Source organism: Clarias gariepinus, chromosome 2, assembly GCF_024256425.1.
Source record: "Clarias gariepinus isolate MV-2021 ecotype Netherlands chromosome 2, CGAR_prim_01v2, whole genome shotgun sequence".
Taxonomy (NCBI): Eukaryota; Metazoa; Chordata; class Actinopteri; order Siluriformes; family Clariidae; genus Clarias; species Clarias gariepinus.
The window spans coordinates 41978545-42122723 of record NC_071101.1 but is presented as its reverse complement, the minus strand read 5'-3'; the positions used below and the strand labels follow the sequence as shown (position 1 = coordinate 42122723).

The window sequence follows — 144179 nt, the reverse complement described above, 5'->3', positions numbered from 1 at the left end:
CCTGCCATGAGCTATATAGGAGACATATCTTGTATGTACATATAGGGCTTATATGTGGATATAAAGAAGCAATACAGGAGACCTATATGGCCTGTATATGCACATATATGCACCTTAATTTTGTCTATATGCAGCATCTATATTATCATATATATGCATATATACTGCATATAGGCTTCATATATGCGCATATATCCTCATATAGGTTCTTTCCATGTGGGATATACACTGTTGCTGGATATCTGAAATTTCTTTAATATAGAATCATCAGGCCTCTTCCTGTAATGTACAACAAGGTGTACGTCTCTAGGGATGTTGTATCTGTCCTGCATTTTACATTCGAATGTGTGGACTTATTCCCGCGCTCTTCTGCCCGACCTGCATTATACGTTCTCTTGTACTCGTTTAAAGAAACAACAGTTTCTCCTTCCCCCTGTCGCACATGAGCGTCCGTCCTCATCACCCAGTGGGTACGAGTAGACTCAAAGACCTGTGTGTCATCTTCTTTCTTTCTGGAAATAGCTTCATCCCTCCAGCAGCCTCTGAACATGCAGCACATCCCCCCTTTTTTACAATGCCTTAGGATGGATGAGCTGGAGATAATGCCAAGTCTTTACAGATTCACCTGGGCTTCATGAAGCATAAGGCCTTTGCCCATTGAGCGATCCAGCCTCGGGGAAAGCAGGATTTAGGAGCGTGATCTCCTGGGGTTAAAGAAAGCCAGGGTTCGTTTCATTAAATTACAGACCACATGAGTTAAAGACTTAAAACAGCTGTGGGATGAGTCACAATGGTTTTACACGGTCGCAGATACTTCAAAGAAGTCATCGTTCAATAGTTTCAGTCTTGTATAAAGGTTTATTTAGGGCTGTTTATCTAGCTACAGTATTACAAGGTGGAAAGAGACTCATAAAGTCTTTACTGCGAAAAAAAAAAAAACATATATAATGCTAGTGCCTTCATTATAAAGTGAATAAATATATTAAAAAACTAATCATTAGACCTAATAAATAAATGTAAAAATATATATAACAGAATATAATTAGAAAAGTTATAATTAGAAAAATCATATAATCACCTAAACAGTTCAAATACGTGCTATAAATTGAATTAAAAAATGTGTACATTATTTCATTTAACGGGAGCCTATTTTTAAATTATTTTTATTTTTTATTTTTTTATTTTTTAATTATTTATTTTTTAATTAATTTCTTTCATTTTTGTAAAGCTGCTTTGAGACAATGACCATTGTTAAAAGCGTTATATAAATAAAATTGAATTAAATTGAATTGTCAATGCCTGGCTTCTAGCAGAAAGTCCGATTTTCCAATTATGATGACCTCAAATACCAAGAGACCCTCCCCCATTATAGTACTTAGCTCCGCCCAGTTTTTTCCAGCTCTGTTGTTCTCCTTTGGGGGAATTTAAACGGTACAGTAAACTTAGTCTTGGTCTTGAGAACGGCTAGGTTAGCCATTAGCAATTAGCCATTAGCAGATAACGACTTACAGGTAATAAAATAAAAAATGGTCATGCCATGTGTTTGCTTGAATATTTTATTTCACTTATTCATCATCTTTACAACTTTATCCTGTAGACATGGTAGCGGGGACCTGGAGACTCTCAGGAGACTTAGTACCCCCTGGATACAGTGCCAATCCATCGCAAAGGTGCATAGGGAGAACATACATAACAAACTCCATGCACACAGACCCCGAGGCTGGAATCAAACCCTCAACCTTGGTGGTGCAAGTGGTAACCACCAAGCCACTATGCCGTCTTTTTATTTGTATTATTTTACTATTATACTTGGCCTCTACCTTTGTTAAAATAGTGTTGTGGAAATGGATGATCACCGTTGGGCTGGGCATTCGAAACACCACCACCTTTTGATCCTGCCATTACTTTTTTAAAAGCAATCCTGATGTAAAATATTGATAATGTGCTCACTTGTACCAAACCCAAATGCACACTTTGCAAAACTAAAATACTCTAGATTCTAATCTTGGTTTCCAGGATAGAGTAGGTACTGCTGTTTCTTTCCCAACACTTTGCACGCATATTAGTGTTGGTATTACATGCTGCCATATATTATTCCATAAACAGAGTACAAGCACATGCATATTCTCCTCTTTTCCAGAGATACTTAGCATGGTGAGATATGATTTCCCTTCAATCATGTCATCGTAAAACTCCAAAACGTTTCACTGCATCGGTCGGTGATTGATTTGTCGTTTATGGAGTGGACCCAGGTTTACGTCGAGTCGTATATACACACACATGGTCTTGGCAGCCAGCGTGTTCATAAAAGTGTCTGGAAGTGAGCCGGTCGAGCCGAGGCTTTAATCCAGTGCGAATGTTCACAGATGGATCTTTTCCTCCTGCGTTCCTGGTCTTGACTTCCTCACTCTAGTCTGCCTTTTTTATTTTCTGGCAGTTGCAAAATGTTCTCCATTCTCTCTCTCTCTCTCTCTTTCTTGCTTTCTTTCACTCTCCTTCTCTGACTGTCCTTCCCTCTCCTGACTCACACACATACACACACACACACTCTTCCTGTCTCTCACGCCGTCTTTTTCTCTCTGTGATGGCGAGTGTGATGGTGAGAAAGGACAGGCTGGTTTGCAAGCACAGTGTGTCTCTCACAAGCACAATGAGAAAGAGGACAGCCAGGCCAAACTGTTTCTGTTTGCTGGACAGACTTTTTCAATGCTCCCCCCCTCCCCACCCCACGAACAGACACACAAACACACACACTGATACATGCCTTAAAAAAACCAACCTGCCGAATATGAACAAATTATATTACTTTCTTATTTCTTTATCTGCCCCTGTAGTCCCATATCCATTTACCTGTCCCCATGAATTTTGTTCACCAACTATGTAGTTTTTTTTTTTCTTCTTTTATTGCTTATGTACAGCCAGCAGTCTAATCCTGAGTCATTCCATAACAATAAAACATGTGTGCGGTTGAGCTACAGCATTAGTGAATTAAACATTAAGCGTGAAGGCGCTACAATAACTCCAGAATAGGTAGATCCATGTTATTAACTTTTATTCCAGTATTGTTTTTGATATGCTCAAGGTTTTTATTACAGTACAGTATATGTTTAGGGAAGGAGTCAGTGTTTTTTTCCAGACGATGTTGCGCTTTCCAGTTTATATCCTTAACAAGTTGTTATTTCTTTGTCTTATTAACTTCAAGAGAAAGGGCGAGATTTTAATGGATAGAAAATGTGATCATCTTTTAATGCATAAAAGTTGACTTTTTGGAAAATCGCTGTACTATAAAAGCAACAAAACACTTTGGGATGTGCTTTAATCATCCATCGTGATCATTCAGTGTGGCCAAGTTTGGAGAAAAGACATTCATATAAGATAAACATATTAATAGCCGCCTTAATTTCCCCATAAAGGGAAATTAAGGCATCTATTTAAGATGCAAGTGAAGCCCAAGCTCAATAGTCCAATCAGACCTTCTGGTTGAACCAGAAATTCCTACTCAGGAAGCACTCACTTCAAGGCAAACACAAATTTTCAACCCAGCTTGTGGCTGCTGCCAGCGGGTGGATTCTTAACCCCGAAAAAAAGCAGATGGGCCGAATTAGCGGGAGCACGCTCTTGGATGGCGTTCAGTTGCTCGGTATTCGAGATCTGCAGAATAGGTGGTCTGTGGCCATTTGGCCTGGAAAGCCTTCGACACGAACGTATCAGGTGTTCGCCAACAAATGATCCGCACCAGAACTGAGCAGCAAGAGCAGATTGCCTGGCCGGGCTTCGAGTTACCACGGCCTACAGATGGACAGCACAGAGACGAGAGAAGGAACGAGAGGGAGCAGGAGGGAAATGGTGAGAACGAGAGGGAGCGAGAAATGGGTACGGTTGATGCCGGATCACAAGCAGAGATGCACAGTCACTTGTTCCTGACTATCACACCAACGCAATTGGAGCTGTCGTCCTCATTTCTCTGTCAGAAATCACACAGATCTACTGTACAGTACAGTATTGGGCGATTTGCATAACAATAAAAAATCTGCTATTGCTTGTGTCATATGTGTCATTTATAATATATGTATTTAAATATCTGACTCATAACATTTATATTGGCCCTGAAAATTCTTTTAAATTATGGATTGGGTCACAGGCCCCTTATTAAATAGGCCTGGTCAAGAGAAATGGTCTGTTTTATCAAAATTCAGTTGCCAACTGCTTCTGTAGAATGTTTTGACATTAAACCTTTTGAAAGTGTTCCCTTTCCCCAGAATGTCCTGCTCAATTTAGCAGATGGTTTGACCAAATGCAAAAAAAGGTCCTGTCCATTCCCGCGAAAAAAACCCCCTAAAAAACTCCTGTCCATTCCTGCAAAAAGCTTGACCAACACCATCCACTCACAAAGAAAGTCAAACACAAAATCCCACACAATTCTCTGGAAAGTTTGGCCTATCCCACCTAGTGTCCAGGGAAATCTTTTCCCCTTCTGAATGAAGTTTGACCAATCCCATCCCTTATGTAAGTTGCTCTTCTATAGAAAGCTTGATCAAACAACGTTTGATGAATTCCATCCACCCCTACAGAAAGGTTGATCATTTCCATCCACTTTTGCACAACACCATCTGGTCACACTGAAACATTTAATCAATCCAATCAACCCCTGCAGAACATCTGACCAATCCCAATAACTTATAAAAGAAAAAGTCTAATCAATTCCATCTACCCCTGCAGAAGGTTTGATCAATCCCATCCACTTCTGTAGAAAGGTTGACCAATCCCTTTCAGTCTTATTTCCAATCCCATCAAGCCCTGCAGACATGAGATGTATAATCCCACCCTCTCCTAAAGGCACATTTAACCACTCCAACATTATAGTGGCAGTACAATTCAATCCTCCATCCATCCATCCGTCCATCCATTTATCCATCCATCCAGCCATCCAGCCATCCAGCCATTCAACGGACACTAATCATCGATGGTTGCCTGCAATACCCTATGATTTCTTTGCTATATCAAAAGTTACATTACTTAGGGCCATAACCTTTGATTGCTCTCAAGCATACACAAAACTTATACACCCAGTTATACATTCTGGGCAATTTAAAAAACACCACTGAGTCTACCATGCCTGTATTTGGATTGTCGGAGAACCCCATCACTTACAGACAGGACATACTGTACAAACTCCATGCACATGGACAAGAAAAAAGATTAAAACCCCTATCCCTGGAGGTGACAGCGTTAACCACTAAGCATGATTAAACATTGAATGTACCCTATACAATTTTTTTTTTTAAATTAGGAGTAAAGATTTGCCAATAATTAACTTACAAGATACCTTCACAACCCAGAACCCAGAAGAGATACTGCATTGAGAGAGATAGCATTCTGGTTCTGTTTGGTTCTGGATTCTCTGTTTTTAAATATTTGCACTATTACCAATACCTTTGACCTTCATATAATTTTTTTCAGACCATATTGAATCACATATGGTGATTTTTTTTTTTTTTTTTTTTGTACCACCCACATTTCCTGGATCCAGATCTGTGTCCTCAAGTTGCATTAACACTAAAGCTAATATGAAATAAAACAGGCTAATTAAGTCCATTCGCCCGAGGTGGATTTGACAGCATGGTTTTCTGGATTTGGATCTGCTTCCACAACCAGCTGAAACTTGCGGAAGCAAGCTAAATCAAATGTATCTATATGCCTTAGCATATACACGAAAACACTGCCAAACATACATAGAACCTCAGGCTCTGAATCAAACATTCAGACATTCTTTTGGCTAATCTGATCTAATATGGATGCTTCTTCATCTCCACAAGGCTCTTTTAATTAAAAAGGGGAACCCGCAGCATCTTCTGGTACAACAGAAAAAAAAAAAAAAAGTTCAGGCTGGACAAAAAAAGTTACAGAATAGAAATCAGCGTTCTTTCTCTTTGTGACAAAAGGCTTTTATTGTATTATTTGCAGTGTTGACCTTTCTCTTCCTCATGCATCTTTCATACTGTCCCTGAAATCACCTTCGAGAGAAAATAAAAGGAAAATAGACCACGGTGTACAGCATATGTTGGGCGGTAAAAATTTACAGCTTTAAATCAGTGTACTGGTTTCAGTAATGACTGCAGGGAAATTTAAAACTGAAAAATTACCACCATTGTTGTGTATTGCTTTTCCTGCCACTGTAATATGTTGGTATGCTATGATTAAAAATCATAAAAAAAGCTTAATGTAGTTTTGAAGATATAATTTTCTTTAAGTGTTAATTTTCTTCATATATACTGTATACTGCATATACTGTATATACTATATATATATATATATATATATATATATATATGTATACTTTTTTTAAAGCTTTACCTCAGTAGAATAGGTGCAGCTTCTTTTAGACTGGCGTTAGCATATGAGGTGTTTTCTTCTATTACTATCTGCCCCAGGAAAAAAGGCGTATCTTATTTTATTGTTGGTCTAACTAAAAGAGGCGTGTCTTCTGTAACTATTTATCATAGTTAAAGAGGCGTGTTTTCTCTTACTATTGGTCTCGGTAAAATAGGTGTGGCTTCTATTACTATTGGTCTTATTAAAAGAAGTGTATTTTCTATTACTATATGTCCACTGTAAAAGGGGTGTGGCTTCTATTACTAATGGTCCCGGTAAAAAAGGTGAGGCTACTATTATTATTCGTCCTGTTTAAAAGGGGTGTGGTTCTATTATTATTAGTCCTAATAAACGAGGTGTGTATTTTATCACTATTGGTCTCATTAAAAGAGTTGTGTTTACTATTACTATTCGTCCAGTGTAAAAAAGGGTGTGCCTTCTACTGTATTACTATTGGTCTCATTAAAAGAGGTGTATTTTCTGTTATTATTCGTCCAGTGTAAAAGGGGTGTGGCTTTGATTACTATTGGTCCCGTTAAAAGAGGTGTGGCTTCTATTATTATTATTATTCGTCCCAGTAAAAGAGGTGCCGCTTTTATTACTATTCCTCTCAGTTAAAAGGGGTGTGGCTTCTATTACTATTGATCCCGGTAAAAGAGGTGTGGCTTCTATTATTATTCATCCCAATAAAAGAGGTGTGTCTTCTCTTACTATCAGTCCCGGTAAAAAAAGATGTGTCTTCTATTACTATTGGTCTCATTAAAAGAGTTGTGTTTTCTATTACTATTCGTCCAGTGTAAAAAAAGATGTGCCTTCTACTGTATTACTATTGGTCTCATTAAAAGAGGTGTATTTTCTGTTATTATTCGTCCAGTGTAAAAGGGGTGTAGCTTTGATTACTATTGGTCCCGTTAAAAGAGGTGTGGCTTCTATTATTATTCGTCCCAATAAAAGAGGTGTGTCTTCTCTTACTATCAGTCCCGGTAAAAAAAGATGTGTCTTCTATTACTATTGGTCTCATTAAAAGAGTTGTGTTTTCTATTACTATTCGTCCAGTGTAAAAAAAGATGTGCCTTCTACTGTATTACTATTGGTCTCATTAAAAGAGGTGTATTTTCTGTTATTATTCGTCCAGTGTTAAAAGAGGTGTGGCTTCTATTATTATTATTCGTCCCAATAAATGAGGTGTGTCTTCTATTACTATTGGTCTCAGTAAAAAAGCTGTGTCTTTTATTAATGTTGGTCTCAGCGAAAGAAGAATGGCTTCTGCACCTTTGAAAATCGCGGAAAGAAATTTTGACTATGTTCTTGTTGATTTTCTTAAAGGGGGCGTGGCCTTTGTATTTATAAAAAACCCTTTGAAGGAGGCAAGGAGCCATGTACCTGTCAGGGTCAATGAGAAGGTGTGGCCTGTGGAAATACCCTTAAAAGTGTCGTGACCTCTGTGCGTGTGTGTGTGTGTGTGTGTGTGTTGGGAATTAAATATGGCAGAGAGACTATGTGTCTATGTGTATTTATACTGTATGGTTGTGTTTGTGAATTCTTGTGTGTGTTATTTGTGTGTGTGGTAATGTGTGAGTGTTTATATGTTCAGCATTGCAGAGAGAAATGGTGTGTGTGTGTGTGTGTGTTCGTAAGAGGGAAGCAGACATATAGCCTTAGGACAGATGTAACACAACCTGGTGTAATAGGACTGTAATGAGCGAGTGTCTGTCCTCAGCAGGCAGAGCCCAAAGGAGGGAGATTAGACCTGACTTGGAGGTTCTTCCCCGGCCTCTGAGGGGAACCGAGCTTTCCTCATTCGCCTCCCCGCTGTGGGCAGCTTCTGCTCATACAGCCTTCTGGTGAGAGCACGGCGTTTTGGGTGAGTGTCAGATTCAACTCCCTGCTGCAATTTAGGTTGCTTTCAGGTTTGAGCTAGGGAAAAATCTGTGTGATAACATGGACGTGCGCGGGTTCACAACAGCAGAAGCCTTTGATGATTTGTCTGATCGACTTACACATTTTATCAAATAATGTGAGCTTGTGAGTGTACGTGTGTGTGTGTGTGTGTGTGTATAAGTTTGGTACTAATGTGTTCTCCTTATACAGGGAAGACACAAGAACACAAGTCCCTCATGTCCGCTCAGCCGAAGTCCAGAACCGGTCAAGCGACTCTGTGTGTGCATCTGTGCGTGAGCGTGTGTGTGTGTTTGCGTGCTGCGTTTCAGCCTCGGGTGGCAAATGATCCTCGGACCGGACGCGGCGTCTTCTTCTCGTCTCAGGAATGAAAATATTTTCCTGTGCAGGATGAGACAACAGTTCCCGTAAAAAGTTGCGCCGAGGAGGGATCATGTAGAGACGGCATGCCGGGAGATTTATTGCTTTTTATTGCCCCAGTCTCACAAATCCTGAACTGTAAATAATGGAGCTTGTACCATCTGCAAGCTGGGCCTATGGGAAAAGGAAAAAGTCCGGAATACAAGACAGAAGTGAAAACACACACTCTCCAACGTTTTCCGCGGTGTCTGTCAATCTGCCTTGTAAAATGTCATATAAAATATAATATACCGTGAGATCCGAAAAGGGGTTCTCTACCAAAAATTATAAAACATTTTTTTTACAAAAACCATTTTTTTTTTTTTACCTGTATAATCGCAAAACTTTGCAGCATTCATCACATAGCCTAAGGGGAAAGGGGTGGGGTTTCACTGTGACTGAACCGTTTCTTACAACTTCGCACATAGGATGTCCAACAAAAATCCTCCGGCTTGTTAAAATTCCTGTGGATTTCGCATGATATCTGGTCGGGCCGTGTCAAGGCGTAGCTGTGCTGCAGGACTAATGAGAACATTTTCAGCCCTATTAGCCAAAGACACGCTCGTCAGGCGTGATGGAAGATCGGGTTTTGTCCTAATGAGACCCTGAAACTTCGCCCTGCCTCGAAAACAAAGACACAGTCTCAGCGCCAAGACACACATGGCACACACTGAAAGAGCTATTCTGTGTCTTGTGTGATTTAGGCAGCCCGTGTAATTAATAACCAGATATACGTTCCAGCCAGGCAACGAACGGGAATTAGACAACCACGATCTGTCTTACTCTCACACACACAGGCATAATGGATTCCAGACGCCTTCTGATCTTTTAAACACACACATGTGCATAGACGCACAAACTGTAATATTACAATTCGGAATATTAAAACATCATCCATGCCGTTTAGAGATATTTAGGGTGATTTAAATCGTGATGTTACTCATCAGCTCTGACACACAGCTAGCGAATTATTCGCCAGCGCGCTTCATGAGGAAGTAACAATTACCGCATTGAACATCGAGCTTATCTCCTGAAAACCAGCACATAGCTTAACAGGCATCTTGACTTGTTCAACTCCTACACACCCACACACTCACTTTCAAACAGACAGATGAATAGCCAAAAGATGGAACAGGCACCGGCGCCGAAGTGCACTTGACTCGCGGAGTCAAATAACCCTGTACTATTATATATATATATATATATATATATATATATATATATATATACACAGGTCTAATGTTAGCTTTGGAAGGTACAATCCTCTGAATGCACTTTGCATCAGTGCAAAAGAAGCGAATGCTGGGCATCAAACATGTCATGGTTCATTTAAATCCCGTACCTTTAAAAAAAATTGTGTTTTGTTCAAATCAATGTTGGACTTTTAATTGTCCAGACTAAGAGAAAACTCCTTTGAGGCTATATCATAGCTTTATTTCTTTATATAGGATAACCCTTGAATCTATGCCAGCATTTCACTAGTGCTTGGATACCATCAAGGCAGAAAGTTTTCTCAAAACGTCAAAGCCATGATTAGACTAGCTTTATTTCTAAAATGCTGGCCTCCCAGGAACTCCTTTAAAGGCCCAGACGTGTGGAAATCACTTAACCGGAGGTCAGGAGATGATCCTGTAATGTGCAGTGAATGAGTGTGTGTGTAGTTCCCACATATACAGTAGATGTGCCTCTTCCACTAGTTGCCGACCAGTCAATGGTTCGTTGATTCGAACCAGTCATTCCATTTGCTGGTTCATCACCACACTGTGCTTGAAGTCTTCTGTAAATGTCTATTGGTTTCACGCCTTCATTCACCAGAAATTTCATCACAAGTCCCAGTTTAACATGAACACCTCTTGCATCGTAGAATGCCCTTCCTGATGTAATCTTACTTGGTTGGTGTTGCGTTCCTGTCTGGAAACCTGGATCTTGGTGGGGAAAATACGGAATTCTAGTTCAAGACCACATGGAAGTTTCCAGGCTTTCAGTGGAGAATTGTTTCCTATCCTGATGAGAGTGGTCTCTTCCACAAAGACCTGCCCCCATTTGCAGGGTAATGAGGCAAATCATCTACTACGGCCTTTGACGTGACCCGATCTCCACCCAGATAACCACTAGTGGGAGATCTTGGTCTGAGATTTTGGACTCCACTTAAAACAGAGGGAATATATTTTAGGATATTTTTTTGATTTGCTCCAGTTCAGTTCCAGAGACTTGTAGAACTTCTGCCAAGGAGCACTGCAGCTGTTGGAGCACTCATGGTGGCCCAAGACCATGAAGACACTTGTCATCTGTCTGGTGACGGCCTGCAGAGCTCATATTAGCATGTGAATCTTGCTCCACTTCCTCTACCCTGTGTGTCTGTTGTCCTACTTCGACTAATTCAGTTCATCAATCAGGGCAGCTATCAGAGCGAAAATGACAGAGTGGAGGATTGGCAGGCGCCAAGTTTCGTCCAGGTGCCAGCTGTTAATACAGTGGGGGACACAGTGGACATGTCCGCCGTGATGGATGGAGCACGGCATGTTCAGGTGTTCCACTTCATTTTATACTTACATATTTCTTAGTCCCCTGGATACATGAAACCCCTTACTATTCAGGCCATATTTATATTATCATACTGCAAAAACATACATACATACATACACAAAAAATGAATACAACTTTTATACTGTATTTTATTTATTTTCCTGTTTATTGGTGTAGCAATTAAATAATGAAGCACCCTGGCATTATATGATAGATATTGTAGGGCTGGTCGATATCTTTTTTTATTGCACTCCTATTCATGTACAACATATTAGCAGAAAATTGGTGTAACAACTCAAAATTCACAGCACATGAGAACACAGGATTGGGCAGAAAGCCTTTATTTTTCATATACCCTTATTCTATTGGACACCTCATCATAGCGTAAAAATGTGTGTGTGTTTGTTTGTGTGTGTGTGTGTGTAACACAAATTATGTTAGATCTTGGTCCTTATAAACCATTTGATCATTTTGATTCTCAAAATGTATTTAGTCAATTTTGGTCCCCACAATCACATTAAATAAATCTTGGTTCTCATTTTGGTAATTCTTGACCTCAATTTTTTTTTTTTTTTTTTTTTTTTTTATGTGTGATTTTTTACACACAATTCATATATTTTTCTATTATATTTAAAAAGAAATTATTACATATTACTCACCCAATCACATGGAAAATTAGACATGAAATGTATGAGACATTTTTTTTTGTGTGTGTGTGTGTGTGTGTGTGTGTTCCATTCTCCGTTTTCTATGGAACAGAGGGTTGTTTCTGTGAGAGAGGCACTACAGTGTGATGGAGTGGAGTCTGATGATAGGATCCGCTTTCACAGTCGCTCTCTCTGTTATCTGATCGGCTGTGTGCGCGAGTTCACAAAACCCCATCTAACCATTCACACAAAATGTCCAATCAGCAGTGTGCACCGTCACTCCCACCTCCTCCACACACTCTTTCCCATGTCCTTACAAGTCGATTGTTGCCATCATGCCATCCGTATCCAACTAAGCAGTGGAGTAAAACATCTAAGGCAAAGGAACAGCGGCGCTCTGACTACATACTGCTTCAATGCTATACTGTACGAAATAAATAATTAGATAAAAACGTACACTGTAAATCACTTATAATGCTGTCTAATCAAGACATCATTTCCAAATGCAGTTGTATCGTGTTGCCAAAAAAAAAAAAATGTAATGTTTGTAACGCTATTGGAATTCTTAGGAATAAAAAAAAAAGTTATTGAAAGAAAAAAACTCATGGTACAATAATATTTCCCAGTTTTTCAATATCAGATCAAATTCAGTTTACACTGGGGACTCCTTCCATAAAACTTCAGTTTATTGAGAGTTTCTTGGGAACAACTGCTCAGCAAGCCACTTCGACTGTTACTATAGTAATGATTAGGACTGTTTCATGGCACTGCGCTGCCCATTTAACAGTGATCTAGTGTGATAATGATGAATACCATCAAAGGAGATGATGAGAGTCAATGAAATCATGAAATGTTTGTAATGTTGATGAGAACCTGAGGGTTTAAATTCTCTCCCTGCCATAGGTATTCATTTCCAGAGTGGACTGATTCGAATCATCACGGTGCTCAACTACAATCCATTCTCCTGTAAATCTCCTTATAAGCCACATTGTTAAGCAGTTTTATTTATGCTGTGAGCAAAAGGAGAAAAAAAAATCTGCTCGTAAATCCCCATACTTGACACGGCTTGTCTGATTTGCCTGATTTGGAAGATTAATGTGCTGTGCTCAAATACTGGTGTTGTGCTGAAATAGGTTTGAAGTGCTCTGAATAGGGAACGTGCCTAAACTGGATGGCAGATGAAAATAAAAAATAAAAAAAATACGACCAGCCGCATGCCTGAGGAGGCAAGTTGGGCCAATTTCCTATGTTTTTTATTTTTATTTTTTATATTTGTTACTATTTACATTGAGATTCACATGAAGGAGCTAGATGATTTGATTACCGCTGTGCTATTTAGCTAAAAATATATACTTAAGAAAACTTTTTTTTTTTTTTTTTTTTGCAGAAAAGTGTTGTTTTAAGCAGTAATTAAATAATGGCTACATTTCAAGAATATAATAAGTAATGTATGTTTAACACACTCATTGTTAATGTTTTTAATTCATCATATGTTTAACAGTTTTGTACATTTAAATTACATAAATTACTCAATATCACTAAAAATAGGGTGATAAATAGGTGGTGGTGATAAATTGTATTTTTCCATTATCTTCAGGAAGTTCTGGCTCTGTAACTTAATGTTGACTTGGGGAATATCCCATGATATTTCATGATATTTTCATAAATATTCCAAGTTTGGAGTAAAATAATAAACTTACAGAAAATACAAATATTTAAACGGATTGATTATTTTTGTGAGGACCATGTGATTGTGAAGACATATGGTAGGTTTTGGTCCCCATAAATCATTTAGTTGCTTTTGGTCCACACAAATCATTTGGTCAGCGTTTGTCCTCACAAATCACTTAGTAGTTTCGTTCGTTCATAAATCTCTTAGTTGATTTTGGTCCTCCCAAAACATTTGGCTGATTGTTGGCCCTCACAAGCTATTTAGCTGAATTTGCTGCCATTTAAAATAATTTAGGTCCTCATGAATAATTTTGACAATTTTTGTCCTTACAAACAATATCTTTGATATTTGGTCCTCGTATAGCATTAAGTTCATTTTTGTTCACACAAATCATTTGTCTGTTTTTGATTCTCCCGTATCATTTATTTATTTATTTATTTTTGTCTTCCTAAATCATTGGGTTAAATTTTGTCATAACAAATCTTTTATTTTTATCTGTAATTTCAATGAATTTATTTTATATTATATTCTCACAATTTGTAATATTTAATGGATTCCTACACTACCTGAAATCTTTTTTTATATAATATATAATTTGTATATAATATATAAAAAAACAGCAATCCTGGTTTATATTAAAATAAAGTATTTTTAAAGTACACGATTATCAGCAATTCCTTCTTTATTAGGACACTTATACCTCTAATTTCATAATGCTTTTAATTTATACTGACATAATACAGGGAGCCCTTGTCCTTGCTCATTTCATACTTTATATTACGCTGAGCCTTGTATATGATAACCATTCAGTGCCAAGTGACTCTTTTGTATTGACTCTTTGTGTTTTTAAGAAAGCTATAAATAACATCTAATTAGTTGATCAGTGCATTCCAGGAAAGTTTATTTGTTGGTTTTTGTTTTTCTTCTGGAAACTACACATGAATTAACTAATATATTTATCACACATTTTTTTTCCCCTTCATTTTTCTGTTGGGATTGGTATCTGTTGATTCCCAATGTAGATGAGCCCAGGACTGATAAATCACAGCAGATGCAACAATCAGCCATTAGTTAATAAGATCAGTGACTCTTCAGCTGTTTCTAAATGTTTATTGTGAATAAAGTCATAGTCATAAGACAATTTAGACTGCCTCGTGGATCAAACAAGAGTTTGACTGTGTATTGGAAAATGCCATGGTCTTTGCTGTTAAATATGTTTCTCGTTCCTGAGACGCTTTTCTGTCCATCACTGTTGTAAAGAGTAGTTAGTTTCTCCCTTCTTTTTTTTTTTGTTGTTGTCTCTCATGAACATGAAGGTTCCACACATGGAATTGCCTCTGGTTAGTTTGGTTAGTTCTCTGGTTAGGGCCCAAGCACCATAACATCATAGTGGGTCCAACAGAGCTGGCTGGAGCCAAGCAAAAGGCTATGTGGGGGTATCTACTTATATGAGATCAAATTTGGGGAAAATCTAATTTAATTCAAGCAAAGATTATTTCTGATTATTTAAGGGACCCTCATGTCTTTCTAATAATTAATTTTTCCAGCACCCAGGGCTTTTGGGGGTCTTAACATGCACAAAAAAACACAAAGGTTAGAATCTGCTGTGATTAAGATGCCTGAGCGGCTGCGCCCTGGGTGTAGCACAGGAACTTCACACAAGGTTTTGCTGCATAGCTCATAAACACTTGCTTGTATACTTGTAAATCCCGGTACACATTTAGATTTCTTTGGGCTGAACAACTTTTGTGCTGGACTCTATTTAACAGGAAGTCAGTTATTTTGGGTTGTTTGCAAAATGTGCCCAATGGAATTTGAAATACCCCATATAGGGGATTTAAAGGATCGCGACCAAGACATTAACGATACAAAATTGTGAAGGGATTTTCAATTTCTCAAATGGTTTACCCATAGCAAAGTCTTAAAATTATGGCGAAAAAAGTGGCTAATAACCTCTTAGATTTATATATAATTAAATAAATATATATTATGCCATAATATTACTGCTATTTCACATGCTGCTCCAGAGCTCCCAGTGATCCAGATCTCCTCTGCCCTCTGCACCTGTCTGACTCATCCTTGTGCCGAATGTTAACTTTTTAACATTTTCTGTTATGTTGAACTTCCAGCTGCCTAACACAGTATGTCGGCATAAAATTCCTGCTATGTGTTATGACCCAAATGAGGATGGGTTCCCTGTTGAGTCTGGTTCCTCTTAAGGTTTCTTCTATTCAATCTCAGGGAGTTTTTCCTTGCCCTTGGCTTGCTCATCAGGGACAATCTGATCATTATGATCTATACACATTTTTACTTGCTCATACACCTTTCCATAATTTTCTTTTGATTTGGTGAAGAGACAATGACCATTGTTAAATGTGCTATATAAATGAAATTGAATTGAATTGAATTGAATTTCCATCATTGATTCGCAACTGTTTTTTTGTTTGTTTGTTTGTTTGTTTTTCCAAACCATTCTGTGAAACTCTAGTGATTGTTGTGCATGAACATGGCAGGATATCAGCGATTTCTGAAATACTTAAACCAGCCCATCTGGCACAAGCAACCATGCCCAAGTCAACGTTACTGAGATCTCTTCTTCTGCTGATGAGAACACTGACTTTAGCTATTGGCCCGTATCTGCAAGAGGTTTGCATTGCCCTGCTGGCACAAATTTGGCTGTTTGGTTTATTTTGCATTAATATGAGCATATCAAACATTTATATTTTTAATGAGAAGATGATTTAAGTATTTCTGTATGTGGCACATCTATTAAAATTTTAATATTTAAAGAAAAAAAAAAAGACAGTATAAAGCCTACTGGAGAATATGGTATTAAATAATGTATATCCCAGCACACGTTTTAAAATGATGATGTGTATATCAGGGTGAACAAGTGTTACACAGTGTAACAGCATTTCATTTTGAATATTAAAACCTTTCTCTCACACACACTCACTCACACACTTGAACATGAAAAGCGGCACGACTCCGTTCTCAAGCCTGCCCTAGTTTTTCACTCCAACCGAAAGCTGGATGGATAAACCATTACCTACGATGTGACTGTAATGTGTAACAGTAGCAAGATTGGAGGGGAAAATGAGAAAAGAAAAACAGGATGAAGGCTAGAAGGACAAAACGTGTCCAAATGGACAAATCAGTCACAAGCCTCCATCTGATTACGTGAAGCAGACCATCAACGCGGTTCACCGTGTGTCTTTCTCACTCCCCTGGCTGCAGAGCCACATTAGTCATGGCTGCAGTGGCGGCTTGCTGCAATGCGTGCGTGCTAATACCAGCATGGCCTCGGTGGGGGAAACAAAAAGGAAAGACTATCCACATCTACCATGTCTAGATGGTGTGCTGGGGTACAATTCACCAGATGAAGCTGTGAAGTAGCCGTTATCAAGATTTACCACTATAGGCTTTAGTCACAGATGGACTTTTTTTTTTTTTTTTTTAATCGAGCTAAGCTCTCGGGTTTGGACAGTATGACGTGCATTTCAATTTATTATTAAAGGATTTACACTAGAGGTCAAGATAATGTTAAAGTTTAGATAATGTTAACATCAGACAGCCAACCAGAATAGGAAAAAATGTGATCTGAGTGACTTAGACCGCGGCATGGTGGTTGGTGCCAGATGGGCTGGTTGGAGTTCAGAAATGGCTGATTTCCTGTGATTGTGGTGTGAAGAAATGAAAGAAATGTCGTGTGAGCGGTACATGCTGAGGTTGAAAACATTTTGTTGATGAAAGAGTTGAAAGGAGAATGAATGGCCAGACTGCTTCAGGATGGCAGATAATAGTCTCTCGTTCCATCTGTGGTGAGCAAAACAGCATCTCAGAACAGAAAACGTAGAGAGGACGAGCATAAGGATTCATATCAAGTGTAAATCTATGTCTGAATTCTTCTGAAGCTGCTTTGTGCAAATAAAAAATAAATAACAGTACTAAGCAGACAAAAATTGTGACAATGCCTATTGTTAAAAGTTTTTATACCAATCCAATTGAGGCCCACTTATGATATTGCAGAATTGCACCAAACAGGAAGCTGAGTATCTCAACAGGCCTCTCTTTAAAGATGAATCTCTCCGCTACATCCCGTTCCCTATGTCAGACGTTGATTGCCGTTAGCTTGCGGCCCTGTTTGTGTTTGCGTGCCGCTGTTCTGAAACACGGTCGGCGTGAAGTGCAGCACCTGCGGCTCGAGCGGATACGCTAGCGCTCCCTGCTTTTGTGTTTGGAGGATGCCGTGTGCTGCGATAGCGGCTTCTTTCAGGGAGGTTCAAAAGAGCACGGGGCTTTAATGTCAACAAGGCAGCTGTGTTTACATAAATGTCATTAGCCAGAATGGAGTCAGGGGTAGCTGGAGCGAGGGGAGTGAGGGTGATGTAATGGGCCCTCGGTGACTTTTAACCTTTCAACTTGTCGGAAACGGGGGGGAACTCCGCGCTTTTTTGCTGCTTTTCATTCACTCGCAAGTTCCCTTTCGCTGCCTTCTCATGGGATTCCCCGTGCACATGCCCGGCTGGAGGGAAACTCTGGTTGTCTTGTTCAGGAAGTCAAAATTGTTTTGCCCTACACCTTGCTTTGATATCTCTCCTTCCTTGAGATATTTTTCTTTGTCACTGATCCCCATGCATGTACAGCAGCTACATGAGTTAGCATAGAGGCTGCAGGTTTGGGGTAGGTTAAGCTAGGTAAAAATGGATTCTTTTATTATTATTCTGTATTTTCTTTCTATGACGCATGAGAAAATAGCATTTGCCTCGGGTCTGGGCTGGCAGATACAGTACCTTGGCGCATTTTCAAAAATAATCGAAAGCAAGCTTTTGAAAAAAGTGTTCAAAAGATTTGTGTGTGAATTCTAAAATCTCATTGTTCGAAAAATAATAATTTATTGATTAATATTCCCTAAATAACACTAGCTGAAAAAAAAACAGTACATACAGTATATATATATATACAGTAACTTAACAACTTGTGTTCCTGTACAAGGAAGGAGAGAGAAATCTTTTTTAAAAGGTTTTTTAAAATATTTTTTAAAAAGGTTTAGTGGAATGAACAGATGTTTTATTATTTTTCTTTTTTTTTTTCTTTTTGGCCGTCGATTTGTAGACAGCAGTGCGGCGGCCACCTGACTGAGGCCATGTGGAGGTCAGGGTCACATTAGCACCGCGTGTGGTTGTGGAGAGGAAGAGCGAGAGACTGAACAAGAGAGAGAGAGAGAGAGAGAGAGGTGACGGGATAAAAAAAGAGTGCTTGATAAAGAGAATGAGAGAAGCTTCGGATAAGTGTAGTTGAGCTAAATATAAAGCAGATTTTCTTACATGTCCTCCTTTACTTCCTGTACTAGCGATTTTTTATTTTTTCAATCCAACCTTTCATGGGATCATTTCATTTTACTGGAAAAGAGGTCGACATCTTGGCAGTGTACTTTTTTAAAAGTGTCTTGTGTATGGATGTTGGCTTTTATTTTTTTAGGATAAAAAAAAAAAACCCTTCTTTTTAAAAAATAAAAAAAACTTTTTTTTTTTTTTTTGCTAGGGGATGTTTGGAAAAAAATAACATAAATTAAAAAGAGTAACTACAGTATATGAAAAAGCATCAGTTTAAACACCAAGCATGACATTTTGAAGGATGTTAAGAGGAAGTGGCATGAAAGTGGAAAAACTTATTTGCTTGTTTAGAGTTGAAATTGCTAAAATGTTCATTGAAATACCAATATGACATTACGGAAATAATAAAGAAATAGTAATTGGACGAATTTATTCTAACCCAAGGACACCTTTGTTTGCAGGCTTTACATGAAACATACACCGCCATAATTTCCATAGTTTCCATAATTTCCTTTTTTTAAATCAATGAAAGCAAACTTCATACAGTAAAAAAAAAAAAATCATGTTGATTCATGTTTGACATATTTTGTCGAATAGTAGACTGTCATTTTGATGGCACATTACATCAAAGTAAGACTTTTATTCTGCTATTTTTAGCTCTGTCTATGTGCCACCCGGCACAATAGGTGTTAGATACACCACACCCTGGAGATAAATCAGTTGTTTCTTTGGCAGTTATTTATGGGGTGAGGTTGCCAGCTTTATGTCTGATGTATCTGAGCATGTGGGGGGTGAAGGAGCTTGCTCGAGGGTCCAGCAGTGGCGAGGCTTGATCCAGGGACCTCATGATCAGCGGTTCAACACCTCAATCAATGCTGCCCTTTTCTGCTATTTTTATTCTTTTTTTGGTGCTATCACTAATATACTGCATAGTTAAAAAAATAATAATTCAAAAAGATTACATCATGGTGGCTTATCCAGTTTGTGAAGCAGGGCATGCAGCCCAATAAAGCAGAAAAACACATCTCTCCTGGCAGCTGGATACGTGTGGATGATGAACGTTGATCTTGACTGCCAGCTGAAATTCCCACAAGGGATCACCATGGCCGGATGCGGTAATCTGGTCTCAAAAATTGTTATCATGGTTGAGCTGACTGTCCCAAAGGGGGAGGAAATGGTGGTTGCCTTTGAGAGAAAAAGGAGAGATATGCAGAGTTGGCAGCCGCATCCCTGCAAGCAGTGTGGATTGCTTTCACCTACCCGGTGGAAGTCGGATGCCGAGGCTACACAAGGACATCCACCCTGCAGTGCCTGAAGTCCCCCAGGATCACAGGTGCCAATCTGAAGAAGACAACCAAACGTATTGGATGTATTGGAGTAAAAAGATCCTATTGTCAACGGCAGGGAACGACACGAAGATGTCCCTATTGTGGATCCACCACCCCAAGAGATTGAGTGAGGCATTATAATGGGTGGCTTCCAGCTAACGGCCCTCTAGTTGACAGTGGCACTGGCTGTGGTGTGTCATGCAGTAATGCCTAGCAGGAGGGCTCACCTGTGCTCACAACTAGATTTGTAATTATGTTATGTTTAAGTATGTTACAGTACTGGAACTTCTTCAGAACAGAGAGGGTTAAGTGTTCTAGTTTCTCAGTAAAATGTCAAACTGATTTTTATTTTTTCTCTCAACTCCAAGCATGTCAAAATCCAGGATTCTTGGTAAACAGCTATTTTCTCACACTCTCACTCATTCCCTATACTGCTTATGCTGCACAGGGTCAAAAGGGCCTGCAGCCTATCCCAGGGGACTCGGGCCACAAAAAGAGGTATACCCAGGATGTGGTATCAGTCTATCGCATGGCAATTTGGGAACGCCAACCAGCCTAATCTGCATGCCTTTGGACTGTGAGAAGAAACCACCAACAACGTTTGCACCTCTTATTGATAGCGCCCTGTTGGCCGACCGGAGTGTGGTTCTCGGATCCAGTATCTCTCCTAAACGGTTCACCATGGTGATTCCAGTGAGTAGGGATCTTTTGTCTTAGGCGCAGGGGACAATATTTTATCCCCGGCCCGAGCTTTGGAACCTTCACGTTTGGCCCATGACCAGGACCAACTAAGTCAAGCTGGTTTTCCAGCCAACGTAATTGAGACTATTTTAAGTGCTAGGGCTCTCTCCACTAGAAGAGCTTATGCTCTCAAATGGGATGTATTTAAAAGTTGGTGCATGACAAAGCAGGTAGATCGAGTCCACTGCCAAATTGGGGCCAGGGGTAGCTCAGTGGTTAAGGCATTGGACTACGGGTCGGAAGATCCCAGGTTCAAACCCCACAACGACCAAGTTGCCACTGTTGAGCCCTTGAGCAAGGCCCTTAACCCTCAACTGCTCAGATGTATAATGAGATAAAAATGTTAGTTGCTCTGGATAAAAGCGTCTGCCAAATGCCTAAATGTAAACCTGAATACAGGGGAAAACTCACCAAGCATAGGGAGAACATGCAAACTCTATACACACGGACCCAAGGTGGGCATCAAACTCTGGATGTGCGAGACCACAGAGCTAAGCACGATGCTACCATGACACAAATGGCTTTTTATAGCTGTTATAATGCAAGTGATAACAAGAGCTAACTACAACATCAATTATACAATAGTGGTATAATAGCAATAAATGACTTCATCCATCCTGTCGGGCCGCATCCCATCAGAAAAACGTGTTTTGTCTCATATTTATTGGTGAATCTTTTAGCGTCCAAGTGGAAGCTCAAAAAAAACAGATAATTCAGTGGGGTAACTTATAAACATCCAGAGAACAACTAAATGACTTCCATTAGAGCATAAGCGGATTTTACTACCACATACAACCAGACAATAGACTGTTTGTTTCCAAAAAATATTTTTGGCTAAGGTGCTATGATAAATTTAGAAAGATTATCCAACAAACCACTGAAAAAGTCTGGCATCATGCACTTCACTTTCTAAAAGTAGGTGCGTAGGTCAGATACTGCACAACGCGAAGCTTTGAAACTATTCTCAGCCTGCATCCTCGGTCCCACTGCCAGTGCGCTTTCATTCATATTTAATCACTAAGCCTGAAGTTTTGCGCCTTGTTGTATATATGCTTGACGTATTCGCCTGTTTCAGCACCTCGATGCACATTTATATATTTATATTTCATACCACCATATATTGCTGTCGAGCTCTCTGGGAGTCTGCATGAGCGTAGATTGCGAGTGTAATAAACAATAATAGCGTTATAGTTTTACATGGGACAGCTTTATGCAGTGGAAAGGATTTGTGTGTATGTGTATGTGTGTATTCAAAATTGATTTTTAGACCTATGCATATTATGTCTCTGAAATCTGCAGTTTGTCATTTTTAAAGCTCATCCTAGACTTATAATAATACACATATCAGAGTTTGTGTGGGTGCAAATATTCATTCGCCTTAAGCACGTTGTAGGAAATACCCATGGCTATCCATGGCTCAATAACTTATGGCCCATTTTACACACACACACACACACACAGCATGCACGTACATAAAAAAAAAAAAGGTGAGAAGAATGTTCAGGGGTCCCCGCACTAGCATCATGGTCATACCAAGTACTAAGATTGTGTTGCAATCCAAATACACAGAGCTGCCAAATTTTTTTTGTACAGTCATACCTAATAAACTGGCAACTATCCTGCTTTGCAATATTCAGTATATATATATATATATATATATATATATATATATATATATATATAGCAGGTCTCAGTATTAGGAAAATACAACCACAGACACAACCACAGACAATCAGACAAAAACAATACATAACTTTTTATAGTGCCTTTACTTTTTTTTTTTTTTTAACAAAAATGCCAAATGACAAAGGCCAAAATTAACCATGTGGGATATACTAAGTGGGGGAATTTCGGTCCCTCCTTCTTTACAACATTGCTTCAGTTAATTGAGGTTTTGAGGCATTCGCTTATGTACCTACAGTAAATGTCTTTTAAGGTCCCGCCATAGCATTTTACTTGTTTTGAGGTCCGGACTTTCCAAAGCCTTGATTGTGATGTACAGTAGATTTACTGGTGTGCTATGGATCCTTGGCTTGTTGCATGACCCAATTTTGCCCAAGCTTAAGGTTTTGGACAGATGGCCTCATTGGCACATAAAATACTCAGATATACAATAGTAGTTTATGTCCCTCTTAATGACTGCAAGGTATCCAGGTCCGGTGGCTGCAACACAAGCCCAAATCATTACCCCTCACTGCTATGCTTGACAGTATGATGGTATGATGTGTTTCTGCTGAAATGCTGTTTAGTCTTTTCCAAACATTGGCGCTGGCCATAAGGCTAAGAACAACTCCACTTTGGTCTCATTTGTCCAAAGAACATTGTTCCAGAGGTCTTGTGATTTCATGCTTTCATGTTCTTTTCAGACAGAAGAGTAACTGTGTTCCTGACAACCATACTGTACGTTTTCAGTCTTCTTCTAATTGTGTTGTCATGGACTTTAACATTTAACATGCTTAGTGAGGCCTGTAGGGCTTGGGATGTAGCTCTCGGGGTATTTCTTAGTATCCTTTCATATTCCTTGAGCACTGCATGGTCTGAACTTTAGGTGAATGTGCTGGGATGTCCACTTCTGGGAAGATTGGCAGCTGTTTTGAATTTTTGTATTTGTGAATAATCTTTCTCACTGTAGAACATTAAACTTTTGCAATATTGTTTAGAAATTGTTGTATAACCCTTTACAGTTTAATGTGCAGCAACAATTGCTTCTATACTGTAAGACCATTGATTATTATCTCTTAGCATTATAGGGTAATATTATGCATATTACATATAATATTATACATACTTAGGTATGTATAAACATACATGAATTCTCCGACCTGCAAAACTGTGCAAACTTAGAGAGGTTTTTATTTTTGTTAAATAATTAATGGCACAGTAAAAAAAAAAATTAAATGTCTTTTATTGTTCACCTGAGGTTGTATTTGCCTAAATCCAAAACCCACTATGATCAGATGATTTTTATGTTTTTACCCCAAAACACATATAATTAAAAGAGGGAGTACTAACTTTTGATCATGACTGTATGTTTTTCTTTTTTTCCCCCCTTTTTTAATTAAAATCCATTAAGCATATTTGGCAGGTCCTAATTGGCTTTCAGTGTTGTGTAATGGTAGTTTAATGAGGCATGCTATTACTAACACCTCCTAATGGCTTGTTTTGTTTCATTTTATTCTGATGGCAATCTGCTACCCCTGAAAAAAGTCCATATCAGATTTCGGTGATATTTAATAGTAGCTGAAAAAAAATCTTGATGGAAAGAATTTGATGAAAAACATCATGTATCATAATTTATTTTCTGTTTTTTCCCCCATATATAATAAAAAAATAATTTGATATATATATATATATATATATATATATATATATATATATATATATATATATATTAAACTAAAGTTCTAAAGAAGTATATAAATAATTTCTTTATTATGTGATATTAATTATGTGAAGCCTTCCAAAATTGGTGATAATAGACTATAAGAGCACTGGGACCATTAACCACAGTATATGTATCACTCGTTGTCTCAAGTGTTCTAACAATCATTAATTACACTAATTATCAGTTGCAGCATGTTTCGCAGCAAGGTCTGTACAGTCGACAGTACATCAAAGAGGAGAGAGAGCAGCTGCCTGCCAAAACCCACATTCAAAACCAGTCATGGAAGTACATTCAGCAACAAAACACATTCATACCCTATGCAACACACAAAAATAACTAGCTTCTAACACAAGACTAAATACAAATTCCTTTGGACAAGTGCATTACTTGGTGTGTGGAACAAAGGATTGTACACCCTACTTTGTGCACTAGCTCTTCATTTAATGCTGTTTGGGATTCAAACCCAGAACCAGGTATTTATCTAGCATTATAAAGATGAATAAGGGGAAATATAAAGATAAAAATAATAGTAAGACTATAAAACTACTTTCACCCCTGTTACTTAAACTAAACGTAGGTCGCCAGCTCCGCCAGTTGCAGTTAGTTCCCTCAGTCGCGGAAGGATTTTTGTTGGCAGAGCAAAATAACTTGTTAAATAAATAAACGAATCATAATCTGTTGATAATAAGTGGTGTTTGTGGAACTGTTCTATAAAAGCCAGATCACACTGAAGGTTGTGCTTTTGTGCTGGATATCAGCATACCCTTATCAGCATACGTTCATCCCTACGACAGCATCACAGCTGTGCTGAGTGCTGATAATCACCACTTATTCTCATGTAAGATTACTTAATTGTATTTGATAATAAATCATTTAACTATAATTACAATAAAGTTTTGTTAAAAAGATCCATAATGTACACCTACAGGAATCCAATGCAAACTACTTAGTAATTTCATCATAATTTTATGATTCCCTCCATCTTTTTTTAAACCATGCTTGGCATACAATCAAATGTCTATCTTTAGAAATAAAACAAACATTCCATTTACTTTTGCACAGAAATTACTAACTAGCTAACTAGTTCACCACTAAACATCCAGTAACATCCAGTTAAAAAGTTTTCATGGTATTTATAATTCCTAAGGAAAACTTTTAGAAGTTTGATGGGAGTCATTATGCTACTTCCCATTGCATGATTCCATTCTATTCCTAGAACACTGTTAAATAAGTTAGCTTGTCTTAGACTAGCCATTAATACACAATAGCAAACAGCTAGCTTGCCAACATTGCCGTAAAAATGAATTATTAAGTATATCTAGATGACTAGCATCACTCAAAGCTATTGTCAGTGGAACAAATAGCTAGCTGAAATGTTAATAAGCATGAGTCTACAAGTGTGTATATATATATATATATATATATATATAAGTTCATATTACATCAAAAAGCTGTTACTGCATTATCCAAACATGACCTAGCTAGCTAAAAACCGCAACCTGGATGCAATCCTTATGGATCCGTTTTTGTTTTTTAATTATTATTTGAATTAAATTATATAAGGTAATAGATTTAGCAGGGTCGAATCTGATCTTCTCTTTTCTGTCTAGAAGTTCGAGCCAGCGTCCATGCTATTGTGAAATTCTGGACAGGGATCGCGGTTCAGATTCCGGAATGATTTAGACGGACAGTTATTTTCAGTGTTTCCGAGCGCCAGCAGTGATTTTTAATAGACGTCAAACTCAAATCCAAATGTGAACTCCATCATGGACAGGCAGCTGATTGCAATTTAATAACCGTCTGGCCAAGGCTTTTACATTTTTTTTTTTTAATACATTTTTTTTACTTAAGAGAGGTCATTCATCCTAAAGAGAGGAAGGAATGAGGGTGGAAGAGGGTGGAGGAGGGAGATAGAGGAGAGAGTGAGAGAGCACAAATCCAGACAAATAGAGAGCTTGTTGTGGTGACACAAGGCGGCCTGGTTGAAATCAATAAGGCAGAAAACAATGGAGCCGAGGCTGAGGAACACGTTAGGGACGACTCAATAGCCTGAGCTATGTGCGTGCGGGGGTGGAGAAGGGGTTCCCTTTTTTTCCCGAGAGAAAGAGATTCACCAGTGAAGGTGCAATTTAATGTCAGGAGGTTAACTGAGATTTGAGCTAGAACAGCTACAGCTGCAGAATTATGTAGCTCTGACTAGAATGCTGCAGCCAGAACAACAATAACAGTAATGGAAAGCACAACAGCGTGTGTTAGTAGATTAATTAACGATGGGATTACAAGTCGTATTTATAACGGGATGCCTTACTTCCTTTGAGCAATTATGCTCTTACAATGAGCTATGCAATAAGGCGTAAAAAACCTGTGCCGAGTTGTGTGCGGATCGGGTGGTCTGCTGTGGTGACCCCTCCACAAAAAGTCAAAAGACCAACAAAAAACGAGCTGTACAATATTATACTCCTAGTTAACTGGCTAGATTGTTACTAATTAAAAAAACCTGGAGTTGTACAGTATATTTTTCGAAACTTGAACACAGTGAAAAAACAATATACATATGATGTAATTGACACGGTGGCTTAGTGGTTAGCATTGTCACCTTGCCCCTCCAGGATCCGGGTTCGATTCCCGCCTTGGGATCTGTGCTTGGTGGATTCCTTCCACAGTTCAAAGACTTGCAGATTAGGATAATTGCTGTTCCGAAATTGCCCGTAGTGTGAGACTGTTGGCCAGAGGACCCACCACGGTTGTACAATGGGAATAAATACAATAGAGATGACCACTGGCCTCCATGGTCCTTATTTGGACTAGGGAGGGTCCTAGATGGATATGATGTAATTCCAATCTCAAATTTCTCATTAAGTTGAACGTACTCCCAGGAGAAATGTAGTAACTCTACTTCTGTCTGCACTAGTAAAATCAGTGAGGTAAATTTGCTTTTATTCTTTGCTAAATTTGGCATATATTTCCAGATTGTGAGCGTACAATATCCATAAAAAAAACACATTTCTGTGAAAAGAAAATGATCCCCTCCCCAACTCGTAAAATAATACACTTTTTTGCACCAAATTCTTAAAATCTGAGTCCCAACCCCCAACCCAATATAACACTTTCAAAAACATTCTCTCCTTAAGTAAAACCACACACTCACACTCACACACACAGCAGGTGCAAGTAAGGCGGCTAACAAACTAATCTTTCATCTCTGCTATCTGCAGCCCATTCCACCAGTGTGTGTGTCCGTGTCCATGTGTTAAATTGGCCTTACTTTGCCCCTCCTGTAACCTCCTACCTATCAAGAACATTAGCTCACACAAAGAGAAAGGCACACACACTGCTTCTGATGCTGACACACACACACACACACACGTGCGCACACACAGATCTCTGCTTGTAATTAGTATTAATCATCCTTGTAGTTTCATTTTTACACACACACACACACACACACACACACACACACACTCACAGACACTTCTCAAATCTCCAGATTTAAACAGTAATAATCATCCTTATCATGCTACTCCGCTATTAACAGATTTTTTTTTTCAAAATCACATCATTTGAATATCTATGTACCTGTGATTACCCCAGACAACAAATTCAGTATATTTCAACATTACACTGAAAATACATTAGAAATTCTGCTAACGCTCAATGTCTAAGGGAGTTGTTGAATCCCATCAATAAAGGTTTATTGCTACTCTTTTTTGTTTTTTTTGTAAAAAGGGCATTCAAACCTGGCTTTTTGACTGTGCAGAATAACAAAACAAAATTATAAAAAATACCTGTATTTCTTTATACAATCTCCTGCTACACTAATGCATAAATTTTACAGGTAAGCCGGAGCCTTGCCAGACACGCTGGTGGCCCAAACATGTGGAAATCACTTGGAGCGGGGTCAGGACTGTACTGGGGGACGTGTTTAGGTTTGTTTTTTTGTTTTTTCTTCAGAAGATGCAACTTATTAAATTTCTATTCCGAAGACTTTTCCATGGTGGAAAAACATTCATCTTTAATATTAAATGCACGTCTCCTTACAGGAAACTTTACAGCACTTGAATTCTTTCTACAGAGCCTAGTAGATGAGTTTTGTCATACAGACTTTCCATTACTGCCATAAGTTTGTTCCAAGGAAACACTTTTATTGCCCAGGACAGAAAAACATGCGAATGCTTTCGTTTTTCATGGTAAACCTCCTCATATTAAAGATGACTTAGAGAATTTTTTTTTTTTATTGTTTTACCAGGAAACTTACTTCTAAATCTGATCCTACTCTTACCTCTAATTCAGCCTTCTCTGTTTCTAATCTCCCTTTCACTCGAGTGTTCCCCCCATCACTAATCCTCCGGAACATTACACACTTTCTCACTGACAGCCTCTTCCCAACTGTTGCCTGATAGCTGAACACACACACACACACACACACACATACAGACACACAGACACACACACAATGCACAGCTCTCCCACTCACTGCAGGACTCCAGCCTAATGTGTGTGTATGTGTGTGGCTGTGTCGGCCAGAGGAACAGTTCCATAAGGGCTTCCTCATCCTGCTGGTGTGTATTTTTAGCCATGATTTTTTACATTTTTTTTTTAGCCATGGCCTGGCTTTCTGAAAAACGTTTGTGGAGCAATCCAGAAGAGGAGGACACACACACACACACACACACACACAGGCCTATATCGATTCCTTCGCAAAAGTAGACTATTCTGTAAACCTGCATAAGTTTTTACACTTTGTGTGTGTTTGTGTGTGTGTGTATGTATATATAAATATAAGTTATGTATATAACTTAAAAACGTTTCAACAGAGTTAAACGGACTTTCTATGTAAATCTATATACCGTATACAGTATCCGTTGGAAATGTGACACAGCCAGACGCATTAGTAAGCAAGAGCTGTCAAGGCAATTCTTATCCAAACAGACAGCCGCAGCTGATTAATTCTCAGTCGATAACCTCGGGACACTAAACGGCCCTGAAGTAAAGTCAGGTCTCTTTTTAGGAAGCAAAGACCCAGAAAAAAGCAAAAACGCAGAGGCCCCTTGCCATCCAAACAAGCCTTGATTGAGATGTTGTAGTCTGACAGCTGCACAAAAGCAGCATATCGACAGACTCAAATATTGACACAAAGACGTATTAGCAAAAAGCATTCAGACAAATTCTAAAAAAAAAAAAAAAAAAAGCCTCCATTCCCCCATTAGTATGGAAATCCACTCATTACAATAAAAAGTGTTTAACCTTGTGCCACACACCATGTCAGGGGAAGGAATGTCTTTAAAATAGTGCTGGATTAAAATATATAAAAATATACATCTACTCTAGCTAGCACGGGACCATTTTCTTCAATCATAAATGTATGATTGTTTAAGGGGAGCGGTCAATATACTGTACAGTGCTGCCTGATGAGGGTTTACTATGTTGTTTTCATAATTCACCATCTTTATTAGCAACATACACTAGCTCCAATTAAGACAAATTTGGGTTGTGCCACCCAGCATATTGAGCGATGGATACTCCCTACCCTGGAGATATATTCCTTATTTGTGTGGCAGTTATTATTCATGGGGTCGTGTTGCTGGCTTGATGGCCGATTGTTATTGACACACTTCAGGCAATTTGGAAATGGCATTCAGCCTAATCTGCATGGCTTTGGGCTGTGGGATGAAACAGGAGTACCTGGAGGAAACCCACCAAGCACAGGGAAAACATGTACAATGAGTAGATGAATTGATGTATAGAAACATTTTTTTATATGTTATTGTTCTGGAACAGTGCAGATTGCAAAAATAAACAAATAATGCCTTCAAAAATAATTTCAGAATTTGTAAACTCCTCAAGAACAACTGTTGTCACTGTACACTGATGGAGAAAATGTGATAACACAGTGTAAACATTTATTGTACATTTTCCACTTTCCAAAGTCCTCCTAGGGAAGTCTGGCAGCTCAGCAGCCATTTTGGAAATTCTTCCAGACAGTCTTTATCTGCAGTTATCAGAAACACACTATCTGTTTAAATGTAATGAGACCCATAAAACTCTAACAGATTTAAAAATGATTTCACATTTTTAAACCTGATATGTAAATTACATAGGGATATGAAAAATACCTTCAGGTTGTTCCTGAAAAAAAAGCAGCTTGCTAACTTAGCTAAGCACTTATTATGCTAAGTAAAAAGCAGCTTGCTAACTTAGCTAAGCACTTATTATGCTAAGTAAAAAGCAGCTTGCTAACTTAGCTAGCACTTATTATGCTAAGTTTTACTACATTTAGATTAGAAAACAAACAAAGCATTTATTAGTGCTGTATTAATTTGTGCTGGAAGAGCTAGCTTGCTAGCAGCTAGTTTACCAACAAACCTGCTAACTTAGCTAGGCATTTCCTTTGGTTATTTATTTATCAGTAAATTTTGCCTGGTTAATGTCACACAAGTGTCCTGGGCTTTATATATCCTGTAAGACAAAAACCCTAATCTCGAAAGTACAAATATGTCACAAATAGCTAATAATGATTGTAAAAATTGTTTAGGGCAATAATTCGCTAATACAGTTAATACAGTAAATTCTCTTGAAAACTTTCCTATTTAAAATAGAGGCTGTCTTTGAAGGCATTTATAGTAAATTCTGTTTAACTACCACATATGAGAGCTAGATTTTTAACAATTTGCTAACCAATTAGTTAACATTGCATTTACCCTTAATAAATATTTAATCAGGTTTACTAGCAGTTTTTAGCTTATTAGCATTGAGGCTCTACAGTACACTTGCTGAGCAAAATATTTAAAGTTAGTTATTGTGTGTTTTTTTTTTTTTTTTTTTTTTTTTTAATACAATCCAAATCAAGAGACAAAGCACTTGAGTGGTTATTTCTTTATAAGTAAATTTTGCCTGATAAATTTCACACCTTATTTTTGAAAGTACAGGGTGGGCCATTTATATGGATACACCTTAATAAAATGGGAATGGTTGATGATATTAACTTCCTGTTTGTGGCACATTAGTATATGTGAGGGGGGAAACTTTTCAAGATGGGTGGTGACCATGGTGCCCATTTTGAAGTTGGCCATTTTGGATCCAACTTTAGTTTTGTCAATAGGAAGAGGGTCATGTGACACATCAAACTTATTGGAAATTTCACAGGAAAAACAATGGTGTGCTTGGTTTTAACGTAACTTTATTCGTTCATGAGTTATTTACAAGTTTCGGACCACTTATAAAGCAGTTATTAGACGTTTACATACTAATAAAACGTGAGGAGCGTATAGAAATTGTGTGTTGATGTCTGGTGAACGCAAAAGATTGAAAGGGTTAGTAGAGGATTATTTACACAGAGATTTTTTTCCTCCCCAAATTGTACAGAATGTGCAATCATGATATCAAGTGCTCTTTGACTCAAGTGGACATCTGGCTCATTAACAAAGATTTAGTTTTTTGGAGTTTTTCTTTTGCAGGTGTGGAAAAATAAATCATATTAAGCACATTTCTCAAAACTACACATGAAAAAGGTTCATGTTTTTCCACCATGTAGTGTAGTTCTCTAATGAGGAGTACAGTTCAGATTGCTTTAGACATGGCAAGAGGGCAGAAAGTCAGACTCTCCAGGGGTCCTTCTAAGAATAATTTCACATATAGGTCCTGTTTCACTCTGGAGAAGTATAAACGAGGGCTAAGGTCGAAGGTGAAGGGTAGAACCAGCATCAGTTATATTTTACATGTCTAAACATAGCGACTGGCTTAAAGCTGTAGTGGCAACCATGAACCTACCTGAGACATATCAAATATTACAGCATAGCTGCCACGTAAAAATGAAGTGTGTATATGAATTCAAGATGACACAATGAAGCGGGTTTGTTTGCGATGTTAAATCATCTCCATTGTGTTGTTCTTTTATACTAGCTCCATTTAGTCTATCAAGTTGTATATTAATTGCCTGTGGTGGAAGAATTGCCTAGTGGGATGAAATTGTGAGTTACTCCCCCTACTCCAGCACACAGCTCGACTTTGTTTTCAGCCTTTTGTGTGTCAGTTCAAATGGAAGAGAATCGCAGGACTGCTAGAGTAAGAGTGACAGGCTTTTAAGTAAGGAATAAAACATGGCTCGAAGAGTATTATAAGAAAATAATCAACAAGTCGTAGATTATGTGGAACATCTACTACAGAGGTTCCTTCTGACCGATCAGAATTTAAAATTAAGCAGCGCTGTGGTTTTGCTAAATAGAATAACATCAATTGGGTGGTTGCATTTCAAACTATTTAGCACAGAGGAATAGAAGAAGGGCTAGCAGTAATGGACCTTGATACAAGCTGCTAATTCAAAGACATTCTGAATCTGAAATAAAGGAACAAGTGAGTAGTCCAGCTAAAAGCCTAATGTTGGAAGCCAAAGGAGGTATGCCAATCTTGCTTCATTTATGCAAGTGATTTGATTTATTAACGATACATAAAATCATTCTTCCAGGAATCTTGACCTAGCCAAGACAAATATGGTGATTAATAAGGGTGCAAAAGTTGAGTGCTTAAAAAAAAAAAATAACAAGCTGATCATCTAGGTATGTTATTTAAGATTTTTTAGAAAATGAAAATAAAAAGCTAAGCATAAATAAAAGAAGGCTATCAAATATGAAAATAATATGGTGACAGAAAGGTATGCTTCTGCCTAATCCTGGCTTAGCTTCTCCTGCCTTCATCAAGGCCACTGAAGAGAAACCGAGCAGATGGAGTGGCTGGCTCGTTTTCACACAGCTAAGGTGATTAAAAATACCTCTTATGAGCCCATAATCACCACTTCTCCATGGCATTAGACGCTACAGTTCACCATTCTGCCATAATTCATTTGCATTTTTCCATATATCAGGGTTGCTAGCCCACAAGTAAATTATGCCTCTAAAGACAAGCTCATTATTTTGCTCGACAAGAATGAATAGGCTCATCGCTAAATGAACTGACAGCGAATCAATGAGTCTCAATTTTAGGAAGGTTTCTTGGTCCAAAAAAACGGTTCGACAGTTGGTTTGACGAGTTCGACGTTAAGCCAATACGATGTAGCCTTAGCAAACTTGGGTTGCTCCATTTGTGCAGTCTGGAAGATAAAGGAGATTTTCTTTTTACAACTTTTAAAAGGATGGATAACTTGTTGCCAAAACTTACAGAGGAGACGCATCTGTTTGAGGAAACTGTGCACACTATCATTCATGAACACCATATGCACATTACAAGAACTCAGCTGAGAACTTTAGGGACAACTTTCCACCTTGATGGTATCCAAGCAGTAGTGAAACACTTTCATATGTTTGAAAAACTCGCTGCTATTAAAACGTGCTGAAACTGGAGACCCTCTTCTTTTAACAAAAGCTTTAAACTACACTTGGCTCTAATTCATGACATAGGTGGCCAAAATTCCAAATAGTACATATTCTTAAATTTCCTTTAAATACTTAGATTATGTCCTTCCATAAATGTATTATTATACTTATATTATATACACTTATAACTTCTATTATATATCAATAAAGTCAAAAGTGTGTCAAAAACAGATCAAATTTGTTTTAGGTTATATAAGTGTGAAATTCGTGTGTTTTAGCAAAATGTTATACCTTCACCTCCTACAGTTTTGTCACAATGGATAAATAAGCCTGCAGTCATGTTTTTGGTTATTTAAGTATGCAATTTACAGTAATCATAATAATAGTGTTGGGAGATTATGTAGGGAGTCAAACAAAACATAATGGAAATGAATTAGATCAAGAAAATACTTTTTAAAATTTGTTGCACACAAAACGTTTTTAAGATAGTTTAAGATAATGAGAAATAATATAAACAATACAAAAACCTCAGGTTAAAGTCTTCAGCCTCCTCTTCCTCTACCAGTTTAAGTTTATCTTTAGGACATGGCGACAGCTTGCTATCATGGTAGGTACTGTTTAACCAACTGCTTTCCACACACAGTGTGTGCATCTCATGTTTGTTGTACACAAATTGCATGTGTATATTTAAAGGTTTGTCACATTATTTCTCTGCTTCACCTACTATAGTATTCCACATTTTTTTTTAAGTATATAACATGCTGTTAGAATAACATCCAAATTGCATAATGTTCTACATTACAGGATGTTTCGCAGCTGTTAAGCAACACAAACCTGTCATTTATTACTGCTGGAGTGACTGCAACATCAGTAGTGGAGTGTGTACGTCCTTATCTTGGCTTAAACATTCTCCAAAAAGCCGTTGAACACATTTAAACCACATACACAGAAAGTATTTTCACTTCACTGATCATGTGACAGAAGAACTGACGGGATTGGTTCGTCATGACTTGTTGACTTTTCCTTAAAGAATGTGTTTGTTTTGGTCAAAATGTGAAAATTTAAAGCTGTTTTTTTTGTTCAAATTAAATGTCAAAGAATAATAATTTGCCAAAATGAGTAAACATCTGAAAATGGGGTTTATCTTATTTTACTGTCTCATTTTGTTTTGTTTTCCCCCTTATCTTAAAACCATGTGGGTGGAAAGAAAGCAAGAAGGTCTGGTCCAATCTTGTGGAAAAAGAAAAGAAAAACAAAGTGTTTTTATTTGTTTATTTATTTATTGGGAAAACATAATTATGAACCACCTGCAAATGTTAATTAGCATTTTTGCAATATAATGGAATGCATTTTAAAAGTTAAACAACCTCAAAACCTGTTTCAAACCTGACTTATTTGCAGTGTAGGTGGGGATATAAATCACTGCTTGAGATGAATCAACAAAAATCACACACCTAATCAGCACATAACACTCACTCGCTCACTTTCCATGTTCCTCCTTTGACCCACTACGGCTTCATGATTGGTGTGTGTGTGTCTGTGTGTTTGGGGGAAGCGTTCTGAGCCAGAGGCTCTACTTTTTTCCTCCCTCTGATATCCAGAACAGATGCCTTACACTAACAAACAAGCACCTCAAGCTTTCGCCTCCCACCGAGAACCACACACACACACACACACACACACACACACACAAAGCTATGCTTTTTTGCAATCACACAGATACTCACACTCGCACATGTACAGTAATCACAAACACAAGACTTGAATTGCACAATGCTAACACTTCAAGCTGCACAATTATGCAGTCACACGGTGACGTGCAATCACAGTAAAAGGGAGAAGAAAAAAATAAAGCAAGAGACATAAATGCAAGCGTACAAAAAGCTAACCTGCTGGAGGTGACGTGCAAATTGGTTGCCAGCATGTTCCTCGCTCTGCTTTTCTCCTTATCCTTAACCTTATACGAACTTGTCTTAAAAGCACGCTAAGAAGTGTACTGCACAGACCACACAAAAATGTGATGGTTGGTTTCTTCTATTTTTTCCCCCCTTTCGCTTCATCCTTTTGAAGGCTGACTAGTGTAGGCGTCACAGAGGCACGGGGAAAGAGATCACATTGTGCCAAACAACTTTTCTTTTTTTTTTTCCTCTCTTTTTTTTTATGCACTCCAGCATGCTAATTAGCGAACACAGAAAACTTGTCGTGCAAGCTTTTACAGCCGAGTATGTGACGAAAAGAACTTCATGTTGCACGGCTGTAATCAGGACCATGTGTAGTGTAAAAGGAATAAAACACACTGTCATGGGAAAAAAATAAACATCATGGACCTCGACTCAGATTCTGAGGTCATATTTTAATTGCTGTCGTCTAACACTTCTCCAATCTTAAGTGGACAAGGTGCACACTCTCGAACACGTCCTGATGTCAGTCGGCTAATTTTGAGTCAAAAGGAGTGCATCGAGTTCGGTTAGAGTTTAACGCCACGCCACACCATTGGGACAAAAAAAAAAAAGGACACAAGCAGCACTAAATCAGTCGAGCATGAATATTTCACACTTGCGTCTTTCTCTTTAAAGCGGGCTCATTATTTACTATCTGCTGTTATGGATAAATTATGAAGCTTGCTCAGCTTGTGCGCATTTTAATTAAGCGAGGCCCACTTTTCATCAGATGCCAAGCAGCAGGACTGGAGCTCGGATCTGCGCTGGCAGTCCTTGAGCGCTGCTCGGGGATGTTCCTGTTAAACACCGTGCACTTAAATACCAGCGCAGATCTCGCAGAGTGTTTGGAACATTTTGATGTGACGGAGTATGATCAGGCAGCCGGGGACGTGTCGTGTCGGCTGGGTGATTCTGGTCGTTCCAGAAGTCCGCTCCAAAATTGATTAAAACGTGTTGACAAATTATTCAAGAAATTATTCATTGTTCAGATCTCTGGAATTTCGTAGCAAAAAAATGGACACCTACATTAGAAGCGCATCTTATTGGGAAGATAATTTTATTATAGAAAATAAGAAGAAACTTGGTGTCATTTGTGAATTAGACTTCGGTTAAGCGGTACAGCAGACGAAGATGAAAAATCTATTTAGTTACGTATTCTGATTCTTTAGTGATAAATCATATCCAAAAAAGATTTTTTAAATTTATTTACTTAGTTAGTTATTTATTATAACTTTTTTTTTCTTTTACTGTATTATTTTAAAGTCATCACACACTGGAAGTCAGCACAGGGGATAACTATAAAATGCTAATCAAATTGGAACCTAGGTTTCGTGATAACATTATATTAGGTGGCCCCTGGTGATTCCCATCCCCAATATCACTCACTCACCGTCTATACCGCTTCATCCTGTATTCAAGGTCATGGGGACCTGGAGCCTTTCCCAGGAGGCTTACAGCACAAGGCAGTCAGGGTGCCAACTCATCACACACTCATTTACACACTATGGGCAATTTGGGAACGCAAAATACCCTAATCTGCATGTCTTTGGACTGTGGGAGGAAACCAGAGTACCTGGAGGAAACCCACCAACAATGTGGAGAACATGCATCTTCATGCACACAGAGATGGGAATCGAGCCCGGCCGGGAATCGAACCTGACCCTGGAGGTGCAAGGCGACCACTACACCACCCATTCCCAATATATTTTATGTTATAATCTATAAGACTGTCATTATTTTTGTTAATTGGATTAACTCTTTTTTGACTAATTGTGTAGTTTTGGCCTTGGTTTCTATTCACATTGTGTCAAAGCATTACAACCTCTTAGTTCTTTAGTTGGTTAATTAAGATGAATTGTGCTTTAGTGACAAATTATTTCTGACCCGTCACATCAAATCAGGTATTAAGTTTGTATGTATTCCTGGTCCAATAAGTTCCATTGTGATAGCAATGAAGTATATAACTGTGTCATATTTGGTTCCTGAGATATGGCCACTGAAAGTTTGTTTAGGGAAAAAATGTCGACATCCGATTTTTAGAATATTTAAATCAAGATTTTGTGATGTAGTAAGAAAGAGGTGACCCTCAGCCGCATTGTGACACCAGGACAAATAACGTTTCGAAGTGAAAAAATGCATTCACTTCTATGACGACTGGAGATAGATAATGTTCATGAAAGTGCTTTAAAATAATAATTAAGATTAAACCTTTCTCACTTTAGTTTAAGAACAGAAAAGTCGATTTGATACATTTTACCTATTGCACACTATTGACCATCGTCAGAACTAATCTGTGTTAAGTAATACCTAACTTGATATGATGGGTCACGTTTGGTTTGTTTAAGTTTTGAGTGATTTAAATTTGGAATTATTGACAATAGCTTGTGTAATTAACCACCCACCTTGAACTGGAACATTATGGAGTGATGCTTTCATTTTCTGTTAACGCAAGATGAACATCTTCACAGTGAAGCATGATGGTGGTAGCATCACATTCTGATTTACCCTTAATTATCCCCGTAGAATGTCTTCTTGATCCAGGCACTGAATTTTAGTGTGCATTTTGGATTTAATGCTGCTTCATGGGTTGTTTCAGATATGCAAAATATTTTGCTGTATTCAAACACTAGTTTCATCTTTTCCAAAACGAACTCATCCAAGTTTTATTCCTTTTTTATTTAGATTTGTGTGATAAAGTCTAGGTCCTTCACAGATCAACTTTGTTTAAGTAAATGTGTGACTTTTTTATGCCAATTTCTTGCGCCAGAATTAATTTAAGGGTTTCACGGCAAGTTCTGCAAATGATACTAAGTTTTATTTTCAGCTTTCCTTATTAACGAGCCAGAGAAATGGATTGTAATGTGTGAAAGTTCCATGGGAACGAAAAATGACTGAGGAAACATCTGCGAGCTTATTGCTTTCATAATTAAGAGTACCCAATCCTGCTTTCTTGGCTTCTTGTTTTTTTTCTCAGCCTCCTCATTTAGTTTTTTTTTTTTTTTAATAAGTGATCGAGTGTTCTCCAGCCGTCTGCTTGAGCCCATGAGCTCTTGCTCAAACATGCTCCTCACGGTTTCAGAGCTTTGGAGGACAATGGTGGAGCTAGAGGATCCTGCCGAGGTCAAACCCCAGTGCACGTCTCATCCTCCTCCTGTCTTAAGCCGATGCACAATCAGTGTAATCAGCTTAAGTTGTGGGACACTCCTTAGTCTACCACCCAGGTCCAACCTTGCTGTCTTTCCTCCCTCTTCCCTCTCTCTCGCTATTGAAATAGTTTATTAAATGAGCCTTTTTTTGTTTTAATTAAATGTATGTCAGTGTATATCGTAATTATTAATTAAAATATTTTTTTTACTGATAACAGAAGGAAAATAAAAATCCTGATGTGTTATATAAGGTTTAACACATCACCGTTGTGATCCTAATTCTGATGAGTTGTTGGTACATTAGTGTGGTATAAGAAGGAATAAAGCACACTAGGACATACTGTTAGAACTTAATCAACTTTGGAGTGGCTTCAGGTCAGGCTCATAGACTGTATAAAAAGAACTGGACAAACCCTCCATGATGTCACTCAAAGGTTTTCTGTAGAGTGGATTTGACGGGGTAACTGTGGTGTAACGCTGGTCATTGCCATTTTGGCAGGAGCAAATGGGTGGAGCAAAGAGCGTCTGGCTGTTGATTGAAACATGCCTACTTACCTCATGCGAATGGGAAATCTAGGTATGGAGACTGAAACCATTTTTTATGCCATGCTGAAAATCGTTCTATGGTTTATTTCTGTTTTTAGAGGTGTATGGGGATCGGCTCACTTTTGGAGACATCATTTGAGGAACTGCATGTTTTGGCACTTCCGTGTTTAAATAGTTTTTCACAACTGGAGGTCGCCCCTTGATTACATCGTAGCATCATTGATTGTTTTCCTATTACAGAAAGCCACTTTGTGTTTCATTCCTTACCGAAATAAGTAAGAAAAGAAACTATTTTATTATGTAAGAATTAATTACCCTTACAATATGCTTTAGTTTGGGAACCACTGTAAATGCTGTTTTTTTTTTTTCTTATCAAGTCATGCTAATTAACGGCTATACAAATTCGAACGCATCTTGGTTCTCAGTCTTTCTCAGCGGACGTGTCTGAATCATGTTTCCACTAAGTGCGCGCTCCAGTCTGACCTCGCTCCCCACATAACCACTCAGCCAACTCTTAATAAGCGCAAAACATTTTGAATGGCACTGCCAAGTGCTTCATTCTCTCTGCTGCTGTATAAGTGTGTGAGAGACGTTCCTATAAAGGAAACAAAAGTTTCTCAGATTTGAAAAAATGCAACATTCAAGAGGCTCAGGTTTTTTATCCAAGAGGCTTCGGCTTCTTTTATTGTAACTAGTTTTTTTTTACTTTGAAGGGAGTTGATTGACCGATATGAATATTATTCTCTGACTCTAAACGCTCTACACACTCTCCAACAGTTTGGAGTGATTACTATTCAGAGTAAATGGTCCTGAATAATAATACACCACATCAGCAACTTCGAGCAAGGTTGCTAAGATGACTTATTAGACAATCCAGCTTTAGTTGTAGTAGCAAAATATTACACACAGCCTCACATGCATCTACATTGTCAATAAATATCGATCAGATCTTTCTTAAAATTGATCTAAAACTCAAGATTCGACAAAGTTTTAACCCTGGTATCCTTGGGCGGTTGAGCTGTTAGAAGATAAAAAGGTGGGTTGAGGTCTTCTCCAGTCTTCTATGTCTTCTCTAACAAAAAAAAATTCTAATTATGCTGCCTGGTCGTTATCTTTATTTATGCCATGCAGTGTGTAAAAATGATTCTTTATGGCTCCCAGAACCACTCTTTCACAATTTGAGTCCTAGAATATGACTAAGCTATCCATTGTTGGGATGATCTGGTCATTCAGTGCATTCAGGTAGTCAGCTAACCTAATTTTATTGTCACATAACGTTGCTGAGCCTGGACCTGACCAACTGAAGCCACCTCAGATCATAATACTGCCTCCATGGGCTTGTACCATGGACACTATGCATGATCGATGTATCGCTTAATACACTTCTTTTCTTATCCTGATGCTCCGGAATTGGGGCAACCTGGACTCTTTAGACTACATGACCTTTTTATTGCTTCAAAGTCCAATCTTCATGCTCTCCAGCAAACTAAGGGCTTTTTTTCTTATTATTAATTACACTAACACAGCTGTTTATCCCCGATCCTGTGATTTCTCACTAAATTGTGTGTGTATATAAACATGTTCTTACTTTCACTATTAAACATTGCTCTTATTTGTTCTCTTCATATATTTTAAGATGAATTTTCAAGTGCGATCTTTAATCACGGCGATTGGCTGGGTCTCAGATCTAACCCTCCTGGTTTTAATGAGGTCTTAACCCCATTTCGGTTATTTCTTGATGCAAACCTCAACGTTGCTTGATGTTTTCAGGTTGACTTGTTTCCATGTAGGTTCTGATTATCATTTTAACTAGTTTTCATATGAAGAAATCATAGTTATTTTCTCACACATTTTAGAAATAGGAATTGTGTTAGCATGACTTCTAACTTCTAAGATCTGATGAAATATTCAATTGGTTTTATCTCCTTTCCATTGACTTGCTTTGATGTATTAGTTAGCTGAGCTCGCCTAACACATAAACTAGGTTAAGTTTGGAATTCTTTGAGTTATTTTAATTTTGTTTCAGTTGCCTGGCAACCATGTTCTCACCCCTTTAACCACTTAAACAGCAAGCATATCGCGTCGCCATAGATTCTGGCTGTGTTCGTCTGATTAACTCTAATGAACAAACTTTGCACTTCCATCCATGCCCCCTCTGTTTATCCCTCTTGGAGAGTCTCCTACTGTGCTACAGATGAGCTTACATATGCGCAAACATTTATATGCATTTAAACATCCCCCGGGACCAATTGATGGGTTTGCCTGTCTATTTATTTGCTCAACCCTTCTTTATAGTCACCAACTCCATTAACTACCGGGCATTTTCTCATTATTAGGTTAAATGTTATTGCTATTTTTCTCTTCTACTTTTAGCCAGAAATTCTTTCTTTTCTTCTAGGAATGCAATATATATATTTTTTTCTTTTTTTTTTTCATTTTACAGTAAGCTCCAACTGCCAAGCAAAAATAGATAGATAAATAAATAAATGAAAGTTTTTAAAAGACAATTTAAAATAGTAGACAACATAGACAAGGGGAAAAGTGTGTGAGTGACTGAGAGGCAGAGGAATAATAAACGATATGATGTGTTGGCGAGAATGTAAAAAGTGGATATGTCTTGAAGTTAAATCTTTCTTATAGTCAGAGAGCAGCAGGCTTGTTTATTTCATTATTAAGTTAAATGTTATTGCTATTTTCCAATTCTATTCTCAGAGAGCCAGTACATAAAAAACATGTATTTACAAAAAGAAATGAAATAGACAAAAAAGAAAAAAAAAAAACATAAAATCCACAGAGGCAGAGTGAGTGAGAGTAAGGCAAAGTTATAAAGGAAAAGAGATAGCACGAGCGTGGAATGATAAGAAGTACCAGTGAGGTATCTCGCAGGCCTCGGGCGCTTGACGTACGTGTCAGCTCCCGTGGCAGGAGGCTAGCGAGGATCTTGACAGGATCTGTCTTCAGGGGAACATCCACCTCTGATTAGACGCTCCTGCTTGACCTTCATGCCCTGCTGCCTGGCCCTGGCACCTGGACAAACCAGGCTCTCGCACTGCCCGTCTGGGAGCCCGATAACTCGATGTTGGAGGCTGGAAATGACAAGACAGGAAAACCTCAGATCCCTCTGGAGGTGCCAGAATACAAAGATGAAGTCCTGACCTTGAAGAACTGCTGATTGACCCGCTATGTTCTGGTAACTCTAAGCAATGAATTCCATGTTGACCCGGTGTGTCAGGTTTTTTTATATTTAACCTCCATTTGTCATTAATACAAGACATAGAAATATTAATATTTGTAGAAACAAGGCGCATGCAAATAAATTGGACATTGTTTAGTATTCTTACCAGCCGCAGGAATTATTTAATGATGTGGCTTCAGCATAATCCGTAAAGTCATGAGCATAAAAAGTTTCAGTTAATGTTATTGGTATTTCAGAGAAAGCAGATTTCCTGGAATTCTTGCTGATTAGAAAGGTAAATAAAAAAACAAAAAAGGTGAGTCTGGTTCAAGCTATACGACATGACGGCTATGGTAGCTATGGTAATGATATGAAATAATCACACTTGTGATACAACCGTGATAAGCAGAAAAGCATCAAATCTTAAGCCAGATGGGCTACAACAACAGACAACCATCTCAGGTTTCACTCTCATCCTATCAGCAGGATCTGCGTCTGCTTTGCATCCAGGTTCACCAAGACTAAAACACGATCGTGATAAAGAGGGAAAATGTTTTATTTCACTGCACACATACAGTACAGTACGTTTATCCTTTCACCAGACGCTTTCATTCCGAGTGACTCACAAGTGAGGTTAAAAAACAATTCAATCATACAAGCTAACAGTATACAAGTGCTGCTTAAACGGCTTGCATCAGTGGACCCGGTTCAATACTGTTGCGAGAGATGTAATTAAACACAATAGCATAAGAGCAAGTGCTTCAAATTCTAGTTGCAAAGCAGGCAGGCAGGCAAATATGAATGAGACTATCTCCTGTAGAAGATCTTAAAACATGTGTAGGTAGAGAATAAAACATAATGAGGTGTGTTGTTACAGAAGATAATTACTACTAAAAATATTCTCTGTCAAGGTTGCCAGTGTTTCTTCATTTATGGTACTGATTAAAATATTTTAAGAGTATGCTCTCACTTACTTACTCAACATCTGTACCACGTTATCCTGTGTACAGGGTCGCAGGAGGGTCTTTAGTCTATCCCAGGAGACCTGAGGCAGGGTACACCCTGGACACGGTGCCAATTTATCACAGGGTACACACACTAACACGTGGGCAATTCATCTAATCTGCATGTTTTTGGAGTGTTGTAGGTAATCTACAGAGCACAGGGAGAACCTGCAAACTCTATGCACACAGACGCGAGGTGGGAATCGAACCCATGCCCTGGAGATGCAAGGTGACAGCGCTAACCACTAAGCCACTGTGCCACCCTAGGAGTTTCATATTTTAGGAATTGAATTGATAAAAGTGATTTTTAATAGCCAAATGTCCAGAGTGTAGAAGCAACAAATAACCACTTTTTACAAACATGGCGAGCAGATAAGTATCTCAATACCAGTGTTAGGGGATGTGACTTTTTAAAGTAACTAATTACATTCCAAAATACTGTCATTAAAAAGTAATCAGTTACATTACGGCATTATTTTCTGATAAAAGTAACTAGTTCGAGTACTTTTCCATTGCAGAAAATGAAAACTCCTTTGTGATTCCTCATGCATGTTGTTTTAGTCAAGACCTTTATAATTATTCCACCATCATCACTCAGTGAAGTTTGGCCCATAATCTGTTAACTACTTACAGCAGGAATAACTGAGAGAGGCAGATTATTGGGGACGGGGTTTGTAGGACGACTTTCTCACACACTCACACACGGAATCATTGCTGTCTGGCTCTCGGATTATGAAAATGGTCTGAATAACGGATTACATTTTTAAAAATATAACTAAATAACTGAGTACTTAAATGGCGAACCTAACGCGTTAGATTACTTGTTACATCAAAAAACTAATCCAAGTTACACCCAACACTGCTCAAGACACATCAAACCACATCATCAGGAATCTGAGGATAAAGAAGCCCAGGGTACAGGTGTACGGACGGTGTGCGTACCTGTGTCTCGCAGGCTAATAATCACGGCCATTGATTAAAGCCTGATTTCCTTAGTTCCTGCAGAGCCAAGCGTTAACGTGTATAATTATACGGAAGCCTTCAATAAGTGCATAATTATGCAAAGCCAGCCAAATCTCTTGCTTTATGTTTGCTGTTTTGCAACTGTGGCTGAAGACGCCTTTATGTGCCACTTGCTTTTTTTTTTTTTTTTTTGCGACACCTGTTTAGTGTAATTAAAGCAAACGCTGACATGCGGCAATCAGCATAATCACGCTTGCTTTCATACCTTCCCGAAAGACGTGCTAACTTCCTGTAGACAGTTTTTCCAAGCGTCTATATTTTTAGCTTAAAATGAAGCTCTTCAGGTCATGGAGTGACACAAAAGTTGAAGAGGAACTTCTTACATCTTATTTGTACAATTATGCTCTTGTTCTAGTTTTAATTAGCACTCATACCGTATTTCAGTATTTAAGGCAGTGTCTTGTTGATTACACAAGGATTTTTTTCACAATGGTACTCACCATAGTATGATGAAACGTCTTATACCACAGACCAACCCGAGCTCCCTGAAAAAGGCCTGGTCAATAATAGTTGAGTTTTATCTGTTCAAGATTTTTTGGCAACTTCATCCAAATTCTCGAGTCTGATTGGATGGAAGGTGATGACTGTTTTGGAAGGAGTCTCCAGGCAGAGGCAATGCTACCACTGATATACAGCACTATCTTCCTTTTTGCACAAAATATACCTGTGAATAGTAATTATAAAAGAGGATATCAGTCCTTGCAGCAGGGCTCAGTTTAGCTCTCTTGGAGCCCCATGTCGCAAATATTTATAACAGTAAGATCTAGGGAATATTTTCCAGTTGCGCCCTCACCGACATTTTAAGGGCTACAATTTTGCCAGGGAAAATGAAGCAACAACGTTTGGTAACCCCATAGAAACCTGTAATATAAGCAAAACCTTCACACTCCAACGAAGGATCCGAGAGTCGATCGCGTCAATACCCAATTAAATGAATTTAAAGGAATCTTCTTTCCCATTTACGTGTTTTGCACCGGCCAACAAATGGCTTCTCATTTTTATTCACTCTATTCCGATATAATCAAGTAGTGGGAGAAGAGCCTGTCAAGCTCAATCTACTATCAAACATGGACGCTTTGTCGAACGGTGCAGCCATCTTCATTTAGTTTCCAGCGAGACTGAGAAAGTGAAATCAAAAGCGTTAAGTCCTGATGATCGACCGGTTGAGTAGTTAAACCGGTGCCATTGATTTTGACTTGCTAGTTGATGACAGGTGTCTGAATCCATCTCGAGGACACGTGCTTAATATCGTTCATGAATTTTTGAAACACAGCGTGGAACCATGCTCCAAACACGGCTTGCTCATTCAATGATGATTGCAGTAGTTAAACACAACACCATCTCCTGTTAGGACTCGAGTGAATTTGAAGTTAATTCCGTCAAAGTGTCTGTCTTCCCACAATGTCATTTAGGATTCAATCTGATGTTCGGTGGATTTTTTTTTCACTTCTTCATTTGCATATATATAGAACTTGAAAGATAAATACAGAGCCCGTGTTAAGCACCTAGATGTATTCTAAGACATAGATGTGGCTGGTAAAGTTACACTATGGGTTTAAATATTTGTATATGGATGACTATTACGCACCTAATCAGAATGTAATGACTGCGAATGGAGCCAAGCGGCTTGAAAGTACCTGGTGGGAGGAAATAATACTTTACAAAAGTTTATCATTGATGTATATCTAACCTATGATTGGTAAAAGTTGTTAAAAGTTGGTAAAAGTTAATTTGAGGAAATATACTGTATAAGGCAATGATGCTTATAAATAACAATACTTGCTTAACAATAATTCTAAACTCAACTGATATTTAAAGGCAAGGAACCTTTAATTGAGGAACGGTTTAGGCCACACCCACTACGGGTTTATATATGAATAGAGCTAAGGTCCACTAATTAGACTCCAAATCAGGTGTCTAATCCAAGCTAACAGAATTTACATGGATCCTGATATTCCACTAATAATGGGATAAGAATACTAATAATGTAACTGGTAGCTGGGTCAGGGGTAGCTCAGTGGTTAAGGCATTGGACTACGGTTTGGAAGATCCCAGGTTCAAACCCCACAACCACCAAGTTGCCACTGTTGGGCCCTTAAGCAAGGCCCTTAACCCACAACTGTTCAGATGTGTAATGAGATAAAAATGTAAGTCGCTCCGGATAAGAGCGTCTGCCAAATGCCTAAATGTAAATGTAACTGGTCTTCATATTGACTTAAACACATTTTCTGGTATACTGAACTTTCATCCGTACAGCACACAGTATGACCGCAAATCAGTCCCTGCCATCTGATACAGTATAACCCAAATAAGGGCGTTGGTTCCCTATTGAGTCTGGTTTCTCTCGAGTTTTCCCTGGGAGTTTTTTCTTGCCACCTTGGCTTGTTCATTATATTTTTTGGGGTTATGTAAATAAAGGGCTATATAAATAAAATGTAATTGAAATTTTATCATTTAAACACCTCAACCGGAACAGTCTGATCTGATTCAGTCTGATCGGAATGCTTCCAGTGGGAGTCAGGGGGTGGCATAAACCTTTGATAATCCATTCATCTGATGGTTTCCTTCTCGTCAAAATAAATAGATTTTTTCTGCACGTTTCCCACACATTAGGCGATGTGACGAGTTTATTTGAAGGAAACTTTGCTTCTAAGAACAACTCTCTCCTGTTGCACCAATTGGCTGACATTTCATGCATAGTATTGCAGTTAACCAATTATAGACAAGACTAAACTCAAAGCTAGAGAAAAAAAAATTGTCATTTTTTTCTTCTGCTATTTTTTTAGTAAATTAAATGCTTCTCAGTGGTCAGAAACACTTTTCAAAGAAGCATTTCAAAGAGGTTATAATCTGATTAAACGCTTTGAGCATGTAAACATACAGCTTATCAGATCAGCGCTCATGTAAACAGTTAAGTTGGAAGCGCTAATCTGATCGAAGGAATATTGTCCTTGCAAATGTAGCTCTTGTATTATTATTAGTAGTAGTAGTAGTTTTATCGTGTTGGTGGAATTGCCAATCCCCACTCTTTTGCCTTAGCTTAGAAAAGCATGAAGATGTACTGTACTGTTGAAAACCCATTTAGAGTTCATACTGTAATTGGATTATAATGACCACTCTTTTACATTTCAGGATACTACTTCATACCTGAGAGAATCAAAAAAAATTCTGTACAGTACTGTTTTCTTTTTAATGTCCAGTGACATTAAATCATGCAAGTAATTGTTTAATGCAAATTGGGGATATTGGAGAATTGAAATCAGTTAAAGGCGATTATTGAAACGCTGTACGGAGACAAGAGACAGTCAAGGTGGAGTGCAACGGTACTGACATGGTAAAGGTTAATGATTCTGTTCTACAGTAGAATAATGAGTGTGTTAATGACCTAAGGGAAGAAGCAAAGGGGTCCATCCCCCCGGGCAATGTCAGACCTCTTTGCGGACTTCAGCTAAGGCTTAAAATAAACGGATCGACCTGTTAAATTATAGATCATTAAATCAATAACGATCGTTGTAAAATGGTGTAGTTTAGCATGACAGTAAAAATATGCAAACGTTGTTCCTGGTAAGCGCTGTGACTACTTTGTCATTCCAAGCACTCCGTGTTTTCTTTCCGTGCTAAGTAGAGTGAAGATGACGGATATCGGTGTCTTCGTGAATCCCCCGTGAGGACGAGCACCTGGATCGGGCTCGTGGAAACAAACCGCTCAAAGGACAAGGAGGGGGAAAGAAATGAATGAGGCGCCGGTTTCCCATGGCTCAACCCTCCGAACAGAGCTCTCAGTGGATCCAGATACTGGATGTGTTGAAATGCGCTCGGCTGGAACCGCATCTGAAATAACAATCAGGCCGCGCTGACAAACGTCAAAATCTCAACCTGCGAACACGCAGATATCCGGCGCATCAGCCATGACACATCCTGTCTCAGCACAACCAAACTTATGATCAGAAATATGTGCTGATGCTGGGTTCGGGGAATAGTATTGACTGAATTTACTTTCAAAATTCCCATCTTTGCTTCATTTCAAAATGATGGGTTTCATTCAACGCCAGTTCTCATGGCCTGACAGGAGAAATAAGCTGAAAAATACTACAATAAACATTCCAAACCGGGGCCTTTATTCTGCCAGGATAGGAACCCTGGGGTTGGAAGATGGAGGCAGAGAGCTGAACTGGAGGTAGTTAGCATACCAATTTCTACCTGCTGTGCCAAGTCCTGTTTGTGTCGCCTATTTCCACCTCACACCTGTTCTTCCCTGATTTCGAGATCAAGCTTTCCTCTAAAAGCCCGGCAACGTTTTGCGTAGACCTCAGAGGTGAGCTCGGGCCATTGAGCTCTAACTCACCGGACCTTTCCGGATGAATGGTCTCCTGAACATTCGCCTTTCCCTGAGCGTGTTATCAAGCGCTACAGCGTCTCAGAGGCAGTGGCCTGAGTCCAACCTCTCTGCTCCGAGCCTGATTATCTTTATTATGAATCAGATTCGGGTAGCACTTTGTTACGCTATGCCCATCTTGTTTTGATTATGAGTTCTCGTCGTCCAAGCGGGGGAAGCAGCTAAACGCGACGTATGAACCGAATAAATTCGTGATCATCCGTTAATTCCCGCACATCTGTCAGATCGTTCATACATGGGGAAAAAGACGCATGGGCACCAGCTGGGTCCAATAAAAACACTGAGTAGTATGATTATCCCATTTTGATCTCAATGTCAGATTGTGTATGCGTGCTTATAGAGGCTATGGATGGCTGTCTTAGGGGAGTTGGTTTTTTTCTTGTTTTTTTTTTTTTTGGTACAGCAGACAAATCCCATTAAAGCAAATTATATTACCGTGTGTGGTACCTTATTTACACACTGACACTGTTTCCGTGATGGACTACAGATCATGAGATTTGTATGCCAGTAATTTGATGTTTCGGAATGCGCAATTAAGTTGCATTTTCTTAAGTCACCAGATGTTGGGTCCCAAGCTGTAAAGTCCAGGTGTTCCGCATTCGGCACCGAACGGGGTCTTGCGCCTGCCTACAAAAACAAAATAGCATGAGTTTGCTTTAATGAATGTGCAATTATGAGCTGGTTATGCTGAAAAAGAAAGTGCAAAATACAGTGCGGTGTCTATGCAGATACGTCGGTTTAGCAGTCGCTTCGGGCACAGCAATTTTACGTGCAAATTAGTAGAACCGAAGGGCAGGTACAAAATTTGCATATAAGCCTGTTTACATCATTTGAAGACATTTTGATGAGTTTCTCGCAATAATGAGGCAGAACAAAGAAAAACACTGAGACTGGCATAACAACGATAAAGTTTTTTTGCATGCTCGATGTTCATTGCACATTTACACCTCACATGCCAGGAGTTTCTATTGAAGCTTTCTGTAGCAACACGAAAGAATTTAAAACAAATGAACCACCATTATTGGGCATAATACGTGATATGCAATGCCGTATAAGTGTGACATATTTTTCTCTTCCGTAGGTTTTGTATTTGCAATCTGCAATTATATGCATAACATAGCATAGCCATGTTTATTTGTTCTTCAAAACATCTGACTTTAGATCAGTTACAATTGCTTGTTGCTTCAAATCTAGACAATCAGTCATGAAATTGTGTGGTTTTGTAGCTATGACTAGCATTCCAGAGTTTTTTCTTTTCTTTGCAACTAGCGTTTACTAGTACGGTCCCACTCTACTTAAACTCCTCCTTGTCTTTTTAAATAAGTGGCCATGTGGAACTAAAAGTTATGTACCCCATACTAAAGAAGTTGATACATCCAACTTGAAATGGCACATATTATACAAAAAACTCATTTTTTTGCCAATTTTTGACATTCAGATTGCTTTCTAGGGTGTGTGTCCAAACACGAAAAACATGAGAACATTTCAGTGCTTAAAGAAAACAAGTCAGATTTTCCCCTAATATGACATCACATAAGGGATAGAGGACTAGCTCACTTACATAGACACTGAAATGGCGTGTTTAGACGAGGAGTGAAGCAGGGGTATAAAACAAATATGTAATCTGAGAGTATTTTAGCTGAATCATTAATGCACACACACACACACACACACACTTTAGGGAAGCTTTGAAGCCTGTGTTAACTGGTTAAAGCAACAGTAAAGTATGGGAATCGTTTTTTGCCAAGCGGATATATGCACTTACATCCAAAAATATTTTATCAGTATTTATGTTGGGAAAGTTCAGAGTCTGGTTATTCGTCGACGTATTCAGGTTACGCAAACGAGTTTGACAGATTGTTCTTAAGTAGCAGCATCCACACCAGGCTTTTATCTTTCAACAGCAATTCAGGAAGGCGATGTGCATGCTGGCTGAATAAACACCTTGCGTAGTCGTCCATAGAAAGGAAAAGGCTTGTAAAATCACAGATTTTTGGATGTTTGTGTGAGCTTTGTTGGTTGATATATTGTTAAGAAGTAGGCTTGTTCATGTCTAGTTGACCTTTAGTTGGCACTGGAGCAACTTTTAATCCAAAGTCCTTTGTATTTGTCGGAGAAAAAACGCACAAACACGTCCATAGCATTTTCGGTCAGTCATGGAGTGTGGAATAAAGAGGGTCGTTCTAGCAAAATCAGGAGCTACAGGGGCAAATGTCAGTTGCACAAATGTCAAACTTGCCTTTCAAGCTTACACCTTTTTCAAAACCCCACAATCTAAAATGCTCTTTGTATTGGCCAAGTCTCTTATTATTCGACCTCCTTGTAATTACGGCGGCTCATTTCCGCCCAATTTATAAAACTTAAAGCAAGCTCTTGTGCGATAGTCGTCTTCAACCTTAATGTGATGTGCACTGACATCAAGTCTTACACGCAAGAGTTTGTTATTGCGATGCAACACGGGTAAGAGACACGAAACCCCGGACGCACCCCTTTTTGACAGCCTTCACCTCACTCCCTCAGGAGCTCTGACAAGGGAAGAAAAGAATGAATACAGAAAGAGATTGCTATCAGGACCTGAAAGATGAGAAAAGATGCCAAATCAGAATGCGCGAGCAGCAACAGCGCGAGCCTTCAGCCCGTGTGATTTTTTATTTTTTTTTCCCATTCTTCGCTTTTCTTTTTTTCGTCTGCACAGCGGGAACGCCAGAGAGGCCAGACATACCTGAAAATACACATCTGTCAAGACTTGTGTTGATGATAAGTGAAAAGAAAACAGAAACTGATAGAAACAACTGATTAGAAGACATGAAAAATGAACCGAAGGGAAATGGAAAATAAAACACTGTAAGTCCATGATCCTGTTAATAAACTGCTTTTATTGTTTTATTGTTTATTTAATATTTTATTCAAAAAGACAAGCTTCAGCTGTGAATATTTTAATATGACTATCCTGTTCGCATAACAATTATTCTTACAAGGCTGTTATTAAATTATACCCCGCCTGACCAAAAGATTTCAGAAGGGTCTGCATCATTAGTTGGTTAAAGTGCCTGCTTAGCGACCAGGAGATCCTGGGTTCGAATCCCAGCAGTTCTTCTGCGGAGGTGATGTTCTGCATGAAGGTTAATGGTTTGAGCTCCAGATTCCCTTAAGAAGGCCTTTAACCCTGTCTGTTCCAGGAGGCTGTATAATGCTTGACCCTGCACTCTGACCTTAGCCTACTAACAAGAAGATGTGAAAAATAAAGAATTTGACTGTGCAGTAATGGTGCATATGTGACCAATAAAGCCTGAATATATCCTTACTTAACTTGTAAAAAACCGGAAAGGTTAGCCCTGAACTGTCAACTTTGTGGAAGAAATGAGGTTGGAAAAAATCATGCACGAAGATCAACAACAAATGTGCAGAGAACTCACAAGATCAGGACTAAACAACTGTGTTTCCCTAGGAAAACCACTTGTTACTGAGAATCATAATAATAATATTAATTTTAAAAAGGCTTGACTTTGCTAGGGAGCATAAAGATTGGACTTTGAAGCAATGGGAAAAGGTCATGTGGTCCGATGAGTCCAGACTGACCGTATGCCAGTGTGATGTGCGCCAGGGTAAGAAGGGAAGGGAATGTAGTGATGCCCCAGTGCATCACTGTACAAACCTCTGGATGGTCAGAGCCCCAGTTGGTCAGGTCTAGGCTCAGCAACGTCATATGGCAATAAACTGAAGTCAGCTGACGACCTGAATGTAATGGATCTATGGATCATGTTTTTTCTTCCCTCATGCCATGGCCATATTCCAGGGCTCAAATTGTGAAAGAGTGGTTCTGAGAGCATGTGGAATAATTTTCACATATGAACTGCTGTAGTCAAAGCTAAAGGTGATAACATGAAATCGTAGAATGTGGGAGTTGTTTTTGGCTAGGCAGTTGTGTTGCTGAATCCTTGATACTGATCGGTCAGAAGGTTCTGATTCATTTCTCAAACAGCAAGACAAGTCTTTAATAATCAGGGTACTCCAAACATCTAAGAAGAAGTCTATGAAAAGTATACATTAATGACTTTCGTCTTGAAATCACACTAAAGGTCAAGAGCATGCAGAAAATGGCATGAGGTTGGTAAGATTGTGTATTCCAGGACATGTCCATCACCAAATGTCACTCCACACTTTCATCTCTAGTTGTGATAGAGTGCAGCAACGGGGGCTTGGTGTATCCCCAGCAGCTATGAGAAGCAAACACATACACACACACACATGTAAATAAATCTTTGTGTCTCCTAGCCACACACATTATTAAAGCAGGAATGCGCAGGAGTGAAATGAGGTCTAATAACCATCTCGAGGTGTCACTCAAACGTCTCCGATTCGACAGGAAATGCATTATCCCTGGAACCTCGCGGACGCCCTTCCGAGCCTGAAGAAGGCTTTTCCGGCTGACGAGCAACTGATGAGCTCGAACAATGACTTATTACATTCCCAGATGCCGCATATCTGTTAAATCACAGGGACATGATTTCAATCCAGCAAGGAGCCGGCGAAACCCGTATCAGGGGCCCGAGCCCAGACTCCGATCGGCTCCTGGGCGTTCGAGAGGCTCGAAAAACGAGGAGTAATTGCTAATCTCGCAGGCAGAGCTCGCTAATCCTCGCACGATGAGCTATCGGGAGAAAATGAAAGCTCTCCTTTTCTTTGCTTTATGGCCACTTTATGGCAGCGCTCCAGGGTGGTAGTTTCAGATTCCAGATCAGGTTTAAGAAGATGTAAAGCACAATTGTTTTCTCGATTCAATTATCTGATATCATTGTGCCGGGTGTTCTTTCGCAATTAAAGTTGTATTTCAGGGTCAGCGTTTGTCAGTCGCTGGCTAGAACTTGTTTTGTCCCTGATTAGCCTGATGAATTCCAAGAGTACATGAAGCTATTTTTTTAATAGGGAAGAAGGGGAAAAAAAACCCCAAAGCTTTAAATGTTCCTACCTTAGGACTCTTGAGCTTGCCAAAGCACATGTGAAAACTAGTTCAGCGATGTAAATACTGCAGGTTTGCCCGCATTGCTGCAGGGCTAAAATATCCGGTTAATAATTTAGCTGTGCTGCGTACGCTTTGTCTTTTATGTTTCTTCCTAGTGAACTCTCTTATGATTAGGCGGGTGAGCAATACAGGGACTCGAGGTCCAGTTTGCTCTGAATCTTATATATGCTTTTCTTTCTTTCTTTCTTTTTTTCTTTCCTTTTCTTTTTTCCATCTTCACACAAATCTTTAGGGAGCAGCTCGCCTACTTTATCATCATCTACCCATAAGAGCAGAGCAAACATTCGGTTCTACGCTGAAATACCGGCCTTTACCACTCTGCGTTACAGCTCGAGACTGTCTTGCAGGCTAAAACACGTTATCAAACTCCTATTTATTATTTTTGATGGATATCAAAGTAGTGTTTTTCTTCTTCTTTTTTTAAGTGTGTGTGTGTGGAGGGGGGTGAACACATGTATTCCCATAATGTACAGTATACAGTACCAGTCAGAAGTTTCAACAGAAGTTTGGATTTAGATTCTACATTGTAGAACAGTCAGTTGTTATTTTAAGTCGGGCAGATCAGATGTTCTGGAATAGTTCTTGCGAGAACAGTATTGTGTCAAGTGCATTTGTCAAAAGCCATCAAGCACCATGATGAAACTGTCTCTCATGAAGACCCTCCCAGGGAAACAAGGGCAAGACTTAACTCTGCTGCAGGGGGGAAGTTCATTTACAGTACAGCACCTCAGATTAGAGCCGTTATGGAGGATTTACAGAGCAGGAGTAGCAGATACATCTCAATATCAACTGTTCAAAGGGGACGATCATATTTTGGACACCTTCAGTATTGTTTCACAGTTATATATAATAAAAATAAGGAACGACCATGAAACTGGAAGGTGTGTCCAAACTTTTGACCGGTACTGTACAATACCCACTATTGAGGCTAATTGAATTACTAATGTTATCTAGTAACAGCAGATTCACAGCCATTTTTATGATTTTATATTAAATTAAGCATATTAAAAAATATTTTGAAAACATTTAATAAGAAATTTTATCATTCTTATACTACTACTACAACTACTTATGATTGGAAAAAAAAAGCAATGTAAGAAATTCTAATCAGCTTTTGGTCTAACGTTTGCAAATATCCATCTTTCTATCCATCCGTCCATCCATCCATTTACCATACTGCTTATCCTTTTTTGGGTTGCCGGGTGTCTGACACCAATGACCTTGGGACACAAGGCAAGGTGAAACCTGGGGAAAAGCAAACAACATTGAAGAAAACATAAAATGATGTAGGAACCCATGTTGCTGTTTTGTCGTTCTAATGACGTACTTTTGTCCCAAAATTGTTTGTTCTTTCTCTGCTATTTATTTCATTTTTTTTATGGTCGCATGTTCCCATGAATAGCTACTTTGCTGATTTCTTATTAGTGCCATGTTGATCGACTTGACTGACTGGGAAGTGACGCAATAATCCCAGACATTGGAAATCCAAACATGTTCATTAAATCTCACTACAGCCTCATTATCACATTGTCTCAGTGGTTGGTTTGAACCTTCTCCAGTTTGGCACTATGTCTATCTCCTGATTCATCGATTGGATCATTTGTTTTCAGAGACATCTTCAGTTCCCAGACCTAACTTGGTAATGAAATGCCAATTTAACTACAGATACTAAAACTTTGTGGACCTTCTCCTAAAAAGGCCTAAAAGATCAACACTTCAAACAAGTGACTCAGCATGGTTACCCTGCAGTCAGATCCACATCTCATCATCTCATGGGTATGAAGGCAAATAAAGCAAGAAAGAAGAAGAGAAAAAGAGAAAAAAATGGAGGGTGATTGGAAGGGTAAGCAGAAAACCAAGAATGGGAAAGAATGATATAAAGGATTCCAGGGGGGTCAGGTATTAGAAGCGCGGCGCAGGGCGAAGCTTCAGAGCTCCGCTCTTGTCAGCACTTTTTGCTTTTGACAAAGACTGGAGTAAAGGAGGGAGATAAAAAGAGCAGGGGAACTAGGTTACACGTGCACCAATCCCTTCAAATCTTACATAATCCCTCTTTCTTCCTCTCCGGGAGGAAAGTGGACTCAGAGTGAAGTCAGAAGTACAGGAGGCCGTGTTAATGACAGCGACGTCGCGACACGCTCAGGTTTAGCTTAACGGCTAAACAGGTGCCTGGCTTTTGGTGAAGCTTGATAAAACCGTGATATACTGTATGTACAGCAGGGTCAGGGAGGAAAAAATAGATGGAATAACTGGACTGAAAGAATCGTAATGATGGCGTATAAACAGAAACTGAGCTCAACAAAAATGTTTGTGCTTTTTCTTTTAATGAATTAAGTAGCGTTGGTGCAACAGCTTTCTAAGATGTATTTAAGCGCCGAATTGAAGCATCAGTTTCACTGATGTCATTTGTGGGCGTGGTCTTTTCCTTGCTGTTTTTTGAAATGGGAGTAGCTATAAATATATAAATATATGTGTCTAGCTAAAAACACTAACATAATCGATATTAATATTATTATTATTATTTCTTTTAGGAATTTAAATATAAAATTTTAGATTTAATTCTAGCTAAATTTAGCAAATCAAGCTAATTGTAAGCTTTTTTTGTAAGCTGTTTTATGTAATGCTTCATACACATTTACCGTGTCATATTTTTTTCTAGCGTAAGTACCCGTTGTTGACAGCTAACGAGTTTGTAGAAATAGAAACGTAAAGATATCAATAAAATAGCAAGTTCTGACTAATGTACAGACATTGCTTTAATTTATATAGAAGACATTTTCCAAAGACATTTTTCTCCTATTTTTAGGAATCAAATAGTCAAAGGGAATTTATTAAAGATAAAATAAAATAGGTTGTGTCCATTAATCAACTGATAATCAAATTGACTGGTTCATTCTAGTGCTTTAGTGTGCAATTTTGTCGTGGAGAGTCTCTACATAGATACGTTGAGGATGTGCTCATCGACATTCCATCAGCACTACCTCAGGAGGAGTCGGCGAAACGGAAAACGTCATCCGGCGAAATAACAAGACCAATCAACCCTATACATCAAAATACATAAAGATGAAAACAAGGCAATCTGTTTGTCTAAAAAGCCCGCGTGTGCACCCCGCTTGTCTTTTTCATCAGAGTGCGAATGGCAGGGAGCCGCGGAGACTCGGACCGCGGGGAGCTAATTGCGTGTTGTTTGCTTTTATCGCCACAGATGCTTCACTGAATGCCATTACTCTCTCCGCTAGTGCGTCTTTGTGTGCGGCGTGTGTGAGCGCATGTCTTCGTGCGAGCTCATTTGAGCCCTTATTTTATGTCATTAGTGCTCTGATTGAACAATAATCGCTAAAGGTTACCAGATCACTTATTGGTTGGGTCTCTGGACAAATTAAAAATCAATAAGGTTCATATTTACCTCCCACTGGCAGCTGTTAGAACACGATTTATGCTTATTAAGTCTGAACCTAATGAATTTAGCCTATAAAAAAAAAAACACACGGTCACAAATTGAGAGCTCGGTTCTTGAGTTCCTAACAGTTCTGTCCAAAAAAAAAAAAAAAGAAAAAAAAAGAGGGGTGTTATGGTTAGAAAAAAAGCAGCCGGTGCTTGAAATGTGAAACTATTAGTGTAAAGTTGGTCAGTGTATCATATGAGTTCTCTTTCTCTCTTTCTCTCCCTCTCTCTATATCTCTTTCTCTCTCGCCTCAGGTCTGTGTGCTGGAGAGCTGTGCATAGTGTTTAAACGGACAACAATGATGGTAAACCCTACCGTCGAGGCGAAGCAGCCGTCCCCCTGCAGATTTTAAAGCATTGCCATTGTGGGGGAACATTAAACCCAAGCAAGACTTTCACCTTCATCTAGTCTGACAATCTCATGCTTCCCTTTGCTTCTTCTCTTTCTGAATCTTTGGTGGTTTTACATTTATATGTTTAAATACCATATATGTAAAATCACCAAAAAAATGCTCTGGACAAGAGCATCTGCGAAATGTCTAAATGTTACGAGAGTAAATCTCCCTTTATTTCTTTATATATTCACCTGCTAGACTAACGCACTGGCCTCCTAGGAACTCCTTTAATGGTTTAAGCGCATGTGGAAATGGCTTGGAGCAAGGTATGGAAGGATGTGGCAATAACTCTCATCCAAGAGCCTGTAACATGCAAGAGTACAGTTCCCACATACAGATGCATGTTGTCTGCAACTTATCCACCAATTTTCAAGGATCAGGCACTTGTTGAATGAACCAGAAATGTAATCACAGGTCCTGGTTTGACTTGAACACTCATCATCGTTACATATTCAGGTATGTCTTGTTGTTGTTGTTGTTGTAGGTAAAACCTTAGCTAGGTTGTTTGTTTTTATTAGTCTTATGCTCTTTACATATGATGAAGATTACCCTCTTCTTAAGTCTACTATAAGAAGCAATGCAAGTGTTACATTTTTCCAAGTCTTACAAGTACCACTTTCACCTGATGCTCTGATCAGCCATCTTTAAAAGCCTTGCATACAGTATGAAACTCTGTAGGAAATTCCTGCAATGGTTTCCAATCTTCTGAATCTGATCGAATTCAAATCTCTTTCCCGGTCCTTTCCTCTGATTTATCTTTAAACACATTGGAAAAAAATATGCACAAGATTATACAAAACTAATAAATACATTTTGCCCAATTTGATTGAACATGGCTTATGAAACAGCATCAAGGTCTAATGCTTCCTTCCTTCACTCCACACTTATGATCACCCAAAAAAAAAAAAAAAAAAAACGACACATAAATGGTTCGGACTATTGGATAGGAAAGGACTTTTACTAATTAGCCTGGAGCTAAGACAGAGGCCTGCTGGGCCACACGGTGCCGTGCGGCGGATGTTTGTGGACGCCTGGACGTCTTCAATTGTCAAAACTACATTTTTCTGGTCCCTGTAGTCCAAATATACTGTTTGGGAATGAGAAATGCACATGGTCACCGAGAAGCATTTATGTCTGATCACATATTAAATCCCGGACCAACGCCAGAATAATTATAACTAATTATGGTGAAGGATTGCATTAAAACAAAATAATCATTCACACACTCCTAGTTTCTTATTGTCCCAGAATGAATGTTGTAAATTGTACTGCCTCGTTGCATTTTGAAGAAAAATTAAATGCACTAATGAGAATCTCACACCTGCTGAGTGGACACAAAAAGAGGTGTTTTTTTGTCTAATAATTCATTGATTAGAGGCACAAGTGTGTTTTTTCATTCAGCGTTAACGAGAGCAAATGAGCTAGTGTCTGCAGTTTAGCATGGCTGCATGCGAGCCTTCGGCGGAGCTCGTGGCTCCCGCTGCCCTCTCGGTGCTCTGCACTTCGTAATGGCTCTTTGTGTAATTAAATCGAAGGGAAAGGAAGTGCATGTTGCTTAGATGTGTAGTCGAGTTAAATGCCCAGTTGTTGCTCGGGAAGAGAGATTTACCCTGCACTCCTTGTGTTTCAAATATTTATACCAGAAAATCTGCAACGTGTTTTCTTTAAGGAAAGAAAATTTTGATTCACTCTCTGAGAGTCACAGTCTGAGATTCCGTTCAGTCACCTTTAACTTTGACACAATGTGATGTCCAGGTCATGTGTGAAATGACTCCTCGTGCTCCCAGGACCCAAATAATTGTCTTTCACAATCATTAGGGAAGTTGTGATAACCTGATCAGTACATTCAGGTCGTCAGCTGATTTCATTTTATTGCCAATTAACATTGCAAAGTCTAGACCTGAGTAACTCAAGCAACCCCAGATCATAACACTGCCTCCAGAGGCTTGTACAGTGGACACCATGCAGGATGGGTGCATCGCCCTTCTTACACTGACACACACACACATCACTCTGGAATAGGCTCAATCTGGACTCATCAGGTAACATCGTTATTCGTATATGTTACTTTTGCTTCCGAGCAAATTTAAACCTTTTTAGCCCCAATGAGTTTTTTAACATGCAACTTCACCAAGTGTTTAAGAATTCTAGGTTTTGATAACGTGTTAAAGGTATCGTAACCCAGTTCCAAGAATTTCCAAATCTCCTAAGTTGTTTTCTTTGCTTGGTTAATTTTTTACATGATTTATTAATTTTTTAATTGTTTTTTTTTTTTTTATTAGTTTTCACAGAGTATTTTGTAGATGTTTATTTTTGCATGCAGTATGCTATATTTTTTACATTTATTAATTCATTAATTATTTATATATATGTGGAATTTCTTATGTTTTTATTTTTTTGATTATTGATTTACAGTATACAGATGTTTTTTTTTTTTTTTACCAATTTGGTTATTTTTTGTGTGATTATTCACAGGCTTTATTTATTTATGTATGTATTTATTTATATTCATAAAATTTTAAATATACCCTATAATTTTTCATGTGATTTGGAAATTGTTCTCTCTGTGATAAAAAGATGTAATAATGTATATAGGATTATTTTTGTACATTTTTATAGAAACTTAATTTTTTACAGATGAAATCATCGCATTTTTGAACATGGCTAATTTCATGTGATTTTATTATTATTATTATAATTATAATTATAATTATTATTTGACTGGTTAATAATGGAGGAGTTGGTTGTTGGTGTGTGTGTGTGTGTGTGTGTGTGTGTGTGTTTTCACATACTTTGTTATGCTTTTTACTTCACTTCTTTTTTCTTTTCTGATCTTTTTTTTACAATTATTTTTTAATGTTTATAAATTTCTCAACCATAGCCATATTTATTTTAACATACAATTCAATAATTTTCATGTTTTTCTTTTAAACGCATGACTCTCCTTTACTTATTCTTTATGAACTCCTGTTTTTCAACTTTTTCAGCAATTAGGATTTGGCAAGAAAATCTGACATGTATTGGAATTTTTTTTTTTTTTAACGTCTGGCCCTGACCCGCATTTGGAAAGAGTCCCGATTCTTAGCTAACGCCTCCAACGGCATGTCAGGTGCAAATAGGGTTCTAGCCGACATACAACAATCCCTCGGTCACACTGAACCCTAGAAAATGTTCTCTTGGGCCACTGGTGCACTGCATTACTGATCTAAAAAAAGACCTCAAATTGCTTGGGAGTGCTTACCCAAAAACTCTCTCTCTGGCTGCTGCTCCTGTTGGCTATTAAATATCTCTGTGTGTTTTTTTTCTCCTTTCCCCCTAAGGGCCCTCAAAGGCTCCACCCTGGCTAGAGCGACGGATCGGGACGAGCGAGGTCGACTGTTCTCCCCTCTTATTACTCGCCCAGCTAGGGGTGCTTAGGAACACAGCACTGCTGCGTTCATGCACTGTTCACGTCTCTTCCTGTCTTCCTGTCTTCACGGCCCTGGTTTTTGAAGCTTCTTGAGTGTGCAAAAATCCTGAAAGGAAAACAGGAGTTCTGGAACAAACTAATGCATAAAATAAGAATTTCATGTCCTAGCCTGCTGAGGAGGAGATGCGGTCCAAGCTCCGGGCTGCCAGCAAACAAACAGACATTGATTGAAAGCAGCATAAAATAACACAGTCTTCTAGTTTCCTTACTAATGTATTTACACTGGATTTAACTGGGATACGTTAAATACTGAAACATTATATATTCTAAATGAAAATGACCTTTAGCTTGTTTCTTTTTGTCTTTACAATTACACTACACAAAGAGAAAATCTGGTCAAGATCGAGTTTTACATCATAAAGTATTATAGCCAATCACCCTCCAATATGCAAATATGACTCATACGTCACTGGTTTATTATGGGAAGTGGGCGGGGCATGGAAGGTTCTACCATTCCATGTATTGTGGATTCTATGAAAAGAAAGAGGAGTACTACTTTAAGTGGTCCATCAAGTACCCTTCAAAAGAATGTTTGACCTTTTGGAATATCTTTTAAAACCACTAATAAAAAGGCTATGGTTGGAGTTTCCAAAAGAACCCTAGAGAAACCATTGTCCTACTGAACGTTCGATCTTTTCCCCTGATTTTTTCCCCTTTTGTTGCCATTATGTACAATGACATATCAGATACATGCTTTAGAGAAAGTTTTGTAATGTTAAAAAAAAAAAGAGAAAAAAAAGAGAAAAATACATTGATAAGGACCTGCACCCGGAGCTCCACTCCTACAGTATATGAACTGTCATCTCCACATGACCACTAGAAGATAATCCCATCTTTTTATAAGGAAAAGAGCCTCATTACCAGATGTGCGGACTCGCTAAGCTGCGCATACAACATCGAAATGCTAATTATCTTTTTTTTTTTTCTGCGTTGTTTGTTTTCCTAAACCCGTCCGCCATAGCTAATTTACCTTCCGCCATTATGTACAAAGCAATCTACGGCGGGGCTAAAGCTGCCACTCTTGCTGGAGAGCGCATGCTAATGACCACTTTTTCGATATAAATATTCAAGAGTATTAACGGGCACTCGGATAGCTCCTGTTTAATCTATCAGTAACAGCGGTGTCGAGTTTAAAGGAACACGTCGCTGAAATAGAATTACGGTGTCACTTCCTGCCATGTTAAAGAAGTACAGCCCTGTTTATCTTATAAGGTGGTAATTAAAGTTCATCAAAAAAAAAAAAAAAGATCCCTGTTTCAGACGTCTCAAAGCAAAGTTTAAAATGGTGATAATGAGCGATGCGGAATAATGCTGCTCAGGGGTGTGTATGAAAGGTAATGAGGATTAGCAGAAATTTGCATACCAAACAACAAATAAATACATATGCAAAAAAATAAAAAATTGAAGGTAAATAAACCTTGGAGGAAGTCCTTGCCCGCAGCCATCCATTAGCTATGTACATGGTGTATTAATCAATATTTGTGGGCCATAATTACAGTCGGTTCTCTGGTCCTAGGTAATGGAGTTTCATAAGTGACCTGGAACGAGTGCGTGGTTTGTTTCCATGGCTAATGAGTTCCTTTTTGTGTGTTAGTTTGTCAGTTTATTCGCTAAGTCAAGTTAAGTGTTAAGTGTTTGATGTTTGTCTTAAAATTTTCAGCGTTACTCTTACAGTTTCTTAAAAACAAAAGAGGAAACATCGACACTTTGGCAGCATCGCCACACTTTGCAGCAGCGGTAAGCAGAAAAGCATCTCGAGCAGGTGTCACAAAATGTTTGCCCCAATAGTGTTCCAATATTCAAACACAAGAGTTACATCCTTCATAGGGGCTCCTCACGGGCATGGACATTTGTTTCCTAAAATACAACATTTTACTCTGACCTTATTTGATTAGGGAGCTACTTTGAAAGGAACATTTGATCTTCTAATGGATCCATTAAGGACGTTTTCACATTAGGTATGATTGATTTGTACAGACCCAGGAATGATTTCTTCCCCCACCTCCCACTTCCTGGATGGACAGCGTTCACGGTGGTTTTTTGCTCTCCGTTCTCTGGTACGCTTGCGTGTTTACAGTCTCCGATACAGCAGGTGGCAGTATGCACCTATTTGCTTTTGTGAGCTGGTATTAAACGCAAAAGAAGAACAGAACCAGGACGTTATCCTTCATGATATGCCTAATATTATTGATATTTTAGGAATAATGTGAAGAGATTGGTGCATGTTACAGGGACACTGAGATTTGATGATGAGGATGAGACAGAAGGTACTGATGACATCACATTAAAACATCTATCTAATTCCGTGCTCAGGTATAAATGACTTCCATGTGTGAGTCGATCTTTGCCCGAGTACACTGGATTGCTCTCGTGACCGCCTCTTCTCGAAAAAACAGTCCCAGGGACCTGATGCGAAAACATCCTAACAGCCAACCTCGATGTCGAGTTTGAAGGTGTCCTCTGGACAAAAACGTCACGTTACGACCATGCTGAGCAGAAAAGCATCTAAAAAAAAAACAAAAAAAAAACATAATTGCTTTTTTTTCAGGTGGATGTGATACAAGAGCAGAGGACCACACTGGGTTCTGCGCCTGTTAGTGAAGAACAGGAACACATGTTCTGTCTGTTTGTCTTTCGATTTGATTTTCCTTTGTACATGTTTCTGGTTGTCTGTTTATCTGAAACTGTGTGTGTCCCTAAATCATTCCATCTGTCTCCCTTGAGTATGATCTTGTCTCTGTCTTTTCTGTCTGTCTCTCCCTCGTTCTGTGCTATTTTTATCTATGTGTCTATGTGTTGGTCCATACGTCCTCCTGTCTCCTACTTTATCGCTCTGTCTATTTGTGTGGCTGACTGTCAGTTTGTCTCAGTGATATATATATATCTATATATGGGACATTTGTCTTATTGTCTGATAAACTGCACAACTCACCTACTCCCTCTATAGCCAAAAGCTGTTCTATAGCAGGAAATTCCTTTGAAACAGACCAGCATCAAACGATATGAATAAAAAACTTTTGAAGTATTGAGGTTTGGATTAAACCACGTTTCATTAAATGAACTCAATAATACAATCTTTTGTAACGGTGGGTTATAATAATCACACCATGTAACTTCAACACTAGTATGTTTAACAGTTTCTCTCATGCTAGACACAATAATATTGACAAATGCAGTGTGTTCAGGCTTGTCCCCTATTAAACTAATCATGGAATAATAACCTGTGTGCTTTTTCGTAACATGGTGTCAGATGAGCAACAGTGAGTGTTAGGAGTGTCAGACCATTGTGTGTGATATTAATAAGGATGTAATCCTATTCAGACGCTCCTGATGAGTCACCAATCAGCCGTGCCCAACGTCTAGCCATGGAGCTACTTCAGGTCTGTGCATCAAGTCTCTAACAGCATTTTGTACGAGGGAGACATTTCGTCAAACTGGGACTTTTCATTGCATAAAATAACAGAACACCCTTTATTTCGCTACATAATCCCCTGCTACACTAATGCACGGATCCCAGTTTTTTACTAGTGCTTGGATACCATCAAGGTAGAAAGTTTCCTTAGTATGCTGGAACTATGATCGGACTGCCAGCTTCACATCTGAAACGCTGGCCTCCCAAGAACTCCTTTAATAGCCTAAACATGTGGAAATGGCTTGGATCGAGGTCAGGACTGTACGGGGGATGTAGCAATACCTGTGTTGGTTAGTGATGGTGAATGATTGTGTGTACAGTTCCCATAGATCGATGTGTCTCTTCCACAAGTTTGCGACAAGTTACTAGTTATACTGTATATGTATATGTATATTGATTATAAAATATACACACACCAATCAGCTTCTCCTTCAACTTCCACTTCTCTCTGATGCCCATATGCCCAGTGTTGGTCCTTTTGACAGTGGACAGAGGTCAGCATGGTCACTCTGACTGGTCTGTGTCTACACAGCAAGCTGTGATGCACCATGCGATCTTACGCCTTTCTTTCTATTATAGCTAAAAATAACTATACTGTATCAGCAGTTTGTCTTCTGGTATCTCTTCTGTGGGATCTGACCAGACATTCTGATCAGTCCTTCCTTACCTGTGTGCATTAATGAGCCTTATACTTCCATAATCCTGTCATCGGTTCACTGTTATGCTTTCTTGGACCAGGTACTAAGGTTACCAGGAACATCCCACAATACTTGTGCTTTTTGAGATGCTCTGACTAGCTCTGTCGTCTAGCCATCAAAATGTTGTTTTTGTAATAGTCCCTCCCATCAACTTTAAAAACAGACTGTTCACTTGCTGCCTTATACATCCCACTTCCTGACAGCTGCCACTGCAACGTAATCGATGGTATTCACTTCAACTGTCATTATTATTATTATTATTAGTTGTAGTAGTAGTATTTTTATTTTTTATTATTATTATTATTATTATTATTATTATTATTGTTATTATTATTATTACTACTACTACTGTTAATTAAACAATTAACAGTAATAATAATAATAATAATAATAATAATAATAATATTATTGCATAATAAAGAAACACACATCATTAAATCTTAAGCTACAATATTTAACAAAACATGGCATTCTGTTGCAATGTGTCTTGTAAATTATGTTGTTGTTGTGAAACTTTCATCCATACCATTGTATTTATCTCCATGTTATGACCGTGGTAGGACTGCCGGTCAGCATTCACACACTCTTTCCCACACTCTGGGCAATTTGGGGACACCAAGTAGCCTAGTCTGGAGTACCCAGAAGAAATTTACCAAGCATGGGGAAAACATGAAAACTTCAAAACAAGGCCAGCAGGAATCATCGGACCCTTGAGATGCAACGCGATAGTGCTAACCACTCTGCCATTGTGCCCCCATACAGTATAGATAAATGTATAAAAAAAATTTGAAAAGACATTTTGACTGAAAAGTAGGGTTTGTTTCCCTATTTATGGATCTAAAAAGAATTTAGGGGTCATCCAACTGTACTGTATAATATAATTAAAGAGTAATTTCTTTTTTCATATTTTCTTTACATGACATAAAGAAAAGCAAGTAATTCAAACTATATAGGCAACTAATAAACATATGTACAGTATGTTGCATATGGACATTACAGATCACTGAACATTTTCATTCTTTATATATAGTCAGGTGCAGTTTCTCAATAATATAATTTATCGTGTTGTGGTTATATTTTAATGAATACATACAGTATGTATACGTGTGTGTGTGTGTATGTAACTTCAAAGCACTTTTGTGCTTTGGAATGTATATATATATATGTATATATATATATATATATATATATATATATAGGCTATATATATCTGTATTTTATAAAAAAGTCATCTTTGGGGTAACTGTCAACAGCATATTTATTATTATTATTATTATTATTATTACACCATATATATATATATATATATATATATATATATATATATATATAATACACATACAGAATATATTTTTGTGTTCTATAAAAAAATCTGTTTTAAGCTGACAATCTATATCACGTGTGTGTGTGTGTGTGTATACTGTACATATAGTGTATAATAACCTTTTCGCTGTATTTGTTTATTACATGTCAAAGTTCTGTGTTTTTATAAAAAAAAAAAATTGGGACCCGAAGCCCCGCCCCCTTCCCTTTCCCGCAGTCACTCCAGTTGATTGGCAGCGCTGTTGGCCCCGCCCCGGCCCCGCCCCCTCCGCCTGTATTTGACTGAGACACTCGTGTTGCTCTCACTCACTCAGAGCCGGTGGCTGTGGCAGCGTCGTCCATGGCACGGCAACGGATATAACGCGCGCGCTTCACCTCTTCCTTTCTTCTTCTTCTTTCTCCTCTTTTTTTTTTCATCCCTCCCCCTTCCCCCCCCCATCCCCTTTCCTTTTATTTCTCATCTCGAGCTGCTCCATACCGAACGAGAAAATGACCACGATCACGCTCGCGCTCGGACGCCTGTGGACTCTATTCTGCCTCCGCGTGTGCGTTGGATTAGCGCAGAGCGCCAGAGAGGGTAAGTGATGGAGGGGCAAGAAAGCACGAGAGAGAGCGCGAGAGGGAGAGAGAGCGAGAGAGAGGGGGAGAAAAGTTTCCGAAGAGAGAGAGCGCGCGCAGAGGAGAGGAGATCGGAGAAGTGTCACGGAGTGCTGGTCCTGAATGCATGCACATGCACACACACACATAGACACTCGCGCGCGCGGTGTCGGATTCTAGAGACGGTGGTGTTGTGTTGCGGTGTCGCACCGAGGCGCGCGCTTTGGAGCGCTGGAGAACTCGCGCTATAGTGCAGTACAGAGAGAGAGAGAGAGAGAGAGAGAGAGAGAGAGAGAGATCTGATCACTCTTTATCTGTTCTGCAGTGGAGATAATGGAGAGATCCTTTAAAGAGACACAATTAAATCAGCACGGAATATATTGATATATGTGTAATGATTTGTAAAATCCTGGATAGTTGGGTTTGTCTTTAATTGTCGGATCAGAAGATCGAGTGCGGTAAAATGTGCTCCTGTCGCACAACTCATCTGCTTTGGTTGGCTGAGGTTTATGGCTCTGTTGGTTATCAGTGAATATCGGATATGATTTATAATGAGGAAGATGTGATGAGAATCACTTAAAACACGCTCCATCGGGTGTGCGTAAAAGCGCAAAAGCACAACCTTATAGCCTATATATATATATATATATATATATATATATATATATATATATATATTCTTAAACCTTATTAGTAACATTATTCTATTAATTATGTTTATTTATTTATTTATTTATTTCATGCGTTTCCATTTGTCGCGCCGCGGCGCATCATCTCTCTCTCTCTCTCTCTCTATACATCTTAATTCCAACTTCATCAATGTACCCAAACCCTAACCACCACCAGAAACCCCAAAAAAAAAAAAAAAAAAAGAAAGAAAGAAATATCAGCCCCTCGACCTTCTCGGACTCTCCATCATCTCCAGTCTCACTCGAGAAATGCGCACCGCGGACGCATGTTAATTACCAGCACGCGCAGTCTGGAGAATTAGGTCGTGCACGCTATAGCTGCTGAGTATCTCTCTCTCTCTCTCTCATTCTCTCATTCTCTCTGACATCATATTGTTTATTTTTTACATTATTTCTTATTCTTTTCCTTCATTGCTTTTGAGTGTTTATGCCACCATTTAGACTTCTGTTTTATCCATAAGGAACACTGGCACTATATATATATGTATGTATTATATATGTATGCATATATATATAAATCCAATCCCATTTCCAAAAGAAAGAACAAAAATGGTGAAAGCAGAATTCAGATGAGCTTTTGTCATCATGGCATGTTAATTCAGCTCCTTGTTCGAGGCTTGAAGCACAACAGCGTGTTTACACATGCTCAGCCATCTCTCTGGCACACACACACACACATATACACACGCACGAGTCATGATTTGTTATTTCAGTAGATGTTCCCTGTCACTGGTGCTGCTTGTTGGGGAGCCCCTCTAGCTCTGTCTCTCTGTCCCACTCTCTATATCCTCTATGTCTCTCTCTTTCTTCCTCTCTCAAATAAATGAAGTTCTGATGTCGAACCATTAATTGCGTCTGTTTCCCCCGGCTAGTGATCCTGCTGGACTCCAAGGCACAGCAGACTGACATGGAGTGGGTAGCGTCTCCTCCGAACGGGGTGAGTCTTCAGAGATCTCCGCTCAGACATCAGCATGGGGTTTATTCCTTATCTGAGATATCTCAGACGCTTGTTTCATAATAGGCTGTCGCTGACTGGATCAGCAGATGTGATCACAGAGGTGTATCCAGTTCATAAAATATGAATGCAAATAATATATTTAATAAAATACCCAGTTCATAAAATATTATGATACATAATAATGTAATGCGAAATGGTGGATTCAGGATTTTTTTTTTTTAGGTATACTGTAGATTGTTCTTTGTTTCAAAGTGAGACTATTTATTTTTCCTGATTATGTTAGTATATATTTATTTATTTTAAAAAATAATTATTATTATTTAATTTCTGCCGAATGCAAGATTTTTATTTTTACATCGCCAATTCCTTTGTTAGGTTCATTATTTCCCCTTCATTTCTTTTCAGTTTCTTTCAGACTTTGTGTAGTTTTCTGTTTCCTTTGCCCAGAGCTCATTTAGTGCATTGTAGTTCAAATGATTTTATAATAAACTATAATCTTCTAGCTGTTGATGTTATTTGAGGTATTATTTATTATTATACTTTCAGTAAAAAAAAAAAAAAAAATATATATATATATATATATATATATATATAGAGAGGTGAGAGGAAGAGAGGAGCACTGTATTTTATTTCAGTAGTAAAAAAAAAAGAAATCTTGCTTTTCTTATGAGCCACTTTTGGTTATTCCAAAGTATCCTAAAAAAAGTTATTAGGTAGTGTTTTATTTGAGTTTCTTTCCTGTTGGATCTCAATTTTTCTCTAGACACAGAGTCCAACTCAAACTCAAGATATTATTATTACTACAGTACATAATAATGTAATAACATAGTATTATAATAATATTATAATTTAGTTATTTATACCAATATCTATGTTTGTAAAACTTGTCAAAGCATAAAGATAAATATATATGCCCAGCGATCAGTCTGTTAATTTGTTCATTTTCTTTGCTGTTCCCAGTGGGAAGAGATCAGCGGGCTGGACGAGAACTTCATCCCCATTCGCACGTATCAGGTGTGCCAGGTGATGGAACCGAATCAAAACAATTGGCTTCGGACTAACTGGATTGAAAAGGGCGATGCTCAGAGGATTTTCGTGGAGCTGAAATTCACGCTGCGGGACTGTAACAGCCTGCCCGGCGTGGTGGGAACGTGCAAGGAAACATTCAACTTGTACTACCAGGAGACGGACGCCGAGATGGGCAGGAATATCCGCGAGAGCCAGTATGTGAAAATAGACACCATCGCTGCGGACGAGAGCTTCACACAGGGCGACCTGGGCGAGAGGAAAATGAAGCTGAACACGGAGGTGCGGATCATCGGGCCGCTCTCGCGCAGAGGCTTCTACTTGGCTTTCCAGGACGTCGGAGCCTGCATCGCTCTCGTCTCGGTTAAAGTCTACTACAAGAAGTGCTGGTCCATCATAGAGAACTTGGCCACATTCCCGGACACGGTGACGGGATCTGAGTTTTCCTCGCTCGTCGAGGTCGAGGGAACATGCGTCAGCGACGCCGAGGAGGAGGCAGACAATTCTCCCAAGATGCACTGCAGCGCCGAGGGCGAGTGGCTCGTCCCGATCGGAAAATGTATCTGCAAGGCCGGGTTTCATCAGAAAGGGGACTCGTGTGAACGTAAGTACGCACACTCTGGGTTTCTGTCCTTGTGGGAAGTTTTGTGTTAGAACCTCATTGATTAAGCTCAAGCCTAATTGGACAAAAGAGAAAGATTAAGGTATTATTATGTACTTTAGGCTATTATGTATTATATTTTTCATGGGTCCATTTGGCAAAAGGAAATTGCTCTTGTAATTATTCGACGAGCCTCAGTCCAGTAATATGGCAGTTCTGAAAATTCCGATTCATTTTACGAACGGCTCTGCTTATCAGTGCAAGACGAAAGGAGGCCCAGAAGTGGAAGAGAGAAATAAAGGAGCGTGATATTTGACAGGAATAATAATGAAGGATTAAATCTGGCGGCATATATCCGTGGCATAATAATAGGGGATTCAGTTAATTGTTTGATTAGCAAGCTCTTAAATTATAGTGGTGGTTGTGTTGGTATTGGGATTAAACCATGACTTGCACTCGAGTCTGGCTCTCTGCTCTTCAACAATGCTCTGTTTTTTTTGTTTTTTTTATTCTGTCTCCTGCTTTCTGGCTTGAGGCCAAGTCAATCACTCACGAAATCCCCAAGCCTGGAGGAAGTCCAGCCGGTCACTGCGTGTCTCTCGGAATTGTCCCTGACTGAGAAGAGAAAACAAACAACGGGCTTTCTATCTACACTGTCGGGCTCCTTTACAGGAAAGGCAATCAGGGTTGATATCCCTGCCTTAGTTGTAGCGTATGTGTGTGTGTGTGTGTATGGGGAGGGGTGTCATCTTTTGGTGCAGGTATAAAGAGGGACATTCTAAGGGCCTTGCCTTGCTTGACAAAACCTTTTCCCGTGCCGGTGCCTACTCAGTGACTTATCAAGTGTTACAGGAAGCTTCATAAGAAACACAGAAGGACAGCTCAGGTGGCTTTTATGCCGCCCCCCTGAGCGCAGCCGCGTCTGCGCCATTATGTTCAGTTAGCGTGCGAAGAGCGCGCCGCAATGCAATTACATGATTCACATTAAAAAAAAAAGCAGAAGCCCCACCGAGAGGCTGTTTTCGAGCGGAAAAGCCAAAAGGCAAAACCGTGCCTGAAGACGTGAGGGTTGTTGCTTTGTCGTTCGAATGATCTGGCACGTGTCCAGGGTAATAACAGAAGGGTGTTTTAAGTTCCTTGCGCAAACAGTGAACGCCAGTGTGACAGAAATGCCTAAGTATATGATGAAGCTGATGTCAAATTAGAGCAAAACTTCACCGTTTGACCCTGTTGGTAGGACATTTTTGTAAAAACTTGACATTCTGGCTGCTTTTAAAGCATCACAGCGCCCAAAAAAAGAAAGAAAAAGAGAAAAAAAGAGAAACCAATTGCCCTCCACAACATGCCCTCCACATTGTCGCGTTATGAGTTTCTCTGGGCTGCCGACTCGAGCTTCGGCGATATTACAGGCGCAGTTAATCTAAATAAAATGAGCGCAGTAGTGCTGCGTCAGCGTTCCCGATCCCGGCCATTTCTCCCGGTATTAAATTGCCCTGCTCAGTGTTTCCCCCAGAGTTCTGAAAAGCCTGAGAAGTACCAACGTATTCTCTCCTTCTCTTCAGCCTGCACTGTCTTCCGAGACACACCGCTCTGTTTAATATGGATCTTCCATCTCTATCTCTATCTCTCTTTGTCTTCTGTTTCTGACTCTGTCCATCTCAGGAGGATTCTCAAGCCCCAAGGCTTTCCAGAGCCTGTTTATATATATATTTTTAACACCTCCTGTTACATTTTAATACCCGTACTGCATATATTTTATGCGTTTGTGTCTTCTTTTTTCTTTTTTCTGAGCGCGTCCTGTCCGTCATGTCATTCAAGACTCCTGGGTGCGCGCAGCGAGCCTCCTCCTAAACTTGTGCTATGCGATCTTGTCATTCATCACCTGTGCTGCGGTGGGTGGGAACTGTCCGTCTTTCATTCCTTTCCTCCCTTTTCTTTCACGCCATCCCTCTGTCTTTTTTTTTTTTTTTAACCCATGCCACCTACTGCTAGGGATCCTCAGCGCTGATGGTGGCGTTGAAAAGACGCAATGAGGAAATGTTCAGGGTTTATTTTGCATTGAGCCTGGCGAAAAACAGTGGTCGTTCATTTGTGGTGCACTGGTCCACCAGTGTCCATGCTGAGAAAATCGAGACACTGCGTTCCTTAACCCTGAGTGAAAAGAGCCTTATAGGAAGACATAGCGCCCTTTGTTTTCTTTTTCCTCGGAATGCGCGTTTGCTGAATTTTTTTGCACGTCGCACAATTTCGGCGGAGCATAGCTGCGGGATGACTGCCAGTTGACCCAGCATGAGTGCAAAAGCAAAGCTCTTGTGTTTGCCTTCTTCTATGTAACATTTGCTGAAATGCTAATGAGGAAGTTAGCACTGCCTGGCTGTCATCTGCAAGGAGATCGTCCGTCTCGCCTGGTCTGTCAGGGAGGTGGACAGAAGTTAGTCAGGACATGATGGATTGCTTTGTCAGCCTTTAAAGCTGGGGGTGTGGGGGGGGAGGGTGCGGGTAGGGTGTTGGGGCAGTTGTATAATAATAACATATGAGATGTGAGGGGAGGCTATGCTAGGCTGACACTTGGGCAAGGCCTGGTGCTTCCTGCATTTTAAACGCTGCCCAGCAGGACGCAGCGGATGATGATGAGAAATGAGGGTGGACGTCGCATGATTGTTTCTGAGCCGTGACATTTAGCTGATTGATCAGGTGTTAACGCGGCGGCTGGAAACAGACATCCACCGGCAAAAGCCTAAGTGATCTCAATTATTCAAATGGAGGGAAGTTCCTCAGGAGGGACGCCGCAGGCTCCGAGGCTGTCATGGACGGACTCGACGTCTGACGGATGACAGAAAAAAGCCGCATTCTTGCAGAGCTTTCTCCCTTCTTGACTAGCAGGGTTTTTTTTTTTCTTGTTGTTTGAAATGATTTTAATTCAGTGATCCAGACTGACAAAGTTGTTAGTGGTGTGGGATTTTAGTTTAACTACTAAGTATGATATTAAAATAAAGCCTTGGCTGAAGTATACATCCACAGATGCAATCCTGACTAGATAGAAAAGGGTTTAGCAGTCACAGCTTGCAAAATAAATACAGGGTTTACCATCCACATCCTGTTTACAATACTACACATTCAGATTGCCTTAGGAAAGACAATACACTTTGTTTGCTAGCTAGCATGTTTCCCCCTTTTTTTTGCTAAATAGAAAATACAGCTAGCTAGCTAGCTAAAAAAAAAGCAAATCACCTTGTTTTCTAGCTACACATTGATTTCTTTACTTTGTTAGCTAGCAAACAAGGTGTTTATTTATTTATTTATAAATGTTTTTTTCTTTTAATAGATTTTTTTTTTCCAGATAGAAAAGTAAGCAAAGAAAAAGTTAGCTATAGAGTTCACATCACCTGCTTTGTGGTGTCAGGGACCGGCTAGACTATAAAATAAAATGCTGTGTTTTAGATTTTGGTACAATCATACAACACAGGCAGTTTAACTAGCTTTGACCAGAATAAATACAGGATAAAGCATCCACATCTTGTTTACACATTAAAATTGCATAAGAAGAGAAAATCCTACTTGTTTGCTAGCTACCATTTTCTTTCCTTGCTGTGCTAGCTAGCAAACAAATGTTTTGTGCTATTTTAGCACAAAAGAAAAAAAGCTAGTTAGTAAAATTGTGATTTTCTTTTATTTTTTTTAAAGAATAGATGGTTATATGACGATAATATACAAATCTAAAAGTTTATATTATTATATTTTTTTTTTATTAGCAAAAAGTAGGGAAAGTAATTAAGTGCCAGCTAGTGCTAGCTAGCCAGCAACATATTCAGCATCACCTGCCTTGGGATGTCAAGGACAGGCTAGATGATTTTTTAAAAAGCAGAGTTTTTGAGAGTTTAGTAGATTTACTCAGTTCTGACAATTTAACTAGCTTTGACTAGCAGGTTTTTCGCTACATGACACGATGTGAATCTGTAGCGCTGTCATTCAGACAAGTCATGCTTGGTGTGAGTTATCGATCTGCTTCTCAGCAGTTTGGATTTTCAATCTATGAACACGGACCAAAACACGAAAGGCTTGAAAGAATCCTTACCTCAGCATTTCGGGATCAGATTGTAAACTTTGAACCGCTTTATTATTTGACTTCATTACATACAGTTTGCTTGTTTGTTTGTTTAAAAAAAAAAAAGAAAAAAAAAAAAGAACAGAAAATGAATGTATTTATTTCTATTGGGGCAGAAAAGAAAAAAAAAAGAAGAAAAAAAAGTGCGCTTCCTGTCCCCTCTGCGGGTTTTTGGTTTCGGGAGTGTAAACGGAAAAAAGTGTGAGGTTATGTAATAAGTTATTGATTTTGCTCTTAGCGGAAGATTGAGGTGCCAGGCCTACGCTCCCTGAGGAGGGAAACTCTGACAACATGGCCCTCACTGGTGCTCAGGCAAGGCTAAAGGCCCCTCAAGCTGCTCACATATCACTTTCACCTTAGGGTTAAAGCTCCTCTTAACACCTTCATACACACACATATCTATCTATATATATATACAGTATATATATATATGTAGATATAGATATATACACACATGTACACACTTCCTCTATCCATAGGACTGACAGCAGGAAAGACAAATGGATGTGTACGTGGGGTGGTGGTGTGACTGGGGAAAGTGAGTGTGTGTTTGTGTGTGTGTGTTTGTGGCGAACGTTTAGACAGGTAAAAAGACAGCTGTGTGGTTTGTGGTTTCCAAGCTTCAGGAAAAAGTATCTAAGCTCCGTGTGTGTTGGTGACAGAGATGTCAGGATGCGTTAGCGTTGCCGGGGTAGAAGAAGGTAGGGGGTCTTTGTTTTGAAGCAGTAGGGGTCACAGGGGTCACTCCTTAGGCAAGTCAAAGGTCGACCGGCCACCTCATTTATCTTCCAGCCTGGCAGCGAGCTGTCATTGCATTGTCCGAAACACATCCCAAGCAAACGTGTTCAAGTGAAGTTAATATCCACTGACCTCGAAAGACCAAGCAGTAGCAAAAAAAGAAATCAAGCCATTATCTGAGAAATTGCAAAGATGTGCCTGTCTTTTTTTTCTTCTTCCCTCGACAACCATTTGGTTTCTCATCAGTTTCATCATCTAACCTTTTTTTCCTGTAAGATTTTAGCAGTAGGCCTAAATTCATATTGTCACGACAATAGCTTCAGTTGATTAAGGACAAGTTACAGCAACAATCAGTGTTAGCTACATAGAAATATGTTTGGAAATACATTTAAATGATACGTTAACTGTCAATACTAATAAATAAATTAGTGAAAAAGTTTAGTGAAAAAAAAGTCCTACGTATTTAGCAAAGTGTTTTAGTAGAATTAGTTAATAAAAACACAACACACACACGTACAAATAATAATATATTTTTTTAATTAATTATTAATTCTAATAATATAATATAATTCCCGGCTTGTCAGTTTCTACGCTAGAATATTATTTAATACTTGTGTACATTATAGCGCTAAATTGTCTATGAGAATTAATCTAACTGTAAAGCATATTGTTTAGTAAAAAATCGAAAAATTTGTAGTACCCATGGTGTGTTTAAAAATGTTGAAAATATAAAAATAGTCCGACGAACAAAGCTTTGTTTGTAGTTACGCCCTGCCTGCAAGCTAGCTGCTTAACAAACATTTACAATGCTATCGTTTCTAAGTACCTATGGTGTATTTTAAACAGTGGATTAAATAGTCCTAAGCAACAGTAAGTAATGTTCAAATAATGCCGCCTGTTTAGCTTTCAGTACTAGCTAGCTAGCTAATGAATTGTTTAAACACTACATGTTAGAAATATTGAGGGATATATTGTTTAGCAGTTTGTGCTAGCTAGCTATAGCGTTCACAGCTTATCATTGCCAGTATAATACACTAAAATAGTTCTAACCTTGTACAGCTTTGTTAAAATTTAGAGTAACATAGCAACATGTGATATTATTGTGCTGAGGGTTATATTGCTTGCCATTTTGTGCTAGCAAAACATTTATCCTCATCATCCTAAAACTGCTCGCATAGTATACTGGAATAGTTATAACTATATCGATTTGTCAAAAAAATATAATAATGTGTTTAACTATTAGTAGTGTGTGCCACCTGTTCTAAGGGACATACAGAATTTGGCTAGCTTTAGCAAAACGTTTAGTATTCACAACTCTTATACAGCTTATAACTATACAGTATATTCTTTATATAGTGTGAGAAAATGGTTCTTAAGTATTTAGAACTAGAGTTAATATAATTAATTTGTTGTAATAAATAATGGCACTCAGAGATTTAGTGCTGTAGAGCTAGCAAAACAGTTACAGAACTAGCGGCTACACAGCTGCCTTTAGCTATTCTTGTACTGTTTCAAGCATTTATGTTTAGCAATTGAATGGAAGAAATGTGATTCAGATTTAGGATGTACTTTTTCATTTTAAGTTTATTAAGAATTAGAGCTAAATAGTTCAGATTAATAAAAGTTGCTAATAAAAACGTTCTTAAAGAAGTAGGCGTTAATGTTTTATTAAGACTAGCCACCTCAGATGATTAGGAGATGGAAGTACACAAATCGTATTTGTACAAAACATTTGAATGGAAATATGGAAGAAGTAACACACACACACACCCACACACACACACACCCCCCCCAAATGATAAACGTGCTTTAAATTACTTCGCAGCTTCGACAGAATTATGTAACGCCTTGCACTGATAAAGTACATCTTAATGTCAGCAAAATCTTGCGCGAACAAAGACGAGCATTAGTTTATGTCTTTTTCTGTGCTGCGATGATTAACGATCCTAAACATGGCCCGTTTGATGACTCCAGTGCATTAGTGTTTATGCGATCGATATTTACCTTCAAATGCCTTTTAGCGGACTTGCAATTTATTTCGTTCATTTTATTAAAACCGTTCATGCACTGTGTCCATATTTTTAAGCATTTACCTTCATGAAATGGATTTTTTTTTTCCCTCTCTCACCCTGAAAATAGATTGTTGTGTTTCCCATTATGAAGAATTGAGCTTTGAAGCTATCATTAACGGGAGTAAGGATAGCGAAACATCACTGGGTTTGTGGGACTACTCAGTTTTATTTACACATCAGTGGTGACCGAAGAATAATGGAAGTCTTTTTTGGTTTTTGATTGCAGAAGCCGATGTCATGTATAATTCTCGTTATATATGTTCCCGACGGATTCGTCATGAAACTACGATTTCCAACTTTTTTGACAAAAAAGGGTTTAGTTTCCAATTAAAGGAAGTAACTAAGAACAAAATTTGAGATATTAAATTATAATAATTACAAAAATAAAAATAATACATAATCATAATATAATATATTTTTTAATATCTAGAAAAATTATATTATACATATATAAGAGACACCCCAGAACACTTCTTTACAGCTTACTTAACATTAAAAATAATTTATTCAGTGATCATCACAATGCTTTTCTGTGGCGATATATGTATTACCACACTGACTACAAAATAGATTTTTGTGGTATGCTCAAAACTAGACAGTAGATTTCAATCGCAATCACATTCGAGTTTCTAATCGAATCTCCTTTCTCTGAAGCCGACAATCGTGGCCAACGCATTGGGACCAACACAAATCCGAATGTGTGTTTTCTTGTGAGGTAACAGAGGTTGTTTAAAAAAAAAAAAAAACGCTAATATGTACAGTAGAGATAGGTAAAAAAAAATTATTCAATTAGATATCGTAACTTTTTGGTGTGGCAATTCATGTATCACTACATTGACTTAAAAATTTACTGAATTACAAAATAAAATAAAAATTTCAACATATATAGACCTACTGTACATTTGCATTTGAGGTGGTAAAAAGTTGCGGTTTCTCTACAGTCCTACAGGTGGCGCACTCGGTAGAAAGCACACCATCATGTGTAGGGGGAGCGAATTATTTGTTAAGTTTGTTTAGAATTGTAACATAATCTAAAAACATAATAATAATATTGAATAGCGCAATACAAATGGAACCTGCATCTGGGTATTGTGGTAATATCGTACTGTCTCGCCTCGTTTTTATTCCCATCCCTAACGTACGGTACCTTTGGCAACTAGTGCAATAATAATAAAAAAATAACAAGATCTTAAGCGTTTTCCTATTTTTTACCCCATTATAATCTTTGATGTGAACATTAGCTGAAGCGCTTGTACTGTGTCTGAATGATCTGATGCATTGTGTTGTTCATTTGTAAGATTTATTTGTAAGAAGGTAATCGACATTTTAAATAAGGCAACATCACATAAAACCCCTGTTTGGTGCATTTTTTTTACTGTATCTCAGGTTTTCCATATGCTCTTTTTAGTGTAAGAAAACGCTAATCTTCTTTTTGTTCCTTGGCGGAAAGCTACTCGGCTAGGTTGCAGCCATGAATGGGCAGTTTGTTTGAGCGTAGCCCGTTCCCTTCCAGGCCTCTGGACGAATTAGCCCTGAACATGAGCCGTCTTTTAACAATTTAATCCGCCATTTTGGCAGGGTGTTTTTTTGTGCTTTTTTTCCTTTTCTTTTATTTTTTTATTTAGTGTATCATTTTGTACTTTACACCCAAAGCTCCTTCATTCTAAGGTCAGCTAGAGGTGTCTGGAACGGGTATAAGAAACAACGAAACAAGAACCTGGATCCCCTGCTCGGTGTGTGGCTTTTTTTTATTGGTTTTTGGTTCCGCCTACTCTCTTTGTGCTGCTGGGCTTGCCCGTACTTCGCTACCTTCTGGAGAGGCCAGATTAAAATGCCTGGAGGTATAAAGCCTGTTGCTTAGTTGTGGTGTAAGTGGCTGAGTGTTTTCTTTCTTTTTTACAAAGTGTTGCCTCATCTTATACAGCATGATAAACAGAATTTCGCCAGCGAACCTTATTCAACACCTGAAGGAGTGATGTGTAATAGATATCCTAATCCCACTTGGTACGAAGGGTGCATTTTTTTTTTTTTATATATATACAGAGAATCGAGAAACAACTTGACAGCATATGAATATTGCTCAGGCTCTAAGGCAAAGCAAGGAAAAAAAAAATCATAGGGAAGAGGAAAGGAATGAAATGTAGGTCAAGCTGCGAGGTTACGATAGCAGAGTCGATATTTATAAAGTCGTTGCGGCTGAAACGAGCACCGCAGCAGGGACGACGCTGTTTCCAGGCACATTCATGAACACGAACTCACCTCTTTGACTGCTTCATCACAGAGCTTGGCTGTAGCTCTGCTTTCACTCTTTTTTTATCACCATGCTTTTCACGATAGCGAATTTCCTATGTTAATCTGCCAACATGACTGGCTGAATGTCAAACCAGTGACCTTGACTTGACATGGATGTCCATCAGATGTCCGTCTGCCTTCCCGTAGTTTTTCCAAGTGACCGTATTTGATTTTTGTCCTCTCGTCTGTCTCGCGTTCTCTCTCTCTCTCCGTCTCTCTTTTTTCCACACAAAGTGCCGGATCAATCATACAAATGAGGTCCTGATGGGCTGGCTTTGATGAGCGGACTCACTGGAGATTAGGACGAGCTCGATAGCGGCTTCTTAGCGAAGAATTAAACACTTCCGGTCGGGCTAATGGTGGATTACGGCCGTGGTACCGAGCGGACCAGGATAAACATCTCTCGAATTATATTGTGTCTACTGAAGGCAATAATAATAATAATAATAATAATAAAAAAACTTGTGGTGTGTAATGACAATGTTGCTGGAGGCCACCTGAGCAAAATACTGCTGTCAGTCATTATAAGATCATCTGACAGCATGGAAAAAAAACACTGAAGGTGCCAGCCTGTCAAATCAGGATATTAGAAATAATTATCATCTGTTATGGCCACAGGAAGTGATATGTCTGTCTGTCATGAAGTGCCAAGTCTGGCTCAAAAGCTCATCCATCCTTTCAGCCTCTTTCGATGTTTCGGGCTTTTCAGGAATGGAACGAAATTCAAGAAAAACCCTGAGTCTAAAATGGTATCATCACTCCTTAGTATTTTTTTTCTCAGCCGTCTGCCTGAAAGTGATACCGCATCTTTGTCTTAAAGACCATGCTGAATGTCATCGAGACATTTTCACCGGTTTAAACCTGAAACAGGTCCTCCCGAGTCAAGGCCTGGAATAGCAAAGCCTTAAAGATAGTTTTTTTTTTAAAGGAGAACTTTACAACCAATGGTGTTGTGTTCAACTCCCGATGCTACGTCACGACCCTAGATACAATGTACACCTCATTTTAAAACAAGATTACAGCAGGTTAGTAGGTCACATGATCATGAGTTTTGCATCTTAACCGTTATGACTTCAAAAGAGAAAGGAAAGAGCAAGGTGTTACATGTCATGTTTTCGAGTAGATTCTGCCACATTACGTCATTCCGTCAGCAAACTAAGAAAAACAAATCCCCTCTATGGATCAATACATCGTTGTACTTCTAAAGACTTCTAAGGCGTTCGCATGACAGAGGTATGTTTTTATAGCTAGTCTTTCCAAGAGTCGTTAGCCCAAGGCGGCCATGTTGGCAGGCCCGGGGAATGCTCATCTCAGGAATGTCTCTGTTTCTGCATGTCACTCAGAGTCTCTCAGACCTTTCGGAGCTCGCGTCGATTTCGAAGCCAACGGACTGCTTGTGTAAACACCAGAGATGCTTGGGGCGCAATAAACACACCTCGATTGCTCAGACATAAAAATAAACTGCCCCTGCTGCCGCGCGGTCATAAGAACCTCAGGTGTCAGCAGGTTAAGGGGCAGTCCTGTTTTGGTGATTTGCGACAGCGCTAATCTTAGCATGTCAGCGAGGGAGCTGCCGGGAGACCGCGGTCGGGGCTTAAGCCCATCGGCTCATGTGGGATCTATCCTTCATAACCTTCACGCTGAGCCTCAGCACTCTGAGTTTTATTACTTCACCCATCCAGTGTATTGTGCAACACATGCTTAGTCATGAGATAGCATTAAATCCTGAATGTTATTCTTTCTGGCACTACTTCTGTTTTTTTTTTTGTTTTTTTTCTTAAATAATAAATTATGGTTATAATATTCCTGTTATTAAATTACAAGCTCAAAGCTGTAATGACCGCCATATACTTCCTGCTTCTAGATCCCTTGGCTCTAAAGCTGGAGATCCTGCTTTCAATTACCAGGTTGGAAATACCAGAGATAAAATCGCATCTCTCTTTCTCCTCTGCTCTCCTCTCCTCTCCTCTATTGGCCCGGGGAGCGGTCTTTATTCGGCTCGCTCCTCACCACGCTGGGACTCTGAGCTAAATAGGCAGTGACAGCGCTTTCATGTAGCTGAAATGAGTATACTTTGCTCCTCTGAAACCCTCCCATTTCCAGTGCTGAGGTGTTAAAAAGGGGAAACCGACGAGGCCTCTTACCTCTCCTTCCATTTTTGACTTGACAGGGTTCTTTTTTTTTTCCCCTTTTTCGTGAAACGGCTTTAAAAAAAAAAAAAAAGGATCTCAGAGAGTCAAGCCAGCCTCTGCGATATCATTAATATCCGTTTAAAGCTTTCTCTGGGTCAGATTCTGTCTTTAGACTCGAACAGTCGGTGTGCGAACAAATAAATCATAGTTCCCTTTTAAAATCAATGCGTGCTTCTGTGTAGTGCAGAGTTCCGTATAATTATCGACCATGATGTCATTTCGAATGATATTATACAGTACCTCCTTGCAAATTACAGTATTTAAAAGACTCGTGTGTATGTTTTTGCAGGGCAAATGGTACGCTGTGGAGCCCAAGATGTCCCAGTGCTTATTTGAGTTTGGAAAGTTCCATTCCTTCTTTTCCATCTAGCACCTGACCAGCATCCGTTTCTGCAGAGTTAAACACATGACGCGTCACGCTCGTGCTGTTGTCCGGTAATCAAATTACGTACTGGGATTCTCAGCAATTCGCAGAGTTTTATATCATGACGTTGCTTCATTAGAACCTACGTCCGTAGTGTCTGATGAAATAAATCGCTACTGCAAATGACTCGTTGTCATTGAGACGTGAACGGGAGTACTTTTATTTTATGTTTTACCCCTTGCCTCAGGCTATCCAGCCCTAATTTCAGCTTCATCTCTGATCTAAGGCTGCCTGCGGGACATACTTTTTTTCCCCTTTCTGCTAAAGGTGAAAAACTGAAATAATCCCGTTAAGTTTGCTATTTTCTCCACTAACCTTGCCTTTGTGTGTGTGTGTGTGTGTGTGTGTGAGAGAGAGAGATTTTTTCCCCCCTGTGCTTAAAGGACATCTCTCTTTCTTTCTGTATCACTCTTCTTGCTTAATGAAGGAGGGCTACTTACAGTAAAAAATAAACTTACAGAAGATCGATATGAACAGTCCTAAGTAAAGTCTGCTCAGCTTGCTGTTCCTTGTGTATGTGTGTGTGTGGAGAGACTTAAGAGCGTGAGGAAGCTTTTTCAAGCGTGCTGATGATGCCAGAGGCTCAGGTTGATTCAGACACCAGCTGTTGGAAGATGTGAACACAAGCTCAGATCTGTTCTACCCTGCCCTCTTTTTGATAGGATCTCAGCTATGAAAGAGGTTGTAGATTTCTCACACTATTTATCCCCCTCTCTTTCTCAGCCTGCGGTCGTGGCTTCTTCAAGTCTTCGTCGCAGGACCTGCAGTGTTCGCGCTGTCCTGCCCACAGCTATAATGACAGAGAAGGCTCGTGGAGGTGCGACTGTGAGGACGGCTACTACCGAGCGCCCTCGGATCCTCCCTCCATCGCCTGCACAAGTGAGTTCAACTGATAACACACCAGAGGTGCCAATATTTTTGACCCCTTGCTACGATAATATGGGAGACATATATAAATGTAATATATATATAGCATTTTTTTTTTTTTTTTTTTTTTTTTGCAAAGCTGAAAAAAGTCAATTACATTAGCAGTTTTTCATGTCCGCTTTATTCAGGTGACCTTTGAACTCTGAATACATATCCCATGGTCATTTAAAAAAAAATTATGAGGAGCTTGGACTGAAATTTTCCCTGCTAGAGGGTTTTGCTTTGTGCATTTTTCATCTCTCTGGCTGATAGGATTTTCTTGCTAGTACTTACAGCATCTTTACACACACACACACATACACACACACACACACATGCTTGTGCTGGAATTGTACACTACGTTTAAATAAAGTTGTGTCTCCACCATGTTGAAGACAGGGTTCATCTTGTTTAGTCATCTTGTGATGATGAACATGATCTAATAACTACATGCTAGCTAGCTAATTACGCGTCCTTATAGATATTAGCTAGTTTACGTTTCCTTGTATTCTTAGTTATTAGCTAATTTATTTATTTTTTTGTAGTTATTAGCTAGTTTACATTTCCTAATCATTATTAGCTAGTTTATGTTTCCTTCTAGTAATTAGCTAGTTTATGTTATCTAACAGATATTAGCTAATAAATTGTTCCTTAAAGTTATTAGCTAGTTTATGTTTTCTTAGATTCATTAGCTGCTTTGTTTCCCTACAGTTATTAGCTAGTTTACATTTGCTTACAGTAATTAGCATATTTTATTGTTCCTTAAAGTTCTTAGCCAGTTTATTTATTTATTTATTTTTACAGTTATTAACTAGTTTATGTTTCCGTACAGATATTAGCTAGTTTACATTTTCTTACAGTTATTAGCTTGTTTATGTTTCCTCAGTAGTAAACTAGTTCATGATTTTTAGAAGCTTTTTGAAGATTTTTTCAGTTCTAAGCTAATTTATGTTTCTTTGCAGTTATTAGATAGGTTGTTTCCTTACAGTTATTAGCTAGTTTGTGTTTCCAATGTAAAAAAAAAAATAGTCTGTGATAAACTAGTAGATGTTTTTTTGTTTGTTTGTTTTCTTGCAGTTATAAGCTAGATTGGTTCCACAGTAATAAATTATTTGATCTTTTTTTAAATTGTTATTAGCTAGTTTATGTTTTTCACAGTTAACTAGTTTGATTCCCCAGTTTTTAGCTAGTTGACTAGGAATATTAAATATACCCTAAATAATCCTATACAAATACACTACCATAATAATCCATTACAGTATCTAGTTGTTTTTATATTATGCTTATGTTTTAGTCAAGTTAGCTTACATCATGCACATGTCCTGTATGATCATGTAAATATAATTAAAAATAAGAACTATTTTGAAACATGTTATTTAGAGCAATGGTGCTTACTTTAGCGACAGTAGCTAGCACACAGTGCTTAACCATCCAGAATAATACTTGCTGGAACATCTTGCTTTGTAGCTAGTAAAGTCAGCAGTGGGTTGCTAGTCAGACTCAGGATTTGCTGGCTAAATAGCTCGCTAACGATCGTTCCCAGACCAAATGAATTAATAATGAAAAAACAGTCAACCATTGTGATATTGGCAATAATGAAGTAAATATATAACAAATGTGCGGTGTGCTGGTATTTGGTCTTCCTCTTGTTTATCACAAATTGAGTTGCTAGCCATTTACAAACCTTAGCCATTGTTCAGGCTTGTTTGTGCTCATTGCTAGCTTCAAATCTTGAAGTGAACAAACTTTTTATTGCCCTTTCTAATTTAGCATCTATGATAAATGTTAGCTAATAGTTTTGTGTCCTTGACTTGCAACCCTTGTTTAGTGCAAGCATTCTCTCTCTCTCTCACTCTCTCTCTCACTCTCTCTCTTTCTGGTAGCTAATGAACAGAGGGCCAATTTGCTGTTTCCCGTCAAATTAGATTGCAATTACTGTCAGCACTGAAAGCCACAGGTCCCGGACGCTCCTTTCCCACCTCGCTCCCCTCATCCTCTCCTTTCCTCTCCCCACTTTCATTTGTTCCAGCGAGTGCCGCAATTACGCTCTAGCCATTGATGACTTGTTTACACAGACGAGGCTAGTAGAGGGAGGAAGGGTGGGAGCGAGAATGCTGCTGGTTTGTTAATCCACTACAAGCAGGTTTATTCATGAAGAACCCCCTCCTCCCCCTCCCCACCATCTTCACCACCTCACCACCACCCCTCTTCCCTTTTCTCTTCTTTTTCTTTCCTTCTCTTTACGCTCTTAAAATAAAAGTGAAAAACGAGTGGAAATAAATTCAGAAAGGAAACCGCTCATGGAAAGAGAAGCCATGGGAAGGTGAGACTTAACCTCCCTAACCTGACAAGGCGACTCCTCGTTTACCACGTCAGGCTTTGTCGACAATATGGATCTGATCAGATTTAGCCCCCGAAAGCAACCAGTTTTGGAGTTGTGCCTCATCGACTAGATGACTTGTTAGATGGAATTAAGAGACGTATCACAGCCAAAACCAACCCCTCTGTCTTTTTTATTGCCTAGACGGGTCAAAGGGTCAAATGATCAAGTACATCCTTCACAACATACCAGAGCCCATTAAAATGTCTCCTTATTTCTGATGATTTTTTATAATTTTTTTGCATTGTTTTTTCCCTCTCAAACACACGTCGTGAAACATTTTTCAGCCCACGCGCCTGCTTCGTTTGTGCCCGAAACAAAAGACAGGAACACGCTGTTTGCAATTTGCTCTAATGGTTACCCGCTACACCTAATCAGGAAACAGTAGGAAAGTTAGAAAGCTCTCTCTCTCTCTTTCTCTCTCTCTCTCTCTCTCTCTCTCTCCCTTTCTCTCTCTTTTTCCATACATCACTCACAGATCATTGTGTGACCTGTCCTTGCATAGGTTGTGGTTTCTGTGTTTGGCTAGTAAAACATTCAAAAGAGTAAAAAACAGGGAAACGCAAATCATCCGTTCCCTCCTGCCTTTATGCATGCTCTCTGACTGAGCCAAGCTTCTCATGCTACTTTATTGCATGAAATTTGTAATGTCCACCAAGCGTTGTCATGAAAATACAGGATTAAAAAAGAAGAAGAAGAAGTGATCTCCTGGCTTTAAGTGCAGCTGTGCAGACCGGCTAGCTTCCAAAAGCAACTCCGCATAGCGTAATTTCGCAAAAACTTCTGCGACGTTACAGCATGCTCTTCAAAAAGTCTCATCTTAATTATCTGTGGATTAAGCTAACGTGAGCCACGGATGAAGATTTCCTTTTGGGGATTCGCAGCCGTGGGAGACTGCAGCAGTAATTGGAGGCCAATTTACATTCGCTGAACAAACATGCGGACAGACAGCTTTTAAAATGAATGGGTGTGAACCCTGAAAAACCTCAGGCGCTAAACAAATAAAGACGCACGCGATTCTTTAAAACAGGGATTAAGACGAGGGGTAATAAAATTCAGATTTGAGGCCTGTACAAAAGGAGAGGCATGTCATTGTCCAGATGGGAGGAAAAGTAAATTAATGGCGGCTAAACCTATTCAGAAAATATGTCCTGCGGTTGTGTGTTTTGGCATGGCACCACACGATGCGCATTCCGGTTAGTCTCAGCCAATGCCATGACCTAATGAAATATATGAGCAAGGGCTCGGAGCAGGGCTCTGCTCCCAGTGAAGGTTTTATTATTTTTCAGCCAGCAAAAGAAAAAGGGAGATACTGACAGATTTTGGAGATGACATCAATCACGGATCAGCTGTGTGCGCGAACTGTATGAGGCAGAGGAACAGAGAAGTTTAAGAGGGAATGTATCACTCACTCATTCTATATACCACTTATCCTGTACAGGGTCATGAGAAGCCAGGAAATTATCCCAGGGGACGGGGTACCAAGCTATTGCAAGGCACACCCACACAATTTGAAAATGGCAAAACTTCGATTATTACTCTGGAGGAAATCAGAATACTCTGAGGAAACCCACTAAGCACATGGAGAACATGGAAACCTCACGCACAGAGAACCACTAACCACTATGCCACTGTGTCTCCTGAGACATACTGTAAAGTATCGATATACAGTAAAAGACTTCTACAGTAGCAACACATTGGTTGTAGGATGCTTCATACTTCTCTACATAATATATATGGCATGGAACGAGGTCAGGAATGTAAGGGGAATGTGGCATCCTACCAGAGTTCCTGTAATGTGCAAGTGGTGTTGAATGATTGTGTGTACAGTTCTCACAAACAGATGCATCTCTTCTGCAAGTTATCCATCAGTTTTCAAGGATTAGGTGTCAACTGCAGTGGGCTTTGAGCCACCTGGACCGGGATGGTCTCTGGATAAGAGTCTCATCGCTGTACTCTGCGTGAAGTCTTCTGTAAATAGCCACTTTATGGAATATTTTGATAGTTCTTCTTGATAGAGGTTAATTCAAACACACACAGACATTAAAGTATTTGTGGTGATTTGCCTAACATTGGGAAAGAAACGTACATAGAAAATGGGAGAAGGAAAATCTAGCTTCCTACCGCTTCCCCTCGAGCACCGAGACCATAATTCAGCCACCATGTTTCGCAAATCTGCTTAATTTCGTATGGAAGCGACTCGAGCTTAACTACGCTTAATTATTGACTTGACTTCTAATAGGAGGCACAGCTCTGAGCAGATAAGAACTGCATTCCAAAGTTAAGCCCTGTGTCTAGTCAAAACACACACACACACGCACATACACTCACGTACACTGTGGAGCAGCAGATGACCTAATTAACAGACTGTCACTGGAAATTGCTATAAGTCTGCCTTGCTTTAATGGCCCTATAACTCATTACTGAATATCTATTTATTTTCTTAATAAAATTTTTTCTTTTTATTTCAAAACAGGTCCTTTAATAGGAGTTTGTACCCCAGAGCTGTCTGAAAGGCTTTGAGCTGAGCTGCATTCTCAACTTTACACTTTCACTGACGGATCTGGCTTTGTAGATTCACACCGTACGAGAGTGTTCTTTGTGCTTGTCCACTTCTTGATTCTGATTGGACAGCAGGCTCAGTCCATTCCACCTACATAAAATCCATGGCTTAAACTTGTGGCGGTTAAGTAGTGAGATGTCTGGAAGGAGTCTCCAGTGTCAGTGTTTTGTACCAGTCAGTTTTTCCTCCATGTGAAAGTCTACTTAAGTTAGTCTAATAAACTAAGGGAGAGAAAATACAAGAGGTTTGTGATAAGGGGACTCTCACCTCTATGTTATCATGTTGTTGGAAATTAATTAGCGAGTCAGTGGTTAGAACTGATGTTGATGATTTTTTATAAGTAGTTGCCTTGTAGTCCGTCTGAAACCCTTGCTAGCTGTGATACTTGGCACAGGATGCACAGGTCATATGTATCTCAACAATCATATATAACAATACACAGTGATTGTTTCACTTCCTAAGATTGAGCTCCATCTCCTCCGACATGGACCGAGGAGACGCTGAAGAGGCACTCGAGGCAGCCTGCGAGTCACTCCTTGTTTATTGCTGGATAATCAGTCCCTTGATCTTTGCCACTCGAGAGTCAAAAGCAAGCGTCTGTGATCATGGGGCCGTAACCGCCATCGTTATACGTAGCCATGGAAATACACAATCGCGTCCCAGGAGGTGAAGTGTGTTTGTGTGCGAGTGGGCAACGAAGAGGTGAGGCTGAGGTGGAAAAAAAAAACAGTAGCGTGGAACAAGTGTGATGGTGTACCGTGATTAGGAAATCAAAAAAAGCTATATTATGCGACTTAATAGCAAAGCAAAATCTTCCAGGTATACAGCTAGGCTAGTATGCATGTAGTGGTCTAGTACGCTCAGTACATTAATTGGTACGAAATAGAATCGTCTGAGTACGCAAGCTAGCTGCTAGAAGTGTTCTAGGATAAGAACAGAATATTAAGCAAGCTGGTGAGTGTATAGTATAGGATAGTATTTAAGCACTTACTTGCTAGTATGTCTGTACGGCTTAGGGTGTGCTAGTATGTGAGTACGCTGTAGGCTAGTATGCAAGTACTTACATGAGCTAGTATATCAGTACGCGGTAGTCTCGGGTTACGCAAGTTGGTGAGTTAGTGTGGAAGTATGCAATAGGCTGGTGTGCAAGTATGCCAACATGCAAGTAGGCTAGCATGGTAGTAAGCAAGTACGCAGATACGCTAGTATTACAGTATTTCAGTGAGTCTAGTACGGTGTGTGCAGGAGTGAGGAGAGTTTAAGGAGAAGGGTTATATTGTCCATTTCTGTCTAAAGAAGTTGACAGCTAGCGTCAGGACCGGCGCGTATGTTATATTCTATATACATGCTTTCCTTTTTAATTTGCGTGTTGTCACCCCATCTTACCATAGCATTCAGGAGAATAAGAGAAGCCGCTGAATTGAGAGAGGAAGATGAGGACAGGAGAAAATAGAGCGAGTGACAGATGATGAGAACACACATGCACACAAACACACACACAGAAACCTCCCCTCTTCACCTGCCACAGGTGGCCCTTTCATCTCATCTGATCATGCATTTTACCTCCCTTCTCTGATGATGAATATTGCAGCATAAAGAGAGAGTCTGTGTGTATGTGAGCGTGTGTGTCTGCCATTATCCCTAATGAGGAGCACCTTTAAAGTGTCATATTATTCATCCCCACTGTTCCAAAGCTTGCTTTTTGCCCTCATGCATATGGATGGAGCATCTTGAAAGGAGATGTGATGGTGCCATCACGTAACATCTAAAAACACAACCCAGCTTGTGAAAAAAAAAAAAAAAAGCAACGGCGAACAACATTATCGCAATAGGATCGAGGTTGTGCGTGATGATCACAGAGGCCGCTTTTTACGACGTGAGGTCGAGCTCCTGGTATTTTAAAAGATAAAGTGACGACGCTGTGTTTTTCGGCGTAGAGGGAGGACGGGTATCGTAGGTCGTTTTGAGCTGTCCCGGCAGCCGTAACTCTTTCTTTTAAGTTTGACTCGTAAATTTCAGCCTTACTGTCGAGAGCATAAAGTTTTACTGCATTCACGGTAATCGTTACATGGTAAGCTTGTTATCCTTTTAGCTGGCTAATTAATTAGGAAGGCGAGACAACGACTCCATTACCAAACATTGATCGTTTATTATAACCTCCTGCTGTAGGAGACATCTTTTGAGTCTGTTAGAATCATTCCAGACTCATAAAACGCTAGCAGACTATGATAAAGACGTTTTGGTCTTCCTGTAATAGCGGAAGCCTCTATACCTTCAGCCTCACAGCTCATTATTGAGTTCCTTCACTGCCTCGTCTCGCCCTGGTCCGCACTGCCCTTGGTATCTCTTGAGTGCGCCTCCCCTGCATTGTGGAACGTTTCGCACTATCTGGGTTACACTCTAATTGTGTGTCAGCGCTTGCCAGCGGGACCGGATTCCGCATGTCCCCATGGCACTTTAATACAGCAGGCGAGAGGAGAGAATAATCCAGTGAGTGTGCCGGGTGTCAGCGGTGGCGGTGGTGACGGCGCTCTTCCCGTCACTTGGTCACAGAGCTCCTCTCTCTTTTCGCTTTTCTTCTCAACCTGACCTCTCTTGACTTCTTAGATCCCGGCATACACGATTTACAAGACAGCGGTCACCTTCTGTGTAGTTAGACAGCTCATCTCTATTCTTCTCCCGTTCCTGCTCCTCACTCTTAACTTAACTTTTAGCACTAGGAAACTTTTCTTGGATATATGAAGGACATGATAGAAAAAGTTTTAGGTTTTTGCTTGCTTAAGATTAGTGTAAAGAGAGAACTATTGGTATTTAGGTACTTGGGTTTGAGGCTTTAAGGGTTTATGCGTTCATGGTACAGGATCTAAAACAGATGTCTTTTGTCATTTCTCCAATATTTGGGGATTTTTTATGTAATCTGTTATAAAGTGATTTCCTGAAAAACCAGATGAACCATTGCTGCTGTGAGATAAAATGGTTTGACGTTTTATTAAAAAAGAAGATTGCAAACTTTGATTTCTTTGCGTTACCTACATAAACTCATCTCTTTTTGCTTCATCTTTTTCTGACTCTACAGGACCTCCTTCAGCACCTCAAAATCTGGTCTACAACATCAACCAGACCACCGTAACCCTCGAGTGGAACCCTCCAGCCGACTCTGGCGGCCGCTCCGATCTCACCTACCGGATCATCTGCAGGAGGTGCAGCTGGGAACCGGAGGAGTGCGTGCCCTGTGGTGGGAACGTTGCGTACATGCCGCAGCAGAGCGGCCTCACGGAAACCTCCGTCACGATCAGCGAGCTGCTGCCGCATGCCAACTACACCTTCGAGGTGGAAGCCGTGAACGGCGTCTCGGACCTGAGCCGGACGCAGAGACTGTTCGCCGCAGTCAGCATCGCCACCAGTCAGGCTGGTAAGAAGTTTTTAGTTTTTTTGGAAATGTGCTTAATGCCTGGGCAATTCAGTAGTAGTACAGTATTATGTTGTTGTGATGTATCCAGGCAACTTGCTGTATGACGGCATGCTCCAGGAAGGGGATTGTTTGTTAAATTGTTGGTTTTGTGGCAACTCTGGTTTCCTTGATGTGTACTCGGCTTGCCTGGCCTTTACCTCACTATGACAAAATATTTGCTGTCTGAATTTCTGACGTTCTTAGTAACAAAATATGATTAATAAAAGCCATGTGAGGGTTTCTTTTATTCTGCCTGGATTGCGAGACCTGCTCGAAGCTGAGAGGTTGGCACCTTGTCAGGTGTTCTCTTAAAAAAGTTCTTTTTGCTTTGATGAGTTTATTACCCGTCAAGGTTGCGTTTTGCTCACATCCAAGTCCCCGGTTAACAAGTTAGCAGTGCGTCCTTTTCGTTTTCCTTCCATCCCATTTCCCCAGAGAGAAACGACTCGTGGTGCTCCGCCGCTGCGCGTACACATCCAAGTAGCGCCATGCTAGATCTCATCTCTCTAATAGACAATTTTTAAGGATCATGCAAACAAGATTTCTCTTTCATGCCCAACCGTCCATGAAATATAATTTGCCATCAAGTGCGCACTGACTATGCTCATTAATGTGTGTGTGTGTGTGGTGGTTAACTGAGCTCAATAGCCTTGTTGTTTTACTGTAAGTACAATGCCAGCACAAATGATCTCTTTCACACACAAATAGACACACACGGAGTAACAGAAGGCCACAAGAAATAGCACATAATTCAAAAGCCATTTCTCACACTTATACGTATATGTTTTTTTTTTTTACGAACCGAACAAAAGAGCAGGATCTCAGATCTCTGATATGATTTTATAGCTGCATTTATCTCCTCCAGGATAAGGAAGGTGCAGAAAGATGGAGGGACGGAGTGGAGACTAGCGAGCAGTGATGAATGTTCGGTGACAGGGACCGTGACAGAGACGCACAGCAGAGCGAGAGACTGCAAGGGCATCCAGGCGCATAGAGAGAAAAAGAGAGAGAGAGAGAGAGAGACCTTAGCTCCGTCCAAGTCTCCTGTAATGATGCCTGGCTTGCTGACAAAACACAATTACTTCGGCAACCTTGGGCAATATGCAGTGATTAGTTAGTGCGATTGAGAGAACTTTATCCATAAAGAGATGTTCGCTTTGTTCAAACACATAGCCGCATTTGTATCTGCCAGGTCCAAAAGTTAAAGAAAGCCAAATATATGTCACAAAACAAGATTCAGTCACTCTTCACTAACATGAGTAAAAAAAAAAAAAATAATGATAATAATAAACCTGTGAACTAGCATTTAAAACTGTGATGTTACCGTATATACCTGCTTATAATTATATTTTTATGGCTAAGTTTAAACTCGTGACAAAAAAATCAACATTTAGTTTTTTTTTTTTTTTCTCACACAGAATGTGTACTACTGTATTTCAGCTAGCTAACCAATACTAAAACCTGCATATGTACCTGTGAGACATGCTTAGCAGTTTGCTAGCAGGGACCTAGCCGGCTAGCTGTTTGTGACAGCAACCGTTCAATTAGCATAGTCGTGTGTCCTCTTGGATCCTTTCTTGTCTATGATTTTTTTTTTCTTTATGATTTTTTTTATTACTATCTTAGCACATGCTTTTAGGGATGACAACATTAATGAATGTGTTTAATTATAAACCTAAATTCATAATTATTGAAGCTGTGTATACTTCTGTAGAAGGGTAATTCACTCTTGTGATGATGTAGTTCTGCACTTCCTCCTTTTTTGCCCATAAGCCTACCAGCTAGCTAGTGAAGTAGCCTATTAAGAATGATCAATAAGCAACATATTTATTAAGTTATTTTTTTAGCAGTTTCCTGTTAAAGAGACTTTTGAGAAAGTAGTGTATATTAAGTCTCAGAAGAGGAAATCTTGCTATCGTTTACCTCTGAGAAATGTTTGCGAGTTTTTTGCTAGTAGTTTAGCCAGCTATCTACTTTGGATAGCCGCATTTCAAATTAGCATAATCCTTTGTGCGTATGTTTTTTTTCTTTATCATTATTATTATTATTATTATTATTATTATTATTAATAATAATAATAATAATAATAATAATAATAAACAATTTACCACAGTACAGATATTAGGGATGGCAACATTTAACAATGTGTATAATAAACATAAATTCATAATTATTAAAGCTGTTTATGCTTCTATAGAAGACTAATTCAGTCTTGTGATGGTGTACTTGCGCACTTTCTCTACTTACTAAGCTAGCTATCTAGAGTTATCAATGAGCTTCCAATTTGTGGTTTACAACTCATTGTTTTAGCAGTTTGCTGTTAAACAAAGACATTCCTGAAAATAATGTAACTTAAGTCTCAAAAAGATAAAATCTTGATAACGTTTACCTGTGAAAACGTTAGACTAGCCAGCTGTCTAACTGGCGCAGCAGTATTTCAAGTTAGCGTAATCTTTGTGTTTCTTTTATGGGTCTTTTTCTTCCTAAACTATTTTCAGCACATTCCAGATTTTTGGATTTATGGATGCCAAAACATAAACACATAATCATCGAAGCTTTTTATGCTTCTATACAGGGTTACATTTTCTTCTTTGATGATTTATGCTTTTTCCCCAGAACCTGCTGCTCATTAAACTAGCTAGTTAACTAACTAACTACAAATTAACTAGTAATGAGCATTTTTTGCCCTAACTGGGATGCTGTTAAATAACGAATTTCCTGCTACAGCAATCTCAATAATGTTTCCCTGTGATAAATGCTAACTAGTTGTTTGCTAGCCATTACGTTTGAGACAGCAGCATTTGGAGTAAGCATGATCTATTGTGGTCCAGGATACTTTTATGTGTATTTTATTGTTTCTGAACTTTTTTTTTTTTTTTTTTGCAAATTCAAATCATTAATGTTTACTTTCAGTGTTGACAGAATTTACTACTGTGTATTAGGATAAATATCAGTAAGCTGTTTAAGCTTCTATAGTGGGCTTATTCACACCTGTGGAAAACTGCATAATAAGCTAGCTAGCAAACTAACATAATAAAAATTAACAGTAAGCAAAATCATTTTTGCCTAATTGGTTTACTGTTAGTGTAATTAAGGAATCTTTTTAGAAAAAAAAATCTAAACTGAGTCTTACTCTCAAATCTTGATGATGTTTAAAAGTGAGAAAAGTGTTAGTTGCTAGTTGCTAACAGGTACTGTAACTAGCCTTGCAGGATTTCAGGTTAGCATAATCCTTCCTCCTTCATCATTGTTCTTTTGTTCCTTGACATTAAAAAGGTACTTTTTGGGATGACAACAATTAGCACTGTGTATTCTGAATATAATAAACACAACACATTACAGGGATATTTCACTTTTTCACATAACTGCCAAAGCTAATGTGTTAACCTTTCCATGAAGCAGATATTCATAAATCATCACAACTGTGCATCTCATCTTTCTTTAAGCTTTTAAAATCTCTAATAATGCCTCATAAAGCTTATCTAATATGCTATAAATAATTTCTTGATGATTTAGAGCTATTTATTGTAATGGCATGGAGTTTACAGCACACCCTTTATAACTGATAATGATCATGAATAATTATGGAAATTATGTTCGGCACACCTTATGGCATTACAGTGAATAGTTATGAATCAAGGAATTATTTATAGCACTTTACTATCGCTCCATTACCATAAAGAAGCGTTAACAGTTTGTAAAGGCTTATACGTGCGGTTATAAAGATTTATGAAAATGCACATTTTCTCTGCCGTATTCTTTAGTAATATCCATGAAGCAAATAAAAGTTTTTTTTTTTTTTTGCTAAATTATGGAATAAAGGCACTTCTTGTTATTTGTAAGCACAATGCAGTCTTTGTTTTGGGTCAAGATAAAAGAATTTACCCTCGTCCGGCCACCCTCGATTCGCTGCTCAGCGAAGCTTCCCGACTGCAATTTTATCCCTGGCTGCGTAGTAAAAGCGAGGATGGAACTGATCTCGTTAGTGTTGACATCTGTATCATCGAACATCTGCACCTCAGGGCCTTTAACGAACTGCTTAACGAGCCCATCAGCCACCTCGGAACGAACGAACGAACGAACGGCCATACTGAAGTCAAAGATACAGTAGAGTGCGGTTAACGGCACTCTGTGGCGACTTTTAGGATTTTTGATAACCCTGGTTCGTGAAATGGAGTATAACCTGTTTGAGAGAAAAGACAAGTGATAGATAGTTTGAGATGAAGAGAAAGAAGGAGACAGAAAGAGAGAGAAAGAGAAAAAGAGAGAGTCACAGAGCGCATTTTAATCAGAAAAGCAAGCGGTTGCGTACAGAACGAGATGTATCTAAAGAGGAATTCACACCTCCTTTTAATTACCCTTGTGTTACATTCTCATGAAGAAATGAATGCAAGAAAGAGAGAGAGAGAGAGAAGGAGAGAGACAGCACTCTAAGTATTGTTGCTCAGAAACCTAATTACTTCCCAGTTCTCTCTTAAAAGGGTTTAAATAGCTGCTGTTTTTCACCCTGCGAGTTCATTATTATCACGTCTTCTCTTTTTTTCACCTCAGTTCTGTTCCTTTCTTTTTCTTCCTTCACCTGAAACGTGACCGTGGATCCAAATCGTGCTCTTTTTATAGGCATTTTAGAAGTCCTGAATTGTGACTCGGCAGCTCTACGGTTGACTTTGGTCAGGTCTGTTGAGGGTGAGATGCTTATAGAGCAAACGGTAATATTTACTGAATAGGTCTGAGCATTTGCAATGCCCGAATACAGCTTTTAGACCAGTTCAGGTGCAGGACAAAGGCATGCTGATCACTGTGTGTGTGGGCGTCAGAAATTTAAAAGAAATTAATTAGCTTATTTGATTATAATTCTGTCGCAGCATGTCGTTAAGTGTTTTATTTCGTTTATACTGCAACATTAATGGCTGCATTTTGTCTTGCTACCGATCCGAGGCTCTCGGTGGGAAATTGCTGCTTTATCGTTGTCTGTTCCTTGGTCAGCTTCTCCGGACACGCCGTTCTCGTGCCCTTTCGCTTCACCTCACTCAAGCCTCTTTTCACTCGAACTCGCAATTAATATGGCCGCTCCATCGCCAGGCTATCGCTTTAGCACGGATCTTGCTGGATACCTCCGAGACGGATCACACTTTTCCCCGGGAACAACGAAGCCATTGATCGATCGCTTTAAAGTCCTAATCTGTGGAAGGGCCGCGGAAAAAAAGAATGGACCGATTGATTCGCCGGGATTCCCAGTCGGCCGGTGTCGGTTTCCGGTTAAAGCGGATTCCACAAGCCTCTTTTGTAGCGCTTGTATGGAGTTTTAAGTTACCTGGCAACCCTTTCTTCCACCTTGCACTCTCGCTTACGCTACCTTTCTCTCCTTTCCGTCGGCTTCTCCGCTATTAGGTAACCTGACCTGGCGTCCTCGCTCCAGCAGCTGTGGCTAAGTTGCTGGTGGTCTCCGCGGCCGGACCGGCACTTAACCCAGGGCTTTTGTGCCTGGCTCGGCCGTCACCTGATCCTCGGGCGATGAATAATTTTCATGGAAGGTGCACTTTAATTACTTCGCCAGTTTAAGTGGCATCGTGGCAGCCTCGCACGCTCATTAATCTCCGGCTAGGATCCCGTTGCAGGGGCTTCCAGGCCGCGAGAATGCTCTCTGCTCGAGCGGGCATGAGCGATCTGCAGGGTCCATCCATCTCTCACTGGCTTTGAAAGGTTTAAAAAAAACAAAAACAAAGATAAAGGACTACAGTAATATACTATAGAAATAGGAATGAAAAAAAATATATATTCAAGAAGGAAAAATCTTAATCGGGCACATCTATATGAAAGGAAATTGAAAAAAAGATGTAAATAGTAACCCTTGCGAGTCAAGCGAAAGAAGGGTTCGAAAATTCAATTTAGTTACAGACGTACGCGGTTTTAAATGAATGTTGGTGTCTACAGAAAAAGCTTGCGCTTTAAAGCTACCCAACACGTCAAGGGCGAGTGCACACACACAAACACAAATACACCTAAACACACACACACACACACACACGCACGCTTCTTATCTGTTTGTACTCGGTGTGTTTTCTCCTCCTCTGCCTCTGTTTACCCGTGTTTAGCCCTTTCCCGAGAACAAAAAGTGGAGGTTTTTTATTTCTGATAACATCAACCTCAGAAGATGTGTGAGGATGAAGCTGAGTTTAATCTTAAGAGTTATTCTTGAGATTTAACCTGCCAGGCTGATTGTTTTTTCGTCAATTATAATAGTTTTTTGTCTTTTAATTTAAACATATTCTATATAACATGTCTCTTAACTCCTTTAGTAAGCCTAGTCTCCAGGTCGCTATGGCGACGTGAGCGTTGTCCATAAAAGTTGACATGCAACGTTAGGTTTGAGTGCAATACCATAAAAATGTAATAGAAACTTGAAGGATATAGAATTTAAATGATGGCGAAACACACACACACAGGACTCCAGCTGTGCCTCCTGGTGCTCTTGTTTGTGTGTGCGTGTGTGTGTGTGTGTGTGTGTGTGTGTGACAAGTTATCTCTGCCGTGTTTGCCCGGTCGAGGCGAAAGTGTTTCATTTCCTTCGGTAAAGCAAAGTGCCAATAAGAGGCCATACACACACACACATACTCTCTCTCTCTCACACACACACACACACACACATCAGAGATGCCTGAGAGCAGCTGCATCAGGGCTCAGGTCTGATCGAAGCTGTCACAGCATACACTTAAAATGTGTGAGAAGGCAGGAGGGAATGTTAATATGTTGAGAGAGAGAGAGAGAGAGACAGAGTGTATAAACGATGCACCTGTAGGATGTTTGACCTGGTGTGTTTGAAGTCAGGGTGACAGGAGACATGAGAAATCAATATCTTTAATTCTCATCCACACACAAACGCGAGCGCACACGGAAACCACCGCATTTGCAGTCCTGAATTTCTCCCACGTTTATTACACACCCCAAGCGTTCTCCGCATACCTTTCCATCTCCCTACATTTCCTGCTCAAACGAGCCGAAAGAGACAGAAAAAGGAAGATTGACGTCTCGTCCCTGACGTTATTCCGCCGCTTATCGTCTCATCTCCCGCTGAGAGAGAACTAATTACGTCCTCACGTGTCCCTGCTCGCACCTCGGATTGTCTCCGCCAGCTCCAGACTTTATAATGAGTTTTGCTTGCACTTCTTTCGAGAGGAGACTAAGAGAAAGAGAGGGGGGAGAATATAGAATAGTTTAGAATCTGCCACATATGGTGTGAAAAAAAAGGTGTGTAATTATAAGTGGCCTTTGACCCCTCGGGGCCGGGACACGGTTACATACATAGCTTGACCTTCAACTAGGCTTACACACCTGCTGCTCCATTTCTGTGGTGTGTATGGCAACACACACATGCACACACACACACACAGTCAAAGCTGAGCGACTCTAAAAATACACAAGGTGCAAAGTTTATAAGTAAATTTGTATTCACACACACACACACACACACACACACACTATGTTAAGTATGTATTTATATTAATTTAGTTTTTTTGTATTTAAAAAAATTATAATATAGATAAATATATAGGATTAAAGTCCATAAATCATGAACAAACAAACAAATAAATAAATAACAGTTATCAAAGTAACTAAATAAACAACTTAATCAGTAAATAAACAATTAACTAGGTATGCAACTAACTAAAAAAGAAAGAAACGAAACAAACAAACAGATAACTCACAAAAATAAACCAACCGACCAGCCAAACGAAAACAAACAATTAAATAAATAAAAACAGGTAACTATGTAACTAATTTAATATGTAAATATTATGATTTAAAAGGGTAACTAATTACCAATGAAAAATAAAAGGAGGGAAAAAATGTCTATAAAAACTGTAACAAAACTCTAAACTCTGATAACAGTTAAATGCTTTTCACACCGCTGGGCTGACAGCTGTCACACAACCTCACACACTCTGGCTCTAAAGTAGATTAACGTGCCTCCTGCTCACTCAAACACACACACACACACACACACACACACACACACACTGAAACAAAACAGCAAAACACAAAACAACAACAGATCAGTTTGTCAGTGATTCTAAGCAGCATTTGATGCCTCACTGTATTTACACGACCTCATCAGCTGACCTTTTTAAGGGTTTACACTTATCTTGCGTTAACACGGAGACACACACACACACACACAGACCAGTCAGGTCATGTTTATTAGAGCTGAGGGACGACATAAAAAACATTTACTGAGCCGGAATTTAATGAGTGGAGTATAAAACATAAAGCGTTCTGTAAGTATAAACTGGCCGAGTACACACTGTATAGATCTAATACGTTATTAAAAGTGACCTCTGAGTCTTTCTATTAGTTACACTAAATATGTAGCCTGACCTTAATCCATGCTTTTTGTCCGTATACACACACACACACACACACACACACACACACACATACACAACTTTATTACTGCTGAGGGACTGCGTAGACACACAAACACACACACACACACACACACACACACACACACACACACACACACACACACTCTGGTGAATAGTTCGTCCCTAAAACATAATAAAAGTTTAACAGCAAAAGCTAAATGCATAATTAACTGTGACATTTGACCCCTTTACACACCTGCTGCTCATTCTGTCTCTCTCTCACACACACACACATTCACACATTCTTTTTTCTCTCGCACACATTCCAATATTATATCAAAGCTAAGGGACTCTATAAAAGCCATCTGCTCCGGTGGCTTTTAATGATTTCGGTTTAAAACAACAGTATAAAGTCACCAGAGCCAGCGAGACTGGAGGTGCGAGACAGATGGGACTCACATGTGGAGTCCATTACAGCTGCGCGAGAGGAACAACGAGGGACTTTTGTGTCTCTCTAATGACAGTAGCTTTTTCACTGTTCTTTCTTTTTTAAAGTTGATTAAATTAACTGATGAGTCCAATGTACTGTACGTGCGGTCCTGATGCTGACAGGCAGAGGATCGGCTTTCGTTTCGCCCGCAGCTTTTAATATGGCGTCTGTTTCATAGGAACAATTTGTGAACTCGTAAAACGGCGTTTAATTTTTTATGTTTTTCTAAATAGACATTCATTTAGTGTATAAATGGCACCTATTATTCACTTTTTGTTTTTGGACATTCACATGAGTCTCCAATGGTTAAGACAAAATATGAGGAAATCAAAAATTCCTTCTCATTTTTTCAATTCTTTTTCCACATTTGTGCATGTTAACATTTCAAGCATGAAGAAAAAGGTCCTGTTTCGCAAAGAGGGTGTGTTTGACTCTGACTCACAGGTGCTGAAAGAGAACCGAAGGAATTCCATGAAGGCACGATCTGAAACATCAATGGAGGCTTTTAAGATTTATATTTGCTTAGGTTGTTTAAATGGAGAACAATATGGGACCTTTAAGGAAGGAGTCTCCAGCGTCGGCGACTGTAGCAGTCAACAATAGAAATTATTTAGGAACAAGCTATAATACAAAGCAACTATATAACTTTAAATAAAAAAAAAGTATTAACATCACTGATTATTTTCCTAGACCAGAACATCACCCGAGTCTTTTATTTCTTACTTAATGTGCGGCTTTCAAAAAGTTACCTGATACCTGACTTCTGTGCTTGACGTGAGTTTTTTTCCCTTCTGTTGTTTTTTTTTTTTTTGGTTGTATATTTTTAGAACCGAAGCCTTATTTTACTTACCTCAGCCAGGGAGAAAAGAGCAATTTTTCTCCTCTGACAGCTCGACACAGACAAAAACAGACAGAGTGGACAAAACGAGCTAGTGTCATGGTTTTTTTTTTTCTTCTATTTTAAGCCATTTTGACCTTACGTTAGACAAAACACTGGCTGTTCCTTCTTTTGTCTCTGTTTTGCTGAAGTCAACTTTCTGCTGCTGAAAGAAAGGCATGAAAGGGAGAGAGAGAAGGAGAGAGATTGTCAAAGGGGTTAGACAGATGCGTCTCGTCTCATCAACACTCTCATAATGAGTCGAGTTGCGAGCTCTGCACTCGGTGATTGACATAAATCAGAGATGTTCTTTTAAAACAACTCGATTTCTCGTGACAGCTTTTCCCTTTTGGATATTTTTCCATCAGCTTAAAAAAAAAATGAAATTAAAAAAAAAAAAAAAAAAGGAGATGGGATTCCACCTAAAATGCTGAATTATGTCTGCGAAAATGAGTCGAAATTCCTCCGGTGCGGCGTCTCTGTCGGACTGTTTTATAGAAGGCGGGTGTTTCTCTGCCAAAACGGTTGTTAAACTAAGTGCTTCAGCAGGAGTAAAACAATTTGGCAAGGCTCTCGCTGCTCATAACGCCATAAAGATGTTCCACATCCTCGACGTCCCAGCGCTTTTTGGGCAAAGAGCGCTCAAAGTGGCTTTTATAGTTGTGTCAACAGTTTGGATGAGAAAATTCGCCTGAGGCCACGAAAGACATCGCATTAGCCTTTTGTCTTTTCAGACGAGGGCTCCTAATGTAATTGCGGTGAACGTGTCACCTCAGGGCGGAATGCCGCGCGGCCCGAGCGTAGCGGCGCCGACCTTCTCAATAGACGCGACGCTTCGTTTCGGACAGGTCGGACATGGCAGTGGGGTTAACGGTGTTGAGACGCGTAATAGCTTCCTAGGTTCTTCCCTCTTCAGCACGGACTGCAGTGGAATTAACAATCTGGGGCAAGTACAGGGTTGAAGACTGAAGTAAGAATAGAGTATTTAATTAAACACTTTTTTTTTTTAATGGCCAGTTGTATTACTTATCCACTGAACCTTTTCCTGTGAAATAAAGCTTTCTGACTGTTTAAACTTGTTCTTATGGAAAAGGTCACCATATGAGCAATTATTAGTATTTGAGTTGTTGCTATAGAAACAACAATAATCTTTACAGTGTAAACTAATTTTAGAAAAGTGTAATAATAGGTGGGAATAAACCCAGAGATGCAACTACTGTAAACTGCATATCTACAGTGCTGTGGAAAAGTATTTGCCACTATGTTTGATGATTAAGACCATCAAACATATTTAAATATTACATTAAGATAACCTGGTTAAATACAAAATGCAGTTTTTTTATATCATGATTTCATTTATTTGCATGGGAAAAAAGTCCAAACCTGCCTGGCCCTGTGAAAATGGTTAAATCATGAATTGAACCGTGATTTTTTGGAAAGCAGAGTAAAAGTTCACTTGCCACACCCAGGCCTGAACACTGCCAGACCTGTTGAATCAAGAAATTACTTAAACAGAACCTGATCTCGAAGGATCTCAAAAAACACCACATCAACAAATCTTAAGGAATTTAAGAACAGATGAGAAACAAAGTAAAACATCAGGAAGGAGGCAAAACATTTTCTACAGCAGTGTACAGTATAATTGATATGATGTTATATCACTGTATCATCAGTCATATACACTGTAGTTTGGTTATTGCTTTATGAGAAACAGTAGCAGCAGCAGTGGTTGTAAAGCAGAATGGCCACTTTTGTCACTTTTTTCCTACCCCAAAAAAAAAACAAAAAAAAGGGTAAGCGTTTTAAAAAAGAACCGTGTGAAACCATCTTTATTTCCATGACAAAGCTCCCACCCGCCAATTAAGCGTTGACAGGGTGGATCTGGGCTCAAATGGGAGCACAAAGCATGGCCAAAGCTGCTTGTAATTGCGAATGCGCTCAGCGTATAGAAGCCTGACACCCCAAGAGCAAACGACTCTACTCTACCATCCAGCAATTACTGTACACTCTTAACGTTCGACAGTCAAAACAGCAGCACCTGTTCGGTTGTTTGGAACTCTTTCCGCTCACTTCTTTTGTTTGACGGAGCAAAAGTTGCTGCGGTGGTTTCCGTGTAAAGAATGCCTGCCGTCCGCGCTCGGATTGAGCCCGAGCGACATTGATGGTGGTCTTCAGTTTGAACTCCCCACGCTTGTGTACACAGTACGTAATCATTGTCCAGGGCTGAAATACAGAGCGGGCAATGGAAAGAAACGGCCGCTGCTATTCAAGCGGATAAACAATGGAAGGCTTATTCAGAATTGTGGCCTTTATTTAAAGCTGGTCAACTAAGAAAAAAAAGACAATGCAATTAAGAGCGTCCCCAGGCACTGGTGACCAATTAGACCCACGTGAATAATGGCCAGGATTATTCCTATGCGTTACCATTGTTTTTTTGTGTTTTTTTTTCCTTTTCAGACCTTTTTTTCTTTATCTTTACAAGCGTAAGAAGTTCGAAACTGTACCTGTTTATTTTGTTCGCTCAGGATCAAATTAAAGGGAAGTCTGGGGGTTTGAAATGTCAAGCTAATCAAAATCGGGTTTCTGTAGCAGGCTAAGTTTCCGACCTTAATCAGGCCTCTGACTTCAAAGGGCCACCCATGGCCCTTTCTTTTTTCCGTTCTCGTTTTCCCTCTCTCTCTGTCTCTCACTCTCTCACTCACATACACACACATACACACAGCAATGAGCTCGAGACCAATTCTTCTTCCATGCCGCATGTTTTTTTTTTTTTTTTTTTTCTATTTGTGTCATGGCTTCGGTCATTTTAAGCAATGAGAAATAACTGAAAATAATCTCCAGCTTTGATCCAAAATTAGAAAACATCATCCCTTTAATGGAGCAATTTAACAAAAGTGCCTGGCGTAATTACTTAATGACACAAGGCCTAGCATATTTGCTGTGTGCGATTTGCCCCTGTCCTTTGGGTGCCTTAAAATCAAACACAATTGATATAATTGGGCCAACCTGTACCGCTTCAGATACAATTTCTACTTCTGTTGCTTGAAATACCCCGGCCCTCCCCCATCCCACCCTGATCCAACGAGCCGAGCTCGTCAGCAGCGAACAATCTATTTTTGGTTAGATTGTCACAGGTGCTTTGCGGAGTCAAAGGGCGATCGTACAAAGCGGATTTACTGAAGGAATAATTGCTAGGCTTTTCAGCGGCGGAGATATCCGCGGTCTCAAGCCGAAACGCAGACGCATTATCTAGTCCATTAGAGGTGATGACCGTTAAACGTACCTTCATTGTGTCTTGATTGCCAAATGAATATGAGCATGAATACGGAAGAGAATTATAAGGCCATAATCACAGAAGGGCATGGCGACATGAAGGACCTTGGGAATTTTTTCATCGCTGCTCTTGCTAGTGCGAGTGAACCGGATGGTTATTTCACTTTCTGTGAAAGGAAAAGCCTTGGGTAAAGTGTACGAAGTGAATCGAGAGTGGTGCTCAACCTTGATCTAACCACTGGATCTCCCATTGACCCAGACTGTTGCTTTGTATGGTGCAGCAATACATGCGTGGAGATCATCCAGACAGGCTTTTCTTGTACTTTAATGGTCTATGAGAAAATATTTTTCAGCATTTGCACTTTTTTCTGTTCAAGTGACAAGGCAAACTAACATGTTCTGAGGACACTGATAACTCTTCTGCATACATTAGCTGGCAGACACCCAGTATTGACTAGTTGTTTTTTTCTCTGATTGATAGAAAAGCGTACACATTGAGAACACAGCTAATAATCGAACCAGGAATCTCTTGATGATTGGGTAAAGGGTTTTTTTGGTTGTTTGTTTGGTCATGTTACTTTCAATGAAAAGTGCTGTCTCAGTGGGTAGGGCTGATGATCCGAGACCTGTCTTTGAGCGAGACCCTTGATTGCTCAACTGCATAAACATGTCAGCCAAACAAACAAAAAGGTATGTTTGATGGTAAATTTAAAGATGATCTTAATAGATCTTACAAGTCCTAGGACATGAAATGACTTAAGCTTTTTTCTTCGGGCAGAGGGAGCAATCAGGTTTTCAGTTTGGGATGGTTTAGACTTCACCACTAGGTAAAGGTTCCAAACCATTGTGTATCTTTTACAGTCATTTATTTGACATAAATTGTATTGACATGTAATTTAGACAAGTGACAATCTAAGCAGTGCCACTATTAAGTTGGCCCAGTTTGTTAAGGGTTAAGGGGTCCAACAGTGGAAACAATGTTCTGACTACCTTAACCGCTGACATGCCATCACCTATCAAGTAAATGTAAATGGCATGTTTTTCCAAAGGTGAATCCCTCAAGGTTACGTATTAGGACCTTTATTATTTTCATATTAACTTTGTCCATGGTTAATAAAGTGTGGCAGTAGAACGGGTTAACAGGTCACACCGTCCGAAGACATGCATCATAGGATGATTTTTAAATTGCCCGTAGTTTTTGTGCCCTGTAATGAGTTAGCACCACATCCAAGTGGTGTACCCTGTCTTTTGCGAGAAGTTCACAGGCTTCTCGTGACCCTACACAGGATAAGCTGTTTAAATAATGAATGGACCTTATGTAAGGTATATTTTTGTGGTTTTAGTCACCCTTCCATTATACTGAAAGTGAAGTTAAATTGCTAGCACACACATCCACCTGTACCTAGCAGTTACGTATGGCACAACGGGTAGCTCAGTTTTACATGGTCTTCAAATCAGAAACGCAGAGGCCGAAGATGACCTGGTCATTTCCTCCAGCTGGGAGATTCATGAATTCATGTGTAATCCTTTGTTTCGTGGCTATTTTTTTTTTTGCATGAAATAACAGTAAAGACGATTAGGGAGTAGGTGTCCTGGGGGTAAAACAAGTGCCTCACAGCTGTTTACTCTGCCATGTATCCGATCTGAACACAGGAAGTGGAGGATCAGACTCGGCCTTCTGAACCCCTTACTGGGACTAAGAGAACGCGAGGGTGAGAGAGAGAGAGAGAGAGAGAGAGAGTTATGTCTCCTTTACAGTATTTCTACAGTCACTTTCTGACTCCTTGATTTCAGAGTTAGTTAGGAGAAGCAGAGAAAGAGAATATGTCACAGCAGACAGAAGTTCTCATGCCTTTTAAGTGAACCCAGTCAGTCTGGAGGATACAGGGCCATGAAAGTGAGAGGCCGCTTTGTTAGAGCATCAAGACGATCACTCAGTGACAGCCCCAGTTCACACACTCGCTCCCGGGGCCAGAGAGAGGACAGGAACATGCCGGTTCTCAGACACAGGCGATAATCCGGCTTTTCTCACATCGCTCAGCTCATCCTCAGACCCAGGAGAACAACTTAAGGTCGTGCAGCAAGCTGAGAAACCTGACGTTCACTTCAAATGTTTTTCCTGACGTATAGCCAATCACACCTCTGCATCACGCAGACATCAGTGACATCAACTGAAACGTTATGGCTGGTGATTTCGACGGTTGCGGTAAATTTGCATTGACGGTTGTGTGCAGCAGTACAGTTGTTACAACATGTATCAAGGTGTATTTTGAATGTTCGAGTCTGGGAAAGATTAATGGAAACTCCATAGAAGCTGGAGGCTCATTTTTATTCATAAAGAAAAAAGAAAAAACAACACAGGACTCCCCCATGTGAAGTTTTTCCAAACTTTTCCCAAATTTTCCCAGAAATTTACTCCAAAAAGTTATGTTTTTGTTTTGCTTTTTATTATATTATGTTATTTATTGTTTTTTTTAAATAAACTTTATATTCCTATTTAAAATTTTCTTTAAAGAATAGTCACTTTAGTTTTTAACAGTTTCTTTGGCTTATATTTATATATTAATTTTAAGTCTTTTATGCTTATATTTATATATGCATATTATATATTTATGTGTCTTCAAATTATATTTAAGATACTATTATTTTCTAATCTCACGTGTCACTCAGTGATAGTTTACTATTTCGCAATTCACCGTATCTGGCCCACGCAGGCCTCTGGCACGTTCCCGAAAGGCGCAGAGAAAGGGCTTTCGTTTTGTTTTGCTGTCGGAAATTCCCGTTGCCGCTGACTCGCGCCGTGAGTGTCCATTCATCACCATCAGGAGTTGTTTCCTTAAGCCAGCAGAACAAAGTGCTCTCTCTCTCTCTCCTTCTCTCTCTCTCTGCAGCGTTTTATCATTAGCTAAGGGACCATCGACTCACAGGCCAAGCGGAGCCTCGCTGTCCGTGTTAAAATCTTACCAGATGATCGATTTTTGTCTGTGAGGGCGGAGTCTTACCGCAACAGCTATTTGAGTCATCCTAAAACAAGATGTCATGCTCTGACGAGCGGGCACGCGTTAGTAAAAAAACACGCACGTGGGAGTTAGAGGATAGGCGGCTGAAGGATTTACCTGCGTCTGGAGCTCAGGGTTGGGTGTTAGTCACAGACGCACGAATACACACCCAGCGTTCCAAGGCGTTTGAACTTGCTCGGTGTGACTGTCGGAGGATTTATTTATGTCTGAGAGAGATTGTTGTGGCGGCAGCTACGTGTGCGCGTGTGCTTTTGTGTGTCGCTTCCTACGACTCACTGACGAAAAGTGTTCAGTCTATGATCAGATTCTGAACCTAGCAAATTGAGCACTACTCACTCAACCATCAGAAGCTTTACCTTTTGTTCATAACATGTCTAAAGACACATGTGACAGGATTCACATTCAAGATCTTCTAATATATTAATCAAGTAGGAACTAAAGTTGTGAATGGTGAACTGGACCAGCACTGGTTCGGATTCGTCGCTTCATGTCTTCAAAGCGTCGATTTAAGTGCTTTTTAGCTGCTGTCACTGAAATCATGAGTTTCTGACAGAAACCTGAACCACATCAACCTCCTCTCCACCCTGTCTGTCCACCTGCACTATGGCTTGAGGTGATAACAATGAGACTGACAGAGCCAGAGATTACAGGAAGAGAGAGAGAAGGAGGGAGAAGTCAGAGTGAGGTCAGGGCCAGGGGACAGAAAATTTATTTGGCCGCTGGTTTGAAGGGCACGTTATCGTCCTTGTGTCGGATTTTGGCGTATGTTTTCCTCTAATCACCAGTGATTCTCTCAGTTTCAAACCTCCCTCTTTTTCATGTATAGTCGATCTCTTTCTCCTCTATGATTTATCTTTCTCCTGTGCCCTGATTCTCAATCTTTCCCTGGCTTGACTTAGTCTTCTTTCTCTTGCTGTCTCTATCTATACACCTGTCTTCCTCTCCAGCTCCAGCTTTGGTCTGTCACAACAGTATCCATCTCTCTCTCTCTCTATCTGTCTCTCTCTCTTTCTCATCCTCTATCCTCCTTACTTTTTTCATATGTTTCATGCTGTCCTTCTCTTATCTGTTTTGTCCGTCCATTTCTGACCTCACCGTATATCCTCTCTCACTTCTCATATCCCGTATTTAGCTTTATTTCCCACATCTTCTACTCACATTCTCCCTGTTTCCATCTCTCGCTTAATTTTTTTGTGATTTTTTTTAAACATAGAATGATCCTTCCTTTTCTTCCTCACTCCCACCCTCTAATGTTATATTTGTCCCTCTATCTATCTTCCTCGCTTCTCTCGCATCTTCTTTGTCTCTCACTCAATTATTCTCTCTAATGCAGTTCCTTTGCTCTGCTCTATTGTTCAACCTCTTCTCGTCTTCCTGCTTCTTTTCCACTCTGGGTTCTCTCTCTCTCTCTCTCTCTCTCTGGTGAATGTTCTCTCTCTTTTTTTATATAACACCTGTTTAATTTTGTAATTGTGGATATTTTTTTATCTCAGTCCTTTTGATCCTTAAATATTCCCATACTCTCTCTCTCTCTCTCTCTCTCTCTCTCTCTCTCCGTCTCTCATGCTCTTTTCCTCTTCCTTCATCTTTGCGTCCCGCCTTCCGAACGAGGCCCTGATCACTCGTTCTCCAGGCTGTTAATTGCGGTTGATATGATCTCATGCTAATCTTTGTGTCCTGTGGGAGTCTGGAGACTGGATACAGATCTATTAGTGCATGCGAGTGTGTCAGAGTGCTCTCAGTGTGTATGTGTGTGTTGTGTGTGTGTGTGTATACTGTATGTGTGTGTGGGTGGGTAGGAAGCCTGGGTGAATAACCAGATGAGCTACAGTGTATACTCTGTGTGTGTCAGAGTGTTTGTCTGTCTGATGGTATATGAGTGTATGATTCAGCACGATAGAGCATATCTGTGTGTGTGTGTGTGTGTGTGTGTGTGTGTGGCAAGACACAGCAGCCTTATGACACAGTGTATTTGCATTTCTGTGTCTATGGTTATTTAAATCTCATACTATATTATTATTAGCATAGTTAGCTAACTAACTAACATTTGTTTACAGATCCTAGCTAACTAGCATAGAACGAGATTCAACAAATAAAATTTAATTCCTTGATTGGGCTGCCTTTATTATTATACTTTATGTATTTTTTTTATATACTTTTAAGGCATTTCTTTTTAATATCTAACCTGTCTTAAGAAAAACACTTTTTTTAGCATTTTGGTGTTTTAGCATAGAATTAGCAGACCTGCATAATATGGCTAACTACTGAGTATTTTATAGCTTTTTATATTATTTTTAAAATATTATAAATGTTTGTCATTTTGAATGGAATGTCAGTGTGGAAAAAAAAAAAAAACACACCGCACCTTAAGGATTAGCTTAGCTTAAAAGTTAACATCTTCAAACGTCCCTCCCAGGATCTATCAGCTGGTCGAAACTAGCATTCTCCATTCTCATAACAACATACCCTCAGTAATTGGTTAACATAGTTACTGAATAATAGTTTTTGAGTAATGTGTTTTAGGTAAATAATTGGGGAAATAATTACAGACGATGTTAATGAGTTACACTCCCAGGTTAATATTGTCTGGAGGAGCTAGTGCGAGATTGTATGAGCTAGCTATTTTTTCTTTTTTTGGTAGTTTGCTAGCCATAGCAGTAGCTTGACACTTTGATGGGCCATCTTGAGCATAAGTAGATTGGGAGTTCCTGCTTAATAGCTCACTTTCTACTAGTTTGGCAGTTTGATATCTAGTTTATAAATGTATTTTTCGTTTGATTGTTTGTCTGATTTCTCACTTGGCAGTCTGATAGCTCATGTTACTGATTTGTTAGCTAGCTTAACAAGGTGATAGTTTTCTTTCGGTTTGATAGCTATTCTTCTTAGTTTCGTAGTTGTTTTGCAGTTTTAGGGTTGGTTATACAGTTTTATTAGCTAGTTTGAAAGATGGATAGCTAAATTTGTTCGGTTTGAGAGTTAATTGTTTCTAGTTTGGTAGTTTGATTGCTAGTTTTACAGTTTGATAGCTAGATTTAGAAACTGATAGCTAGCTTAAAAGGTTAATAGTTTTTTTTTTAAGTCTGATTGCTTGCTTGACAAGATGATGGCTAGCTTGACATGTTAATAGCTTTTTTTAGTTTGCTGGCTTGTCAGATATTTTTTTTTTATTTGAGATTATGGTTAGTTTGACAGGTTAGTCGTTAATTATTAGGTTTAATAGCTAGCTTTGCAGTTCAATAGCTTATTAACAGTTTAATTAATAATTTGCTATCTAGCTTAACATTTTTCTAGCTAGCATGACAAGTTGATAACTTGATTAATTGGATAATTCTCACCTCATTTTTGAGATAGAAAATTTTTCACACACAAGTGTTCATGCAGCTAATTCAAAATGTTTGTTTCTTTACTGGAGGGGTTTAACTGGATGGGTCGAACTGAACTCATGTCTTTTCCATGAGTGAAGACACGTTTTGGCTAGTCTCATACCTCGCTCAGTGGAGTGTGTCCAGCCCATGTGTGCGTATGTGTTTGAAAAATTACCGCATGGCCTATGTCCAGATCAGTGATTAAGAAGCATATGAGGCCTGATGAAGACGATCACCTTCCTGACGACGGCCGGGTTCAGATAATAAGCACAGGTTTACTCCCGCGGGACCATAGCTTCTGTTTACTTTCATAACAAGATTTTAATTTTAAATTTTGTACATCTGCCGTCTGAGTCCACTAACCAGAACTGTTTGCTGTTCAGCCTTTCCCTAAAGATAATTAAAAAAATAATACATACTGTAAACTAAATAGCATTTAAAAACTCAATAAATGGACTTATAAGCTCAAACGTTATGGAAGCTAGAAGGTCTGACCAGTAATTAGTACAGTTTCACCTTCTAATGTTTAATACTGTATATTTCAAAATATTTAGATAAATTGCAAAATATAAATTAGTAAACTACAAGTTACTACTACAAAATTTAGGTTTTTAAATTTCTAAATGATAAGTACATAATTATAATTACATTTTATAAATAATTGATGTGAAAACTTTAAGATTTGGAGTCAAAAGCTACAAGGTTATGGAAGCTAGAAGGTGAGACATGTAATTAGTCGACTACATGTAGTTTCAGTTCCTGTTGTTTAATATTTTTTAACAGGAATATAGTTGTTATAAATTCAACAGGTGGACTTGTAAGATAGATTTACGTACTTGTAAGCTACAACTTAGACCGGGGGTCGGCAACGCTCAAATAGCCATTTGGACCCGTTTCCCACAGAAAAGAAGACACCAGGAGCCACAAAACCCTTTGACATCTAAAATGAAGATAGCATTGCATATATTGTTTTTGACCTTTATGCTATGTATAGAAAACTATAGTGTGTTGCATTTATGAAATCAATGAACTGCTACAGGGAAAATTCAATTTTATTTCTACATGAACAAAAACTTTTTGAACTCCAAAATAAAGATCTAAACATCTATTTGAGTCATCCTAGTATTTATGAAATAAAAGGACGAACTTAAATTATTCACCTGCAGCAAAACAAATAAATCGTTTGAGATTTCCATAATCTTCATGTTTAGAATTACATTAAAAAAAAACTAACAATGATGTGTGATGTGTAAACAGTTATTGAGTTTAAAAGGTGAGTGTGTATGCAAAAAAATTAAAGATTTACATATGTAAATTGTAAAGAAATTATAAATCGTAAAAATTATGTATGTAAATAGTGAGTTACAAAATATGAGTACAGACCTTAAGCTATAACATTTTATTGAACCACTTTTAATTAACAAGCTGCACACTATGGACTCAAAAAAAACCTTATAGGTTGACTTACTATGTATAGGTTCAGTTTCTGTGGTTCGTTGTGGTATGGCAGGAATGTAGCTCTCAATTCAACACATGTTTTTATGAGTTTGCTATTTCTGTAAACATTTGGTTAATGTGATTTATAGGTAAACCTAAAAAAATGTTTGTTTGAAACGCACTGTAAAGAATTATTGGTACAGAGTGTTAGGTTATTATAAGCTTAAGTTATTATGCTTAAACCACAGTGACTGCTAAGTGTTTCTTAGGAAATCAAATTTAGACACTTCTTTTAAGACTGTATAATCTTCATGGTCCCACCCAATTCCTGTCAACAAGAGCAAGATTTTAAGTAAGTGATTAAAAGAACCAGTCTCAGTCCTCAATAAAATAAAGCCTTTACAGTAGTCATTGTTTTGTACATGTCAGATTTGTGTATTTGTACAGAATGCATCTGGTTTTATGTGAATACAGCCTTGGGCATTGTCTCCGCATTGTTCAGAGATGACGAGATCTGCGCTTATTCACGCAAAGCTTCAGTATGCAGTTTTATTACGATGGGACCATCAAGGATTTTGAGTCCATGAAGCAGAAAGCTGCATGTTGTAGCCTTTCATTTTGCCAAAGGTCAGCCGAGGCTGTGAATAAAGTGCAGCGTGTTCACTAAACTGCTTTTATAGTGAGTAAGAGTCTGTTTTTCCTGTATTGTGTGTATGTGCTCCGAGAACCTGTTTATGTTATTCAGGGCGATTGTTGGCTGAAAATGTAAAAAGTTCTCGAGTTTTTTTTTTTTTTTTTTTTTTGCATCATTAGGCTTTATGTTCTTGTCCTTGTTCCTATAATAGGTACTAAAAGCATCATTGTTCAGTAAAGGTGTACTACAAATACAACAGGAGTGAGTACTGATGGTATTGAGGTTTAGTGACTTATTCTGTGCACTGTGCTCTTTTGAACATATTCTGTAGACGTGGCATGCATATTGTTTTCGCGACCAACCTATAGTAACCTCACAAGAAGTGAACAAACACAAGATTCACTTGGAAGCTTGTAGAGCACAGGTTTATTCCATACATCGCAGAAAACATTCCATATCATAACCGCGTTGCTGCATTTTCATTCATTATGCGCTGAGGTTCTTCCATCTTCTGGGAAATACGCTTTTCTCCACCTTTACTGCCGCTCGTTGGGAGAAACAGGCAGATGATTTTCCATCACTGTCATTTAAATTCACTTTAGTTACGTGCCCGAATATTGCGTTTGGACGGCGGGAAGAAAAAAAAAATAGCCTCCAGATTCAGCAGTAACGGAGCGGAAATGAATGCAGGACAGATGAGTAATGCGCCCATGCTGTACGTAGGAGGGTCCAGCCGTCTGGTGTCCACTACTGAGGGTAGAATAATATGATTTTAAGAAACAAGATTCAAATTTTTTGTCACTAACGCAAGTTGAAGTAGTTTGTACTTATTGGATGATACAGTGGTAATGTAGTGTTAAGCAGTGAATAAAAGTGCCCAGTGAGAGGCCCGGTTTTGTGAGCGGAGGAAAAAAAAAAGTGTGGAACAAATCACAAAAATAATTACCGACCCAACTGCCTAAACATCCTGCAGATATTTATTTTTTGTTTCAGTTCTGAAATTTCTCATCCAAGTTGACGCATCAAACTGGAACAGGATGGGGCTTAGCTTTAAAGTGTGGATTTCCCCTTTACGCTTTGACCCGTGCCATTTATTTTTTTTTCATAATTCAAGCCACCGGAATGATGACTATGATCAAACCTGAGCCACAAATTACTGGTGTGAGTCATCTGTTCATTTTTCGACTAAACAGGGAGGACGTGTTGCGTGTCCGTGTGAGGTGTGCATGTGTATGCGTGTATATATGCGCCTGGGCTGGAGTGCCTCTTTCGCCTCACTCTAATTGAAGCTGACAAAGCTCTCCGTTACGGTGGCTGAAGAGGCTCATTCCGGTCCGGGGAGCGAGTGAGCGAGTGGGAGAGAAAATGTTGTCACTGCAGTACCATCAGTTCCTCTCCACATTCATCAAAGTGCCGGACATCACTGGCTACTTGCTCTATTTTCTGACTCACTGAGCCCCTACTGACTGAGAGAACACACTCCTATCCTCTTCTTTCCTCTCCCCTCCTCTTGTTGCCTACACATCTCTTTTCTCTCCTCTCTTTTACAGTAGCTCCCTATTTTTCACCAGCATGTTCCTGGTCCTGGAGCCACATCCCAAATCTCATCTTTGTACTAAATTAAGAGCCAAGGCTTTACACAGCCATTATAGCAATAACAACGATTGTTGGGATTTGGATTGAGGCTGAGGTTCGCTGTTGCAGGTGTGAGGAATGCGTTCAGGATTGAAGCTTTTTGTGATTGTGGCTAAATGATGCCAAAAGCATTTCGCTGCTGGAACTGGATCAATTTTGGCAGCCAAGAATCAGCAGAAAAGTTTCTGAATTTGTTGGTATCTTTTTGTTGTTAGGGATGTAATGATATATCATTGCATAATGAATCTGAATGCAATATCAAAATCAGATATTGCATTCATGGAGAATGCAATATCTGATATTGCATTCATGGAGAGCCAAAAATTATTTGCGCTTATTCTCAGTGTGAAAAAAAAAAAAAACAGGAATTGACCAATAACCCAGCAGTAACCCAGAAGTTATATGATAACACAACCATGTTATAATGATTTTACAGTAGCGCATCATCAGTTTTCCAACAACACTATGTCCGCGTCTCTGAGATCAATTTCTGTGTCAGAATTTGTTTTTTTAGTCTTAATTTTTGGAGTAATTTTAAATATATTCATTCATTTTTTTTATTATTATTTCTTTTAATTATTTAAGTTTATTTATATTATTATGACATCACCTATGATATTTTGTGAAGGGCCCTCTTGTGCATTTAAGCATTATTAGGGCCCAAGCACTATGACAACAGGCCTATGACATCATAGTGTGTGAAGGATGAATTGTTTTTACAAGGAATTTTTTTGACCAGCATCCAGGGCTTTATGAGGATCTTAACCTTCTCAAAAAGTCATGAAAATCAGCACACATGTTGGAATCTGCTGCCATTAGGATATTTAATCGGCTGGGCCCTGGGCGTGGCGCGAGGCCTTCACACAAGATTTGCTGCATTGCATCTCATTAAGCTGAACAACTTTCGCTGCGCTTGTCATTGGCTTTGCTCAACAGGAAGCAAGTTATTTTGGGTTGTTTGCAAAATGTACCCAAAGGATTTTGATGTACTCCTCCTAAGGGATTTTTACGAGACTGGGCCAGTTTAATCTCAAGACTTTAAGGATGCAAAATTGCGAAGGGATTTTTGATATCTCAAATGGATCAGCCATGTCAATACCTTAAACTTATGCTAAAAATTGGCTCATAACGTCCAGAATCCAGGAATTTTTGGAAAAGTTAACAAGGTGGCAATGGCACAGGTGCTTGGGCCTGATCATTGTTGTTCATTTTTCATGAATGTTTTAATAATTTTTTTCTAAAATTTAAAGGGAATCGACTTTTGAACCTAGTCATTAATTTTCACAATCTAATCGATTTAATCAGCATCGTTAAGCGATCAGAAAAAGTCACCAGAGTGTATCGAAATACTTTTTCGGAAATCGAAATTTCTTTTGTTGTTTGATTTTTGTTTGTTTTGGTATGTTTTTTCCGTTTTTTTTTTTTCATTAGTTTTAAGATTAACTTATTATGTGTGTATGTTAAAGTGCTAAAACCTTTGTAAAACTAGTCCTTTTTGATAATCGGTCATAAAACCAGAAAAAAAAACCCAACCACAAGAAAAATCCCCAACTTATCCCAGACATTGACACCCCTTCGGGAGGGTTAATTTTGGTTTTGGACACTTCCTAAATCCAACACCCCCCCCTCTCTCCACTGACTGTTCGAAGGCTTCAAAGCTCTGACCAGGGAGATTAGAGCCAGAGGCTACTGCACATGCTCTGCTCTACTAATACACCCACACCGACCCACACACACACACACACACACACACCCTTTCTGCACCATTGGCGTCTGCACCATTTCCTATGACACATCGAATTACACTGCTATCAGAATGTGCTCCATCACGCTGAAATGAGGTCATCGCATGTATATCTAACAGCATGTGCTGAGCCGGAGCAGCAATCTGGCCCTAGCATGCTTAATTCCCGCATCATCAGAAAGCACATGTCTCGATTTCCCGCGTGAGTAATTGAAAATTTAGCGGGGATAAGGCTCGAGAGTGGGCGTACGAGGAATCCGTCTGCTCTCGGTCTCGATTCAAATAGCTTTCCTAATTGAAAGAAATGAGCTTATACATTCCGCTCATCAACGTATTTCCTATGCAAAGTCAAAAAGAAAAAAAAAAAAAAAACATGATGAAACTTTTATAATGAAGTTTTATAATGAAGTGACATTTTCCTACTGCTAAAGCTAGAGGGTGGGAGTAGGGGTGTGTGTGAGGAGTGGGGGAGGGGGCAACGCAGGCAGAGAAAGTCGAAGGATATTAAAAATCCCCATGCATAATGTAGCTCTAATGTATTCTAATGCAGAACATGATGGAAGCCCACTTCCTCCTGAATTACATGGGGCTTCCGAAGGTCGCTTATACCCCTGCTAATGTTGCTAATGTTGGCTATCCTGCACAATCTATCTCCGGACAATTTTTTGTGTAAAAAAATAAATAAAAGAATAATAAAAAATAAATCAGTTTGTCCAGTCCAATGTCAAGCATCTCGTTTATGGAAATAAAAAAGGCAGAGTCTGTGTTAGCATTTGTAATTTTATTTTCCTCTTACAGAAGTAGACTCATTTGTAACTGGTTGTTTTTGATAGATACTTTATCGATCCTTAAGGAAATTTTAAAGCGTATGGGTTTACAACCCCGAACTCAAATGCTCATGACTCCATCTATGATGGATGTGCGTTTCATTCAAACAGACTAAAATACTGCAGGTTGTTTTAATGCAGGAAAGCATAAAACATAAAAACAGAGCGTAAGGACCTCTCCAAGTCCACCACCCGGGGCAACCTTCAGCCTCGCTCACCAAAGTGACAGACAAACAGCGAAGAGGGAAAAATATCCAATTACTCAGCTTCGAGTCTTCTCAAGTGTACAAGTGTCATATTAAATTGCGAGCCCTCGCCGCGGCCGTCGCTATATTCCTCGTCCTCTTGCGTAATTGACACTCGCTGCATACGACTGAGCAACAAGCGCAGAACCGCGAACGAAAGCAAGATTAGCGGCCTACTTCCTACTAGGGCTTGGATTTATGGAATGTCATAAATGACCAGGTTGATTATAAGATGTACCTTTTATAGGTATGAGTTTAAAAATGATGTTGAAGTCGATGTAAGGCTCGGGAGTACGGAGTGGCGGGGCACAGGCTGGTGTGTGCATGTGTGTGCATGTGTGTTTCACACTGTTTGAGTCCGATTACATGAGACGTGTCAAAACAGAGTTTGACTGGTGCGGTCTGGAGGCCCAGGCTGCCGTTTGCATTAGTGTCAAATGCTCAAAATCCGGATTTAATCCGCAGTCTCGCGTTGGCGTCGGGTCACTGCAGAGCAAAGCCCTGGACCTGCAAGGTCATGACTTAATGCTTTCCCCGGATCAGATAAACGTCCTTGTGAGAGTTATTTTTTCCCATTTTTTTGCATAGATGAATTTTTGTTATCCCCATCCCTCCAGTTGCTCTCTCTTTCTCATCCCAGTGGCGCTCCAACCAATATGACATCATGTAGCAGAACAGGGCGTAAGGAATACTGTACTGTTAAAGGAAAAATTTTCTATTCATCATCACAAAGCACTGGAAACTCCTTCCAGTCAGCTTGCATGTTTTACAGTGAGGCACTGGATCTAATGTCTGCTTATTCCTTTAGTTAAAGTGCCTTTGTGATAAGAACCGGATTAGCATTACTCTTGGAACGGTGGCTGATCAACAGCCATGATGAGAAAAAATGAAGTGAGCGATCATGGCAAGGCGCCGTCAAGTGCCGGTTGTTAATTGGAATGTTCATCAGAGGAGATGTGGTTGAGTCATGGTTTAAGTAAGGCTTTGCGAAAAAGGCTTGCAGAGTCTTGGGCGTCTTCAGGGGCCATGCGAGGCAATCCTGTGGTCGGAATTAATTGCCGTTCATGAAGGCGGACGTGACTTTTTTCTTTTTTTTTTTTCCTTCTAGACGTCTTCCGGTGTTTGCTCTGTAATTGAAATTTCCATTACCAGCCGCAAAACATTCAGGAGCCGGAGCGTGAATATTTATCAGCCTGGCAGTCGAGACGTGTGTGTGCGCATACAGTACAGTATGTGTGTGTTTTTTCACTATAGGATCCAGTGGGTTGATGTTTGCAAAGTTTCACGTCTCACAGTTGCAACTTCTCCGTCTGAGTCGTTCTCTCTCTCTCTCTCTGGTTGTGTTCCAGCTCCGTCGCAGGTCAGCGAGGTGATAAAGGAGCGCGTGCAGGAGCACAGCATCCAGCTCTCGTGGCAGGAACCCGAGCAGCCCAACGGAGTCATCACTGAATATGAGATCAAGTACTACGAGAAGGTGAGTGTATTAAAGTCAGACAGAGAGAGAGAAAACGAGAGAAAGCAGCGTTGAGGGATCCTGAGCGAGTGCACGCGTAGGCGTGTGTTTTGAAAGCAGGAAGAATGCTGTTCTGTCTCTGCGTTTGTGTATAGGTACCTGCCTGTCAGAGCCCAGGGTTTTCTCGCGTTCCATCTTTCCTCCTGACTCGTCTTCCTCTACGCCGTATCATCCGCGTTCCTACCTGCCGGCAAACGCGGAGGTCCGTCCGGAACACATCCTTCTGTAATAATCTCAGTAATGAATAAGGCACTCGGGAGAGCTGAATTAGCCAGAAGACTTTTCCTTGCTAGAAAATATAACCACACACAGAAAGGTGACACACACTGTACCGGAGGCTGCAAAGCTCTCATTACACTCCACACAGCTTGTTCCCAGACACACTGCTGTTTTACAAACAGCCGAGCCATGTACATGAATGTGCATGACGTCACACAGCACTAACGAATTCACGTACATTAACGTCATTTGTATTGTCATTTCAAGCCATTCCTGTAAGCGATGCTCATATACTGTACAGTACCATGTTTACCTAAGAGCTAACACAAAGGCTTTAAAACGTCCTTTAAAAAGCAAGCGACGTTTAACGATCAGTCTGTTTCCTGGGCAGATCCGGGGCTGTGGTTGGAAAATTAGAGACGAGCGTTCCCTCGACCGTCCTTAACTTTAACTTAACAACATGTGCGGCGAGAGAAAGAGAAGCAGATTATGTGCAAACCTCTCGAGACTCGAACCCGTTGTAAACTAAGCACTGATCTCCACGGCTTTCTTTCTCACAGTTACCACAGTAACATATCGTTCTTTCGATGCCCTTACAACATCCGAACAATAAATAAATTAATAAGCTCTTGGATTGAAAAACCCTCAAGAGCAGATTTTCCTCTGGAAAAGGTTTTTGCTTTACTTAGTGTCTTTCCAAATAAGGGAAATTATTATATTTGTGTTTTTTTTACATGAAGGACCAGAAGGATCGGATCTACTCGACGGTCAAGTCCAGGTCCACATCAGCCACGGTGAACAACCTGAAGCCCAGCACGGCGTACATATTCCAGATTAGAGCCTTCACCTCGGCCGGATACGGCATGTTCGGCCCAAGGCTCGAAGTCACCACTAAGGACGAGTCATCGGGAGCAGGTATGGATTATAGATATGGTTGACCTTCTGTTACGTGTAAATGTGTTACTCAATCTTAAGTGAAAATGATAGTTCTGGAAATGAAAAGATACATACACACCGATCACAAACATTAAGCCCAGTATTACTGTGTCACCTTGTGCCAGTGGAGCAGCTCTGGCTCCATGGCGCATGACTCTACAGGACCTCTGGGGTGTGCTGGCACCAGGACATTTGCAGCAGATCCTTTGGGTGTCCTGTGTCGCGGGGTGGACACTCCATGGATCTGACTTGTTTGTCTGGTGCATCCCACCGACGCTCTGTTGAATTCGGATCTGGGGAGTTTGGAGGCCGGATCAACAACCTTGAACTTGTTGCACTGGATGTTCTAGTGCATTTCTATCCTTGCTATCGTTAACTTTTTTCAGCAATTTTAACCACGTTGACTTTTCTATGGGACCCAACCACAAGCAATGATAGGCCTTTGATCATCAGGTCACTGGAATATAATGGATAATCAGTGTTATTCAATTTACCTGGCGGTAATGTTAGTATTATGACTGATCGGTGTGTGTATATATACAGTGAATAAATATAAATAACCCAGAAACTAGATATTTAAAGCCCTATACACAGATTTTAGAGAACCTTATTTATTTTTATTCCAACTTACCTTTGACTGCTTACTTGGCAAGGTAAAGTGCTTTTTTTAAAGCGAGCCAAAACAAAAACAGCCCACGCACCTTTCCGTTTTTCGTTGTCTTCGGTTCGTTCACAGACGAGGCGCTTGCCAACTTACCGGCAACGGCTCCCGCGTATGGGTCAAAAGCTCTCGCGGAGACAGAAAAGTCTATAAGTACAATTTTTCATTTATCACAGACAGCTGCAGCTATTTATCTATTACCTGCTGGTTATACACGCCTCCTACCCCTGGCCAGGGCTTGACCACACCTCCAGGAATCTTTTGCTGTGACATGTTGAACTTTTGTAAGCATGTTTATTAGTAATATTATGAGTTTATAAGTACAGAATATCAAAGCAAGCTGTTTTTATTTATTAATATTGAAATATTACTGTCAATGCTTTCTGCGTTTCTTTGCTTCTCGAAGCCGTTATCAGAGCAGGACCATGCGACTCCACAGTAACCCCCTTCGCAAGTAAAAATTACGAACGCCCTGTCAAAATCCCCGCCATGACGTGCTCTTTAAATACCGCTGTCTCGCTGTATAATTTATTGAGGCCGGAGCTGCATATCCTGTTCCCTCAGCACTCTGTCAATGCGAGTGCTCTTTTAGTGGCGGAGAAGCGGTCCGAACGTGAAACGCTCCAACCTGAATGTGTCATTGTTTCAAATGAAGGGCACCACGTTTCCCGCTGGGAACTATTAAGCCCATTTTCAGAAACGGTAGAACCGTGCACTCGGAGAGCACCCCCAAAATAGAACATGGAGAAGCCGGGGAAGGAAAAAAAAGCGGGTTACGCTCGGGTCTAATGCTTACCTACTGAATGACTGAATGAGCCTAAATCTTTTGGAGTGCCCAAAATTAGTTGGAAATGTTCACATTTATTCATCCAGCAAGCATGACAGTACTGGTACTTGGGTAAAGGGTAAAGGGTGGGGTTAAGGTATACAGTATGTACTGTACATACATACAGTATGTGTCGCTGTGTAACAAGTTCTCCTTCTTTTTATATTCTGTTTGTGACAGCCACAATTGTTTCGAGCGAGCAGAACCCGGTCATCATCATCGCCGTGGTGGCGGTAGCCGGCACCATCATCCTGGTGTTCATGGTGTTCGGCTTCATCATCGGGAGAAGGTACGCTCTCGCGGCCCCCGTTGACTCGCCGCTCCTGTGAGTCTCCTCCGCTCGGGCACGTGCTTGCCTTTTGTTTCCTGTCTCTCATCGGCGTCACGGTGGACTCTTCCACACACACACAAACATACTTCCCTCCCCCGAGCTGATTGCTTACCCATCAGCATGCCACTTGTGTCACCAGTGTCCATGCCAGGAACGACAGTGCGCTCCTTTTTTTTTTTTTTTTTTTGCATGTTTTGGATATAATGGAAAGGAAGGACGCTCTTGGAAAAGGATGAAAGTCCACTTTGTTTCTTTTTGACGGCACATGAATGTGCGTACACACATATGTGTCTGTGTGTGTGTGTCTGTGTGTGCACGTTTCGTTCATCCTCCCCCATCACTTGTAAGCATGCCTGTGTGTGGCTGAATGCTTTGCTGCTTTCTTAGCATCTTTGTGTTTAAAGGCCCAAGTTGCATATTATAACAGTTCTCAAATCTGATTAAAAAGAAATATTTCTATTACAGTATATAGGGTCTCTAAACTTAAAAATGTTTAATAAAAAAACAAATATAAAATTACTTAAGAACAAAAAATGTGACAGTGTTAATATAAAGTTTTCTGTGAGGACATAATAGATTTGGAAGGAGTCTCCAGTTTCAGTAGTTAGGTGTATTAGTTGCACTCTAGTACAACCTGTTTACACCTCTTTCTCTCTCTCTTTCTCTCTCTCTCTATCTCTCTCTCTATCTCTTTTAAAGGCATTGTGGGTACAGTAAGGCAGACCAGGAAGGAGATGAAGAGCTTTACTTCCAATGTGAGTATCATGTTTTGCTAGCATGACTGTACACATACTGTACACATTCTCAGATTTAAATAAAAAAATAAAATCACTGTACTAATTAAATAATGTTAAATGAATAAATATTTTTCTTAGAAATTTAAGAGTTAATCAAGTAGAAAAAAAACTGTGCGTTTTGGTTTATGTTGCTAGCATGTTTCCTCTTCATTGTCATGGCTAATATATGTGTTCTTTCAAGATTTTTTTTTTTTTTTTTTTATAAATCGTCACTAAACAAAAAATCTCAATATTTAAGGATTAAAATTAGCATCTCTTCAGTTCTTACCCTTTCAAATGTTTGATCCTTTGCCACAAATATTAGTGAGTTTCAACCTTCTTTGGTTACTCATTGGTGTTAGCATCTTTTCCTTTTAATTCACAAGGATTTTAATAAGACTTTATTTATTCATTTTTGTTTGTGCCAGATAGTTCTAAAATGTTTTTTCTTATCCAAACATCGATGGATATTAGCATCTTAGCATCTTCTGGTATTAGCATCTTCTGTTGTTTCTGTCAGAGCTGAGTCTCTACAGTTGCAAACTTGCTAACTCTTGCTAAAACATCACAAACTGGGTTGTTTTTTGTTTTTTGTTTTTTTAGCAAGTTTGGTCATAAATTACTTAATTATTTAAAAAGTTCGGGGGGGGGGGGGGTAGCATCAGAATTAGCATACTTTCCTCAGGACATTAGCATAAGCGCCTCTTTCCTGTCAGAGCACTGTACTGTAGGTTACCAGCATTTTAGCTTCAGTATTATTTAGCCCTTTGCTTTCACAGACCTACTGTACTGTAGCTCACTCGTTTCTGGTCCGAGAATGGCTCGAAAAAAATTGGGGGGAAAAAAAGTAAAAAAAAAAACATGTAGTATTAAATAATAAAAGAATTAAATTATAAATATATATAAATGAATTAATTACCCCTTTAATGTCTGGAACTCACTCTATTGACAATGAATGGGGTTTTACAGTGTAGCGACAGTGAGTCAGCAAAAAAAGTAATAAACTGCTAATTTGCTCTAAAATTTGGTCATACCCCCATAAAACTCATATCTCTCGGGTCTCGGACTCGGGTCTCCTCTCTCAAACATAAAAAAATAACACTCTAGTACCAAAGTTTCCTAAGAACAAGAGAGCCGATGTCCCCATTCATGTCAACGTAATGGCGACAAAAATTTCTTAAAATTTTAGCATTAATATTAGCTTTTCAGTTAGGGTGCTTCTTATGTCATAGGTTCTTACTGTATGTCGTCTTGCATGATCTTTTGTTTTTCTGAAACTTACAATAAATAGTGCCACTTGAAGGCTAGCATTCATGAACTGATGCTGAAAGTTATTTTGAGTCATGTTATGATGTTTAGTCGGCTCAGATAAATAAAAAAAACAGCTCAGAACAAAAAAAAAGAAAAGAGAGCAGTCTTGTCCTGAACACTTCAATGCTAGCATCTCTGCTGTCAGACTAAGATATTACAATCCTGTCTTAGCATAGTGCTGCCTTGGATGCTAAGGCCCTGTTCACCCAACGAGCCACTATCCCTCAGCACTGGCTAATGAAGCCCCTAGAGAAGCCCGCGCCGCCGGCCTCCCCAGACAAGCTACGCTAACAATGCGCTGTAGGCAAACTGCTGATTTGGAAACAAAGGGTCAAGGTGGCAGCGCTAGCTCCCTGGCGTGCAACGTGACTAGTGGTGCTTGCTAGCGCACCATGTGCATGCTGAGGACCTGCCAAGCATCTTTTTTAGCAAAAAAAAAAAGAAGAAGAAAGAAAAAGAATAAAGAAGAGCTGCCCTTGCACTCTGAGGTGACACGTCATAAAAGCATCGCAGTAAGCATCATCAGTAAGACTCGTCATAAAAGCATCGCAGACAGCTTGGCTAGACTATGCGATTACAGGAGGACAGGGAACATCAGCTGCACTAGGTCGCCATGTTGACTAGCAGAGGCAACGCGACATCTGTTTTGCAGATTTGTTTAAATTAATACTTTAATTACTTGTTAGTGATTTTAGCTGATTCTTGCTTGTTCCCCGATAGTGTCTGAACCAGTCTCATTAAATGGCCCGGCGTATGGAAGCTGACAGGTAGGCTTGTAATTAGCAAGGCTGAGAGGGAGGAAACACGCTGGGCATTAATTTGGTAAAGAGTTATGTATATGCGTCATTAGCTGGCTTAATTATGTGGGTCAACAGGAATCTAAAATGTAGCTGTAAGATGCAAAAGCAAATTAAACTTCGTGTCATTATGTATGTTTAGCGCGAATATATATCGGTGTCCTTTAACTTAGTGTTTTTTTTTTTGTTTTTTTTAAAGAAAAGTCATCATTGCTTGGGTTTTCTTTCATTTTCTTCAAAGCAGCATGAGCAAAAAAATGGCTAGTGTTTAAACCAAGGATAATTCATTTCCTGTGTACTGCAACGTCAGACTCTAATCTGAGCCATGTCTCGCGGAATACAAGCAACGAACCAGTTTCACGAAAGCCATTAGCTGTTGAGCGACAGCTCCATATGTCTCCAGGTTTCTGCACTGTAGCTCCATTTAGGCAAGAAATGGTTTTATTAGCAAGACCTGACCCTTGGCTCTGGTTTTACTGTAGCTAGCTGGCTTCGCCGATCTTGCCGGGTTTGCGTATTTAATCGTAACAGTAATCCTCTTACCCTTCTGCAGTTAAATTTCCAGGCACCAAAACATACATCGACCCTGAAACCTATGAAGACCCCAACAGGGCCGTGCATCAGTTCGCCAAGGAGCTGGACGCCTCATGCATTAAGATCGAAAGAGTGATCGGTGCAGGTGAGATTTCGTTTCCTCAAACACCCCCACACACATAGATACAGTGCAAGCCAAATATTTATTCCTTTAACAACCCTTTGCTGCATTTCTCTCTCCTGATTATTAATAGCTGCTTTGTGGGAAGTGAGGGTTGCAGGGCAGTGGGTGAAATCCTAGCGTAATTAATATATCTCCTCAGGAGAGAATGTGCAAGGATGCGTCATCTTCGTTTGATGGATTGCTACTGCTGCTTTTCGCTCCATGCACACATGATACTGTGCGTATATGTTCATGTGTATGTGCATTTGTGTGTGTTAGGGGAGTTTGGCGAGGTGTGCAGCGGTCGCCTGAAGCTTCCTGGCAAGCGGGATGTCCCTGTCGCCATCAAAACTCTAAAAGTGGGCTACACCGAGAAGCAAAGACGGGACTTCCTGTGCGAGGCGAGCATTATGGGACAGTTCGACCATCCCAATGTGGTCCATCTAGAAGGCGTGGTCACCAGGGGTGAGTTTTCACACACCATAACGCCATGAGGTATACGTGTAAATAAGATAGGAGCGCATTTGGATTAATCTATGTGTTGTGACATCACAAAACACACTCAAGCTTTCAGAGTGCAGTATGCAAATTGGTAAAGGAATCTGTAGCTACAGAAAGTGTAGATGACAGGAGGCTTTGAACTCTCAAGATTTCCATGAAAAGCTGGTTTACAGTGCTTTGAAATAGTATTTGTTTTTTTTGTTTGTCTGTTTTTTGTTCGACTGATGGCATTTTTGTTCTTTCTTATTGTTAAATTATGAATACTAACCTTAACTAAGGCCTGCAGTTATTTAGATGTTGTTCTGGGTTCTTTTATGAGCTCCTGGATGAGTCATTGTTGCGCTCTTGGAGTAATTTTAGTAGGCCAGCCACTTCTTTGAAGGTTCTGCACTGTTCCAAATGTTCTCCATTTGTGGATAATGGCTGTCATGTTGTCACCAAGGAAATGGCTTTTTAACCATTTCCAAACAGATACATGTCAATTACATTGTTTCTCATCTCTCTTTGAATTTCTTTAGATCCTTAGTGTTCCCTTTTGAGATCATTTAGTGTGCTTCACTTTGGCAGAAATGATCTATTTAAGTGATTTCTTGAATAGGGGTGATGGGGGGGGGCTTTTTCACAGCACTGTATATGCATATATACATAGGATGTGATGTCACAGAATCCAATCACGTTATGCAAATTATTATGTTAACTTCATTTGGAAACCTGCCTGCTTAGCCTGTTATAAACAAAACAGTTTTTTCGACTTTTGTTTTTTAATCAGTCTTTGCGAATGTGACAATCCAAAGAAGCATATGAGTGGTTTCCGTATTAATTTGCATATCATGCATATTCATCGATCAGTGCGTTCTTATTGCATTTCACCTTCCTACTGCTCTGTAACTGTCTGCCGTGTCCATAGCTGGATAACTAAAGCTCTTTTAGATATTATTAACTCGACTGTAGCTGTTAATGAGCTACTTTGTGCGTTTAAACTGAAAGAAAAGCACTCTACAACTTGCCTTTTAGAGCACTGCTTGAGTTATTTTCTCTCATTACGGCGTTCACACGCTAAGTGGATGAAGTTTATCTTCGGCGCTCCTAATCGCATCTAATGGAGTTTTTGTGCTTCTTTTTGTCAGGAAAGCCGGTCATGATCGTCATCGAGTACATGGAGAACGGCGCATTAGACGCCTTCCTCAGGGTGAGTACGGAGGCGGCGTTGTGAACGCAGTGTAGTTGTTTGAACTAATTTAAACAAATTCAAACAAATCATCTAAATCAAAGGATTTTTATATTTATATAAATATATTCATATTTATTGTTTTTACTCAGAAACACGATGGGCAGTTCACAGTGATCCAGCTGGTAGGTATGCTGCGTGGCATCGCCGCCGGCATGCGCTATCTGTCTGACATGGGTTACGTCCATCGCGACCTGGCGGCACGCAACATCCTCGTCAACAGTAACCTGGTCTGTAAAGTGTCCGACTTCGGCTTGTCCAGAGTGATCGACGATGACCCCGAGGCCGTCTACACTACCACCGTGAGTCGATAAAACCACCGAGCCAAGCCAGCCCATCAGAATACACGATTTAAAGGATAGCCGGAGCGCAGTGGCGAGATTAACCCTTGTGTTCTGTTTGGTGCTGTTTAACTGCTTTAAATTGGTGCTTTGTGAATCGTTTATATTGAATCTCAATGAACATTGAACAGAACCTCAGGGTTAATACCGTGACTTTTCTTTTTAGGGCAAGATGCAGGCTGTAATGAATTTGATGTTTACCCCAGCCACTGACGTGCATTTTACTGAACAGGGTGGAAAGATCCCGGTTCGGTGGACAGCCATGGAAGCCATCCAGTACCGTAAATTCACGTCCGCCAGCGACGTGTGGAGTTACGGCATCGTCATGTGGGAGGTCATGTCCTACGGCGAACGGCCGTACTGGGACATGTCCAATCAAGACGTGAGTCGCTTTTTTCTTCTACGCTCGAGTTGTCTTCTGAATACTGCCTGTTTCAGTAGCTAAATTTCAAACCCAAATTTCGAAACGAATTCGACAGTCCTGGCGCGTAATACTAATTTATTCCCAGCATGAGTTTATTTGTCTTCATTTACGAAATGAATGTACTTCATCATCGAGTCTGGAGCTGTGCTTTCTCCACCTCTCATGCTGTTCCAGCAGAAAAAAAACAAAAAAAACAAGGCGTAGATGACAAGCTCCTCCGCCTCCTCTGCATCTGGCCCGAATCTGATCGGAGGAGTACTTCGCTCATTAGTGCACTTATTTAAGCTGGTTTCGGAATGCATCGCTGCGTCCTGCTTCATTCGCCTCTCGAGTTGTCTCGAGCACCTGGGATGTAAAAAAAAAAAAAAAGGGAGAGAGACTGTGTCTAAAGCTGATCTTCGTCTGATTGCATAAATCGACCGAAAATAGGTTTTTAGAGAAAGAACGGGTCGCTTTGCATTTAGAGTGCCTTTTACGATTGATGCTTAACCTCACTAATGAGATGTGATAACGCAAAATGTATTGTTAGCAGAGCATGAGACATTGCCCAAGTCTAGATTTGATTTAGAGACCTTTCTGGCTTTCATTTCTGCAGAGTTGATACTTAGGTGCGCCGAGACAGACATCGCTCAAGCATTAAAATTCCTCCCTTGTACCGGATAATGATGCGAACAAACGGGGAGAGATTGTTTGTTTATTTATTTATTTATCATCATTATTTTTTTAATCCATCGCTGTTCGTGGGCCCTGTTAGACAATCAGTGTCAAAATTACACCAGCGCGTGTACGTCCTCGGAGAAGAAAACCGCTCCTTAACAGAAGGGCTAATGATGGTGTGTAATTGCAGAGACACGTTGTGCAAATGCCCCTTGCGGTAAACCGTCCGTTTTTAAAAAATCCACATTGGTCTGTATGGCGCGCCGCGTTCTCGACACACATCAACGTCAGCGGATTCTGGGCCCTGTCAGGACGCTCCTCTTGGGTGAACAAGGAGAGAGAGTGAGAGCGAGAGAGAAAGGAACAACATTTACATTTCCGCAACACTTTACTTGCTTTGACACTTCTCTCTCTGTAGATCCGCAAGTTTTTTTCGCCTGAAAAGACGTGACGAGAATAGCAGATGAAGCCGACTTGAGGGTAAACAGACATCTATTATACAGCGCCAGAGAGAAAAACAGCTCCCAGTCCTGGTTTTGTTGACTCATACTTAGCTAGTTCACTCAGGTCAGGAGCAGCTTTAGCGAGAGAAAAATACCACGGTTTCTTGAGTAAGGCGAGGGCGTGTGAGCGCAGGATTGTTGTCGGGACTCGCAGACATGCAGGGTTCAGTCACCTGAAAAATGAGACTGCGTGTCTGGTTGACTAATTTAACACGAGGTCTAGACTCAGCTACTGTAAACCTCACGTTCGCAACCCGATTTATCCTCCTCTTTGAAACTCTGCAACAACCCTACATGGTTGTAATATATATTCGTTAAGCCTCCGTTTTAAAGGACGAAGTTCTAGACTAAAGGGTTCTCGAGTGCCTCGTCCTCAGCTGCATTGCTTATAAAGGTTCTTTTTTTTTTTCCTGCTCCTTCTAATTAGGGAAAGTTCTTATACTAAGTCGTGCCAGATGTATCCCCTTCAACTCTCCTCTTTATATTTATTTATATAAATAAAGCTATCAAAAGTAACAAAACAGCCAAAGAAACGTCAAGGAATGTATGTATCTATGTACTTGAAGGTCATCAAGGCTATCGAGGAGGGGTACCGTCTTCCAGCGCCCATGGACTGCCCTCCAGGACTCCACCAGCTCATGCTGGACTGCTGGCAGAAGGAGCGAGCCGACCGGCCCAAATTCGACCAGATAGTCGCCATTTTGGACAAAATGATCCGCAATCCCAGCACGTTGAAAACGCCAGTGGGGACATGTACAAGGTAAAAACAAACACAAGGTCACGTTTATCAAGAATCTGATTGTGAGATCTCCTAGCACCTTTACTATGATGTATGAAATTGTCCGTTATTGCTATAGCTTGTTTTTTTTAAGTGTAACTGGATTTACCAGACAATCCCCTGTCTGTCCTGTGCTCAGTGTGTCCACTTGAATAAATCCTAGAAAATCGATACGACGACAGCGCTCCCATGGCTTTATGGTCAACGCCAGGGCTTTAAAATCAATCGCGTAATGTCGGCCCGACGCCCACTGTGCCATTTATCAGTTCAAATCCATTTACAGAGGGGAACAAGGCTCGAGAAGGAGGACATAACCTGAGAAACAGCAGGGGAAAGGAGCTTTAGTCCATTTACTGTAGCTGGAGCTTTTAGCACAGGGGCTTCTTGCTAGCTTTACCTTTGGGAAAGAAAGTAACGACTTCCTGTCTTTTACAGAAATGATGATAAATGATTATTATAACCGGAATTGTTATTAGGTGTAATAAGTTGATTTTCGCGGCGTCGTGTAGCGTGAACTCCAGAGCGAATGGAGAACCCATTCTTTGGTTTCATGGTGATCACGTTCATTTCCTGTCATTTGCAGACCCATCAGTCCACTGCTGGACCAGAGCCCGCCGGACTTCAGCTCGTTCCGCTCGGTGGCCGAGTGGTTGGAAGCCATTAAGATGGAGAGGTACAAAGACAACTTCACGGCAGCCGGCTACAGCTCGCTTGAGTCCGTGGCGAGGATGACTATCGAGTAAGAAACCATTCGTGTAGTAATTCCTAAATGTTCTGCTTGGGGTATCGTAACAAGCTTGACTTGTTAAACGTTCTCGGGAAAACCTGGACAAAGTTCATTATTTATTGAAAAATTAATCAACTTCAAAAAGGAGATCACCTTTTTTTCGGGATCACCAGGCAAGATATTTTGCATGTACACTTCCATCATGATGGAAAGTAACTTTTATTGTCGCTGCAATTTTCATGAGGTGCTGCACGTTTTGCAAGCTTGCAAGTCTGAAAAACACATTTCGCAGCACTTCGCATCCCTAGTTTTTTTTTTTTTTTTCTTGATCTGCGTCCACGCCTGTCGCATCGCTGTAAACATGGCTGTTTGATTCCTGTCCTTTCTCCATTAACAAAATAATGTATAAGTATATGAATCTTCTACGCTCCACAGTGGTGATTAATGAGTGTGTGTGTGTGTGTGTTTGTATTAACAGGGACGTGATGAGTTTGGGAATCTCGCTCGTGGGGCACCAGAAGAAAGTCATGAGCAGTATACAGACTATGAGAGCGCAGATGCTGCACCTGCACGGCTCGGGCGTCCAAGTGTGACGGACGGTCGCCGGAAATCCGCCCCCCTGGGAGCGGGGCGGGGACTTAGAATCCAGCGCCGATAATCGGCTCGCAATCAAATAAACGACACTAATAAAAAAAAAAATACAACCACGCATCGTCTCTCTCGAATCAGTGACTCTTCCAGGAAGCTGCGGAGACGAGGACTTGTTTGTTCTTTCTCCGGCGAAAGAGCTGAATCAACGGACGTGCGAAAGGAAAACGGAAGGAGAGAATACTACCTGAAACGTCAGCGGAGAGACCGAGCGTTTTCTAGCAATTTGACGCTTTTTAACCCTTTTTGTTCCCTGCTCATTGTTGGTATTGACTTCACTAGGATATGGATTTTTTTTACAAATATAACAGACAAAAAAAATGCACAAATTAACGCTCAAATCCAATCAGTACAACCACAAAAAAAATATTATAAAATGCATTACTGAGTTTTACAACTGATACGCTTCAATGGGGACATTTACATCTTTTTACCAACGCCGTTTTTCTTTACATTATTGGATTTTTAAGCGTGGATCTGACAACAGGGTAAAAAAGCCGGCGCTGTAGAAGCACGGACCTCGATCCGGACGTAACCTCGGCTTTGAGTTGGAACCTCGCAGTGTTTTTCTTCTTCTTTTTTCTGGAGTATTCCTCGCGAGCGCCCAGCGTACGGCTCAGATCTCAGAACCACTTATTGACTACAAAGTTCGAATATTCTTAAAAGCATCTTATTTTATTTCCCGTTCCGTTGACTTCCTGTATTTTCCTGTTTTGTTTTTTTTCTTCATGAGGTGTCTCCACGTAACTAGCGCTCTCGACAGTATTTAACATAATAACGGTTTAATCTAAAAGTTTCATTGCGAATATTTTATTGACTTGAGGTACTTCTTCTTCAGATGATGATGATTTTTTTTTTCCTTTCTTTTTTTTTCTCGCTCAGTTGTAGGAACTAGACGAATTGGATGTAGACTGGAGGTCATATATATATATAAATCAAAACATATATGAATCTGGAAGAGACGGATCAATCAGAGCAATAATTACCGAGATGGTTCTTCTTTGTGATATTAAGGTGCTATGTAGATTTTTATCTTTTTTTTTGTTGTTTTGTTTGTTTGTTTTTTTGGCTCGTCGGGTTAATCCAGGCAGAAAGGAAATGATGTTGAAGAGTGTGGTTTATATACAGGGGTTTCCTTTCTTTTCTGGGCCGTGGGGTAACCAGAAGGATTAAAAGAAAAAAGAAACAATAACACAAGAATGTACTTGTGTGTGTTTGTGTATATGTGTGCGTGTCTTCCTTCTTGATTAGAGAGCTCCAAGAAAGAGGGATCCGCTTTCTCAAACATGCGGTCGAAGCGCCTCAGTGTCCATCGCGCGCCGGACAGGGTCGGAATCGTTCCCAGTTTCGCACACACATCACGATTTTCCCTTTTTCCTTTTTTTTTTTTTTCTTTTTCCTTTTTAACGTTTGGTTTAATGTTTAATATCTATTGGATTTTATAGCTGCTCTAAAATTACACACAGGAAGAATAACAACACTAAAATGGCTATAAATTTGTTTTATTAGGTCGAGGTTTGGCACACACTCACACGGGCACACAGGCACACACACTCAAAAAATGTTGAGTTTTTACAATGTTTAGTCCAGATGTTAATTTTAAAAATCCATTACTTAAAAAACATCATCTTCTATCTGGTATGAAAACCCTGACCCTAGGCGATGTGTGTGTGTGTGTGTGTGTGTGTGTGCACACTCTTGGATCAGATGATGCCCATATCCCCGCTCCATTGCGCTGGCCTCAGCACTGGACCGGCTCCAGACCCCTTTTTTCCCCCCTCCCTTCTCCAATCGAATGCGAAAGGCTTTCGGTCAGCACAAACCACTCTGGCTCTCATGCAAGCGCCGTATTTTCGCCTCGCAAATTGTAAACACTTGCATCGTTTCCTACTCTCGTCTCTCTCCCTCCTTTTCTCTCTCTCTCTCTCTCTCTCTCTCTCTCCGAGCCCCCTCCAGCCTTTAGGGAGAGCCAATTTGAGATTAACGCCAAGGTTCAATCGATCCTCATTGGAGGCCATCATGACACCTCAATGACAAATCTGCTGTACTGCTTAAAGCCTGACAGCAGGACACGGGTTCGGACATGGCCGGCGATGGTGCGTCGAATCTTGCACTGAAGTGTGTCTTCTTAGGAATACTAACTCAACCACCCACAGTTTAAATCAAAACAAGCTTTTTTTTGTTGTTGTTGTTGTTGGAAGATTCCAAAGACGTCAGCACTGTCGATTGTGTCTGGTTGGAGGGAAACTTTAACTGTATATGATCTGATTGTAAAACTTGTACATTTTTTTTTTATTATTTATACAGTTTCCTTTTTTGTTCCTTCCTTAATTTTTTTACACCTTTTCCTCAGTAGTGAGCTCTGAATTCATTAAAAATGCACTATATTTTTCTATACCGCTTGCAAATATTTTTTCCTTCATCCGGATGTACATAATTTCTCATGTAGGACCAAAGACGGCCAATAAGTTTTTTTTTTGTTGTTGTTGTTTTTTTTTTTTTCCTTTTAATTTTTTTTCCTGTCTCTTAGGGGTTTAATGTACAGTAAAATAAATTGTCAGTTTATTACAGTTTATTATTTATTTTTCTTTTCCCCACAGCTACGGCAGGATGGAGAGTTTGAAAATGAAAAACGTCATTGGTTCGAAAATGTATTTCACCCGATTAAATCTGTAAAATCATTTTATCTAGATTATTATTATTTCTTGTTCCATTTTTTTTTTCTTTCGTTTTTTTGTTTTTTGCTTTGTAACCTTTGTAATAGACTGTACATATATTTTTGGAAATATAATACAATCTCTATAGAGATGTCTGAGTTTGGAATTTGTTATTAAGCCTCAGTGTTTTGCTTCCAGGATAAAAGTTGTCTTTATTAAACGTTATTTTCATATCGGCGCTTGTGTAATGGTGTAATGGTGCTCCGTGCACGAGCGCGTCTTGTCCGATCTGTGGTGAGAAATGAAAGTGCGGTATTAATATCCCTTAGCGACAGTATGTACAGTATGTGTGTACTGTATATATATGTGTGTGTGTGTGTGTATAAAAAGCTTAAACACTCTCAGTCCAAGCTTGGGATAGCAGTGTCATTAAAAATACATTATCCAAACCCTCTAACCTGGGAGACCTCTCCTTGTCTCCTCTAGAGTTAAACAAAGCAGCACTAATGGCTTTATGAAGATTATATCTCTGCAAATATTACAATATTTATTTTATTAACTTGACGTATCAGGTTTCCATAGCAGGGTAGAATGCACTTTAGTAAACACTTGCCATGTGTTCATTTCTTTTAAAAAAAAAAAAAAAAAGGTCCTGGCTGTCATCCAGGTTGACAGAGAATTACAGAGGTGCCATTACTTACGTTTTATCTGAAGCTCGGTCTCACTATAGCTGAACAGAGAATGCCTGAAAAACTTCACGTTGCTCAGCTATGCAAATAGAATGTAACTGAAGGGGAAAGGGCGGAGGATTTGAAAGATACACACGTGGTCCTGGGAATGAAACAAGTTTAAGAGGACGCTTATGTGCCGTTTAGAAAGACGAAGAAAGAATCGTTTAATTAATTTAAAAAATTGTATATAATAGGCTTTGGTATATTAGAACATATTGCAGTGAATACAAATAGCTTGCATCTTTCACAATTTTTTTTTTTTTGAGTAAATTTTTTTTATGCTTCTTCTTTGGGTATTTATGCACTGTTGGTGCAATACTGACACCTACTGGAACGGAGTATAGAACAGAAAATTTCCTTTGCAGAAAAAAAGATTATTGCTTTGTCCAAGCATTTTAGGGTTTATTAGATACTTTTTAGTCATTTTTAATATTTGAAAACGTGTAAGAAATATACTATAGCTTCTTCAAATAAATCAGACTGTGGGCATTAGTTGCATTGAATCGAATCAACAGTCTATATTGATTCACAGCTCCGTTAATTACTGAAGTCAGCATTAAATGTCACTGACCATGATCCAGTTTATGCTATGGAAGAGCCCATAGGTTGAAAAACAGCACTTTGATTAAATTCTGCAACAAGCATTGCCAACGTCTACAAAAAGTAAATACAGTACACGGTTGTGAATCAACTTTAAAGAGCCGTTTGGAAGTATGTACTGTATGTAACGGACACATTGCTTGTAAAATATCCAGTTTATCATTTTACGGTTTTTTTGTTAGCACTTTCGAAACATCACTGTGTCTCTCATCCACACTTAATCCTCTTTAAATCCTCTCTGCAGCGAAATAACCCGAGCCACTTTTACCTGCTCTGATGCAAACAAAAGTGTGTAACCGATTCCACGGCCATAATAATGCTCGCTGATAGACGGCCGGTTTGTGCCGGGCGCCGATAACATTTCACGTTTCAGGGTTTCTCTTTGTCCTCGATAGGTTTTTTACACAGTAGGAATCACATTCGGACACGAAGCAGGCAAGAAGCTATCAAATACGTACTATCAAAGAGAGCACTGTAAGAGAGAGTCCCTATTTTGGAAAAGCATGCGACTGCATGTGAATGTCAAGTCTAGAGGACTTATTAGAGAACATTGTCTCCTTGACTGTGTCCCTGTTAGGAAATTATAGGTAAACATATCAATTACAAACATGTATTGTTACTCTAGCTGCTTGTGTCAATAGGTCACATGACCACAACGTGTATTGTATGCAGGCTAGGACCTCACTAACGTACCTAATCTCCTTTTAGTGACTAGGGCAAGAATAATCATTGTTAAAAAAAGGGGGTTTTAATCATCATCTGTGAGGAACTGGTAAATCAATTGCGTATATTTTAATGCGGGAAGCATTTTCTCAAGCGTCCCGAGATCAGACGACATCAGTGCTTCTTAAAGATCGTAAAAGTCTCTGAAACTCTAACGCTTGAAATATCTCGAAGGAAAACTTTTGAAGTCATGATGGCTCAATTTGCATCTCATAACCTGCACCATATCAGTGGAAATTGTATCTCATTTCCTCTGTCTGGGCCCAATAGAGGCATAGCAGCCTGCTGGGTCAGATAACAACAATTCACATTGGACGCACCCTTTGGATCGAAAGTCAGGAAAAATAGTGAGTAACTTATAATTCCTGCCTTTAGACCAGGTCACACATCCAGGGGAGTATGCAGTGAAAATGAATGGTTGAAGGTGTAAAGTGTGCATTCATGTACCGTATACTGTATGTGTGTGTGAACGGTAGCCTGGTCTGGACTTGTTCATCATGGATGTCCTCCAAGCTGAACCAATCCCAGACCCTGGGTAAACCAGTGATCCAAAACCTTAATGCACTGTCCAATACAGTATATGTTTGTTTCTTTGTTTATGTGTTTTGGTCAGGCTATGCTGTAAAACAGTTCAACCACATCCTTTTGTAAAGAAATGCACCGGTATGAGTAGGCTAGCCTGGCTAAGACCATACTCTTTTGCCAGCAGACTTTGCATCCAGTTCAAGACAACGTGAACTCAGAAATGCCCTTGCGCATGAACTCATCAGTACTAACCACTTGAAAGACTACTTAACCAGTCATTTAGCATCGTGACATGGCCTGGAACTCAGCCTTTGTCCTCCTCAGCTCCCTGTGGCGACTGCACAGGCTGAAATAAATATGGCTTCATTCCTGAGATGAAACTTTCATCCTTTTCATCTTTGCATGACTAATTCTATGTTAGTTTAGGAATGTGTATTTTTACTGCCGAGCCAATAAAATCAAATTGTTGGTCACCATTTGCAAATCTTTAAGTGAAGTTTTGTGTAAAAAGATTTCACAGTCATTTCAAAACCCAGATTTTCTTCATTCTTGTCTACATACAAGGAGTAATCATGTCAAATCGGGACTCGTGATGAAATTGCTCATGAATGAAGGCGTAAAACCAATTATCATTTAGAGACGACTTCAAACACAGTATGGTGATTTAACTCTTAGAAGCAGTAGAACATCTGAATGGTGCAAAGGTTTTTTTTTTTTTTTTTTTTTTTTTTAAATATTGTACATCCATTAATGGCAATCCTTGTGCAGAAGAGACACATCTGTCAGGGGAACTATACACACAATCATTAAGCAACACCATTTGCACAATTCAAGAACTCTGGGCAAGAACATACGTATGTAGTCCTGATCTCGCTCCAAGCCATTTCCTCATGTTTGGGCCATTAAAGAAGTTCCTGGGGGACCAGAGTTTCATGTGTGGAGCAGTCAGTCCGATCATGGCTCCGGAAGACTGAGAAGTACCTTGATGTTGTCCAAGCACTAGTGAAACACTGAAATAAGTGCATTAGTGTGGCGGAGATTATATACAGTAGAGAAATCAATGCTGTTTTTACTCTCTTAACCATTTTCTGATATTCCAATCAAATATCCTGCTTTGACTTGAACACCCTTACGTTGATAAATGTTCATAAATCAGCCACAAATCATCAACTGTACCAATCATGACATTGCTAATTCACTTTTACAGTGCTGATTAACTTATAGTCAAATAAACAAGGTGAAAGCAGTCCGTCGAGATCCCTTCGCAGCTAAATGGTATGTCTAGAATATCAAACTATGAAGCATTTAAGGATTAATTTGTTCCTGTTCAGGTACCATGTCGGAAAAAAAAACAATGATCGTTAAATCAGTCAGGAATCAACAACAGTCCGATTTCCTCCAACATAAAAACAACCGAGGACGATAGTGTGAAAAAGCCTCAAATTAGGCTAGTATTGCCCAACTCCTGTAAATCTCCAGCACTGTTATAGTGTTATGGTTCGGTTCTAATCTGATACACCTAAAAGCCTCTGAACACAAGAGCTTTATCTCAGTGTCAAGGATGGAGCCGAGGTCGGCTGCATTTCTCAGCCGTTACATCACATCGAATAAGGCCGTGAAACGTGGCCTTTGTTTCAGAGCATTCCAAGGACATAATGGCCATACCACGAATCATCTATTAACTTTCACAGAGTGTTTGACACATCAACCAGTAAAATAATACCAGCTGCTATATCCTAATAAATAATTAGTTCACATAAAATTCTTTTAGAAAGGTAAATTGATAGAGTCAAAAAAAAAAAAAAAAAAAGAGAGAGAGCTAGAGAGCATGGTGTTTTATATTTTAGACATTTTTACATAATTTTATTTATTTAATATGTAGTTTTAAGATTTGATTTTTTTCATGCTTCATTATTTTTTTTCCCATTATTTTTTCATTATGATTTGTTTTAATCCATTTCAGCTACATTATTTTAAAGATACACCTTAATTCATTTACTTATTTGTATTTTATAAAATTTTGTATTTTTGCAGACATTTTGTAAACATTTGTCACACATAATTGATTCACTAATTTAATTTATTATTGAAATTATGTTGTGGGTTTTTTTTTGTTGCATTTTTGCATGTGTTTTACATGCTACATTTATTTTTGTCCTTATGGCTGTGATTTTATTTATCACATACACTTACAGTATTGTGTATGTGATGCACAATTGTAACACATTGTAATGTCTTCCTAATTACATAGTCGGGTAAGAAAAATATAATTACATGAAATTTTATGGTAAATAACTAAATAAAAAAGTTTTTTTTTTTTTTTAATAATCGATCCTTATTTTAAAAATAAAGATCTTTGTGATTAGTTTATTGCAATGTTGTGGAGACTAGTAATTTTGGTATTGAGCTAATGGCTAGTGTGGTTAGTGTTAGCCTAATTAAATCTACTGGATTGTGCAAATAAAAAGACTCATTTGAAGACACATGCACAGTAGGTTAAGCTAACTACATATGTATTCAAGTCCTTAAAAAACCCTTAAAAAATTATATTAATCAATAATTAAATCCAAAACCAAAGACTGAGCTGTCCTGCTGTTGGCTAGCTAAGTGTAAGACTCACTCACTTTACTCACATCACATCTTTAAAAGCTAACAGTATTAAATATATTGAATCATCCTGAATTAAAAATATTAATATTACATAGTAGTTGTTTTTAGACAACATGTAGTGAAGCTATACAAGATATGTTACAGTTGTAAATGAAGCTACAAGCTACTCATGACGTAAAGTTGCTAAGCTACAAACGAGCCGCCCTTTCACTAAAGCAGCTAACTATAGTGAAGCTACATTGGTCAAAGTGGAAAATACTGACTTGGATTTCTTTTTTATATATATAAATTTAGCATTCATGATATTTCATAACAATTTAATTTCTGCAGTGACTACTTGAGTACTTCAAGTTAATGAAATAAACAGTTTTTAGCATATGAATTTAATCCGTTCCGGTGGACGAGTTCTTAAGGTAAAATTTTGAAATGTGAAATCAATGTTCTCTTGGAAAATAATGTAATGCAGATAATCTGTTAAAACCATTTAAAAATATTACCAGTATTACCAATCTCCAACAATATAATCATATTTTGCATATAAAAACAATTTAAAAAAAATTAAATATGTGTAAAATATGAACTAAATAGACATTAAGACTCATTAAACCTTACTTTATGATTTCTCTTGGAACCCCAAAAAACAAAAAAAAGGAAAATGGTTTTGCTTGGCTTTTTACAGATACACACTAGTTTTGAACCCCTCCCAGATGTACGTACTAAAACTCGGTTTGGCATGGTTTTGTTTGCCTGAAAATGTTTTGCATGCCGAGGCAAATTTACTGCAAAATTTTAGTAAATTTAGGTACCAGTGTTCTTGGTAATATAATAACCAACTACTGTATAATAATAAAAATAATAATTACCTTGGTAATATAATTTATAGCTTTATAGACATACTAGGCTACCTTATTAAAAAAAATATATATATAGTAGTATAAAGTGTTAATTATGTTAGTCGCATCTTTTAAACATAGCTGATTTATCCAAAACACCTAAGCTGAATTAATCACTGTTTACTAAATACAATGTTAAAATATTTTCAAATATTCAGGTTTTTTTAATGATAGTCCAAAAAATGTTTGTTGTTTTAATGCTGTGTCTGTTAAACCTTTTTAATCAAAAGAACATTTTAATTACAAACTATTGTCAGGATAATTACAAAACCAATCGGTCATTGCCATTTTGCTTTTATCAGTGCAGCAACATTGTCATCAGAGACATGACAGATGGTTCATACACACCTGAGTGTGTGGTTCTTATTCACTCCTCTCTCTGTCTCTCTCTTTTGTGAAAAGTACAGCCGAGTTACACAATCCTCACAGGAACCTAATGCAGCATATAACTGGAAAGGTGCCGACAAAATCCTGGCTAGTAATTACTGCAGCTTGGAGAAGCTAAATTATTTTTTGGCGATATTAGCAAAAACAATCAGCCGTCCGCATCGACATTAGAAGAAAGATGTTCATTTGTCTCAGATGAGCTAATGAAAACGTTGATATTTCCATACAACTCAATAACACTGGCTCATTAAACGTAGCATATCTGCTAGATTAGCAACAATGTTTAGATGATTGCTTCAACATCAAGAGAAAGAGCTTGAAGTGACATCATGCCAGTCTGTCTCCTGATGACTAAAACTCTACTTAGCGAAAATGGAAAACACGTGGTGAAGGTTAATTTGTTTACTCAACACCTAATAAATATGGCTTAACGTGCCAGGGATTCTGCTAAATTAGCTATTGAGATCAAGTAGAGCTATCTTGAAGCTAAGGTTAGCCTAATGAAAAACAGAGGACGTTTCTGAATCTAAATGCAACCCAATCGCTTCGGGACACCTGCAAGATTACAAATAATGATCAGATGACTATATGAACAACGAGATCATCTGTATCGAGTCAGTCTAACTGAGGCTAAGGCTACGGCACGGCTAATGAAAGAGAAGCAATTTGCTGAGGAATTTGTTTCTCCAGCACCTAATAATATCAAGTCATTAAGTTCCTTATTAAGCCAGGAGATTCAGGATCGCTGATACTGTATGTGGACGATAAAACACTACGAAGCGTACTGTGGTAGAGAAACAATTGAACAATGTTATTTTTTTTCATACAGCTGGATACCTAAAAGTGTTTTATTTTATTTTTCCATTTGTGAAGCATCTATTTGCCCAGGGTTATTTATTTACTTTGTTATTTAGTTAGTTAGTAAGTTTATTAGTTAGTTAGCACAAATCCATATAAATCTGGTTGTCACTTACACTATAGCAGCTAAAATAATTTATTCTGTTGCTAATTGTTAATTGGCTTATTATTATATTTCCTTCAGGAGCCATTATTTAAAAAGTTGCAAAGAAGTTATTAGTATTTTGTATATTTATTACTAAATTATAATATATTTAAAATATGAACCTATAAATGTACTAGCAAGGTAGAAAATCAATCAACATTTGAACCAAGCTGTGATATACATTAGCAAAAATAATCAGATAATTATATCAAGAAAAAATATTATGTCTTATATAAATTATTATTATTATTTTTTTACATCTCAAGATAAGGCTCAACAAGTCTTGTTTGTAGTCTGAACATTATTGCTACATGAGTAGCAAAAAAAATAAAATAATTTACAGTATATCAATCTTGAGTAAGCTAATGTCAGTTGTATATTTGATAAATATCTAATTTATACCAACTTTAATACATTTTATATACTAATAATCATTAAATTATTATGATCAGATATAGATACATATTTATATAAAATTATATGATTTAAAATAAATAAACTTCATACCAATTTTACCAATCTTTTATTATTTTTTTTGTATTTCCTGCTATGTTAATGTTGGATTTAGTTTTTTTTTTTTATATATTTACATTTATTTTTTATAATTAGAATATATTAATTGCTATTGTTTGTCTACTATTTGGTTTTTGACTACTTTTTGGGCCTTTCATTTTTTTCTTCTTTTTGAGCTGCATTTCAAATGCATGAAATGTGTTGTATAAATTATTATTATCAAGAAAAGAAAAAAAGTTTAATAATTCACCAGATGTCAGATGCCTAATGGAAACGATGGCCATCTTTAAATCAGCTTTCACCCTAGTGAATAATATTGAGTCTTTATTTAGCCTATCGCTCTTTTATAGCCCTGAATGTCTCAGTGGTGAATAAAGAGCGATAGCTAGACTGGTGATGGCTATATTATATTGTTTATTAAAAGCCTTTTAGACGCTCTTATCATGTCGCTACTGTCCCTTGAGGCTATTTTGGTTTGAGTGCCTGCGCTGACAGGTATTCTCACATTTTCCTTTTTTTTATGGTCTGGCCCATGGCATTGTATGGCATTAAGTATTTAAGGAGAGTGTAAAATATGCCTCCATTTTCTGTCATCCGCTTCCATCTCCCGGGCAGGTGATCGATTTCAGAGGTGCCTCTTTTGGACGACGCCAATGGATTTGGCCCGATATGACGCATTCCTTAAAGATACATCGGACCAGGGTAAGTTATAATGTGGCAGCCATGATCTAGCCACTGGCACAGATAGCTCATACGGCTGACACTCCATTTACTGCTCCATAATGGCTGGGGGTGAAGATGGAGCTCGAAATGGGATCCGGCTCAGTGGTATTAACTGCCAAAAGAGATATTATGGGTCATTTGGATTAATAGCTCTGCATTGGCATATCCAAAACAGCAACTAGGTGGACTATTTCCTCAGGACAAAGTGCATGTGTGAAATAACATCACAATAGCACTGCATGCTTTCGCAATAAAGGTGACCTGAAGAACAATTTTAGCTGCCTTTAAGCAACTTTCAGTTCATAAACCTTTAAGTATTTTTTTTTTTTCATACGATGGTGCTGTTGATTTTGGAAATCAGAAGGTCAGCTGGAGTCTCTACATAACCTAAGGCTAAAAATAAATCTTTTTTATTTGTTTAGGTATCGTTTTGACATTTATTGAACATACCATATATGGAAGGAGTCTCCAGTCTCAGCACTAACTTTTTACTGTATTTACATTTTTGGGCCAGGGAAGTCTTTTCTATGGACTTTTCTATGTATTTTCTATTTTGTTGCTGTTGTTGCTGTTGCGTGTGATGGTGGTTGTGGCTTTTTTGCTTGATGGGGTAAAATGAAAAAAAAAAAACGGAGAATAATAAAAGTTGGTAAGAGAATGGCTGCTTATAGCTGTTATAGCATACAATACTGTGCAAGTGCAAAGACAAAGTTATTCTTCAGCACGCTGAGTAAAACCTGCACAAATCTATATCTAAGAGTTTCCACACCAATTATTGATTGTGCTTATCACTTTAGCACTCTTTGTCCATCGGATCATCATTCCGTTGTTATATATGTTGCTTTGCTTACACACATTCAAATATTTTGTCATGTTATTTATTAATTCATTTTGTTATATTTGAAAATAGTAAATGGTTTTGTACATAATAAATCAGACATACCAAAATATAACAAAATTTTTACTAAAGATAATATAGTAACCTTTAACTTAAGACTTTTGAACAGTGCTGTAAATAATATCGTAATTGTATCTAATATGAAATGTAACTACAGATAAATAAAAAAAAGTCTAGTAATGTACATTGTAGGTGTTGCAATATTGAGGAATACTATAAAACACCACACTAATGCTGTTTTTGGAAATTATTGGACCTCTTGGTGTTACTATAGAGTTTCATCAAACCACTCCAGCATTTTCTATTATTACTGGTGGTTAAATGGTCAAAGATTTATCCAAAAAAAAAGTCTTAAATAAATAAAACAACAACAACAACAAACAAACTAATCTACCTTTACACTATTTTGGTATGTACTTAGCTTCAACGTACACTCGAGGTGCAACTGAGCCGAAGGACAAAACCCCAAATGAGCCATTTGTTTTTGATTTAAAAAAAAAAAAAAATATATATATATATATATAAAACACT

The 144179-nt window shown here is 39.2% G+C and overlaps 1 protein-coding gene across 4 annotated transcripts; it reads left to right on the top strand.

Annotated features, from left to right (window-relative positions):
• Nucleotides 1-67039: 67039 nt before the first annotated feature.
• On the top strand, nt 67040-134189 carry epha7 (eph receptor A7). 4 transcript variants are annotated; one of them, XM_053476092.1, is made up of 17 exons: nt 67040-67181; nt 68763-68827; nt 69809-70478; nt 83022-83177; nt 91224-91559; nt 118861-118985; nt 119984-120158; nt 121847-121955; nt 122697-122752; nt 125447-125560; nt 125858-126043; nt 127207-127268; nt 127400-127609; nt 127881-128030; nt 129799-129992; nt 130594-130749; nt 131216-134189. In XM_053476092.1, exons 1-17 carry the CDS (start codon nt 67094-67096, stop codon nt 131328-131330), a joined length of 2967 nt encoding a protein of 988 aa, XP_053332067.1. In that variant the 5' UTR covers nt 67040-67093; the 3' UTR covers nt 131331-134189. The 4 variants fall into 4 exon arrangements, with proteins under 4 accessions (XP_053332067.1, XP_053332053.1, XP_053332060.1 ...); XM_053476078.1 differs by having other exon boundaries at nt 127815-128030; XM_053476085.1 differs by having other exon boundaries at nt 125435-125560.
• The last annotated feature ends 9990 nt before the right edge of the window (nt 134190-144179 follow it).

Coding starts and splice junctions, on each gene's coding strand:
- epha7 (XM_053476071.1), top strand. CDS start 67,094: ATGACCACGATCACGCTCGCGCTCGGACGCCTGTGGACTCTATTCTGC. Junction 121,956..122,696: donor GGCTTCATCATCGGGAGAAG/GTACGCTCTCGC, acceptor TCTCTTTTAAAG/GCATTGTGGGTACAGTAAGG. Junction 125,561..125,857: donor CGAAAGAGTGATCGGTGCAG/GTGAGATTTCGT, acceptor TGTGTGTGTTAG/GGGAGTTTGGCGAGGTGTGC.